This window comes from Microtus oregoni, unplaced genomic scaffold (genome assembly GCF_018167655.1).
Source record: "Microtus oregoni isolate MIOR12 unplaced genomic scaffold, Mior012 000047F_ref0000412, whole genome shotgun sequence".
In the NCBI taxonomy this organism is placed as follows: Eukaryota; Metazoa; Chordata; class Mammalia; order Rodentia; family Cricetidae; genus Microtus; species Microtus oregoni.
The window spans coordinates 2133854-2246766 of NW_024543221.1; the positions used below are offsets into that span (position 1 = coordinate 2133854).

A 112913-nucleotide genomic window follows, 5' to 3' on the forward strand; every position below is an offset into this window, starting at 1 on the left:
TCAACTAAGTGATGCATGTTTCTAAATATTCTCTGTGTGTGTCCTTGCTGGTTTTGTGTGTCAGCTCGACACAAGTTAGCATCATCAGAGAGGAAGAAGCCTCGGGTGAGGAAAGATCTCCACGAGCGCCAGGTGTCAGGCATTTTCTCAATTTGTCATCAGTTGGGTAGGGCCCTGTCCATGGTGGGTGGGGCCATCCCTGGGCTGGTGGTCCTGGGTTCTATAACAAAGCAGACTGAACAAGCCATACAAAGCAAGGCAGTAAGCAGCACCCCTCCATGGCCTCTGCAGTGGCTCCTGCCTTCGGGTTCCAGTCCTGCTTGAGCTCCTGTTCTGACTCCCTCTATTGATGCATTATGATGTGGACATATAAGCCAATAAACCCTTTCTTCTCCACCTTACTTTTTTGTCATGGTGTTTCCTTACAGCAGTAGAAACCCTATGTAGGTCACCGTGTGCCAGAAGAAGAGGTTCCCTCTAGTTGTCCACCAGGTATATGGGGTTGAATCTGTAATGAACGGAATAGAATGATTTTAGTCCTTCAAGTGCTTTCTCAAAGTCACTATTTTGTCAATTTATACATATATAAAAAGGTAAAACCCCACAAAACTAGGAAGGGGGTTATCTATTGAGAGAAGAAAAGGTTAAAGTTTAGAGTCTGAAGCACAATTAATAAAAACTAAGAGAAAGAAACTGGGGTTCAACCTGAAGGTCAGAAAAGCAAAATAGCTAGCCACTCTCTTACCTCAACCTCAGTTTGTAGATGGTGATCCTGCCTTCTAGAATCTGAGAATGAGACTATGTCTGAGAGTTGTTTCCTCCCATTTTATAATCCTCTCTAGTTTGGGGATTAATCTAGTGCATCAATGGGATTAAAGGCTGCACTGTTTTTCTATTTCCTATGGCAACTAGTGTGGTTACTGAGATTAAAGGTGTGTGTCACCACTGCCTGGCTGTAAGGCTGACCAACCTGGCTGTTTTACTCTTAGATCTTCAGGCAAGCTTTATTTATTAAAATACAATAGAAATGCCCCTACAAGAGTCAATTAATGCTCTTTAATTTGTTTTCAAGGGGTCGTGGCTAGAGGACAAAGCCAGGCCCATAATCCATCTGCATCCACCTCAGATCCCTTTCCAGCATGAACACATTAACTAGCTGACACAGGGAAGGAAGCGAGGAGGAGGCAGTCAGAGCGCTGCCAGAGTTAGTGAGTTAGGTGTACCTTCTATAGATATACCTCTTATACATAGATGTACCTTCTACAGGGTGAGGCGAAGCTGGTGAGGAACAGGTACCAACCAACTTCCAGGAAAGGGAGCATCATCACTTAGTTTCCAGTGTGTTCACAAATTAAATTGCATACTGTAACTTTGTCTTAAGATGCCCTAATTCCCACCGGTAGTTCTTCTCCTGTCTAACACTTCCAAACATAATGAAAGGGTTTTATACTAAATCCATAGGAAGTGAGAGATGGTTCACACTTGCTCAGGGTGGGGGTGGGGGAATAAAACCTATGATGAAAATCTATTCATTTTAATTAATAGTGCTATATAAAAGCATGTGTTTCCTTATTTGACGAGTACATGTCCATATAAAATGTGCAAAATTCTCCTGGTGGTGAACATCTGTTGAAATACGAATTCAGAGCACTGTTGAGGCTTGTGTAATTCTGATAAAGGAACTACATAATAGCCTTCTAGCAACTTTCTCTTACACACAGGAAAAATGGTTCTGGCTTAAAAAAAATTTTTTTTTTTGATTTTTCGAGACAGGGTTTCTCCGTAGCTTTTTGGTTCCTGTCCTGGAACTAGCTCTTGTAGACCAGGCTGGCCTCGAACTCACAGAGATCCTCCTGCCTCTGCCTCCCAAGAGCTGGGATTAAAGGAGTGCGCCACCACCGCCCGGCCTGGTTTAAAATTTTAAGGATGGACCCATTCTAGAGGCAATGAAATATGCAGGGTAGATAGAGTGGATTAGCAAAGGGAAAGATGCTGCATGAGCATCCCTGACCACATGTGACTTGTGAGCTCTTGATACACACTTCAAATTGAGATGGACTTCAAGTGTAATACCCACGTCAGATTTCAAAGAATTAGTTAAAAAAAAAAAAGAGTGTAAACTGCCTTACTAGTAATTATTTTACAGTGACTATGGCTTGGCTCGAATACATTTTAGAAATGAGCTGTGTCTGTTCTTGTACTTTGTGATACTAGACAGAGTTTAATTACACGTGCACAGTGCCTCATAGTCTGTTTCTATTGCCTTAGTGGCTCCTGAGATGGATGAGCTATATAGAATTTAAGGTACAAATGAACAGTACAAAAATGATCATGAACAAGGACTTAGAAGTATTGTTTCTAGTATTCTAAGACAAAAACTACTGGGTTTTGAAACTCTAGTCTCCAGTTTTCTGAATTTTATCTGAGTTCATAAGTGAAGGAGTCAAACCTAATATATTTGGTAGTATTTGTTCTACAAAATAGATGTAACGAATGTTTGCTTTCAACCAGGCATCCCGTCACTCAGAGGAACGAGGCAGATGGTTCATCACGACTTTGAGGCTAGCCTGTGCTACATAGTGATCTTAAGGCTAGCCAGGGCCATGTAGCAAGTTCCTCTTTCAAAATCTAAAGTGAATAAGGGGAGGACTTACTTCTCACGCCACTTTAACGCCTCATGAACCTAGCAAGCCCTAACCAGCTGAATTGATGGGTAGTGGCCATTTGTTGACCTCACTTTCCCGGGAGGGTAAAGCTCTTGGAAACCAGGGTATCCCCTGACCATGTATAGAATTCCTACTTCGTAGAGGAGAAATTATTCTCAAGATCACATCTTGCCTTTTCCTCCACAGATATTCCATCAATGGCTCTGACTATTCCATTCTTAGTATCAGGAGTTCTGTAAGTATTAACTATTTTTAAAGAGTGTTAGTGCTTTCGAGCCCTCAAAGGGTTATTCATACTGTTCTACAGCGGTGTCGTCTGTATCTCCTTCTTCTCACCACCTTACTGTTGGTACCTCTCTGGTACATGTCCTTAAATATGTTCATAGTGCCATGTCTCGCATGGCTAGAACCCTGGCTCAAGATGGGGAGGGAATGAGGAAAGGGCAGACATGTATGGTAAGGCTGTGGCCAGGTGGGCCGTACGCTCTAATAGAGCTGCCCCTACTAACGCAACAACCTGGAACCTCAGCCTCCTCATTCTGCACAGCACAGCACTCATAATGCCAGCATGTAGGAAGCAGAAGCAGGCGGATCTCTGTGAGTTCCAGACCAGCCAGGACTACATAGAGAAATCCTGTCTTGAGAAACAAAACAAAACAAAATGCCAAAAAACAAAAAATAAATAAATTAAAAAAAATAGGCAGTGCTATTTTATGTATTTTGTGGTTTAATAGTCACAAAAGGTGTTATGATAGATACATATGTTATACATACTATGTTGCCTATTGAGAAATAGAATAACTATTATTCAACAGATGTAAACTTACAACCCATGTAAACCAGCACTATAAATGTAGGGTCCTCTCATCTATAGACCTTAGTCTCTTTATTACTTTTTAAAAAATGTATCAGCATATCTTGTTCAATTCTCTCTTTTTAAAAAGTTTTATGTATACGAGTATTTACCTGCATACATGTATTATACCACCTTTGTGCACTGGCCTTGGAGGCCAGAAGACGGCGTTGGAACCCCTGGAAGCTGCAGTTAAAGCAGTTAGTTGTGAGCTGCCATACGGATGCTGGGAACCAACCCTGGGTCCCCTGCAAGAGCTGCAAGGGCTCTTAGTGACGGAGCCATCTCTCTAGCCCAGTAGTTCATTTCTCGTAATCTGTCTAGTTGCACTGATAATTTATTTTACACGGAATTCAAATTTGCTTATTTGTTTATTAATGATATGTGTATGCGTACATTTTTCGTTGTGTTAAAACTGTTTCCTCTGTGTAGCCTTTTGTTTCTCTTCAGGAGTCTTCTGGTGACTTTGAAAGTTTTAGGCCAGCCCGGACAGTTAGAAACACACGCGATAATGCTGTGGTCTTGAGACAGAATTTGTTTTCCAGGAACCTAATTCTGCTCTTAAGTCTTCCAGTTGGCTATGGAGAATATGTTCTCATACTTAAAATTGATTACCGATGTAAACCATATCTATAAATTGCTGTAGTTAGTCAAGTTGACAGGAAAATCTGCCATTCCATTCCAGGTCATAGATTTTGTTTCTTTATTGGAAAAAAAATCTATTTATTTGTTTATTTTCTTTGGGTGTGTACATGTTCACATGTGTACAAACATTTGTTCTGGTGCTTATGTATATACATGTTCATGTGGAGGCCAGAGGTCAACATCGCAAGTATTCCTCAATCACTCTACACCTACCCTTCTTAAAAATGATTTGCTAAGTTTGTATGAATTTTTTGCCAGCATGTATATATGTTTACTGTGTGTATGTCTCATGCCTGGAGAGGTCAGAAGACTGAAAATGGATGCTAAAAAGAAATCTCACACTAGCTCAGAATTGAATATAATAAAGGGTTATTTATTTAGGTGTAGACTCACAAATCACAGTCTTCTGCTCCAATGGGGAACAGCAACGAAATCCTGCAGCCGGAAGAGAGGCCAGACACATGTTTTACATTGACATTTATAGTATAGAGGTCACACCAAAGTGGGCGGGTAACTTAAAGGCTACTGGCCATAGGAATTCCTATAGCAGAAGAGGATGTTGGGTCCCTTAGAACTGAAGTCAGGGATGGCTGTGGAACACCACCGGGTCCTCTGCAAGAGGAGCAAGTGTTCTCAATCCCAAATGGTCTCTCCAGTCCTTTTGTTTTTGAGACAGTCTCTCACTGAAGCTTGTGTTCTCTGACTGGCTAGACTACCTAGGCAGCAAGGATTCAGGGATTCTTCGGTCTTTGTGACCACAATGCTGGGATCACAGATATTGCTCCCCTACCGGGCTTTTTATACATGTGTTTGGGGATCGACTTCAGGTCTTCATGCTTGCGCAGTAAGCACTTTCCCAACCAACTAAGCTATCGCTCAAGCCCGTTAGGGAAATCTTGGTCTGTTTGTTTGTTTAATAATTGTAGGTCCAGGAGAAGCTGCAAAGAAACATGGGCGATACCTTTCACTTAGCTCCTCTCAATAGAAGCATCTTGTATCAAATACTCAAACCAGGAAACATTGGCACAGTATTGAGTCAGATTTGTTTCCTCATGCACACATTTGAATACACAGCTCCATGCAGGTTTATCCCATGCATTGCTTCGTGTAATCCCTGCCACAATTACGCTACAGAAACCGCGCTGGCACTACAAGGCTCCCTTCTGCTGTTCTCTTACAAAATACACTTGATACCCGCTCTCCAATTCTGTTACCACAAGCCAGTTCTCTTTTTCTAGATTTTGTTATTCGTACGTGTGTAAAATGTTTACAGTTACATTAAAACATCCTAACGGCCTTCTGAGATGGGTTTTTACTACCATCATTCCATCCAGGTCCATCCAAGTTGTATATTCAACAGTCTATCCTTCTTCTGTTTTGCTGGGAATTAAGCCCAGGGCCGCAAGCAATATAGCCTCAGGCTCCATCTTTGTTCCATTTTATCATCACTTCCTTTTTCTCTTTTACTTATTCGTTGACAATTTCAAGCGTGTACACACTGATAAATCTATCCCAAATCCTCCTGTCACTTCCTGTTGCCATTCCCCCAACGCGTTTCTCCACCACCTTCATTGTCCTTGATTTTTTTAAAAACCCCACTGAGTCTACTTAGCGCTTCCCCACGGGATGTCTGCTGGTTACGGTGGCTTTGTCTTGGGCAGGGTAGCCATAACGACAACAGTCATGTCCAGGAGACAGCCATTCACAGGACTCGCTCCATCCTCCAGCTCTGTCCTTTGCATCTCCTCTCCCTCCAGCGCTTGTGGGGGTTTGAACACTCAGCAATCCCTTCTCAGCACTTTGACTATGTGTGACTCTGCATTAACTTCTGTTGTTGGGTAAATCTGGATAAATCTGCACTCTTCCACAGATACATACCATCGTGCTTCTCACGCCCTCCTTTTCTGACAACTGTGGGATTTGGCTGTGATCCCCTTCCTGTTGATTTTTCTCTTTAAAGGGATTTTATTGGATTTGTAATTTGGTTTGTTATTCTGTTCGTGGGGGGAAGGACACAAGCCATGGCATTCCTGAGAAAGTCAGAGGACAGCTTTTATGGGTTGTGGGGTTGACCTCAGGCTGCCAGACTAGGGATAAACACCTTTACCAGTTGAGCCTCCTTAAAAAAACAAACAAGCCCAGTTTAAGTTTAAAAAAAAAACAACATGAAATTGAAATTATCTTTCCCTTTCATTAAGATTGAAAGAGTAGTTAAAAATAGCTCAGCCTGGCAATGATGGCACACACCTTTAATCCCAGCACTCGGGGGGCAGAGGCAGGCAGATATCTTTGAGCTCGAGGCCAGCCTGGTCTACAAGAACTAGTTCCAGGACAGGCTCCAAAACCACAGAGAAACCCTGTCTCAAAAAAACAAACAAACAAACAAAAAAGGACACAGAATAACTTCCACGCCAGCTCCCTGTCGCCGATTCTCCTTCCTCAGCCTGTATTTTTCTCTTGCCCAGCTGCATTTCTCTCCAGTCTCTGGCTGGCTGGTTTTGAAATTGGTAGATCTGTCGTGCTGTTCCCCGGGGGCGGGGATGAGGCAGTGGGGGGGGGGGGTGTGGGGAGTAGGGGATGCTCATCTCCACCTGCTAAGAACACAGGGCTTTTACAAAGTTTGTCAATGAGCCTAATTACTGATTTCCAGTAGGGATTTCTTTTGTTGTTGACTTTTGGGTTTGAATGTTTCTGGTTCTATCCTATAAGTTTTTTTTTTGTTTTGTTTTGTTTTTTTAGGTATCACTATTCTTTTTTTTAAAAAAAATATTTATTTATTTATTGTGTGTACAATATTCTGTCTGTGTATATGTCTGCAGGCCAGAAGAGGGCACCAGACCTCATTACAGATGGTTGTGAGATACATTCCATCCTGGTGGGGAAGGCATGGGGCAGCGTGGGAGGCTGGCTGCATCCACAGTCTGGAAGTAGAGAGTGAGGAGCAAGTGAGGCCTGGTCATACCTCAAGGTCCCAGTTAAGTGACCCACTTAACTTGGGTCTAGTAAGACCCAATAGTCCTAAAACTCTCCCAGGCAGCACAGCAGGTGGGGCACAAGCGTTTCAAACTCGTGAGCCAAAAGTGGGAGGGAGGCAGTTCACTTTCAAACCACAACAGGGGTGTGCTAGTCCAGGTTCTCTAAAGGATTTTTCAGATTTATTGTACTGGCTTACAGGCTGTGGTCTGGGTAGTTCAACAACGGCCGTCTCCCAATGGAAAAGCCAAGGGGCCCGGTAGTTGTTCAGTCTGAAAGACTGGATGTCTCAGCAGTCCCAGTCTGGGCCAGAGTGCTAGGGAAGTCCTAAAGAGCTGCCAGGCTTCAGACCACACTGGAACCCTGAAGAAGTGGGTTCTAACACCAGCAAAGGAATGCCTCAGGAATAGGATGGACAAATTTATCAATGAAGAGTGAGGGTAAGCAGACAAAAAGCAAAAGTTCCCTTCTTCCATGTCCTTTTATGTGGGCTGCCACCAGATTTAAGGGGGGGGTCTTCACGTGTCAAAAGAGCTAATCAAGAAAATCCATCACAAGTGTGCCCCGCTGCTTCGGTTTCAGTTGATTGGAGATGGGGTCAAGTTGACAACCCAAATTAGCCATCACATTAGTGACTTATAAAAATTATTTCTTCCTATAAATGTTATTTTCTTTCTAGGAAATCCTTTTTTTCTCTTAAAAAGGTCTCCTTTTTATTTCTGGGAGATGTTCTCTGCTGTTGTTTTATTCTCATACTGACAACTGAGTTTGTTTTCAAACATGTTTCTTTTATATACATGTAAGACTATAAGTTCCCTTTGACCTATTACTTACACAATACATGGCCATTCTTGATAACACCAAATGCTATCATTGGTTTTTTGCAGGTGTTGTGTGATTTACATTAGGATTGTTTTCTTTTAAGAATCATTCAGAAGTCCACTTTGCTGGATTCATTTCTGCCTTAAGATTACAGGCACTCTAGGAATTTTTCCACCTATGTGTATATGAACTTCTAATTTTTGTCTGCTAGTATTGAAAGGAATAGCATGTATTATAATAATTCATTGAGGTTCATGAAGACTTTCTTTATAAATGTGGCCAGTGTGGGTAAATAACTTATGTGAGAGTGAAAAAGAAAGTATATATTTTATATTGGTTAATTTTAGAACTACACACACACACACACACACACACACACGTCTTACTCTACTTGGCTAGCGCTATATATTTGACCCAGAGACACTGAGCTGCACTCCTAGCACTCGCTCCCTCTCCTCCCCCACTCCGTGTGTGTGTGTGTGTGTGTGTGTGTGTGTGTGTGTGTTTAGAAATGGGGAAAAGGTAACCCATAAAGTCATGATGGTTGATAGCTGGTAATGTGTCAATGGCAGGACCTCAGTACTAAAAACATCTTGTTTTTAAGCAAAGAATCATATCTTTTCATCACTTTTAATCTTTATAACCTATCAAAATACCATTCCCCTTTAAATGCTTAGTAGACAATTTTAACTTGATTTATTATTGCATGGTGTGTGTGTGTGTATGTGGTATGTGTGTAGTCTGTGTGCTTATGAATGTGTGTATGTGTGGTGTATGTGTATTTATGTGTGTATGTGGTGTTTGTATGTATGTGTGTGGTGTCTGTGGTATGTGTGTGATGTGTGTATAGTATGTATAGTCTGTGTGTGCTTGTGTGTATGTGCGGTGTGTGTATTTGTGTGTGTGTGTGGTCTGTATATATATATATATATATATATATATATATATATATTGCATGTGTATGGTGTGTGTGTGTTTCAGTATTTCTGGAGGGCAGAAGAGGAAGGACAATCCCATGAACTGGAGTTACCGGTACTGAGGAGCCGTGGATGCTGGGAACTAAACCCCAGTCCTTTGCAAGAGGAGCCATCTCTCCAGTCACAAGTGTGTCAATTGCTGATGTGTGACAAACATTCCTTGTCGTTTTGACATTTTATTTCACACAATTTCAATATAACTGAATCTTAGTTGTATTTTTTAAGTAATACAAACCAGATAATTGAACTTACAACTGAAAACTAGATGAACAGTGTTTGTTTTGTTAACATGAACTTTCATCTCATTTCTTAGATTCATCTAGAGTTTGAAGGAACATCTTTTTCATCATGGAGCATACCAGAGAGTTGTAAAGTTCAAAATTCAAAGTAAGATTTTCCTCCATGTATACATCCATTCCTTCCCTACAATGTATAAACCAGCATTCACTCACATAATGTAGATATTCAGACTCAATGTTCTGACTTCATGTAAATTTTCTTCCAGAAAACACATGCAAAAAAAAAAGGCTACCTTACTTTGAAAATAGATGTAAAGCCAGGCGGAGGTGGTACACACCTTTAATCCCAGGGCAAATCTCAGTGAGTTTGAGGCCATCCAGGTCTACAAAGCGTATGTCACTTGAGGTGGGTTTTCAAGTTTCAAAAGCCCATACCTGGCCCAGTGTCTCTGCCTGCTGCCTGTGGATCAGGATGTAAAGCTCTCAGCTGCTGCACTAGTGCCATGCCTGTCTGCTCCCCACTGTGATGATAGCAGGCAAGCCCTGCATCAAATGCTTTCTCGTGTAAGAATTGCTTAGTCATGGTGTTTCTTCACAGCAATAGAACAGTAAGACAGTTGCTATGTTAAAGCTTTGTTTGTTTCATTTTTCTCTTTCTAGTATACAGTTAAATTGTTTAAGCTTAAAAGTTGTGTGTGGGTGGATTTTTTGTTTGCTAGTTTGTTTGTTTGGTTTTTTTGAAGCAGGGTTTCATTGTGTAACAGCTTTAGCTGTCCTGCTCTATAAACTAGTCTGGCCTCAAACTCACAGAGATCCACCTGCCGCTACATCCCAAATGCTGGGATTAAAGACGTGTGCCATCACTGCCCAGCGTGGGTGGATTTTTAATCAGGCTCAAATACATTTGTAATGATTTCCTCTTTTCTGTTCTTTCTGAATACTAGCTCTCCCACAACACTATTACATTGTGATACACCTGGCATTCATACCATAAAACCAGATGTCGGAGGCCAAGTAAGTTGATTTTAGTGATGTTTTATTGAATTTTGAAAAATAATCACTGTCTCATTTGGCCTTTCCAATACAAATTGTCTTAAATAATTTTAGTCATAACTACAAATTAGAGCTATTTTGATGGTGTGGAAGGTCCTTCTGTCTATGTGTTGCTTTTATTGGTTAATAAATGAAGAAACTGCTTTGAACCTATAGCAGGGCAGAACTTAGCTAGGCAGGGAAAACTAAGCTGAATGCTGAGAAAAAGAAGGACAGAGTAGGAGAAAAGCCGTGGAGCCACTGGAAATAGACGCTGGGAGCATTACCCGGTAAGCCACAGTCATGTGGCGATACACAGATTAATAGAAATGGGTCAAATTAATATGTAGGAGTGTGCCAATAAGAAGCTAGAGCTAATGGGCCAAGCAGTGATTTAAATAATATGGTTTCTGCGTGATTATTTTGGGTCTAAACTAGCCAGGCAGCTGGGAAGAACAAGCGACCTCAGCCAACATTTTGAAATTACTGTCAGTCTGTCATTTTTCATATCAGAGTATAAATTGTGAAATTATATCTAATTTTTACTTCAGTTTCCTTTCTTTGTATGTGTTCATTCATTCATTCATGATGCTGGAGATTGAACCCAAGGCCTTGTGCATCCTTGGCAAGTACTGAGCCATTCAACTAACACCTCAACCCTACTATTTAGCCTTTTCATCACTTAGTATGCCAGCATCCTGACTGTTAATGATTCTCTCAGCAGAATAGGTTGTTATGCCCAGATTCATGAAGGAGACCGAGTCCCTTATGTAAAATCAAAGAGCCTTTATTTTATACAAGTTTGCAAACTTGGTCTCTCCATGTGTCCAACATATTGGAATAATCAGAGATCCCCAAGCCCCAAGCTCAGTTAGAGTTGAGTTTTTATAGTAGTAAAGGTGGGGGTGAGGGATTTCTAAGGTTCAGGTCCCCTGATTGGCTAATGTTTGTCTAGGGGTGTCCTGGTGAGTACGTTGCTGGCAGGTGATCCTATCTACAATGGATGGAACATTAGGTATTTCCTTTGGATGGTCTGTTCTTGGTGGTGCCTGGGTAATCTCAGTTTGTGGTCCTTCCTGCTACCAGGTATGGCTTCAGTGTACTGCGACTCAGGCCTCCATTAAACTTATCATGGCTGAGTCCTACACTGGCAGGTGATAATGGCTGGAAGTTAAGAACTTCCTTCGGGTGGTCTGTTTCTATTAAGCTTATCATGGTTGGCTCCTACAAAGTCTCAAGTCACACATTCCAATGGCAATACTCAGGACCGAAAGCGAACTGAAGACCCATCTTTTATTCCACTTCCCTTTCTTCAATTCAAGAAAGCACATGTGATTGCAAACGAATGTCACTGGGTCTGCTGATTTAGAAAACAAACAGGTAGTTGGAACAACCCAAACCACTTCCACACATTGTCAAACATAACCTGTCCTCTGGGCAGTTGAGAATCACGGATCCAGAAGGTGAGTAGAAGCATACATCCACGAGAAAAATAGGATAGACATAATAGGGATAGCAAGTTGCCAGACATCTCCAAAATTTGCCATTCATTCCAGTAACTATAGAGAAGCTGAGGAATTGAATACTTTCTGTATGTATGTTATTAATTCTAGTCTAAAATCTATTTTTCTCTGCTCTTAGGTAAGTAACAGTTCTTCTGTGATGCTCAGGCTTATATCCCTATTGGTATCTATCTCAAATTTAACTTATTTTTTTCTTTTGCATTTCTTTTTAGACCCAGGAAGAGGAACGCCATTTGATTGTGGGTGAATCTCATGTTTGCTTCTTGTGGTATTTTAAAATTCTGTAAGTAATATGCACTACAAAGGTAATTAAAACTTTTACTTAGCTCCCACTTAAAAGAAATCACAGATTCGTTATCCATATCATGATTAGCATACAAACCTTTATCTACCAACCAAGGTGTTCTCAAATGTATTGCCAAAGCAGTATTGAATTAGAAGTTATAAAAATATCAACAACTACAATTTGAACACTTACTGCAGCTACATATCTGTCTGTCTGTCTGTTTTCATACAGGGTCTCTCTGTATACCTCTGGCTGGCCTAGACTTAGCTTATAGACCAGGATGGCCTCCATTCTATGACAGTCCTCTTGCCTTTGTTGCTGGCAGGCTGTGACCACACAGTATACTATAACATCCAGATTCATTTTTTTCCATTTTTTTTATTGAGAAAAGGAGAAAAAAAAACAAGTTTCCACCTCCTCCCAGCCTCCCATTTCCCTCCCCCTCCTCCCACCCTTCTCCCCCTCCTCCCACCCTTCTCCCCCTCCTCTCCCCCTTCTCCCCCTCCCCCCACTCCTCTCCCCCTCCCTCTCCTGTCCAAAGAGCAGTCAGGGTTCCCTGCCCTGTGGTAAGTCCTAGGTCCTCCCCTCTCCGTCCATTCCTAGGAAGGTGAACATCCAAACTGGCTAGGCTCCCACAAAGCCAGAACATTACGTAGGTTCAAAACCCCGTGCCATTGTCCTTGGCTTCTCATCAGCCCTCATTGTTCGCCATGCTCAGAGAGTCCAGTTTTATCCCATGCTTTTTCAGTCACAGTCCAGCTGGCCTTGGTGAGCTCCCAATAGATCAGCTCCACTGTCTCAGTGGGTGGGTGCACCCCTCGTGGTCCCGACTTCTTTGCTCATGTTCTCCCTCCTTCTGCTCCTCATTGGGACCTTGGGAGCTCAGTCCAGTGCTCCAGTGTGGGTCTCTGTCTCTATCTCCATCCATCACCAGATGAAGGGTCTATGATGATATGCAAGATATTCGTCAGTATTGCTATAGGATAGGGTCATTTCAGGTTCCCTATCCTCAGCTGCCCAAGGAACTAACTGGGGACCTTGGCTTGGGCACCTGGGAGCCACTCTAGGTTCAAGTCTCTTGCCAACTCTCAGGTGGCTCCCTTAACTAAGAATTGTGCTTCCGTGCTCCCCTATCTAACCTTCCTTTATCCCAATCCTCCTTTTTCCCCAAGTTCCCCCCATTCTCCCCTTCTCCCTTTTCTCTCCCCATCTCCCCTTACCCCCATCCCACACCACCCCCAAGATCTCAATTTTCTCCCCGGCAATTTTGTCTACTTCCCATAGCCAAGAGGACAATTATATGTTTTTCCTTTGGTTCACCTTCTTACTTAGCTTCTTTGGGATCACCAATTGTAGACTCCGTGACCCTTGTTTATGGCTAGAAACCAATTATGAGTGAGTACATCCCATATTCATCTTTTTGGGTCTGGGTTACCTCACTCAGGATAGTATTTTCTATTTCCATCCATTTGCATGCAAAATTTGAGAAGTCATTGTTTTTTACCGCAGCATAGTACTCTAATGTGTAGATATTCCACACTTTCTTCATCCATTCTTCCATTGAAGGACATCTAGGTTGTTTCCAAGTTCTGGCTATTACAAATAATACTGCTATGAACATAGTTGAACAAATGCTCTTGTCATATGATAGGGCATCTCTTGGGTATATTCCCAGGAGTGGTATTGCTGGGTCCAGGGGTAGGTTGATCCCAAATTTCCTGAGAAACCAAAACACTGATTTCCAAAGTGGTTGCACAAGATTGCATTCCCACCAGCAATGGATGAGGGTACCCCTTCCTCCACAGCCTCTCCAGCAAAGGCTGTCATTGGAGTTTTTTATTTTAGCCATTCTGACAGGTGTAAGATGATATCTCAAACTTGTTTTGATTTGCATTCCCTGATCGCTAAGGAGGTTGAGCATGACCTTAAGTGTCTTTTGGCCATTTGAACTTCCTCTGCTGAGAATTCTCTGTTTAGTTCAGTGCCCCATTTTTTAATTGGGTTAATTAGCATTTTAAAGTCTAGTTTCCTGAGTTCTCTATATATTTTGGAGATCAGACCTTTGTCTGTTGCGGGGTTGGTGAAGATCTTCTCCCAGTCAGTAGGTTGCCTTTTTGTCTTGGTGACAGTGTCCTTTGCTTTACAGAAGCTTCTCAGTTTTAGTAGGTCCCATTTATTCAATGTTGCCCTTAATGTCTGTGCTGTTGGGGTTACACATAGGAAGCGATCTCCTGTGCCCATCTGCTGTAGGGTACTTCCCACTTTCTCTTCTATCAGGTTCAATGTGTTCTGATGATAGTGAGGTCTTTAATCCATTTGGACTTGAGTTTTGTGCATGGTGATAGATATGGGTCTATTTTCATTCTTCTACAGGTTGACATCCAGTTATGCCAGCACCATTTGTTGAAGATGCTTTCCTTCTTCCATTGTATACTTTTGGCTCCTTTATCAAAAATGAGGTGTTCATAGGTTTGTGGGTTAAAATTCGGGTCTTCTATACGATTCCATTGGTCGACTTCTCTGTTTTTATGCCAGTACCACACTGTTTTCATCACTGTAGCTCTGTAATAGAGTTTGAAGTCAGGGATGGTAATGCCTCCAGACAATCCTTTATTGTATAGGATTGTTTTGGCTATCCTGGGTTTTTTGTTTTTCCATATAAAGTTGATTATTGTCCTCTCAAGATCTGTGAAGAATTTTGATGGGACCTTGATGGGGATTGCATGGAATCTATAAATTGCCTTTGGTAGAATTGACATTTTTACTATGTTGATCCTCCCAATCCAAGAGCAAGGGAGGTCCTTCCATTTTCTGGTATACTCCTCAGTTTCTTTCTTCAATGCCTTAAAGTTCTTGTCAAATAGATCTTTCACTTCCTTGGTTAGAGTTACCCCAAGATATTTTATGCTGTTTGTGGCTATCGTGAAAGGTGAAGCTTCTCTGATTTCCCTCTCTGCTTCCATATCCTTTGTGTATAAGAGGGCGACTGATTTTTTGGAGTTGATCTTGTATCCTGCCACATTACTAAAGCTGTATATCAGCTGTAAAAGTTCTTTGGTGGAGTTTTGGGGGTCGCTTATGTACACTATCATATCATCTGCAAATAACGAAAGTTTCACTTCTTCCTTTCCAATTCGAATCCCCTTGATCCCCTTATGTTGTCTTATTGCTATTGCTAGAACTTCAAGCACTATATTGAAGAGGTATGGCGAGAGTGGACAGCCTTGTCGTGTTCCTGAGTTTAGTGGGATGGCTTTAAGTTTCTCTCCATTTAATTTGATGTTAGCTGTCGGCTTGCTGTATATAGCTTTTATTATATTTAGGTATGACCCTTGTATCCCTAATCTCTCCAATACTTTTATCATAAAGGGATGTTGAATTTTGTCAAATGCTTTTTCAGCATCTAATGAAATGATCATATGGTTTTTTTCTTTCAGTTTATTTATATGATGGATTACATTGATAGATTTTCGTATGTTGAACCAGCCCTGCATCCCTGGGATGAAGCCTACTTGATCATAATGGATAATTTTTCTAGCCGGGCGGTGGTGGTGCACGCCTTTAATCCCAGCACTCGGGAGGCAGAGGCAGGCGGATCTCTGTGAGTTTGAGACCAGCCTGGTCTACAAGAGCTAGTTCCAGGACAGGCTCCAAAACCACAGAGAAACCCTGTCTCGAAAAACAAAAAATAAAAACAAAACAAAAAAATTTTTTCTAATGTGTTCTTGGATTCGGTTTGCCAGTATTTTGTTGAGGCTTTTTGCATCGATGTTCATGAGTGAGATTGGCCTATAATTTTCTTTCTTGGTTGAGTCTTTGTGCGGTTTTGGTATCAGGGTAACTGTAGCTTCTTAAAAGGAATTTGGCAATGACTCTTCTGTTTCTATATTGTGAAATACATTAAGGAGTATAGGTATTAGCTCTTCTTGGAAGTTCTGGTAGAATTCTGCATTGAAACCATCTGGTCCTGGGCTTTTTTTGGTAGGGAGGTTTTTGATAACCTCTTCTAATTCTTCGCGACTAACAGGTCTATTTAGATTGTTCACCTGGTCCTGGTTTAACTTTGGTATATGGTATTTATCTAAAAAAATGTCCATTTCCTTTACATTTTCCAGTTTTGTGGCATATAGGCTTTTGCAGTAAGATCTAATGATTCTCTGAATTTCCTCTGTGTCTGTGGTTATGTCCCCCTTTTCATTTCTGATCTTATTAATTTGCAAATTCTCTCTCTGCCGTTTGATTAGTTTGGATAGGGGTTTATCAATCTTCTTGATTTTCTCCAGGAACCAGCTTTTTGTTTCATTGATTCTTTGTATTGTTTTCTGTGTTTCTATTTTGTTGATTTCAGCCCTCAGTTTGATTATTTCCAGTCTTCTACTCCTCCTAGGTGAGTCTGCTTCTTTTTTTTCTAGAGCTTTCAGGTGGGCTGTTAAGTCTCCAATGTGAGCTTTCTCTGTTTTCCTTAAGTGGGCACTTAGTGCTATGAACTTTCCTCTTAGGACTGCTTTCATAGTGTCCCATAAGTTTAAGTATGTTGTTTCTTTATTTTCGTTGAATTCCAGGAAGACTTTAATTTCTTTCTTAATTTCTTCCTTAATCCAGGTATGGTTCAGTAGTTGACTGTTCAGTTTCCATGAATTTGTAGGCTTTCTGGGGGTAGGATTGTTGTTGAATTCTAACTTTAATCCATGGTGATCTGATAAAACACAGGCGGTTATTAATATTTTTTTGTAACTGTGGATGTTTGCTTTGTTACCGACTATGTGGTCGATTTTTGAGAAGGTCCCATGAGCTGCAGAGAAGAAGGTATATTCTTTCCTATTTGGGTGGAATGTTCTATAGATGTCTGTTAAGTCCATTTGATTCATTACCTCCATTAATTCTCTTATTTTTCTGTTAGGTTTCTGTCTGATTGACCTGTCCATTGGTGAGAGAGGAGTGTTGAAGTCTCCTACTATTAGTGTGTGTGGTTTGATGGCTGCCTTGAGTTTTAGCAATGTTTCTTTTATGTACGTGGTGCTTTTATATTAGGGGCATAGATGTTCAGGATTGAGACTTCATCCTGATGAACTGTTCCTGTTATGAGTATAAAATGCCCCTCTCCATCTCTTCTGATTGATTTAAGTTTGAAGTCTACTTTGTTAGAGATTAGTATGGCCACACCTGCTTGTTTCTTAGGTCCATTTGCTTGATAAGCCTTTTCCCAGCCCTTTACTCTGAGTAGGTGCCTGTCTTTGTGGTTGAGGTGTGTTTCTTGTAAACAGCAGAATGTTGGATCCTGTTTTCGTATCCAATCTCTTAGCCTGTGCCTTTTAATAGGTGAGTTGAGTCCATTGACATTAAGTGATATTAATGACCAGTGGTTGTTAACTCCGGTCATTTTTTTAGTCGTAGAGTTTGTGTGTTTCCCTTCTTTGATTTGTGTTGGTGAAGGGTCTCTAGATGTCTGACTTATTGTGGTCATTGTTGGACTCCTTGGTTAGTGATTTTCCTTCTATTACTTTCTGTAAGGCTGGATTTGTGGCTACATATTGTTTAAATTTGTTTTTATCCTGGAAAATTTTATTTTCTCCATTTATAGTGAACGAAAGCTTGGCTGGGTATAGTAATCTGGGCTTGCATTCATGGTCTCTCAGTTTCTGCAGTACATCTATCCAGGACCTTCTGGCTTTCATGGTTTCCATGGAGAAGTCAGGTGTAAGTCTGATAGGTTTACCTTTATAAGTAATTTGGCCTTTTTCCTTTGCAGCTCTTAATATTCTTTCCTTATTCTGTATGCTTTGTGTTTTGATAATTATATGGCGAGGGGATGGTTTTTTTTTTGATCCAGCCTATTTGGTGTTCTGTATGCTTCTTGAACCTTCATAGGTATATCTTTCTTTAGGTTGGAAAAGTTTTCTTCTATAATTTTATTAAATATATTTTCTGGACCATTGAGCTGCACTTCTTCTCCTTCTTCTACTCCTATTATTCTTAGGTTTGGTCTTTTTATTGTGTCCCATATTTCCTGAATGTTTTGTGATGAGAGTTTGTTGGACTTGCTGTTTTCTTTGATCAGTGTGTTTATTTTCTCTATGGTATCTTCAGAATCTGAGATTCTTTCTTCTAACTCTTGTATTCTGTTGGTTATGCTTGTTTCTGTAGACTCTGTTTGTTTACTTAAATTTTCCATGTCCAGCCGGCCCTCTGTTTGTGTTTTCTTCTTTGCCTCCATCTCAGTTTTCAAGTCTTGAACTGTTTCCATTATCTGTTTGATTGTTTTTCCTTGGTTTTCTAGGGTATCATTCACTGATTTATTCAATTCTTCAAACTTTCTGTTATATTTCTCATCCATTTCTATAAGGGTGTTTTTTACATGCTGTTTAAGGGCATCAATCACTTTCATGAAGTCAATCTTTCCTACTTCTTCTTGATTAAGGTGTTCATGTCCTCCCGTTGTGAGGTCGCTGGTTTCTGGTGGCTTCATGTTGCTTTTCAGCTTGTTGGGCAAATTCTTGCCTTGGCGTCTGCCCATCTCTTCTTCCAAATGCTCCCTTATGTATCTTCTTTTACCAGATCAGGTCTCCTTGCCTACCCAACGCTGGCTCTCCCCAACGTTGGCTCTCCTGCCGCCGAGAGATCAGGTCTCCGTGCTGGTTGGGCAGGTCGCAAACAAAGCACCTACCCTGCTTGGTGCAGGCAGGCCATAGAAACAAAGGGACTCCCGCCCGCTTGGGTGCCCTGAGGATTCGGACCCAGTGCCCAGACAGGCTGGGCTGGGTGATGTTATGTGCCGAAAGAGGGCGGTGGAGCTGAAGTGGGGAGGGTTCTGGATGGGAGCTGGGTGGGCTAGGAAGAAAGAGGCGGTATGCAGGGAGTGGAGGCCCTGCAGAGAGCCCAAGAAGGATAGGGGGCCAAGGAACCTCTGAGCTCCCCTTCCCAGGCTGGCGCCACGGGGCCAGAAACTCACCCCAACGCTGTCTCTCCTGGCGCCGAGAGATCAGGCCTCTGTGCTGGTGGGCAGGTCGCAAACAAAGCGCCTACCCTGCTTGGTGCAGGCAGGCCATAGAAACAAAGGGACTCCCGCCCGCTTGGGTGCCCCGAGGATTCGGACCCAGTGCCCAGACAGGCTGGGCTGGGTGATGTTATGTGCCGAAAGAGGGCTGTGGGGCCCAAGTGGGGAGGGTTCTGGATGGAAGCTGGGTGGGCCCAATGCTGTCTCTCCTGGCGCTGAGAGATCAGGCCTCTGTGCTGGTGGGCAGGTCGCAAACAAAGCGCCTACCCTGCTTGGTGCAGGCAGGCCATAGAAACAAAGGAACTCCCGCCCGCTTGGGTGCCCCAAGGATTCGGACCCAGTGCCCAGACAGGCTGGGCTGGGTGATGTTATGTGCCGAAAGAGGGCGGTGGGGCTGAAGTGGGGAGGGTTCTGGATGGGAGCTGGGTGGGCTAGGAAGAAAGAGGCAGTATGCAGGGAGTGGAGGCCCTGCAGAGAGCCCAAGAAGGATAGGGGGCCAAGGAACCTCTGAGCTCCCCTTCTTAGGCTGGCGCCGCGGGGCCAGAAACTCCCCCAGATTCATTTTTTTATACACATTCTTTTTCTTGTTTTCATAATGACTACAGATGTGTAAGAATCGTTATCTTTATTTAATAGGTAAGGAATTTTTTTAGCATCATGGTGAAGGCAGTATGTATTTTATGGATGAATGAAATTTACACCTCTTTAACTACTTTGCACATGTTTTCTTAAAGCAACGCTTCCTTCTGCTTTCTTAAAAAACAATCATTGTTTATGTGACTTATGTGACCATAATGTTACAACCCACTTTACACTGGCTACATTAAGGATTGGCCTGTGCCCTGGTCAGAAGCAATCAGAACACACATCTGCAGGAAATCATGGTTATTGCCACTAGCTTCATCATCTTTTGTTTGTTTGTTTGTTTTGTTTTTCAAGACAGGGTTTCTCTGTGGCTTTAGAGCCTGTCCTGGAACTAGCTCTGTAGACGAGGCTGGTCTCGAACTCACATAGCTTCATCATCTTTGAATGGTCCCTGAACATCAACTTCTCCAGTGTCTCACTGAGGAGACAATTTGAGTCTCTGGTACTCATGAATATATAAGGATTCTGTCCTTGTTCTCAGTCACTAGCCTCCCCTCCATGGGTTCTGAAACCACTGAGCAATTGACAAGGGTAAATTTGGAAGTAAAGACTCCTGATAGGCCTGGATTGTGACCTCTCTCTGTGACCAGATGGGCTGCTTTCTGCTTCCCTTAAAGGAGAAAATTTGGGAGCTACCAGAGAGGAAAACCTGTCTTGATGGACTGAGTGCCTGTGTCCCCACCCAAGTTCATACTTTAGTTGGTGTGGGGCTTTGGGAAGTGATTAGATCATAAGGATGGAACCCTTCTGGACAGCATTAGTGCCCTTATATCAGAAACTCCCTACCCTATTCACAGTGAGACACTATCATCTATGAACCAGGAAGTGGCCTACTCCAGACAGTGGAGCCTGCAGCACGCTGATTGTGCACTTCACAATGTTAAAGTCACCCACTTGGCAGTTTCACTATAGCAAAACAAACTACGATATCTGCAGAGAAACCCCAAGACTCATTTAATGGATTACTGTTCTCACTTACGCACACTGAGTCCCAAGAGCTGAGACTAGCAAAGAGGGGCCTCCATACAGCCCTGAGCCAGTTTTACCTCCTCCACAAAACAGACCTGCTATCCAGGAAGTAGCTAGCCCAAACTCCCCCCAGAAACTGTGTGGAATACTTCATAATGTGTCCATGCTTTTCTTCTAGAGTTTACCAACTGTGCTCATCAGTTTTATGCCAACTTGACACAAGCTAAAGTTATCCCAAAGGAGGGAACCTTGATTGAGAAAAGGCTTCCATAAGATCCAGTTACGGGGCATTTTCTTAGTGATTGGTGGGATAAGGCAAGCCCTTGTGGGTGATCCTATCCCTGGGCTGGTGGTTCTAGGTTCTATAAGAAAGCAGGCTGAGCAAGCCAGAAGAGCAAGCCGGTAAGCAACACTCCTCCATGGCCTCTGTCTCAGCGTCTGTCTCCAGGTCCCTGCCCTATTTGAGTTCCTGTCCTGACTTTCTTCAGTGATGAACTGTTTGTTGTACAGCACTGAGTGAAATAAGCCCTTTCCTCCCTGAGTTGCTTTTGGTCATGGTGTTTTCATCACAGCCATAGTAACCCTAACTAAGACACCAACTATATGTTGTAATACTTTATCTTTAGTTTTTCATTTTTAAAATAAACCAAGTCAATATGTTTGTTTTTCTATAAATTACCTCCTTCGCTAAAATTTTTTTAAAACTCCATTAGTATTTAAGCAAGAATCTTTGGTTTTTCACCATGCTGCTGCAAGGCATTTGTTTGCAACTCAGAAACACGAAAAACTGTGTGCCTCTAGCCTATACACATATCCTAGAACTGGAGTCGACAGCTGCTGTGTACAGAAGTCAGCCTTTAACCCCTCTGTGACCCACCGCCCTACATCCCTTCTGGCTATGGGAGGAAAGCAGCTGTGTCAAGATAGCCACAGGCTTTTGCAAAGATTTTGAACTAACACCTGTAATCAAAAGTTATGAATCTCAGCGGGCTGGTGATGGTGCACGCCTTTAATCCTAGCACTTTGGGAGGCAGAGGCAGGTGGAGCTTTGTGAGTTCGAGGCCAGACTGGTCTACAGAGTGAATCCCAGTTCAGCCAGAGATATACAGAGAAACCCTGTCTCAAAAAAAAAAAAAAGGTGTGAATCTCAGAAAGTAATGTGACCCAAGGCCTAAACTAAAGATTGTAAAACTTCCTTTGACTCACCACCAGTCTTGTGGTTTTTGCTATAAGAGGCTTATAGCCTCCCCTTGGAGTCACCATGTCAGAAGCCCGAATTCTGCCTGTGGCCCTAGCTAGCTAGAAGGCTTTGGTACCCCAGGGTGTTTGGAATAAAGCTTCCTTCTGGTTAGTAGACTTTGGTGGTCTGGTCCCCATTATTGGCACAACTCGAGGACCCAGTATTTTGGGGACTCACCCAGGATTGTGCAATTCTGGGAGGACACTGCAGTCTCTGGCAACTTTCTTCTACTGGTTCAGGCCAATCAGTATGTTTTTCTCTGGTTCTTGTAACTGATATATAGACAAGGTGGGACTCAATAGAGAGCAGGTGAACACACCGTTGACCTCCGAGCCTGAAGGGAACAGGGGACACCTCCACTCCTCCTATGACTGTTGGGTCATTCATCTGCAGCCCATCGGGACTGGTTCAGGACCATGTAGCCCGTTTTGTAGCGTTCTTCTTTCTGTCTGCCGAATTTTTGTCTCCTTGTTTTCGTTTACCCCTTGTCTTATTTAGTGTTGGTCTCTTTCTTGTACTTGCGTGTGAATTAATTTCCACCATGGGTCAAGCTTCCTCTAAATCTAAGCCCCTCTTGGACCTCATCCTTTCTCATTTTCAGGACTTTAGGGATGCAGCAGCATTCTCTGTCACCCGTGTGAAACTGGGGCATCTTAGGGTCATTTGTTCAGCAGAGTGGCCAGCCTTCCAAGCGGGATGGCTCCTAAAGATTCCCTCAATCTTAAGCTTATTCTTAGGAACCAGGACATGGTTTTAACCATCAGACCATCCAGACCAGGTCCCCTACATTGTGGCCTGATGTTATCTTCTGGTCAACCCCCCCCCCCTTTTCCTGGTTAAAACCCCTCATTCTTTCCTCAGAGAATAAAACTGCCATTCTTCTTGATCAACCAAGGAAATCAAAAGGAAAGCCTCATTGGTCTGATGCGCCTGCAGTCTTGCCTTCCCCTTCTGATCCTGAGCTGGTTGACTCCCCTCCTCCTCTCTCTAACCCCTGGCCCCATAAACAAATGAGGAACTCCTCTCTGACAGGGAATAGCATGGCTGCTAACTCCTCGACTGCATCACCTTCCCCTAGACCCTCTGCTCCCTCCCACAGCTTTTCCTTCTTCCCTTCTCCCTCTCATCATTCATCTCTGGGCCAAGCCTGCCCCACACTCATTCAGGAAAATCATGAATTGTGACCTCCATTGCTCTCCCCCTCAGCACCATGGGGCCACCTGATGTGGAGGGCAACTCTCGCCCAGCCTATTTTCCCTTTGTCACCAGCGAGCTATGCAACTGGAAACTCCAGTCACCCTCTTTTACTGAGAAGCCGCAAACACTAATAGCTCTTCTTGATACTGTTTTGTTTGCCCATCAGCCCATTTGGTATAATTGTCAATAGCTCCTCCAGGTTGTATTTATTACTATGGAGAGAGAGAGAATCTGGCAAGAATGCCTCAAGCTGGTTCCAGGGCAAGATGGTCGCCCCACAGATGATGAGACAACTGTCAATTCGCTTTCCCCATTTCCTGGCCTGGTGGGGGATGGGACTACAACACGGCTGGAGGTAGGGAGTGGTTAAAAGTCTATCACCAGATTCTTATAGGGGGTTTCTGAGTGGCTACTAGACAGCCCACAGATTTGTCTAAGGTGAGTCAGGTAGTACAGGAAAAGAATGAACCACCCAGTGAATTATTGAACACCTGATGGATGCCTATGGTACCTATACTCCATTGGCTCCTGAAATACCAGAAAATCAGATGGTGCTCAACCTGGCTTTCATTAACCAAGCAGCATCACAGATTTAAAGGTTAAAATTTTATCTTAATTAATGGCTATAGCCACCAAAGTTTATAACAATAGAGAGTCAGTCACCCGAGGACAGCCAAACTCAAGGACTGGCCAAGATGTTGATGGTAGCAGAGCCAGGGGTTCACTGGACTTAGGGACTGCCAACTGTTGCAAATAGCCAGCGGGTGGGAAGATAATGAGAGCTCCCAGTGCCCCCATATAAAAAAGAATCAATGGGTATACTGCAAAGAAATGGACCATTGAAAGAGGGAACGTCCCCAGAGAAAGAAAGGACAAAAGGGGCCTAAATATAGCCAAAAGGTCCTTGAACTGGGAGGCCTAGATAACCAAAGGGGACAGGGCTTAAAGCCCCTCTTCAAGCCTTGGGTAACCCTACAAGTGGAGGGGGCAACCTATTTACTTCCTAGTGAACACTGGAGCTCACGATTCTGTGTTTGAAAACCCGCTAGGGCCTCTATTAGACAAACAAACATAGGCTCAAGGGGATACAGGGATAGTTTTGCATCCATGGACCACAAAATGAACTGTGGACTTGGGAAGAAAAAAGGTTACACATTCCTTCATGGTTATCCCTGAATTCCCCTACCCCTTCTTGGGAAGAGACTAGTTGATAAAAATGAAAGCCAAAGTTCATTTCATTGGAAAGGGGGTGATATTCTCCCCATGAAATCTATGCCTTTTTTTCTGAACCAAGAAGGAGAATACAGTTTTTTTTTTCCTTTCCCCACAGACACGTGCTTCAGGAATGTTTCCTTTAGTACTCAAACTCCAACATTCTATCCCAGAAATATGGGTAGAGACCAACCCCCCAGTGCTAGCAATCCAGCAGCCCCCAGTCATAGTTGCCTTAGAAGTAAATACCCAACCGGTCCAGGCAAGGTAGTGTCCCAGGACTCCAGAAGCCAAACTCGGCATCACTAACCACATCAACCTGCTCCTGGAGTACAGAATTCTAGTGCCTTGCCAGTATCCATGGAACACCCTGTTTATGTCAGTCAAAAAGCCGGGACCAGTGATTACCAGTGGGTGCAGGACCTTAGGGACGTTAACAAATGGGTTGAAGATATTCATTCAACTGTTCCCAACCCCTATACCCTCCCAAGCTTCCTCTCACCATAGCTCCAAGTTCACTCAGTTCCAGACCTTAAAGATACTCCTTCTTCAAAGCCTGGCATTGGTGGCTCACACCTTTAATCCCAGCACTCTGGAGGCAGAGACAGGCAGATCTCTGTGAGTTCGAGGCGAGCCTGGTATACAGAGTGAGTTCCAGGACAGGCCCCAAAACCACAGAGAAACCCTGGTTTGGACAAAAAAAAAAAGACACTGGAAGCCAAGAGTCAGCCTGTCTTTGCCTTTGATAGGCATGACCCAGACGGGGACTTCAGCAGGCAACTCACCTGGACCCACCTACTCCAAGGATTCAGGAACTCTTGAACCATCTTTGATGAAGCCATGCATGAAGACTTGAGAAACTACCAAGCGTCACACCCTGAAGTAAGCCTCCTTCAATATGTGTATGATCTTTTTTTTTTTTTTTTAAGTGTATGATCTCATGATTGCTTCCAAGGACCAAGGCTCTTGTTTACAGGCAACTAAAGACTTACTGCAAGTCTTAGATCAGCTGGGATATAAAGTGTCAGCTAAAAAGGCTCAGATCTGTGTCTCAGAAGTTACATGCCTGGGATACATTCTAAAAGAAGGTAAGAGATGGCTACCACCTGCCCAGAAACAGACTATCTTGGATATCTTGGCCCCTATGAGGCAAATATGAGAATTTCTAGGCTCAGCCAGATTCTGCCAACTCTGGATACCAGGATTTGCTGAAGTGGCCAAACCCCTATATGAGGCCACTCATAGTACTGAGGAGTCCTTCCTCTGGATTGAGACACAAGAAGGGATCTTTACAGCTACGAAGGAAGCCCTGCTAAAGGCTCCCACCTTATCCCTGTCAGACATAAATAAGCCCTTCCAACTATTCATAGATGAGAGAGTAGGCGTAACTAAGGGGGTTCTGACTCCTTGGACCTTGGAAGCAACCTGTGGCCTAGTTATCCAAGTGATTGGCTCCCATGGCCTCTGGATCACCACAACTACAGCCCTCTTGGTCAAGGACACTGACAAATTGACTCTGGGGCAACCTCTAACCATAACTACTCCCAATTTGATAGAGGGGGTTCTCATAACTCCTCCTCCTGCTTGGTGAATGACCGACACCCAGTTGACACACTACCAGGCCTTGCTCCTCAATCTCCCTCACAATAGGTTCCTCCCAAGCACTTTTCTCAACCTGGTGACCCTGTTGCCTAACCCAGAATCAGACATCATCCATGACTGCACAGAGATACTGCAGTGAGTACATGGAACGTGACCAGGCACGACTGTTTGGGAAGGAACCAGGTATGCATGGGCAGCAAAAGGGACACCCCCAGAGATGGCCTGGGCCACAGCCTTGCCTCCTGGCACTTCAGCACAAAAGACTGAATTATTCGCCTCACCAAGGCCCTAAAGTTAGGAAAATTTTATCAATGTTTAGATGGACAGCTACTATTTTGCCACAGTACATGTCCATGGGGCCATCTACAGAAAAAGAGACTTGCTGACTGATGGAGAAAATGCTATTAAAAATAAACAAGAAATCCTAGACTTACTATTGTCTACCCTCTGGCTCCCCAAAATACTGGTCATCATCCATTGCCCAGGACATCAGAAGGGAAATTTTTATGAAGCCCAGGGCAGTAGAAGAGCATGTCATGCAGCTGAGGAGGCTGCCCTGGCCACCACCAACTTACTGATAACACTCCAGACCCTGTGTTGCCTGAGATGCTGTATTATTCTGCCAGAGATGATAAACACTCTACGTCTTTATCAAACATCTGGATTAAAAACCCATGGAGGTACACTGCAGACAAAAGAGTCATTCTGCCAACCAAACTGGCCAAGTCCCTTGTCTACCACATACACAGGGGGACACATTTAGGCCAAAGAGAATTAAAAGAACTCCTGGGACACTAAAAATTCAAAAATTTCATAATTCAATTGGTAGAGGACTATGTGAGTCAATGCCTCCCTTGCCAGGCTACTACTAACCCAGAAAAGAAAGAGCCCTCTCAAAGCAAGAAGGAAAGAGAAACTTAGCCTGGAGTCCACTGGGAGGTGGACTCCATTGATGTAAGACCTGGCAAATATGGACATAAATACCTCCTAATCTTTGTGGACACCTTTTCAGGCTGGGTAGAAGCCTTCCCCACTGAAAGAGAAATAGTAGTCAAGAAGATCATTGATGGACTCATCCCAAGGTATGGACTTCCTTCTGTAATAGGGTCAGACAATGGACCAGATCTCACCTCTAAGGTAACATCTGATTCCCAGGATCTCTGGGAACCTCCCAATACCCACTCCTGTTACTTTTATTTGGAGACGCACAGACTTCTGGACAGGGCAGCTAATATCTGAGGTGTTGTAGACAGATTTTTTAAGCAGTCTCAATCTCTAAGACTAATTTGTGTCCTCTAATGCCAGACCTAATAGTCAATCAGATAACTGGGAGACCCTCTCCTAGGGGAACTTTCCAACTCGGTTCTCAACCTTGAAAAGCATGTTACTCTCTAGCCCTTACTAAAATCTTTCAGGAGAATTCTTTATATGTAAATATATATATATGAATTTTTATATATGTAATATATATATATATTATATACTAATCCCAGTTCCCCTCCCTCCCCTCCTGCTACCCCACCTTTTCCCCATCTGCTCCTTAGAAAGGGTAAGGCTTCCCATGGGGATTCAATAAATTCTGTCACATCACCACACTGAGGCAGGACCAAGGCCCTCCCCCCACTTGTATCAGGCTGAGCAAGGTTTCTCTTCATAGGAAATGGACTCCAAAAAGGCAGATCATTCATTAGGGATTGCTCTTGGTCCCACTGCCAGTGGGTGCACAAACTGCCCAAGCCACCACTGTCACCTGCTTTCAGAGGGGGCTAGATTGATCTTATGCAGGTTTCTGGGTCGTCTGTCTGGAGTCAGTGAGCTCCCACTAGCTTGGGTCAGCTTTTGCTGTGGGTTTCCCCATCATGATCTTGATCCAGGAGATCTGTCCAGTGGTTAGTTCCACAGCTAACCACTGTGTCTGCATTTCTGCATCTGCTTCCACCAGTCATTGGATGAAGATTTTAGGAGATGGTATCTATGTCCACTTCCTAGGCAGATCCAAGTGTGTCTCTATGTCCTCTTTTTGTTACCTCGCTTCTCTGGAGTTGTAGACTGTAGGCTGGTGATCCTTTGTTTTATGCCTAATATTCACTTATGAGTGAGTATATTTGTCTTTCTGGGTCTGGTTTACTTCACTCAGGATGGTTTTCTCCACTTCCCGTTCATTTGCCTGTGAATTTTAAGGTTTTTTTTTTTAAATCACTGAGTAGTACTCCATTGTGTAAATGTACCACATTTTCTCTATTCATTCTTCAAGTTGAGGGGCATCTAGGTTGTTTCCAGGTTCTGACTATTATGAATAATGCTGCTATGAGCAAAACTGAGCAAATGTCCTTGTAGTAGGAGTGTGCTTCCTTTGGGTATATGCCCAAGAGTGGTATTGTTGGGTCGTGAGGTAGATTGATTCCCAATTTTGTGAGAAACTGCCATACTGATTTCCAAGGAGGTTGTACAAGTTTGCATTCCTACCAGCAATGGAGGAGTGTTTCTTTTTCTCTACATCCTCTCCTGCATGAGCTGTCATCAGTGTTTTTGATCTTGGACATTCTGACAGGTGTAAGATGTAAGGTTTCTCAAAGCTGTTTTGATTTGCATTTCCCTGATGGCTAAGGATGTTGAGCAATCCCTCAAATGTCTGTCAGTCATTTGAATTTCTTCTGTTGAGATTTCTCTGTTTACATCAGTATCCCACTTTTGATTAGATTATTTGGTATTTTGGTGTTTAATTTCTTGAGTTCTTTGTATATTTTGGAGATCAGCCTTCTGTCAGATGTGGGGTTCTGTAAGCTTCTTGTATTTTCATAGGCATGTCCTTTTTTAGTTTGGGAGTTTTCTTCTACGATTTTGTTGAATATACTTTCTGTGCCTTTGAGCTATACTTCTCCTTCTTCTATCCTCATTATTCTTAGTTTTGTTTTTTTCATGGTGTCTCAGATTTTTCTGGATATTTTGTATTAAGAATTTGTTAGATTTAACATTTTGTTTGACCAATGAACCTCTACGATATCTTCCATGCTTGAGATCCTCTCTTCCACTTCTTGTATTCTGTTGTTTATGCTTACGTCTTTAGGTCCTGATTGTTTTCCCAGATTTTCCATTTCCAGAATTCCCTCGGTTTGTGTTTTCTTTATTGCCTCTATTTCAGTCTTTAAGTCTTGAACCATTGCCTTCACCTGTTTGATTGCTCTTTCTTGATTTCTTCTAATTTTTTGTTTGTCTTTTTCTCCATTTCTTTAAGGGAGTTTTTCATTTCCTCTTTAAGGGCCTCAAACATTCTCCTAAAATTATTTTTTGGGTTATATTTTTTGGGTTATTTTGTCCTGCTTCATCTGTGTTAGGATGTTCAGGACTTGCTGTTATAAAGACACTAGTTCCTGGAGGTGCTGTATTGCTCTTTATGTTGTTGAGTGAAGTCTTACCCTGTTGTCTACTCATCTCTTCCTCCAATAGGTACAGGCAGAGCCTTTGCTTCAGGGGTGGTCTCTCTTTCTCCAATTGGTATAGTTGGGGGCTGTGATTCCATTGATAGTTCCTCTAGGTGTAGTCAGGGCAGAGCCTCCGGTGATCTCTCTTCTAGCTGCAGGGGGTTCTAAGACTCAAGTGGTTGCTCGCCTAGGTGCAGGTGCTTCTGAGGCTCTGTAGGTCATTGATGTGGCTGGGTATCATGTACAGAGAATGATCAGGACACAGGCACCTTTTCCCCAAGTAACTTCTCTCTATAGGTTTTGGAAGTCCTTGCGGCCAGGCTGTGCTGCTGCTGCTGGGCCTTCTACTTCTCATGCTCCCATCCCTCCCGGGTGGGGCCGCCCGTCCTGCACCAGTCAAAATGAGTTCTGGTGTCCATCCTGGAGATGTGAAATGGGGCCCCCTCTTGAAATGCTGGCAAGGACCCCTTTATAACAATGTCAGCTTCTGTTAATAGTTCTTGCCCAAAATTCATATTCTGTAACCCTATTATAATCCAAGTTAAAGGATGGGATGCTGCACACCCACAAGCTTATAGCTCCTGGGTCTTGGGAAGATCTCGGGGATTTAGGTTATCTGAGTCTGGTAATGACCATGGAATGGCATTTACTATATAGTGATCACAGGTTAGGACTCCGGTCCTCCCCATGGGACCTTTTTACATGACCTCCTTTGGCCTCTCACGTCCTTACAACTTAGCTCCAGACTACCTAGATAATCCAAAATGCCACCTCACCAGGGAGGAACTCGCTTTTTATATGGGGTTAGGTCTTCTGGCCACATAGCCAACTGTAGTGCTCAGGACTGTGTCCCTCACCAACAGAACAGCTTGTCCCTGGGAGCCCCCCTCAGCCTAGGTGACCTTCAAGGGCTTGCAACTCAACTATCCCTTAGACAAAACTGCCTATTCATCAATATGACGAATATATATACTTTCACATGGTCTTCCAATACTCTTAACTTAAACAACTCCATCAAATAGTCACTCCAAGGGTCTTGGTATGCCTGTACCATGGTTTATACCCCTGTATATCAACTAGCCTTTTCGCCATGGGAAACTGATCCGAGATCTGTGTCTTAGTACAAATTGTCCCACGAATATATTATTGTGATGGCTGAGCTGGCAGGAAACATTTGGACACTTGCCTGGGGCTATGATATAAGTGAGGAATGCCAATCTTCATCCCCATAATGGTGGGAACAGGTATTGTGGGTCAAGCTGCCTGGAGAGTAGCAGCACTAATTATTAGCCAAGTCAGTTACAATAGTTTCTCTGAGGCCATGGAAAAAGACCTATTCTGCCTCCAGGCAGTGACCTCATACCTTGTACAACAAGTAGACTATTTAGCAGAAATGGTCTAACCAAACAGAAGGGGACTCGACTCCTAAAACAAGGAAGACTAAGTGCTGCCTTGAGTAAGTCCTGTTGTTTCTATGCTAACCACTTGGGAGTCATTACAAACATTCTTCAAGAGCTCGATGAGAGTCTCCTCAAAGGGCAAAAAGAAAGACAACAATCTTTTCCTGGTTCTATAAGCTCTTTGATTGGTCCCCTTGGCTAACAATCCTAATGTCCTCTGTTGCTGGATTGTTGTTTATTCTTTTGCTACTCTTAATGATCTGTCCATATGTGGTTAATGTGCTGATTAGATTTGTAAAATACCACATTTCTTCAATGGAACTCTTGATTCTCCACTCACAGTATGCAGTCATTGTTGCTTTGCCTGCCTAAAACACCCTGATTGGTCTAATAAAGAGCTGAACGGCCAATAGCAAGGCAGGAGAAAGGATAGAGGAGGCTGGTGTGCAGACAGTATAAACAGGAGGAGAAATCTAAGCTTGGGGGAAGAGGGAAGAGTGAGAAAAGAAGAGGAGGAGAGGAGGACAGCAGGGACCAGCCACCCAGCCACCCACCCAGCCAGCCACCCACCCAACCAGCCACCCACCCAGCCAGCCACCCAGCCAGTCAGCCAGCCACCCACCCACCCAACCAGCCACCCACCCACCCAGCCACCCAGCCAGCCAGCCACCCAACCAGCCAGCCACCCACCCACCCAGCCAGTCAGAGTGAAAGAAGGAAAGAAAAACACTTAGAGTCGGGCGGTGGTGGCGCACGCCTTTAATCCCAGCACTCGGGAGGCAGAGGCAGGCGGATCTCTCGGAGTTCGAGGCCAGCCTGGTCTACAAGAGCTAGTTCCAGGACAGGAACCAAAGCTACAGAGAAACCCTGTCTCGAAAAACAAAAAAAACAAAAGAAAGAAAGAAAGAAAGACACTTAGAATAAAGAAAGTTAAAAAGCCCAGAGGCAAAATGTAGTTAAAGAGAAATGGGATAATTTAAGTTAGAAAAACCGGCTAGAAACAAGCCAAGCTAAGGTGGGGCATTTATACGTAAGAATAAGTCTCCAAGTATTTATTTGGCAGTTGGATGGTGGGCCCCCCAAAGAGAAAAAAAAAAAAAAAACCAAACAACTACACTTCTGCTTTGCCTCCTGAATGGCAGGATTATAGACCAATGTTAGTATACCTAGCCCTAGCTACACTCAACCTTGTTTTCTTCCCTACAAAGTTTTGGAATGATTTGTAAAATTTTGTTGAGATTTTATTTTTATTTGTTTTATTTAGTTTTTGTGATACTGGGGATTGAGGCAGGGATTTATATTTGGTAGACAAATGCTGTATCACTCAACTACATCTGTGCCCCGGGGATTTGTGCTGTAATTTTGTAGATGGAGTTTTCTTTGGGCTATCTGTAATTATTCAGCCACCTATAAGGCCACACTTCCGTGTCCTAAAGGCAGGCACATGTGGGCGGACCCTTGGGAACAAAGGGCCCGTGTGACCCACGTGCGCACATGCGTGGTTACCTCCACTTGTGACTCAATTAAAACCCTTGCGCGCATGCGTGGGTCGCCTGTCATCTGCGTCATCAGCATGTGATGTAGTCACGTCATCCCCCTGTTTGCTTGTGCTAGGCAGCCTTTAAAAGCTGGAGGCTCCGTCTTTGCTCTCTCTCCTTACATTGTTTTCTCAGGCCTGCGTGCACTTGGCTTCTCTAATAAAGTTCTAAGTGGGTTTGTTCGTGTCTGCTGTTTTCTTCCCACTCGCGTCAGATCATTTCACCGCCAGCTCATAAAAAATGACATGGAGACTTCTTATTAATTATGAAAGCTCAGCCTATAGCTTAGACTTATCCCACTAGCTCTTATAACTTAAATTAACTAATTTATATCCATCTATGTTTGCCTCATGGCTTTTTTACCCCTCTCTTTTACCTTGTACCTCCTGTTTCCTCTGGCATCTCTGCGGCACTGCGGATCATCTCCTCTCTTCTCTCTTTGTCCAGAAGTCCCGCCTAACCTCTTCCTGTCTAGCTATTGGCCATTTAGCTCTTAATTAAACCAATCAGAAGGTGCCTTTCAAAGAGATATCTTCACAGTGTACAAAACTATTATTCCACAACATAATTTATTGTATTTTAATATTTTAATTTATTTAGGAATATTTCTACTCAAGAATATTATACAACATTCCATTTATTTTGGTTATTTTGTATGTCAAAATTTTGTTAATTTTTCATAAAGGTATGTGAATACTAATTTTTCCTACTTACTTTGCATTTTGTTCCTATTATAAATAATCAAAATTTAAAATTGCTTTTTATTTTTTGAGACAGGTTTCTCTATGTATCTTTGGCTATTCTGGAATTCGCTCTTATAGACCAGGCTGGCCTAGAACTCAGAGATCCACCTGCCTCTGCCTCTTGAGTGCTGGGATTAAAGGTGAGTGCCACCACCGCCCAGCTATAAAATTACATTTTCTTAGTAGATTTTGCTATTGTATTGAATACAGGTTCAGGGTTTTTTTAAGAGTTAATTTCCTTTAGAGCGGTTTGAAATTCATGTAAAGCTGAGAGGGAGATGGAGAGCGATTCCTGCGGAGTCACCCCCTTCTGCTGAGTCACCCCCTTCTGCTGCTGTGCATGCACACCATTATCAGCATGGCTCCCACAGTGCCATATTTATTTTATTTTTATTGTTTTGGTTTTTCAAGACAGGGTTTCTCTATGTAGACCCAGATGTCCTGAAACTCACTCTGTAGACCAGGCTGGCCTCAAACTCACAGAGATCTGTCTGCCTCTGCCTCTGCCTCCCAAGCGCTGGGACTAAAGGCATGCGCCACCACCACCCGTTCTTGACATATTTATCTTAACTGATAAACCTATATCAGTGTTTTGGCACCAAAAGTCTAAAGCTTGTGTTACCAGTCAGCCACTCCTGGTGTTGTATTTCCCATGAGCATAGACAAATGCACGATGGTGGGTCTCTCATCCTGGGATCACACGATGTTTTCACTGTCCTGAAATACTGGCACCCGCATGTTCATTCTTCTTTCCTACATGACCCACAGACATCATGCTTCTTTTTTCTCGTTAACTTTTCCTACAGCTTTTGATTTTCCAGAATAACGTATAGTTGGAATTATATAGTACATAGCCTTTCAGAATAGCTTTTTTTGTTTTTAATTTAATAACATACACTTAAGACCCAAGTACCTCAGCCTTTGGTGATGATAAATGGGTTAAAGATCCCTTGGTAAATAAGTAGATATATCTTAGGGTTTGTTTCATTTTTGTTTTATATAACAGTGAATTCTTTGTAATTATGTAATAAAATGTAAAAAGAATATCCAAAGGTTTAGAAACGTGTATCTTGCTCTTTCGACCATCTTGGCACTGGCAGAAGCCTGCTGGGAACAGGACTTCTAAAAGGCGAATGTGTCTGGAGGGCTGTGGTACAAGGCCGTTCTTTGCTGGCTCTAAGTGAGGTCTCTGGAACCAAAGAGAGCATATAACTCTTCTTAAAATTGAGGGTGTTTATGGTGGAGATGAAACTGAACTCTACTTGGGCAAGAGCTGTGCTCTTGTGTGCAAAGCAAAGAACAGCACAGTGGATCCTGGAGGCAAACCACACAAAACCAGAGTGATCTGGGAAAGGACACTCAGGTATGGAAACACTGGCATGGTTCATGCCAAATCCTGAAGCCATCTTCCTATAAAGGCCTTTGGACACAGCATCAATGTGATGCTGTACCCTTCCCGGATTTAAACTACTGAAAAGTAAATAAATAAAAGTGGATTTGTGTTAATAATAAAAAAAGAACAAAGAAGCATATATATTGAAAGTATAATATTCTAACTAATGCTTACACCATGTTTATTAAAATGTATTTTATTTTTCTCCCAACAGAGAAAATCTTGAAGATTTAACCCAGGTAACTCTTGTCAATTTTGCATATCCATCACATGTCATTACTATTTTCCATTTATCATTTGTGTTTCCAGGTGAGGAATTTCCCAACGTACTTTTGTCATAAATTCTCTATAGAGTAGCAAGGCTCAGAGTGTGTTTTGAAGACCCCTTAGTTGGCCAGGAGGCCTAGTCAGGGAAGTTCAACCATACATTTACAGAAGGTGGATTTTTTTCTCCAATATTCTTTTATTAAATAGCAGAAACATTATTCAAGTGTCTTCTGTTGAAACACTAAAGAAAATTGGAAACTATTAGCAAACATTGTATTGGTTGTTCTTATTTGGTAAAATATGCTCTTTTTACAAAATACATGTTAACATATATTTTATGAATATAATGTAGCATGTATCATGGTTTTATAAATTAGTATTTTTGATGTTCTCAGTTTTATTACATGGTACTTTTGATAAGTCTAATCCACAAAATACAAAAAGCTTTACAGGACCCAGGTATGATTTGCAACCTGAGCAAACAGGAGGATGATGTAGGGGAATAAGAAATTTGAGGCCAGCTTGAGCTATAAAGCAAGATCTTGTCTCAAAACAAATGCCATGAAATTATTTAAAGACTGGAGATGTAGCTCAGTTGGTAGAGCACTTTCCTGGCTCGCACAAAGCCCTTGGTTCAATCCCCAGAACCACATAAACTGTGTGGCTACTAGTCCATGCCTGTGGCCCATGGATCAAGGCTGGTCCATGTCAGCACTCCAGAGACAAAGGTCCAGAGTTCAAAGTTATCTTCAGCAATACAGTGGGTTCAATCAACCCATAATCTCAAATGTTATCAAGGATATATAGAACAATTAGTTTTGGGCTACCCGGCAAGACCCTGTCTAAAACACTATACCCCAAAACAAAGGAGACATAATTCCAGTTAGGCAAAATATATAATGCACAAAACTCTTTTTTTTTTTTTTTTGATTTTTGAGACAGTGTTTCTCCGTAGCTTTTGGTTCCTGTCCTGGAACTAGCTCTTCTAGACCAGGCTGGCCTCGAACTCACAGAGATTCGCCTGCCTCTGCCTCCCAAGTGCTGGGATTAAAGGCGTGCGCCATCACCGCCCGGCTTCACAAAACTCTTTAATAATGCCTTTTAAATCTAGATTTTTCTAGATTTAACTGAGTTGACCCCAAAGGTGGCAAGGCCAAATTCTACTAAAGAGAGCGGGAAGAAATTTACAAATGTTCTGAAAAGCGCCAGCAGCAGATGGTCTCCTCGGAGTCCTTGCTGCCTTTGCAGAGCAAATGATGCTAATGATGTCCCAGCAGACCATGACTATCTGATCTCTAGCATCTCTTAATCTATGTGCGGGGCACACAGTAGCAGGCGGGACATGTCCCTACCCTCATCGTTGTGTCGTTACAGCTTGTTGAAAGGCATTATACAAAGCTGCTTATTCAATTTATAAATCCAGTATAATTCTAAAATCTAAAACTTGACCCGGTTCAGAAAATTATTGACATCTTTTTGAAAATATGCAAAAAGTTGGCATAAAATAGCAACAAGAAGTATCAACAGCAGGCAGTTGCCGTGCAAGCATGGTGACCGGCACTCCATTCCCAGAACCCACATAGAGGCGGGAAGAGAGAAGCAAGCTCCACACAATTGTTCTCTTACCTCCACACACCATGACACAACCACCAACCACATATACACGAGTACACACACGATAATAAATAAAATTTTAAGTAGATGTCTAGAAGACAAAAAGCAATCATCTAATATTGTCTATTGGTATTAGGCATCCCAGGAATCGGTCAGCATCACCTAGAATAGTATCAAAACAAAGGCTATAAAACATCATCACAGTACTTAGGGACTTATCACTAAGATTTTCCACAAAGAAAGACTCCATCCCCATATTTATGACCTAAGAATCATTACAGAAGCAAGTAAGAGAAACCTGCCACTCAGCTCATCAAAACAAAACAGCCAAGCCAAGAAGCTAAGGCCAGACCATCACAATGGCTAGCTCAGGTGCAGCTAAAACCATCACCAGAAGTCAGCAAGGACTTAAATGCCATGAATAAATTTAATATAATAATTATTTATTATGCTATAGTTAATATCTCATGCTATATACCCATCTCACACTTCCAGAACATTTGGCAGGCTCTGTGTCAACGAAGGCAGATGATGGGCCATGCCTTCTGTAACAACTAGGCAATTAATTTAGGAATTAATAATAGAATTTCTTAGAAAGTCTCCAGGCTCAGATTTTTTTGTTTTGTTTTTCTCCCTCACTAGGCAACCCAAGATGGCTTTGAGCTTGCAGTCTTCCTGACTCTGCTCTTAGATTTCTGGGGATTATGGACATATACCCTTACACCCAGCCTCCACCATAGGGAAATCTAATGTGTGAGTGTTTGGCCTGCATGTATGTATGTGTGCCATGCAGATGGAGTGCCTTTGGAGGCCAGAATAGGGCACCTGATTCTCTGGAATTGGAATTACAGATGAATATGAGCCAACATGTCTCTGAATCAAACCTGGCCCCTCAGAAGAACAGCAGAGCTCTTAAATTTTAAACACCGAGCCATCTCTCCAGTCCCCAGATAATGGAGATTTTAAATACATGTGTTTACGGGTTATAAAAGAAACCAAAATGAGCATTACAAAGTTTTTCTAATGTTTATTTAGTTTTATGCATACAGATTTTTCTTTTTTACCTGCCTGTACGACTGCACACCACGTACATACAGTGCCCCCAGAGGAGGGTGTTGGATCCTCTAAGGCAGGAGTTACAGACAGTTGTGAGCCACCATGTGGGTGCTGGGAATTAAAACCAGATCCTTTGAATGAGCTGTCAGTGCTCTTAACCCCTGATCCATCTCTTCAGCTTGAAGAATTACAAAGTATTTTAAACCAAATAATGACGACCTCCAGGCAGATATTCAAGAACAGACAATCATCCCCCCCTCTCAGCAACAACCCAGAAGAAAAATATGTGCAAGGGACATGAACGTGGACCTTGAACACAGGGAGAGACCTTTGCATTTTCTCACAAAGCAAACACAGTCAAACTACATCAAAATTCCATTTTTCATCGATCTGAGTGGCGCTGTCCGAGGAGATAGAAGGAAAGAGCTCTCACATATTGCTATGGCAGGCCTACCGCGGAAACTGCTGGGTAGTAGCTGGGAAACTCACTATGTGGAGCCAGCAAAAAGGCACAGTATGTGTGTGGAGCCGCACAACTTGGTGACTTGGGTTTGATCCCTGGAACCCAAGTGTCCTGGTTATCTTTAATTGTCAACTTGACACAGCCATCTGACAGGAAAGCACACGTGGAGGAATTGTCTCCATCAGATTTGCCCATGGGTGTGTATTTGTACTAAAAGGAGGGGAGAAGTATCTTTCTTGGTTCTATAGAAAGGTTTTCAGAACTTAGAGAAATGGAGCCAATAACTAACTGGGTCCCTGTGGGTGGGAACTGAGTGATGGAAAGGGGAGGCATTTGGTTGCTGTCGTTCTCTTTGTCATATAATTTGCTTTGGGCAATGTGAATAAATTATTCAAGAAAAAATAAGGAAAAATGGTATCTGTTTTTATTAACCTATGATGTCAAATGCTAAGGATAAGTTACAAATGGTGTGCAGAGGGTGATTTCGTTTTCCATAAAACGTGGGGAAGTGTAGGAAGGCTGCCACGTCCATTTACGAAGAAAGGTGTGTGATCATTAATACAGGATATTATTATCAATTACTTCCAGTTATAGAAAGATTTTTTTTAACACTTCATGGACCTTTGTGTTGTTCTAGTTATTAAAAACTACCAACACTGCTTTTGATGTTTTAAAATAGAAAATAATGAAAACCGTTTTCTCACTTTTGTTTTTACGTGTATGCATATTGTACCTACAACCGTGTGCCACCTGCCTGCCTGCTGCCTGCAGAGGCAGCAGAGAGCACTGGAGCCTTCATACCTGGAGTTAAAGATGGTTGTCAGTCCCCATGTAGGTGCTGGCAATTAAACCCAAGTCTCTCTGAGTAGCTAGTACTCTTAACCACGGAACCATCGCTTCAGCCCCAGTAATGAAAACTTTTGAATTAATTAAGAACATTTTGAGTGGTTTTGCCACAACAACAACAACAAAAAATGAAATTTGTATAAAATAAAAGGAAATGCAAATGTTTTGTGTATTTTTAATATTCTCTGATAATTTTATGTATGCATAGAATGTATTTTGTTTATACCAACCATTATCCCTCCCCCAAACTACTCCAAGATTCACCCTCTGTCCTCACCCCCTCCCAATTTAGTGTACTCTTCTTTTTTATAACCCACTGAGCCTGATTTGTGCCTCTCATATTTTCTTTTATAGACTATCACTATATGGGTATATGATCCAGAAATTTCCAGCAGCGAAGAGTTGGAATGGACCGCGGAGAAACCTTCTCTCGTAAGTACAAACATCATCTTAGGTTAGATCACACAGGCCGCCTGTCTTTAAGGACTGAGTGTAAGCTATAGTCAATGGATAGTCTTCTAAGCTTCCTGAAACCAGCTTAAAACACTTTTACGGCCCCCTTGTTCAGCTTAGTCACTATAGATATCTTGACCTTGACCTTGAGCTCTACAATTGTAAACTTCTCTAGCCTGCGGTGGTGGCACACACCTTTAATCCCAGCACTTGGGAGGCAGAGGCAGACAAATCTCTGAGTTCAAGACCAGCCTGGTCTATAGAGCTAGTTTCAGTATAGCCAAGGTTACTCTGAGAAACCCTGTCTCGAAAAAACCAAACCAAAACAAAAAAAATTGTAAATCTCTCTGTTGAGTATTCTCTCATGGGGGGAAGAGAGGGTCATTTCTGTGCCTTAAGGATATGCTCTATTGAAGTGATGCCTTAAAAAACATAGCTAAGTTGTAACACAGCAAATGTGTCAGCCCTTCCTTATATTTGCTACAAATTTACTGCTTTGAAGACTTAAATTTTGTTTTCTGTTACAACTCAAGCATACTGAGGAAAATCAATATAGGCTACTATTCTCTCACGAGCCTGTCGCTGTTTTAGTGGGGAGCGTGGGGAGCGGTGTGGCATGTGTTTGCATAAGACGTGTGGGGAGTGGAGACGTGCCAGAGCATGTGTGTCAAGGCTGGAAGACAGCTTTGTGGAACCAGTCCTCTTCTTCCACCTTTGTCTGGATTCCAGGGGTTGACAGGCATCTGGAGATGCAATCTGAGGTCAGGATCACCCCTTTGTTTGTACAAGCATCAGTAGAGGTAAGAACTCTCCAGTGACTGGCTGCTCTGCTTCTCTGACCCTTCAGCTTTCACTCCCTAATATCTGACTCCTGGTTTTATTTATTAAGACCAATTAGAATTTGTGCTACAATTCTGCTTTAAATTCTTTTAGAAACCTGTAGTGTTTCTCAAAGCCTTTCATGGCCCTATATTCCTGGTTCACAAAAGGCTCCAATTCTTCCATACCCTCAGCCACACTTTGCAGGTTTTGTGGAATCAATCAGTGATGTTGTTTTGCTTTTTGAAATAGCTATCCCCAACATAGGGGAAATCTCACTGTGTGTGCTGTTTGCTTGCTTGTTTGTTTGTTTGTTTTAGGCATAACCTCACTAAATAGCTCTAGCTGGCCTCAAACTCAGAGATCTACCTGCTTTTTCCTCCTGAGTACGAGGATTAAAAGTGTGTGTCACATTGCCAACATCATTGTGGTTAGATCTGCCTTCTGTAAGGACTGGGGATGCTGACCATCTCTTCATGTTCCTATCGACCATTTACATAATCTACTTTGGGAAAAGATGTCTTTTTAAGTCTTTGTTCATTTGTGGTCATGTTCTTTCGGAATTACTGGGCATTATTCTGAATATTAATATCCTGTGCCAGATGTGATTAGCAAGTATTTTCTTTCTTCTATGGGCTGCTTTTCTTTACCTTACTTTTATTTTTTGTTTGTTTGTTTGGTTAGTTGGTTGGGGTTTTTTTTTTAAGGGTTTTGTTGTTGTTTTGGGGGTTGTTTGTTTGTTTGGTTTTTTGAAACAGGGTTTCTCTATGTAGTCTTATCTGTCCTGGAACTCATTCTGTAGACCAGGCAGATTCCTGTCTCCCTGGTTCTGGGATTAGTGGCATGGACCACCGTGCCTAGCTGGTCTTCTCACCTTGCTGAGAGTGTCCTTTGGTACACAGATATTTTGAACTTTGGGGAGGGATGTTTCAATGTCTATGGAGGCCAGAAGAACGCACTGTGGGGAGAGAGAAGGAATCAAGGTCAAATTCTGGGGACCTTCAGTAGAGCAGGGGAAAAGTGATGTGGAAATGTCAGCATTAATGAAGTGCTTCAGATGGGATGATCACCTCAGTATATTGAATGCTGACAGATTTTTAGTATTATTATTTTTCTGGAACCACTAAAGTTGGTTAGCAGGTGAAGTTTCTTGCCACCAAGCCTGAATGACCTGAGTTCAATCCCTGTGACCCAGGTGAGGGAGAGAAGTGATTCCCTCAGGTTGCCCTGAGACCTCCACATGTGTACCATGGCTGACCTCCACATGTGTGCCCTGTGACCTCCACATGTGTGCCCTGTGACCTCCACATGTGTGTCATGGCTGACCTCCACATGTGTACCATGGCTGACCTCCACATGTGTGCCCTGTGACCTCCACATGTGTGCCCTGTGACCTCCACATGTGTGCCCTGTGACCTCCACATGTGTGCCCTGTGACCTCCACATGTGTGCCCTGTGACCTCCACATGTGTGCCCTGTGACCTCCACATGTGTGCCCTGTGACCTCCACATGTGTACCATGGCTGACCTCCACATGTGTGCCCTGTGACCTCCACATGTGTGCCCTGTGACCTCCACATGTGTGCCCTGTGACCTCCACATGTGTGCCCTGTGACCTCCACATGTGTGCCATGGCAATGCACACCGTTACCCACAACAAAAACACAAAATAAAAATAAAAAGAAAAACTTAGGTTTCTGTATTTTCAGGATCTCAGCAGTCTTCATTCACGTAGGCTTCTGATGAAGCAAAGATACCCTTAATATGTTGGCTCCCATACCGTGGCTTATATTCATTTATAGACCAGAGCGAGCACTGTCCCGTGGAGCTGCACCTCTTTTCATAAAATTCTTAGGGGGAAGAAGCTAGATGGTTAAAAGAAACAAAAAATAAGCTGGGTAGTGGTGGCGCACGCCTTTAATCCCAGCACTCAGGAGGCAGAGGCAGGCGGATCTCTGTGAGTTCAAGGCCAGCCTGGTCTAGAAGAGCTAGTTCCAGGACAGGAACCAAAAAAAGATAAGGAGAAACCCTGTCTCAAAAATCAAAAAAAAAAAAAAAAAAAAAAGAAAAGAAACAAAAAATAAATCTCGAAAGTTTGTTGAATATATATATATAAGCATAAACAATATCTTAATTAAAAGAACATTATTAAATACATGAAAGTATATCCAAATACCTTTGGCTATGAAAATAATAAAAGAGAAACTTTATCTGTTTTTGTTTTTGTTTTTTCAGAATTCCAAAATACTAACCAACTTGTTGAACACCCTGGGGCAACACCCTCACATTCACACGTTAATGAAGAGGATCACCTATCAACCGAATCCCTTAAGTTTGGAGGGGTATTTAATTTTTTAATTTACCTTTAATTTAAAAATCGGAAACTTTAAACGAGATTTGAAAACATTAGTGGACTTTTATAAAATGTATCTGACATGAGATTTCCAAGGGAAGAATTCCTTTATGCTACAGGAAAAATAACTTGCGATCATTTCGGCTGACAATCAACTCAGAAAACACCAGTCAGACTGGTGTTTAAAAACCTAACCCTCAATCTAAAAGCCTCAAAAGCGGTGACCATGTCCCTAAATGTTCCCAGCTCAGCTGTGAAAGTGGACTATAGCTGTGTGTGACTGTAATAGTCCCTGCCTCCACCAGTGCCCCATAACACACAGGTTCTCTAATAACCAGAAAGGCAACCTCTGTTAACCAGCAAAGGTAGATCACAAGGTACAGACAGGCTTTCTTAACCTCCTGAGCACCTAGTCACAGGCAGAGTGGGTTGGAGCTAAGGGATATAGTTACTGTCTTCAACAAGGGAACCGAGATGTTCCCATGGAAGTGAACCCAGGCTACTGAGTGACACACTGCCCGACCCAGGCCTGCAGGAGAGGGCGGCGGGAGTACTTTCCTGAAAGTGAAGTGGCCAAATCGGGAGTCTTCTCAGTGTGGGTGAGGGGTGACAAGTTCCAAGACTTGCAGAAAACTGCAATGAATAGGTAAAGAAGTGCCACTCAGATCTTCGGAGGAGTAAGTCGGAACTCAAATTATTCATGCTTTTATAACACTGTGGCAATGTAGGACCAGCGGTCCCTATAAAACCAAACTGCAGGCTGTCTCTGATGGAGCAGAAGGGCTGGGATTAAAGGTGTGTGCCACCACTGCCCGGCCCTTTCCTATTTTTAACAAGCTTTGTTGAATGATAACTTACACGCCAAATATTCCACCGTTGTAAACTATGGTTCACACCCATTCAGTGGTCGGGACATCCCCACTTGCCCACCCGGTGCCACTATTATATGAACATGACTCCTGGTTCAGTCACTCTCAAGTTGGCAAGCACCTTGGTTATACTTCCCTTCAGCTCTGCTGTGTACCATGCTGCTGGGAGCATCTGCATGTTGATTTGCAGCTGCCACCATGCAGCTTCTCCTCAACATGCAGAAACTGCTCAATTTCTGGGGCTTGTGGTATCTCTCACATCTGGTTTTTGAGGGATGACTTAAACTGTGCGGTTTTAAAGTTGCTACCCTTCTCAGATCTCCCTCGGCAGAACAGAAAGTTTCCTGCTTCTCTACACCCATTGCATGACACCTGTTATTGTCTGCTTTATATAGCAGTAACCATAGAAGGACCCGCTGATGAAATTAATAAGTGTGGTATAGTTGACTTCAGAGGGAAGAAGGAAAGGCATATCTAAGGGATTTGTCTTCATCTGTCATACAAGAAAGCAATAGGTAATGTGTAAAACTGTATGTTAAGAAAGAGGGGGATAGGACTGTTTACTTGGCGTTAGTGAGACATACTGCAGAAAAAAGAGCATCCAAAATCAAGAGTATTTTCCTCTCTGAGTGAAGAATAAACAAATGGAGCCATGGCAGCCTATGTTGATAAAAGCTTAGAATTTTTTTAGATGTATAAACTGTGCATGATGGATCAGAGAAAGCAGAGATAATTTTTCTTCTCTCTTTTTTCTTTTCTTTTTCATTTTTCTTTCCTTAGAACCTGGAACTTTACTCTGCCAATGTCCTCAGATGATGTAGTGAAAGAGATAAGAGGAACCAAAGTGGCTTTTCAAGATTGCTTCGTTTCCAATCGCCCCTTCCTTCTGACGTTTCCATTGTTGCTCCTCTCCTCAGGCCCAGCAGACTTACCAGTCACGCTGCCTGCTGGAAGTCCATTGATGAGTGGCAGTGGTGTCTGCGTTTATACGTTTTCTGTCCTGGTCACTGAAGATGAAACCTTCCAAACAAATGATTCCTTCCTTACCTGGACCAGGATAAGAATCCCCCCAGGTAGCCTGAGTGAAACTGACAGGCACAACGTCAGTGATGTGACCATACTCAAAGGTGCAATTGTTTTTATAATAAGTGGTGGTATTTACGTAAAAACTGAGGGGTCATTTAGAAGACTGGGCAAGAAAGACGGTGCTCCTGAAAATGGCGTTGTTGGCGTTTCAAGAAGAAAGTGGTGTAAGGTCAGGTATTTATTTAAGGTTAGTGAAAGGTGATAAATGTGAGTATGTGTGTTATCTATATATTACTATAATGTTTATTCAGTACTATATTAGGGGCTCTACAAAGCATCTTTTTGCATGGTTATTTTCTCTCTCAGCCAATAGCCCCACTAACCTCCTAAGACCATACAAGATTCAGCACGGCCGGGCAGTGGTGGCGCACGCCTTTAATCCCAGCACTCGGGAGGCAGAGGCAGGCGGATCTTTGTGAGTTCGAGACCAGCCTGGTCTACAGAGCTAGTTCTAGGACAGGCTCCAAAGCCACAGAGAAACCCTGTCTCGAAAAAAAAAAAAAAAAAGAACAAACAAAAAAAAAGATTCAGCATGTTCAAGCTCATATTTGGCTAAAGACAGTTATTTAAAGATGTAAACAACTATATCTCTGAAATTCAAGTTTTCTGAGGTATCTTAGCAATAAAGATGTTATCCCCAGTGACAAAGAAAAAAATTAATCTTGTATGCTATCATGAAGAGCAACGCAGTCACACTGTGAGGACTGAGCTTCCCTATATATGTTCCCCCAAGATCCTGTGTGCTTTCAAAAGTTAACCAACCTGCCCACAATAGTATGGGGAATAGATACCAAAGCATTCTCACTACAAAACATAAATATTGCACAAAAATGTAAATGTTCTTTTAATACATCGTTGGGCTCCTAAAGAAACATGGCAAAAGCAAGCACATATGTTGAACATTAAAATGTATGAAATAACCAAGTCAACCATGAAGGATGGTCTGAATGATGTGTGGCTACAGTTCCAGTTGCCGTGAATCCTGGACAGTAGGGCTGGGCTATTCCTGGTAGCAAAGATAGGGCCTGGCTTTCTTACAACATTCTCAGCTTCGGTGGTAATGAGCGTGGCTGCTCTGACACCCACCTCACAAACACTTCATAAAGCGTTTCATAGAGCCACAACATAGGACCCACCAAGCTGCTCCCCACCTCAGGGAAGCTCACCCCACTCTTGCCTTGGGGTGCTCTGCTCAGCTTTATCAACCCCACTGATGCTTTGGGAAATGAGCTTTCACTTAACCTGTGTCTTGATTGAATTCATCCTTTCAAAGAGAACACTCCCACCCCACCACGTACTCCCAATCCCCACCTCCCCACAACTTTCCCACAGTAAGAGAAATTCTGGGAGGAAAAAAGCTGTCCCAAAGGGCTGGCCCAGAAGAAGATGCAAATTTTAACATGTGCGCTGTCCTCAGGACTGACCTCTGACCGTCAAAGTTCAGATACCAGGAGGCGAAGCCTTAGGACAGAGTAAAGTTGGGGGGAGGGCATGGAACAAACTCTTTTTGCATAAAACAATAACCTCCAAAGAGATCCTAATACATCCAAACCTCTGTCAGCTTTCATTACAGAAAGTGGAGGGACTGGAGATTGGCTTAGCAGCAAAGAGCGCTGAGTGCTCTCCCAGAGGACCTGACTTTGAGTCCCAGCACCCACATGGTAGCTCAGAAACATCTGTAACTCCAGTCCGAAGGGATCCAATACCCTCTTTTGACCTCCTTAGGCATCAGAAATGCACATGGATGTACAGACATTTATCTAAGCAAAACACTCATATACATGAAATGATAAAATAAATCTAAAAATTAAATGTTGTAAACACTAGGATAGTTTAAAAATGCCGGTGATACTTAAGAATATACAAGCATACACATATGGAAAAGAGGTCATGTATTTGAGAGAGAACAAGAAGGGGATATGGAAGAATTTGGAGTAATAGAAAGAAAGGGGAAAATGATGTAATTATATTAAAATCTCAAAAATAAAAGAACCGTTTCTTTAAAGTGTTTCCCTCTGGAGTGTTCCTACACAGCAGCCAGCTCACGGTCGCTTAGGTGTTTGAATTCACAGTATTTATGTGGGTTACTTACATGTGACACCTGGAAAGGGAAATCTATTGAGTAATTACCAAGTTGGCCTCTGTGGATCATCTCTATTGTTAATTGGTGGTGAAGGCCCAGCCTCGAAGTAGCCAGCGCCATTTCCTAGGGTTTGGTTCTGAACTGGGTCGTGTGTGGAGCAATGGGCACCAGCGAGAGAGGGCGCCAGTGTGGAGAACACAAGTTCACATGCTTTCATTCTCTCTCTGCTCTTGACTGTGGATGCGACACTGCTTCCAGCTCCCATCTTGACCTCCTTACAGTGTTGAACTGCAACCTGGGACTGGGAGCCAAATCAACCCAAATCCTTCTCCCTTGGGGCTGCCCTTGGTTAGTTTTTGATCACAGGAATTGGAAAGATTGGGAAGACACATTTCTGTATCAGAAAAGAAGAAATTCTCAAATCAAACATCTCTGTTTCCATATTAAAGAAGTAGCTGAGAGCTCTGAAGGGATGCCATAGTAGGGTCTTTCTTCTATTACATATCAGTATCAATATTCATTTTAAAAGCTTGTAGTAATTACAAAATATCTATAGCAGGTTTTTTTTTTTTTTCTTCATAGTGGTTCTGCCTTTACCCAACTCTGGCATATCCCATCTTCCAGAACTTCAACTTAGTGGTGTAAAGTGGCATTTCATTTTAATCTTATATCTAGACATCCTGTTTTTTCTTTCATAGTGCTGGAGTTAGAACCCAGAACCTCACTTCCAGTCCCTAGGTCTTATGTATTTCTTGCTCGTGTCTTTCTTCTCTTTAACCATCACCCTTTCTGTATCTTTGTATTTAAGGAGAGTTTTTTATAGACTTAAAAGTTTTTGTGTTGTTGTTGTTTTTTTAATCCATGATGATAATCTCTGCCGTTGAGTAGAATCTGTTTAGACGTAGTGTTAACTATTACTATAGCTGGATTAAGACTAGTAATTGGGAGGCTGGAGAGATTGCTCGATGGTGAGGAGTGCTTGCTGCTCAATCATGAAGATCAGAGTTCAGATCCTAGCACCTATGACAGGCAGCTCTCAAAGACTGTACTAGAGCTCAGTACTGAGAGATCCAAGGTATTTGTTTGGCCTCCCTGGGCACCTGAATACCTGTGGGCATACACACACACACATACACCCCAAACCTTTGGGAGGAAAAGACCACTGTTTTGGCTTCTTTTCCCCTCTACCAGGCATTGAAGCTAGGTCCTCATGCATCGTTGTCAATCATTCTACCACTGAGTCACCTCCCAACAGCAACATCTATTTTCTTTCTATCCCACTGGTTCTTTGGTCCTTTGTTTCTTCATTCTTACCTCATTCTAAATGGACTGTAAAAATTTTTAGTATTTTTGCATTGTCTCATATAGATTTTTTAAAATAGGAACTATTTTTAGTGGTAAAACTGAGATTTATAATAATAATCTTTAACTTATCAGGTTTACTTTTCAATGATATACTATGTAAAGCTCAATAAAAATCGATAAAAAAATAGCATACAATGTCACAACACTGTAGAAGCTTGTGACTGTGTCTTTGTATTTATACTCCAGTCCTTTGTATGGTCTCATATTTTACTTCTAATGCATTGTTAATATCATACTTTGAGTCATCTAATATCAGAGAAACACATAGATGATAGTGTAAAATGATAAAAATTAAAACAAAGAAAACTGGTTTTTTTCTTGTTTCATGGGATATTTGGGTTAGTTTGTTTGTTTGTTTGTAATTGAGACAAATTACACACTGCATCTAACTAAGAAGTAGCCTCCCTCAAGCTCCCAGCTTCTGGGACTACTACAGGTGTTCACGACCACGGCAAGAGTGATCAATAAGAAGCCAAGAAAGGCTGATATTTTCAAGTGTAAAGGAAAATATCATTGATTCTTTCTACTGCTAGAAATATGAGGAAAAATTAATGTAACTATGTCTTTTCATGATATCTAGTATGACATGTTTTTCTCTATTGGACGTCAGTTCCTAAAGTTTTATTCTGAAATATGCTTGGTAATAGCTCGGTAACTACCTCCTTTTCACTTCATCACTTTGGTGCTGGGGATGAAAGCCAGAGTCTCGGGAGCCCAGGAGTCTGTGCCACTGAAGAGCTGGCACTCCCCTCACTCTCTGCTCTTCACTGTCAAGAGCAGGAAAAGACAGAAGACAGAAATTGCCAGACCACTCTCTGTCCCTGAAAATTTTTCCTTTTTTTCTTTTCTAGTTTGAAAAAAAAAGAAGCAGAATGGCAATATGGACAAAAAATGAAATTTATCTTGGATATCCTAAATTTAAATATGAAAAAATACTAGATATCTCAGAACTGAAAGACGTGCTGAAGTTTGGTAGTAACGACGAAGTAGAAATACATTATTTGGCTTACACGTGGCACCCTCTGGAGCTTGCTGCACTAGTATCCTATTGCTCCCCATGCACTACCACCAAAAAGATGTTCTTGCTGCTGTATAACGAGGATGCACCAAAGTGGGTACTCCAGGACTTCCAACTAGAGGTGCCCGTGGACAGAACATTGAAAGCATATTTCCTTTACTCGGCCCTGCCGGATTTGATCTTGTGGGATGACAGCAACATATACTATTTCTACAAAAACTACAGCATTCGTGGAATTTTAACAGCAGAGTCAGGAGAGAGCAATCTGTCAAAGTTATCAGGTGGCAGCAAAATCCACAACATCATTTCAGGTGAGGAGTTCTCAACCCTGCCAAAAGTATTCTGGGTTTCGTTGTATTGGTGTTCCAATATTTGGCGCCTTTGATGGCTGTGGGTATATATTTAGCCACCTAAAGCTTAATCACTTTTAAACTTGACCAGTGTTAAACTGTGATCCCATGTGGCAGAATGGTGGACTCAAAAGTTTCATTTCACTAGGTTGGCAGATGCTAAGGGAGAAGTTTATTTATTTGTCAGGGTAGGAGGTGCTGTGCTGTCTTTTGTTTTGTTTTGTTCTTTTGAGCAGAGCTCCTCTGTGTAACAACCCTGTCTGTCCTGGAACTGAACTTTGCAGACAAGGCTGACCTCGAACTCTGAAAGTGTTATATTGTTTAATGTTCCTAAGGTTCGCACAACTAAGTACCTTGATCTGTAGCTCCATGCCACAGTCCTACAAGCCAGCTAGGAACCAGAAATCAAGTTGCCAGCAGAACATGCTCCTCTGTAACCTGGAATTTGGGGAGTGGGTGGTGTTTTCTCTTTGTTTTATTTTTGCCTTTCCCCTTTGTAGGCAGAAACTGTTTGTTTCTGGGCTACCCAGACCTGAATAATCACACAGAAACTATATTAATCACAACACTATTTGGCCAATAACTTAGGCATATTTTTAGCTAACTCTTACATCTTAAATTAATCCATAATTCTTGTCTGTGTTAGGCACATGGCTTGGTACCTTTCATCAGTGAGACATTCTCATTTACTTCCTCTGTGTCTGGGTGACGACTGCAGACTGAGCCTTTGCTCCTCCCAGAATTCTCCTATTCGGGTTGCCCTGCCTACATTTTCCTGCCTGGCTACTGGCCAATCAACATTTTATTAAACCAATACAAGTGACAAATCATTACAGAGTACAAGACCATTGTCCCACAGTAACCTGTAGTAAAGAGAGAGAGAGAGAGAGAGAGAGAGAGAGGAGAGAGAGAGAGAGAGAGAGAGAGAGAGAGGAGAGAGAGAGATGTGTCCCACCACCTGGCTAGCTTATGCCTGAAATAATCACACGGAACTGGTATTAATTAGATTACTGTCTGGCCCATTATGTCTAGCCTCTTTTTGGCTAATTCTTACATCTTACTTTAACCCATATCTAGTAATCTGGGTAGCACCATGTGATTGTGGTTTACTGGCAAGGGTCTAACCAATGTCTGTCTCAGGCAGGAGAAACATGGCGTCTGCCACACTTAACTTCTTCCCAGCATTCTGTTCTGTCTCCTCTGCCCACCTATGGGCTGCCCTATCAAAAGGCCAAGGCAGCTTCTTTATTTAACCAATGAAATGAACACGAATACAGAAGGACCTCCTACACCAGTAACCCATCTCAAGGACACATCAGTCCAGTCTCTCCTCCTGTTACTGTACTGTGTTCTTCATGTGCACCTTATTTTCATGTGGACACCTTTTGAAAGGACACAACCAAAGCAGGGAGATACTCCGTGTATACAAACGCTTGCTGCTCAAGCCCAGTGACCCAAGTTTGGATCCCCAGGACTGGGCACAGTAACATAGCATTTATTATCCCAGCACACCCATGGGAAATGAGAGGTTGGGAGCAAAGATAGGAGATTGCTGGCCAGCTAGCTTAGTTTATAACTGGTGGGAAGACCCTGCCTCAGAGAAGGCATGAAGGAGAGCAGCTCTGCCACCTGAAGGTTGTCCTTTAACCTTTCTTACACACTACCAGTGAGTTAAACCCCCCAAACCCCAATGTAGGTTTATATAGATCTATATTCTAATCCACAAACAAACCACCCAAAATAGTTAAGCCTCAATTTTCCAGTCATCTGGAGAAATGGATTTATATGTCATAATTTGCAGTTAACCCTTTCTTGAACCCATGTTACCCTCTACCTCACAGCACTTCAGTTTTCTTCCCCATATATTGCAAGAAAGTGTTGTATAGCAGCACTCTTTGTCCCTCTCCGCTGTTTCCCTTCAAATCAAAACTCAGCAGACTCTCAACCAGTCAGCCTTCTTAACTCAGAGTTCGCTTTTTGGGCACCTTGAGTGATCCACCGGTGCCTTTTGAAAAAATTTAACATGATCTCTGGGCCTTTCCTTAAAATGCCTTTTTAACTTGGCTTCTAGAGAATCTCTTCTCCCCATGTGTACTCCTCCTCCTCCTCCTTCTTCTTACCCCTCAACATCATAACTTCAGAACAGCAAGCCAAGCACCCCAGAGCATGTTTTGCTGACTTCGGAACTCTGTTGATCCTTGTGGTTTGCCCTGCAGCCAGCATCCCCAGGCTGATCTCACTGCTCCTATCTCCGGCTGCCCTTTCCAACACATTTATGGGGATGAGTAGCAGTCATTCCAAATCTCAAGTGTCCGAGATGTTTATATTGAAAGATGCCTAAGGAGATTTGTAAAATACACCTCTTTGTATGTCTGTGAGAGCAAGGGATGCTTAACTGAAGGAGGTTGGGGAACCTGCCCTGAGTGTCATCACAAAATCCCATTGGCTGGAGTCCTGAATGAAATAAGAGAAGAGGAGAGAGCCGGCCAGCGCAGGCACTTCCCTGCTTTCTGCCCACCATGAAATAAGCAGCCTCCCCTTCCATGGGCTCCTGCTAGCACGGTAGTGAGCACCTATTTGGGCCTAAAGTCAGACAGTCAGCTCACTTGAGACTCAACTCTCAACCCGTAAGTCAAAATGAATTACTCCTTCTTCTAAACTGTTTCTGTCAATGAGAACATGATCAACCAAACCACACAGAACAAAAATGGTACCAGACAGATACAGTCACTATTGTAGCCAGATTTGACTGTAGTTCTTTTTTTTTCAGTGCCTAAGACAAAGGTTTTTTTTTATTGCTTTATAAATAATACCATTCAAAATTTCCACTTCCTCCCCTCCTCCCATTTCCCTCCCGCTCCCACCTCCCCTTTCCCCTCCAGTCCTAAGAGAGGGCAGGGTGTCTGCCCTCTGGGAAGTCCAAGGTCCTCCCCGCTCCATCCAGGCTTAGAAAGGTATAGTTCTTAAACCTCTGAGGCTCACCTGTAGTAATAATCTGGAAAAGTATGAAGGTGCAGGCTAGTGCAGTTCTGGAATGTTACATGCAAGACTTAAAATGTACTTTTGTTTTAATTATGTACATATGTGAGGGGGGGGGTTATGAGCACATGAGTCCAGGTACCTGGGATGCCAGAAAAGGGTTATCTGGAGCTGGAATTACAGGCAGTTGTGAGCTGCCCGTGCCAAGAGTGCTGGGGACAGAACTTAGGGCCTCTGGAAGAACAGTTCTGGACACCAAGCTCAATGGTCCAGTTCTGGTGAGAGCTCAGAAGATCAAACTGTCATTAGAAATGTGGGCAGGAATGACTGGGTTAAGGAATCTGAGAAGACATCCATGTTCCAGCCTGGCAAAGAACTTGGCTATGTTCTGCTCGTGTCCAGAGCCTGCTCATATCCAGAGGCTGAGATTTAAAGTAAAAATCAAATTAATTTTGTGAAGGGACTGTCAAGACAGCCTGCATTACAGGTTTTACTGGCTGCTTTAGCAAGGTTCTTGGGAACCGAGAGCAAAAAGGATGGAAATCTTTTTTTTTTTTTTTTTTTTTTATAAATCCTTTCAGATAAGGATGGAAATCTTTGATGTTTGCACAGAAAGGTCTGTGAAAATTTGAGGCTGAGGAAGGCCTGCTTTCTGAAGAGATTGCCACTATTAACTAAAAGCCATGTGTTTTGTCTTTGGAACCATAGAAAAAGTTACCTTGGGAACTGGGTAGGACTCACCCAGTGCATACTCGAAGGTATCAAAGAATACAAGCATGTGAGAGTCTCTCCCCTTTGAAAGGAGCCTCCAGGGTACCCTGCCAGCACAGAAGACCTCAGAAGCTGTTTCTCAAGATTTTTTTCACTATGCTCAGTCACATAGGTACTCAGAGGCCAGTGTGGCTGTGGTCTAAGGGAGCCTGGCCACCCCTGAAATTGGCAATAGACCTTGGCTTCATCCACTCTATGACAGTTTTGTAGGCATGCAAACTATAAGAGCTAATGGGGTAGTGTGTTGTAGGAAGCTGCTTGTTTGTCCTGGCCTCCCAGAACCAAAATAATCACACAGAAATCATATTATTTACAATTCTGTTTGGCTAATATCTCAAGCATATTTCTTGCTAACTCATATCTTAAATTAACCCATCTCCATTAATCTGTGTATCGCCATGAGGCTGTGGCTTACCAGGTAAAGTTCCGGTGTCTGTCTCCAGTGGGGCTACATGGCTTCTCCCTGACTCCGCCTCCTTTCTTCCAGCATTCAGTTTAGTTCCCCCCACTCAACTGCCTACCTCTACTTTACCCTATCACAGGCCTAAGACAGTTTCTTTATTAACCAGTGGTATTTACAGCATATAGAGGGGAATCCCTTATTAGTGGTGGAGGCTTCCATCCAAATTCCAAAAGAAAGCCCCTGAAGCTAGGCAGTGTGACATACTTGTCATTCCCACAGGCAGTCCCTGACAGTCCCTGAGACAGTTCCTGGTTGGAGAAGTCAAGATGTAGCAACTTTCAGGAATGTAGAATATCTGCCAAGAATGGCCCTGGAGCCAGCTCAAGAGAGAGGCTGTTTAGGTTGAAGACTTCAAGGCCATCCCAGTGTAGCTGCCCTAGGCGCGTGGGGCCCACATCCCACCACCATAGTATGCCTTGAATACAAGGAATATTTCTGTAGGGCAAAACATTTGTCTTGAAAGATTTCCCATTTTTCTTTCCTCATCTTTCTCCCTTGAAATAAGAGTGTTTATTCTGTGTTACTGTGCCTCTAAAGTATTTAATTTGATCATGTTTACAGCTAAGACTTTGCCTTCAGTCTCAGAAGAAACTTCAAACTGTTTAGGCTGTTAAGACTTTGATGAACCTTAGAGATGGTGTTTTGATTGTAAGACATGATCATTGCAGGGGGCGGGGGGCACTCCATAGTGGTTTGTTTTAAGGTTGAATGTCAAATTGACAAGCAGTGGACTTTGATGGTCAGTCATGGTTGTCAAGTTGACTAAGAAATGCCTAAAGAGAAAACCAAAGCAAGAAGAAGAAGAGGAGGAGGAGGAGAAGAAGAAATACCCAGAATTACCTGGGCGGTGATGGCACATGCCTTTAATCCCAGCACTTGAGAGGCAGAGGCAGGCAGATCGCTGTGAGTTCGAGGCCAGCCTGGTCTTCAGAGCAAGTTCCAGGACAAGCTCCAAAGCAACAGAGAAACCCTGCCTCGAAAAAGAAAAGAAAAGAAAAGCCTAAAGACAAAGCATGGAGACTAGTAAAGAAAGCCCCTAAGTATTTCCAGGTAGGATTAAGGGGAAAATACCTACTCTGAGTGGGGCAATACCATCCCATAGGTTGGAGGCTTAGATGAAATAAAAGGGGAAAACACGCCAGTAATAGGCATTCTCTCTAAACTCCTCAGTAACTGAATCGAGCATGCTCAAGTAGTTGAAATGTCAGGCAAGGACTCAAGAATCTAGTTTTTGTTGTTTTATAATGTTGTTTTAGTTGTGTTGTTTTGTTTTTCAAATCAGTAACCTTAAAGAGAATTCGAAAAAGCAAATGAAATAAGGAAGTGAATAAAAGACAAGAAAACCAACCCTGAAATCCAGCAAGGAAAGCAGGATTTTGGAAAACCAAACGAACAGAAACGTAGGAAACGAAAACGCAGTGGAAAGCATCACCTGTAAATGGGACCAAGCAGGAGTGGGGAGACAGGCTGGGGGGTGGGGGATGGGACGACCATGTCAAGGACTGAATGTAAAAATCACAGCCATATCGCATTCATCTGGCAACGTTTTTAAGAACTGAGCATGGATCACTGTAACTGGGGAACAGAAGGGCCGGTCAGGAGCCGCCTTCAGGTGCTGCTGCGAGTGTGCAGGGTGAAGGAGCAGAGCTTGGGCTGCTCCGAAGAAAGAGCAGAGGAACACAGGAAGTCACAAGGGGAGCCACACTCCTCCCAAGTATGGGAAAACCCTTGCTTTCATACTGATAGTCACCACTGATAGGAGGAATGTGTGGATCTCGTTTTATTACATGTAGTTCTTACATGTGAGACGTAAACCTACTCTGTGCTTAGCTGCCACTCTGTAGATTTTCTCTGCATCCCATTGGACGCCCTATGTGAGGTATATGTTGATGAAGTTTATCTTAACAGCATGAGATGGTCGTGTGTCTCGGTCCTTTCTCACGGTCACTTAGCACCATTGTCTCATGTGCCATCCCGCTTTCCCGTTCCCTTGCCCTGTCACCGCGGATCGCCGCTCTTCCCTGCTCAAGTCAGTTCTGGAGAGCCCGCCATCTCGACTGACTGGCTCAGGTCTCCCACCAGAGCAGGCACTTTTCTTCTGTGCCTCAGTATGTGTTGTCTGTCATCTTTAATTTCATTAAGGCCCATCCTTTTCCTTTGTTGCAAAACGTTGCTACTATTGTGTTTTTCTGTTTTTGCTCCCCCTCCCCTTTGAAAGAAGTCAGTTTTGTTTATCAAAGTCCCATCCTTTCGACCTTGTGTCACGAGCAGTCCATCACTTCCACTCCTTCTCTGTAATTTTGGTGGCCTGTGTCTGCTTCTGAATGCGATGATCTAATTTATTCTTTCCCTTCTTTGCCTTCACTAAACTCTATAAATGACGACTGAGTAAGGCATTTGCATTAGGACCTGAGTTCAGAACCCCAGAACCAATGCAAAGCCGGAAACAGAAGCACATGCCTATATTTCCAATGTTCTATGGCAAGATAGGAGGTCAAGACAAGAACAGCTCCAGAAACTCATGAGCCAGTTAGTATGGTATGGACAGTAACAAACAGTAAAAGTTAAATATCTCAAGCAAAGTCGAGGTGAGAAGTGACACCTGACACCTAAGGTTGTCCTGAAACAGCCTATTTTTCTGGTTGTTTTTTATTCGTTGGGGGGGATATGGGTCTCTCCTTCCATCCTGTGACTCTCAGGACCAATCTCAGGTCATCAGGTTTGGTGGTAGGAGCCCTTACCCACTAAGTCATCTCTCCAGCCTACCTATTGTTTTGTTTGGAAAGGTTTTTAATTGTAGACAGATTCGATTTATATGCAGATTTAATTGTACCCTGTAACTGCTTAATCATTTACCAAAAATATCCACTATGTCATCCCCACACACATTTCTTCCCTTCCACCTCTTGATTCACTGCATACATTTCTGATTATGCAAATTTAATTAGTATATTATTATTATTATTATTTTTCGAGACAGGGTTTCTCTGTAGCTTTGGAGCCTGTCCTGGAAACTAGCTCTTGTAGACCAGGCTGGCCTCGAACTCCCAGAGATCCTCCTGTCTCTGCCTCCCGAGTGCTGGGATTAAAGGTGTGCGCCACCACGGCCCGGCTAATTAGTATATTATTTATGGTAATTTATGAATTAGTGATTTACTCTGCTTGCAAATGTAAGATACATTGAGCACCATACACCCCTGACTCCATGCTTCCAACCAGTCATCTCCGAGTGTTGCCCTAGTCCTGTCCCATTTTAGGCCAAGCACTCTGTTAAGGTGAGAAAGACAGTGGCTTCTCATCCAGTACGGAATGCATTATCCTACCAGGATGACCCACACAATACTACAGGCTGAGGGCTTTAAACAATACACATAAATTCCCTCACATTTCTGCCAGTCCAGAGTCAAGGCACTATCAGGAATGAATTCTATTGAGCCGACAGACAGTCTCCTCCTCACTGTCTTCCCAGGACCCTAACCTCAGTGTGTGTGTGTGTGTGTGTGTGTGTGTGTGTGTGTAGAGGGAGAGAGAGAGAGATCTTCCTGGAGGGTGTATTCCTCTTCTTTCAAGGATGCCAGTCCCACTAGGTTAGTGTCCTATGCTTATGACCTCATTTAACTAGAATTACTTCCTTAAAGGCTCTGTTCCCCAGTGTCGTTAGAGGGGCGAAGAAAGCTCCGGGAGACGAATTTGAAGGGAACACGAGTCTGACTGTAACATCCTCCTCTCTGATAGTCCCGCCCTTGCCACATTCATCCTCTTTACTTGAAACACTGCATATGTGGTGTGATAAATAAAAGAGACATGGTGGCTGTGAAGAGACGTGCTCCTTGAATACGTGCCAAGTTTCCTGCTTGTTCCCTCTAGTTTTTTTCAAGATACGTAGTCATAATAGAAGGGATTCTTTTCATTCAAAGTATACGTCAATAAAAACGTGACTTATGCTGACTTAAAATAACACAAATCTGGCCCAGTGAGAGGGCTCCGCAGGTCAAAAGTGCTTAACACCAAGCCTGACAATCTGAGTTTGATTCCGCGGAGCCCACAAACGGGAAAGAGAGAAGGAAATTTCCCAGATTTCCATTTGTGTGTTATAGCTTATGCATGTACGTGCAGGCACAGGCACACACAAATCAACACTACGAAACTAAATAACATGTAAACATTCTCTTCTCTCTCTTTTCCAGATCACAATGGGAATATTTTGGTAAAAATGGAAAATAACGTAATGTTCTTTTTCAAGTCTGACATTTCACAAGCAATCAAGCTACACGCGTGGATGAACACAACAGTAAAGACAGCGTTTTACACCAACCAGCTTATTAGACCTTATTTGTTATGTTATAGCGATCAAAACGGGCTGCAGCATCAGGAATACCCCTTATATCAGGAGCTCCAAAGTATATTTTACAAAACCCAAGAACAATGCCCGTATGTGGCATTTCAACACAATATTTTTAGTCAAATTTACTTTATGGACAAAGGAATTACCCTGACATTTTGGACTCAATTAGTCTACCTAGAAAATACAGGTCTCAGTATTGTTGTGGAGTACTACGGCCCAAATATATTGACCTGGACACAGGAAGTCTCCTATGAGATTGCCTCGGGCTTCTCCACCAAAAGTATGGTAAGTTGGTATTTTTTATTTAGTTTGAATAAACATAAAAACATGAGCTGCTTCTTGTTCTTGTTCTTCTTTTTGAGAGACAGAGAATGTTACTCGACAGGTAGGCTAGGCTAGTAAGCTGGTGAGCCCGAGGGGTCACCTGCCTCTGCACACCTGGGAAGAATTATCCGAAGTTAGTTCCTGGACATGCCTGTAAGAGATTTTCTTGAGTAGGTTAGTTGAAATGGAAAGTCTGAATTGAGCATGGCATCTGGGCTTCAGCCCAGACAGAAGCAAGTCAGAGGAGAAACCTTGGGCTTTAGCCTACTTGCCTTTGCTCCCACTGATGAGCGTATCTACCCGGGTTATACTGCCGCCACCACTGTTCCCACTGTTACTGGTGACATCAGAACCCAATTTTTTTTTTTTTTGTCCTTCTGACATGAAATGAAAACCAGCAGTTCTCCAGGAAACCCAAAGGCTTTCTGCACCAGAATGGGACTGTGGAAACGGCCAGCCTCCTAGACTAAGCAGCTGCTGGCCTACCAGCCTCTCTAGCATGAGGACTGCCCCCGTTGGACTAGCTAGACCATATCATGTAAGCCAGCCAAAAAACATCCCACTTCAAAAGTAGCTGCCAGGCTGTTACTGTCTCCAGAGTTTTGGGTACAGCCACTGTTGTGTACCCAGACTACATCATGTAAGTCAGTCTAATAAATCTGCTGTTTCCGTTCCTGGGGTGGGGGCTCTAATACCTGAGGAAGCAGACGAGCTCTGAGACAAACAAGGTATGTTACACAGCCGAGGAGAATGCAAACAATAGTTGAAGAGTCATTGCAGCCGTATTTCCAAACCATCACTGTAACAGAGGTAAATATAAGGTATATAGTATTGTGTATTGTATTTTAATATTATACAGTATTGTCAATATAGAGCATAATATTATTATACGATATTGCATTATTGATTGTCACATTATATATAATGTATTGTTACACATTAAAATATACTAATTATTAATACACAATAATAAAATCCCCAAAATGTGGGAGGCTGAAATTACAGGAGCACACATTCACACAGCGAGTGAACATTTTTAAAAACTCTCAAAAACAACAGAAAAGAAAAGGGTTCTGGCAACTGAAGCAAAGAAGATATGTGCGATGGTTCAGAGAAGAACCATCTAGAAAGGAAAATTACATTGTGGTCTTCTGATCTTAGGACGTAAGGAGACAGAAAAACCAAAGTGCTGCAGTGACCAAGGCTGAATGTGGGGAGCGTGAAACCTGAAAGGGGCCTGGGCAAGGATCCAGTCAGTGAGGTGCTTGCCCTGTAAGCACAAGGACATGAGTTTCATCCCAAAACCCATATATTTAAAACAACAACAACCCAGGTTTGGTAGCACACACTTTAAATCCCAGCATCTTGTTCTTAGAGACAGACAGATCCCTATGGCTAGCCACCAGCCCCACTTCAGTGACAGGCCCTGCCTCAAGAGGAAGTGGGCAATCTGGAGAGATGGCTCGGTGGTTAAGAGAACCTGAGTACCAATCTTGGTGCCCATATGATAGCTCACAACCATCTGTAACTCCAGTTCCAAGGGTTCTTATGCCCTCTTCTAGCTCGGAGGGCACTGTATGCATGTGGCACACATACATACAGACGTGCAGGCAAATACACATAAAATAAAAGGTAAAAGAAATTTTTTAAAGATCACAAATGATACCTGAGAAACAACACCCAAAGTTGTTCTCTGGCTTCCCCAAGGAATACATGGGCACATGCACACACACACACACACACACACACACACACACACGAGTAAAAGAAGGAACAACATACAATAATGTATACATAATTAAGATTTTACAAGAGAAAAATTTGGAAGAAAAAAAAAGGCCAGTAATGGCTGAACCCATAAAGACATTCGTCACCAAGCCTGAGGACCCACACAGTAGGAGAGAACCAACTCCTGTAAGTTGTCCTCTGACCTTTATATGTATGCCATGGCACATGCATACCCCGGCACACACACGCACAGACACGTGCACACACACATGCACAGACACACTAAATGGATAAATAAATAAATGTCAAGTATATTATTTCTCTTACTCAAACATTTAAATGTCTAAAGTATACAACGTGTCTTACAGAAAGTTGGTTTGCACTGATGAACACTGTAACCTGTTCCAGTGTATCTAGATGTCAAACCTAAATGATACTAACTTGAGGATCTGTTTCCACCTTTTCTGCTCAACAGAAACTTTTTGATTTTCTTTTTCAGTTAACAACGTTTTTTCAGCGAACAAATTACGAATTAGTAGATAATTACTTCCAGCTACAGTAAGTATGACTTTTAAATACATTCCTTGAGTTTCTGATGTTTTTGTTTTCTTTTATTTAAATGAACTCGCACCCTTCCCAATGTCCAAATTTCAAATTCTTTTGCATGTCTAGATATATGTAAAGTGAATATTCAGCCTTTAAAATGTAGGCACTCCTTGTAATCCAGTGGGATATGGTCTGACCAATGAACTCCAGGGGTCATCCTGTGTCTCTTTGCCCCCTTTGCTGGGATTACACTATGCCTATCTTTTACATGGGTGCAGGAGATCCAAACTCAGGTCCTCATGCTTATGTGAAATGGTGGCACATGTCTGTAATCCCAGCACTGGGGGCAAGGAGACACGGGATGATCCCTGGAGTTCATTGCTCTGCCATTCTAGTCCAATCAGTGAGGGTCAGTAAGAGCTTGTCTTAAAAACTAAGGTGGACAATGATTAAGAAAGATATCTGACGTCGACCTCTGGTCCCTACTAGCACATAAATGAGTACACACATGCATGTATACGCAGATGTATACACACACACACACACACACACACACACACCACAAAGAAGAAAGAAAAGACAACAAGATGGAGGAGCAGTGATAGGAAGAGCTTGGAGAAAATGCTTCTTGTATACAGTAGTCAGAAGAGTCTCTGTCACGCTTTCTTGTTCACTCTGGCTTTGAGGGATGGCTGATCTCAGCTGTCAATTGATGAGATCTAGATTTATTTAGGAGATGGTCTCTGAACATGCCTATGGGGATCATCATGCTTAGGCTAACTGAAGTGAGAAGACCAGACCTTTGTGAGTAGGACCATTCCCTGGTGAGCTGGCTAGTTTTATGTCAACTTGACACAAGTTAAATCATCTGAAAGGAGGCAACCTCCGTTGAGAAAATGCCTCCATAAGATCCAGCTATAGGGTGATTTCTTAATTAGTAATGGGAGAAGGCCCAGCCCATGCTGGATAGTGCCATTCCTGGGCTGGTGGTCCTGAGTTCTATTTAAAAAAAAAAAAAAAAAAAAAAGCAGGCTGAGCAAGCTATGCGGAGCAAGCCAGTAAGTAGCACCCCTCCTTGGTCTCTGCATCAGTTCCTGTGTCCAGGTGTCTACCCTATTTGAGTTCCTGTCCTGACATCCTCTGATGATACAGAAGTCTAAGTCAAATAAACCCTTTCCTCCCCAAATGGCTTTGGTCATGGTGTTTGATCACAGCAATAGTGACCCTAATTAAGACACCTGGAATGTAAATAGGGAAAGGTACAGCAGACGCAGCATTTATCCATCCCTGTTCTCTGGCTATGGATGTGATTCTTCTTGCTGCCTTCACTTCCTCATCAAGATAAACTCTACCTATGAACTGTGAACTCAATATAGACCCTCCTTTGTAACTGGAGGTTTCTTTCCCGCTCACCAGTTCCTGAATAACCACTCTGTGTCTTAATATTAATTACACACTGTTTAGACTATTGGTTCAGGCTTATTATTAACTAGATCTTACAACTTAACCCATTTCTTTTAGTCTGTATTTTACCACCTTGACGTGCTTTCTCCTGAATGTGCTCTTCTTTTTGCTCTGTGGAGTCCCCACCCCCTTGGCAACACCTTTGAAACAATGGAGAACAGTTCACCTCATAACCTCATTAAGTTGCATAATTGATTTGAACTCAAAGAAAGGCCAGATAGAAAGCCTTTCTTAGTACCATGTGTACATGGATCATTTTGTGTTTGAGTAAAATAGAGGTTTCAAAAAGAACAGAAACACAAGATTCAAAAGCTTGATTTCAGACACTACTTCCTGGTAAGATTTTGCTTTTCAGGCAGGGGTCTCGATGGAAAAGAAAATATCTTAGATAATTTTATGTGTGGTCTATACTGTGCAGAACCTCAGTACCCAGACACTGAGGATAGTTGTGAAGAGAGTGAGGAAGTCCCTAAAATGCTGCCGGATACTCACTTCTGTTTCATGCTGCGCTACTATCTGGTCAACGAGGAGATCCAATAGAGCAAAAAGGCGGTGGGGGGGAGTACTGGAGCTGCCGGAGGACATTTCCATAGTGAAGAGCTGCCTTCATGGAAGTAGCCACCTTCCAGGTTTCTTCAGCTCTTCAGAGGGTTCAACCCCACATGTGATAGGACTTCACATTTGCTCGATATAAAGACTGATTCCTGACTGTCTCCTACTGTCATGAGTCTACCATAACCTGCATGGATTATTTTTCCCAGGCAAAAGAACATGGGTCTCGTGCTTGTTCAATTCCGACCTACCGAATCTTCAAAAATGTGTCCAGTTTCTAAACAGGTGGGTAACATGGTCTGGAGATCAACTATTTTTCTTCAAAAATACATAGTCAGGGACTGGGAGGTGGGTCTGTGGATGAAGCGTTTGCCACACAAGCTGGAGGACTAGAGTTTGGCTCTTCAGAGCTCACATAAAGGCTGGGTGGGTGTGACAACCCAACTTGGATAATCCCAGCATTTGGATGGTGGAGTCAGAGGATCCCCAGAGCAAGCTGGCTGGCTAGACTAGTCACATCAGTGAGCTCTGACTTCAACGGAGAGACTCTGCCTCAAAAAACAAGGTTGAGAGCAGTTGAGGATGTTTCCTGGCACCAACCTAAGGCCTCCACACTTAAGTATACACATGGATATTCGCCTACACGTGTATGTACCTACACATACATGAGCCACGCTCATGAATTATTAAATAAGTCGTGAGCCTCCTGGGAAAATGGTCCAGAGACAGACAGTGCCGGCTCTGCCCTTTCTCCATCCAATTATGTCAGGCTCTTGTTAAAACCGCCAGATAGAATGAGCTACAGTGAGCCTGCCATCTTTACCATTCGATCTCATTGCCTGCAGCAAATAGAGCTGTTGTCTCCAACAAGGCAGCATGGCACCTCTCAACCGTGCACCAAGAGTTGAACAGGTGCAGCTCCCAGGTGTCCCCGCTAATTCTCTAGGAGAAGAATGATGCCATGAAAGGATGTTGCCCACCAGCATGTCAGTGATAATGGTCGTTAGAATTCCCATGTGGGGACATTGTTCCATAAGCTGGGCCTGCTGCTAAAGGGATGCCCAGCGGCTAAGTGTTGAGTTCCCAGGGTTTAGTCCTTAGCACCCACATGGGCTGGCTAATAACCGATTGTAACTCCAGCTCCAGGGGATCCCATGTCCTCTTCTGGCCTCTGTGAGCATCTGAATACATGTGGTGCACACACAAACAAGCATGCAAATACACAGATACATAAAATAAGTTTTTCTGGGCTTGACCTGAACTGAGGCTGGACCAACCCTGTCCTGTCTCGGAACTAAAGAGAAATGGTTTCCTTTAGGCTCTGGATAAGATTGTCTCCCAGCAGATGTCCAGAAGGCCACACGCCTAACCTGCAGCTGTAGTTTCCTCAGAAAACACATTTCCTCTTTGTCCAGATCCTTTTCCAAGTCCACCTACAAGACAACTCATATTTTTTAATCCTACCTGTGGTTACTGGGATCTGGGGCTTATGATTTTTGACGACTCAGAGCAGGATGAGAACGGGGTTTTACAAATGAAACCACCCTTTGATGGACACCATTTGTCCTGACCATCACATAGCTGAGTAGGGCAAGCACCCTTTGATGGGACATGGACAGCTTAGTAAGCAGAAAGGGCAGGGTGGGTTTTGCAGGAAAGAAAAGACTGAATGATCCTAGGTAGGACGAGAGGCAAATCAGCTTTGCTGGGAAGATAAACCGTATCCTGTGGGCAAGATGCTTAGCCAATGAAATCCAAGAACTCCCTCTGTGGAATATTCCTCTGCCAAGAGGAATGAAAGGCCATGGATTTCCAGGCAGGGGAAAGGGAACCAGGAGCTTGGTTCTGACAGAAACATGGGCAGTTCTACAAAGCTAAACAGCAGTTGTGTGCTAGCCTGTCTTCCTTCCTTCCTTCCTTCCTTCCTTCCTTCCTTCCTTCCATCTGCTGTATTTTCAACACTGGCTGTCTTCTTAAGCTTTCTTTTAAGGCCGATGCAGTCATTATTTTACTCCTACATTAGCCGTGTGCAATTTTTAAGCAAGATATTTCTGAGCATTGACAGAGTAAAGCTATGACCGAGAGTTCTTAATGGTAGAGATTCAATAATGTTAACCTCTAAACTTTAAATACCAGGTATGAAAAACAAGAAGAAACAAAAAGTCTCTTTCATTTTTTTGAAGATAATCATCATTCTACCATGTCCCTCCTGGAAAAGCGTTTGATCTTTCCAAAAAACAGAGGAATTCAGGAGCAAAACCAACGTATTTATCAAATCAGGGTCAGGCAAAAAGCAAGAGGGTTAACTGAATTCAAGAGTTCAGGGAGAGCCTAGACAAAGTAACAAGAACCTATATCCAAAAACTAGGGAAAATTGTGTGTGTGTGTGTGTGTGTGTGTGTGTATTTTACACAGACATCACATCAGACTGCAATAGCATTTGTATGTATGTATATATCTGTGGTATATATGCAGGTGTACATATGTGTAGGTACGTGTGTTTGTGTGTTCACAACTGTGGAGGCCCAAGGTTGATGTCAGATGCCGTTCTCAATGCATTCCACCTTACACATTGAGGTGGGGTCTCTCTCGCTGTGGAGTTTTATTTGGTTCTTTCAACGTTGCCCTTGCCCTTTCCATGTGGAATGTCTGTATTACGTCACTGCTGCCTTTCCCACTGAATCCAAGAGTTTCTCCCAGTAAGCATGAGCTGTGTCAGTAAGTCCTCCCACAGTCTGGCAGACACTACGCTGGCTGCTAAACACCTGTAACTGCGGTAATTCAGTACACATTGGTGAAAGACCCTCCATTTCAAGGACGTTTGGAGATACCCCCAGACTCAATAAACCAGTGGATGCAGTCAGCAAGAGGCTTCTTTAATGCTCACAAGTGCTTGTGGGTGACCCAGCAGCTCCCGCCAGCTGAGCACCCTGAACAACTCTCCAACCCACATTTATAGGATTTTACAGGTTACATAATAGGGGAGCATAGCAACAGCCATTTCATTGGTTCCTTAAATGGCGGGCTTAGGCCATCCTGGGGACAGCTCCGTTTATCTGTTCCCAAGTTCCCCGAATGACCGCAAAGCTAGATAAAGCATACTTCAGCAACTCGACAGTTTCAATAAGGTACCCTAGGGGGCTGCTTCATCAATTCGACAGTTGCAATAAGGTACCCTAGGGGGCTTGGTCAGGTCAGGTAGCCTTGTGACCAGATGCAAACCATAAATATCCTGTTCTGGTGCCAGTTGTCCATAACGGAGACAGTGTCTAACCCAAGGTCACATATCTCTGTTTCCTAAAGGTTAACTCAGTTCACATCTGGTTTATCAGGGATGGCCAGGACACCACTCTCAATTTGTAGGGAGAAGCTCTGGCCTTGTAAATAAAACAGCCAGTTGTAAAATGACCTAAGCTTCCCAGACACCTGAGAAAATAGCTCACTGTGAATGAATGATCCTTGATCTGCTGAGAAAGCTGCTGACAGTCTGCTCTCATTCCCCTCTACATTCTTATTTTTGGAATCTATAATTTTATTTTCTTATTCTTGGACTCTTCACTGGGAATGTGGAAACACAGCACGGCCTGCAATCACAGCCCACAGAAGGAAATAGTAGGCTATCTGGCACGTGAGGTTAGGGTGTTTAAAACAAATAGCCATAGGCCTAGGATGTAGCCTATCCGTAGTTGACTAGCAAACCAAGATAAACCACTCCTGCAAGGCTACTCAATTCACTGACAAATTACTGTTTGAATTAAGTACATAATAGATGCCCGCTGGCAAAATCTACAGCTCTGGCTGCAAGCGTGGCATTGATAGGGGTGCAGCTGTGGATGCAGAAGATGAGTCCCACTGGGGCTCACCCCCAAGATAGCTCGTTAGATATATGCAAATTCTCTAAAATCTGGGACACTTCTGAGGCCACGCAGTTCAGATAAGAGATAGATAGTCTGTGTTTCTAATCTAAAATGTAACTGTGTTTGGCTCTAAAGCTAGCTCAGGTCGTGCAAGTCTGAGTTGCTAAATTCACTTTGTAAAATTACTTCATTTTCAGGCGCTTGAAATTGCTGTCGGATGTGATATAGATAAATACATTAAGGTTAAAGGGTAGGTACATCTCTTCCGTTTGTTGTTAGGCCTTACTCTTAAGTTTTCACACAAATGGTGTGTCGAGTGGTAATCATGGCTTGAAAACACCAGCCTCTAACGGGCATGCTCATGGTGAAATCTAAAGTTGAACTGGAATCGGTGTCCAGCTTCAGTGGGTTTGAATATTTTATTTTATGTACATGACCGTTTTGCTTGCAAATGTATTTGTGCACTACCTGCATCCCTGGTACTCTCAGAGTCCAGCAGAGGGCATCGGGTCCCCTACAACTAGAATTACAGACAGGTGGAAGCCACCAAGGGGGTACTGCGTATCAACCTGGGGGCTCTGTAAGAGCTGTCACTGCTTGGAAGCACTGAACTAGTTCTCCAGACCCTGGTTTGAAATTACCGTCAAGTCTCATACTGTGTTTGAGCCACACTGGGAGGCAGCATTTCTTTGATTGCTACTGTGGTCGTTTGAATGTAATTGGCCCCCAATAAGCTCACAGTGAGTGGCACTATTAGAAGGTGTGGCTTTGTTGGAGCAGGTGTGACCTTGGAGGAAGTGTCACTGTTGGGGGTGGCCTTTGAGGTCTCAAGTGTGCTCAGGTCACACCCAGTGTCTCAGCCCACTTCTGTCACCAGCATATAAAGATGTAAAACTCTCAGCTCCTTCTCCAGGACAATGTCTGCCTGCATGCTGCCATGCCCCACCATGATGGTAATGGACATAACTGCTGAAGTGTAAGCCACCCCATTAAATGTTCCCTTTATAAGAGTTGCCATGGTCATGGTGTCTCTTCACAGCAACAGAAACCCTAACTAAGACAGCCACTTTCCACCATAACAAGTCAGTGTCTGTCCTTGCTGTTACTCATCAGTCTGCAATATGGTCCCAGAAAACAAGAGAGGGAAGCCATTCTCCCTTCTTTCCGTCCTACTTAAACCACTTATGATTGTCCCTTGTCAGAGACTTCTCTACCCCTATACTAGAGAGGTCTCCTCTTCCTGCACTGGTTTCCCTGGATAGGTTTTCTAGTAACAGAACCACCAATGGTTCCCTCAGAGCAAGGTTTGAATTTCCTCGACCTCACAGTGAGGCCCACAGCTCATGCTGACCATTTGTAAAGCTGTCTTCTGCACGGTAGAGAATCTACATCAACACACGCAAGTCTGTTCGACTGAGGTCCAGTGCTTAACGGAGACAACAACTTACTTTGGCCTCTTTCCTTTGTGAGGGTGGGAGTGAGTGTGCTGTGGGAACGTGGTGGTGGTGGTGGTGGTGGTGGTGGTGGTGGTGGTGGTGGTGGTGGTGGTGGTAATGGATTTTCATCTTAGTATTTAGGAAATGACTTCTCTAATTCAAAAACAAGTGTCTATTCCTAGGTAGTATATGAACCAGTGTAGTTTGGTTTTTGGTCTTTTGGTGTGTTTGTTTGCTTTGTTTTTACTCTTTGGGGGCCCACCATGTGGCTCCCAAATAAACACATAGAAACGTATTCTTACTTTTTTTGTTTGTTTGTTTGTTTTTTCCAGTCTCTCCCTGACTCCACAATTTTTAATTGATTTTTATTGTGCTCTACATTTTTCTCTGCCCCCTCCCTGCCTCTCCCCTCTTTGCTTCAACCCTCCCGCAAGGTCCCCATGCTCCCAATTTACTCAGGAGATCTTGTCTATTTCTTCTAAAAAATTTAATAAGTATGTACAAAAAGTGAGGTAAATAAGAAGTTTGCGAAATGGGTTTTTTTTTAAAAAAAAATAGAAATGCTAAGGCAGAAAACTGATCCCAGAGACTCTAATTTAGTAAATTAATTATGTAATCATCTTCAGTTTAAGAACCACTGAGCTCAGTGAAGAATTCTCTATACTCTGTTTTATTTTTGTAGGTTTGGTAATACTGACTGTTACCGCCGGGATTTTTCTTACATGATTGACAAGTAAGAAATATTTCTAACATAAGCATATTAATAACAGCTAGTAGGCTATAATAAGCTAGTGCTTAGTGGTTGAAATGCCACTGGGATGCATGTATTTGGCTTGATGGTTCCCAAATTTTAAAAAAGCTGGAGATATAACCCTTAACCTTCTCTGAAACATGTACAATCACACTTATTACTGTCCTTTCTGGTTCAATTCAATAAAAAAGGCAAGTATCACTTAGTCTCAAATCCCATATTGTTCCTTTTCTCGTAAGAAAGACAAATGAGAGTATCTGCACCTCACCTCACTTTCTACATGACTGTGTAAGAACCTAGTTAGAACGTGCAGTCTCTTGAGTTCACAGAGGAGAAGGATTCCATTAAAGGAATAAATTGAAATTAGGGAATTACTGGGGGGTTTAAAAATCCATTTTAGGGCCTAGAGAGATGCTTCAGTGAGCAAAGTTCCCCAAACCTATGGAAATCCAAGCCCAGTAATATCTATCTTAAATCCCAGGCACCTACAGAGTGAGATTGGGAAAGGAGAAACACTCAGTGGCAAAACAGCAAATGGACCCTGTTGCAAAGCTATATAGAAGGCATGGATCAATACCAGAAGTTGTCCCTTGACCTCTGTATGCATGTCATGGTATATATGCACCTGCATTCATACAAATGTGTACATATACACACATCATACATATACAATCAACAAGTCAATTAATTAATTAAAATGCACATCTAAAGGTAGGCATGTGGTCCAGTGGTAGAGTACCTGCCAGGCATGACAAAACACACACACACACACACACACAAGACAAGGGGTATACATCTATAATCCCAGCATTCACAAGGTGGAGTTTGAATGAGTTTGAAGACAGCCTGGGCATCATGAGACCTTGTCTTTAAGAACAAAATATGTTGTTTCTGACTCTTTCATTTAGTAACTGTGGTGATTTGAATGAGAATGTCCCCCATGGGTTCGTATATTGGAATAGTCACCAGCAAGTGGAGCTGTTTGGGAAGGAATAGGAGGTGTGTCCTTGTTGTAGGAGGTGTGCCACTGGGAGTGGCCTTCGAGGTGTCCAAAGCCCATACAAAACCCAGTGTCTCTCTTTCTGCCTGCTGCCTGTGGGTCAGGATGTAAAACTCTCAGTCACTGCTCCAGTGCCATGCCTGTCTGCTCCCCACCAAGATGATCATGGCCTAACCCTCTGAAGCTGTCAGCAAGCTCCCAATTAAATGTTTTTTTTTTTAAAAAAAAAAAAAGAGTCTTGCCTTGGGTGTAGTGTCTCTTCACAGCAGTAGAACGGTGACTAGGACAGTTATGTTTTGGGGAGCACGGCCCTGGACTAACACAGTGAATACAGATGACTAGGACAGTTACGTTCTGGGGAGCACGGCCCTGGACTAACACAGTGAATACAGACTTTCCAACCGTGTAACCTTCTCACAACTGAAACACGGTTTGCAATCTTGAGTAAGTTTCATACGATTTCTGAAAACGGTCCCACGTCTCCAAATGAAGGGCAGCGGCCTGTACCTGCTTGGCTGTTGGTTGACGTGAGACTGTATTCACAGAGGTAGCAAAGGATACGTAAAGTGCCAGTTTGTAGGAAGCACTTGGTAGTTTATCGTCCTGTTCTCTACTTGGCTTTTGTGACACCCACCCTAAATAAACTATGCTTTTAGTTTTTAAGTCAGAAGGGAGGAAGTGTAAGCAGGGATAATGACATGTGTCTTTTTTTTTTAAACAGGGAATTTCTGAGAGATAAACCACTCGAAAATAAGGTAAGAAAAGCATGCATTTTGTCAATGAGATAAATGGACACAAGAACTAAAGCATTTTTCTTTTTCTAGAAAGTAAGGTATGATGTGGAAAAATACGGCTGTCCTCAGAGGCTTGAATTCAATATGCCGTTTCAACCTGTGATACAGCTGTAAGTTTACACCCACTTTGGAAATTAATTTGTGTGCTAGAGAAATAGCTCAGTTGTTGAGAGTGCTGTTACATCAAGGGGCAAAGAGGCTGTCCTGGCAGAGTCCAGCCCATGTGAGGCTTTCACTCCCTTCTTCCAGAATAGTCATATGAGTGACTTTTTGCTTTGGCTGGGTCTCTCTGAATTCTAGGGAAACAAGTCTGAGTAGGGAGACCTATTAGTAAAATTATATTTAGGAGATGGGGAATAGTTGAAAGGGTACCATGGACCAAGAAGTTCATCTATGATAGAAATTAGTGATTATAAGCAGAAAGAGTCAATGTTTTGATATGTGAGTGGTGAGGGAGAGGATGACGAGGAGTGAGACAGATGTCAACAACACACCTGCATCTTCAAGCATCTGTACGGTGCACCGTGTGTCTTAGAGTTCCCGTTGCTGTGCTGAAACATCATGACCAAACGCAACTTGTTTCAGCACACAGTCTGTAGCCCGGCATCCGGAGAACTGACAGCAGAAACTCAAGTGGAGTACGAACCCGGAAGCAGGAGCTGATGCAGACCATTGCGAGTGATGCTTGCTGCCTTGTTCCTCATGACTTGCTCAGCCTGCTTTATCTATATCTATATCTATATCTATATCTATATCTAATCTATATCTATATACATACATACAATCCAGGATCACCAGCCCAGGGGCGGCGCTGCCCACAGTGAGCTGGGCCATCCTATATCCATCATTGATCAAGAAAATGTACCATAAGTGTGCGCACAAACCAATCTAGTTGTTGCATTTCCCCAGTTGAACCTCCCTCTTCCCAAATGGATGTAGTCTGTGTCAATTTAACATAAAAAAAAAAGGCGGGGGCTGTAGAACCGGAAAGATGGCGGAGGAAGGAGAAAGAAAAAAGATCCCTTTGGTTCCAGAAAATCTCCTGAAAAAGAGGAAGGCTTATCAGGCCCTCAAAGCCACCCAGGCAAAGCAGGCACTTTTGGCAAGGAGAGAGGGAAAATCAAAACAGTTCAGGTTTAAGCGACTGGAGTCATTCCTGCATGATTCCTGGCGGCAGAGGCGTGACATGGTGCGAGTCCGGCGACTAGAGGTGAAGCCTCGTGCACTGGAAGCGCCTGATAAACACTCCCTGGCCTTCGTCATGCGCTTTGAAAGGATAGAAGGAGTGAGTTCTCTGGTACAGAACACCATAGCAAAACTTCGCCTGAAGAAATTGTTCAGTGGTGTCTTCATCAATGTCACCTCTCAGACTGTAAGAATGCTGCGTACAGTGGAGCCTTATGTGACCTGGGGATTTCCAAATCTGAAATCTGTCCGGGAACTCATCTTGAAACGTGAACAAGCGAAGATTAACAATAAGACTGTCCCTCTAACCGACAACACGGTGATTGAGGAGCACCTGGGGAGATTTGGTGTCATTTGCCTGGAAGACCTCATCCATGAAATTGCCTTCCCGGGGAAGCATTTCCGGGCGATCTCTTCATTCTTGTGCCCATTCCACCTCTCTGTGGCCCGTCATGCTACCAAGAACAGAGTGGGGTTGCTCAAGGAGATGGGCTCTCCTGGCTATCGGGGTGAACGCATCAATCAGCTCATCGCCAGCTGAACTAAACTGGGACCAGGATTTCCAGAAGACAATGCATTGAAGTGTGCATTTGTTAATTAAAATTATCAATGTCTTCAAAGAAGACTATTTTCTGCCTTCAAAACCTGAAAGTGGTTGGCAGAAAGATAACAGGGTGTGATCATTGGAAACCTCAGCACAGCCCCGTTTCATGGAAAAGGAAGTTCTCCTGCTTCTGAATCAATGCAGGCCTTGGAGGAAAGAGTTGCCCTACTTTGTCCTGCCTGATATCTTGGTGTTTAATGTTGGGTGGGCAAATAATCCAAACATCCCTCCCACCCCTTCCAGTTCTCGGAAGGCCATGGTCCAGACCCAGGGGCATACTTGAGTCTGGAAAAAGAAAGTCTTGTTTCTTACTTGTATTGTGTTTTTGTCAGCACCGGTGTCTTTGTTTGTTGTTTGTTTAGAACAGGGTCTCACTGTGTAAATCCTGCTCACCTTAAACTCCATAGCAATCCTGCCTCATCCTCCTAATGCTGAGGTTATAGGTGTGTGCGCCCCCAGCCTGGGAACTTACACCTCAGACAGAAGTAGCGAAAGCTTTGCTTAGTCTGTGCTGTGAGGCCATTTTGCAACTCCAGTGTCAGCTTTGGTCAGGCTTGCCTGTCCCTGAGTCAGTGATGCCATTTGTACCCTGACCAGTTTAAGATGGGTTCTCTACGCTACCAAGACACACACGCTCCCACTGTGCTGGAACTCTGTGGTGGTGACACCCTCTTGGCACCGGGCCTCTTCTATGAGGATGCATATGAGTGAGCATTCTGTTGTAGAGGAGATTAAAGTTTAGCCTCGCTGCACTGGGCCTGGTAGGTAGCCCTTTAATCCCAGTGCTTGGGAGCAGAGGCAGTAGAGCTCCTCAGCTCGAGGACACACACAAACCAACCTCCTCCTCCTCAGCCTTTCCTTACAACCCACACAGGGCTTCACATTCTTAACAGCTCCTTCCCTTGGGCTTTCCTGGAACCTCACTGTGAAGCTGAGTTAGAAAGAGGAAAACATTTTAACAGTGCCTCAATGCATGCTGGTTACAAGGTCGGTGGGGCCCAGAATCTGCCAGAGGACATGTAACTCTGCTGCTGTAGAGCACTGGGAGATGAGGGAACACATGAAGTGCTCACCTACTATGTGAGGCCCTGAGATCTATGCTAAGGGAGCATGGCTTCCGTTTCTGGCCTACACGGTGGAGCTAGTATCTTCCCAAGTGTCTGCCTTGCTCAGAATTTAAAGCAAGTTTTTAAAATAAAAGATTATTTTAAGGTTTAAAAAAAAAAAAGGCCGGGCGGTGGTGGCGCACGCCTTTAATCCCAACACTCGGGAGGCAGAGGCAGGTGGATCTCTGTGAGTTTGAGACCAGCCTGGTCTACAAGAGCTAGTTCCAGGACAGGCTCCAAAACCACAGAGAAACCCTGTCTCGAAAAAAAAAAAAAAAAAAAAAAAAAAACAAACTAGCCAGCACAGCATAGGTGAACTGTCTAAAGCCTGTCTCTCCACTTAGGAAATAGTCTTTACTAATTAAGAACATTGTTCCTGGATGCCCCCCTCTGTCTTCCAGATCATCTCTCCCCTCTCTTTTAGAGTCCTCTGAGGAACACAGCACATAGAATGAAGGAGGTTTATTAGACTGGGTCATCCAGCAATGGCTGTCTTCAGAACGCAGAAGCCACACAGTCCAGGAGACAGAATAGCTCACTGTCTTGGTCTAGCACGCAGGCTCTGGAGGATGCCCAGAAAGCCGCTTGTCTTCAGTTCACATTGGAAGGTGGAAGAAGCTGAGTTCTGGCGTCAGCAAAGGAAGACTCTCACTAGTGGAGCAAACAAGGTCAACGAACACAACACCAAGACACAAGGGCAAAGAGACAAAAAGTAAAAGCTTGCCCTTGGACCTCCTGACATCTGGGCAACTGCTGGAAGATACTACCCACCTTCAGGGTGGTAACCAAGAAAATCCTTCACAGGCGTGCTTGGAGATTAACCTAAATTATTCCTTACAGGCGTGCCCAGAGGCTTGCCTCATGGATGAGTCTAGATCCTGGCAAGGTGGCATATCAATCATCACACCCTATCTACTAGATCATTGTGCAAAACAAAGGAACCAAAAGGACCCTCCTGGGCGAACAGCAGCCACTCCTACTCTTCCCATGCCTCTTTGTCTAGCTTTTATGCTCCCCTAAACACAGGTAATAAAAGACCTAGTTAACAGAACGGATCATCCCCAAGTTTAGAATATGAAGATCAGTAATGAGGTCTCTTAGATTCCCGAAGTCAAATTTCCACAGAAAAATTACCAACTTTTGGGAATTTAGCTGCCAATTAGTGACATCCCTGCCTTCTCAGATTTAATTAGAATTCTATTACACACCCATGAAAATTTATTAAAATGAGCAAGCTCGAGTAAGCAAGTCCTTCTGTCACAATGAAACAAACCCAGACAGAGCTAGTTCCAGGACAGGCTCCAAAGCCACAGAGAAACCCTGTCTCAAAAAAACAAAACAAACAAAAAACAAACAAACAAACAAACAAAAAAAAACCCAGGGATGGCTCACGCAATGCATGCTTGTGACACAGGGTGGCACTGTGGCTCTTTGCACTAACTGTCCTGACGTCCCTGAGATCTTTTTGTCCTTGAGCAAAATAGAATTTGTACCTAATTCTAAAAAGGAAGGAAGGAATGAAGAAAAAAGAAAGAAAACAACGTTTATTTGGGGGGAAGGGAGGTCAGCTGTCAGGACCAGCTCCCTCCCTTTTACTTAGTGGTTCCAGGGATCAAACTCAGATCATCAGACTCTGCTGCAAGTGCCTTTGCTTGACCAGCTACCTCACCTCATCAGCGCCCAATTCTTAGGAAATCAAGAATTCTACCACTTACACAAGCTATAATCAAACTCCTGCTTCCACCAAAGCTGCTAGCTTTTGAGCTTGGCTCCCCCTGAGGGCCCTTGCACTCTTGTGTTGCAAGGGGTGCACAGCACCCATGCGAGTTTTTAATCTTTCTGTGGCTCTCCCTAGCCCAGACACCAAGCAGCTGCTCTCCAGCACGCCTGTTTGGGAACTGAGATCTGAAGCTCTTCATGGATTCTCAAAATTAGGAAACACAGAAACAAGAATGGCTTCCCAAGTACTGCGTCTATGTGTCGGCCCCACACCCCCATACACCCTCCACCCCACCCCACGCACACTTCGTGAGAATGGGAGAAAAACCGATTGGGCTAGCCAGTGTAGGGTAGCAGCAAACTTTAACCAACCTGAAAATCAGACTCCATAGCTTTGAAGTGAAGCCGAGAGCTGGTCAAGAAACAAAGAGACATTGTCAAGGACCTAGTAGTTTTCTGTAAATCAACAGACAGCTGACAAATGATGAACTGTATTTATTTTTTATTGATTTTTATTGAGCTCTACATTTTTCTCTGCTCCCCTCCCTGTCTCTCCCCTCCCCTTCAGCCCTCTCCCAAGGTCCCCAAGCTTCCAATTTACTCAGGAGATCTTGCCTTTGTCTACTTCCCATGTAGATTAGATCCATGTATGTCTCTCTTAGGGTCCTCATTGTTGCCTAGATTCTTTGGGATTGTGATTTGTGGGCTGGTTTTCTTTGCTTTATGTTTAAAAACCACTTATGAGTGAGTACATGTGATAATTGTCTTTCTAGGTCTGGGTTACCTCACTCAAAATGATGTTTTCTTGATCCACCCACTTGCCTGCAAATTTCAAGATGTTGTTGTTATTTTTCTGTTGTGTAATACTCCATTGTGTAAATGTACCACATTTTCCTTATCCATTCTTCAGCTGGGGGGCGGCATTTAGGTTGTTTCCAGGATGAACTGTATTTTAAAAGCAGGGTTACATTCATTGCAAGAGGCAGCAGCTTAGAAGCAAGAACAGGACCCAAAAGCGAGTCTCCAGGGAAATTTCCATCCAATGAGTATATGGGACAATTTCATTCAGAAACATGAGCATAAGGAGGGGTGGAAAGTTAGCAGGAGCCTCTAAGCCCAGTAGCTGGGAGGTGGATGCAGGGTCTAAGGAGTTCAAGGCCATCCTCAGCTATGTAGTGGGTCTGAGGTCAGTCATCCTGAGCTATGAGACTCTGTCTCAAAAAAAAAAAAAGAAAAAAGAGGGAAAAATAGGGAGAGAAGGAGGGAGATGGGAAAGTGGGAAGAAAGAAGTTGGGAGAGGGGAGCAATAACTGGTGGAGAAGGAAGCTATATAACCATTTGTGTGGTCCCAAGTTCTACAATGCTAAGGTATAAATCTTTTGATGATAAGTTTATCTTTGCTCTTGAGTGTTTATTTTTTTATGATAGAGAAAATTTATAAAGTAACAGATAAACTTTTTAAACTCCATGGGTCTAAGGGAACTCCTCTCAGCTTGGTGGGGCTAGTATGTCCTGTCCGAGCATCACAAGGGGGTAACCTGTCCCTGGAGGACAGTGACTGTTTCCTGCTGCCATGGAGATGACTGTCTCCCAGCCCCACCTCAGCTCTCCCAGCTGCAGACCCGAGATTCAGCCCATCTTCCAGCTGCTCCCTCCTGGGAAGTCAGCAGCGGTTCCACCTTTCGCTCCAGGAACTCCATGGCTTCCTCTCCACCACATGAAACGTGGTTTCATGATACCAAAAGATCCTCGGCCTGTCCTTCCACCCATCTCATTCTTCTGTCTTTCTCCGCGTTACCAGGGCCCCATCGCATTAATATATGGCAATGAGGGAAAGTTGTGGTTCCAATTTTTCTTCTCTTTACTGTTAGGTTTTCATTTTGAATGATATCTGCTGTCTGGGGCTGCACATGGTGGTTTACGCCTGTAATTTTAGCACTTGGGAGGCAGAAACACAGTATTTCAATCAGTTGGGGACAATGACACAGCCATTAGATACAATTATATCACAGATAAATACTTGTAAGAGTTGGTGAGTTCCAGTAATTTCCCTAGGATCACAAAGTTAATTAGTGATAAAGACAAGATTTGACCACTGTGAATGACAAGGCGTGTGTGTGTGTGTGTGTGTGTGAGAGAGAGAGAGAGAGAGAGAGAGAGAGAGAGAGAGAGAGAGAAAACAAGCGCCAGGAGTTCAAGGGTCCTTCACTACACAGTAAGCTTGAGGCCCTCCTGAGCTATATGAGAGCCTATCTCAAAAAATAAGCAAACAAAAAGGATTTAAACCTAAGCCATCTGACTTTCAAACTGCCAGCCCTCTATTAGACACTAAACTGATACTTTTGTGTTTGTTGTTTCAGGTTTAATGAACATGGCTTTGTTCAAATAATCCAAGCAAATTTTATCGTGTGGGAAATCCATGGCAGGGATGACTATACCTTTAATAATACTATGAAGCAGGTATGACCAGAACTTAGCATGCAATTAAACACATTCTTTTGATTTTTAATTTATATGTAAATTATCTAAGGGAAGTGAAACCAAATCAAGATAAGTAAAAGAGAGAATATCAACTCTATATTAAAGTCAATGACTACTGAAGTTCATCTCTGGGGGAAAAAAAAAGATGTCTTATAAAACAGGCAGAAGAAAGGTCAAAAAAATAAAATAATGTAACAGCCAGGATGATGCAATTATATATGAGTATTTTCTTACTAAGTCAAATGGGCAAACTGAGTTCAAGGCCAGCCTGATTTACAGACAGAGAAGTTCCAGGACAGCCAGTGTTACACAGAGAAACCCTGTGTAATCAGGAAGTTTTTCTCCCACCCACCAGTTCTCGAATAATCATGCAGAGACTTATAAATGTTTGGTCAATGGCTCAGGCTTATTACTAGTTAGTGCTTACATTTAAATTAACCCGTATTTCTTATCTATGCTTTGACATGAGGTTTGTGGTTTGTTACCTCATTTTCTACATGTCTTGCTTCCTCGGCAGTTGGGAGGTGTCTCCAGACTCTGCCCTTCTCCTGTATCTCTGCTTGGATTTCTGCCTGGCTGTATCCTGCCTTGCCATAGGCCAAAGCAGCTTTACTTATCAACCAATGAGAGCAACACATATTCACAACATACAGAAAGACATCCTACAGCGACCCTGTCTCATAAAAAACAAACAAATAAACAAACAAGATTCCTAGCATCACAATACAAATAATCAGACTTTGATCAAATCCATCCTTGTGAACAATAGAGACCTTGGATAACACAGCTTCTAGAATCAAATGTAAGTTCAGACATCACAGCTCACCCACAGCCCTCTTGCCAATCCTGCTCCTCCTTATTTGTCCTCACAAAACTGACACACTGTCATGCTGAACCCTTTGCTTCTTCCTCTCTGTCAATACCAGTTTTCTTCCCTTCTTTGTCTTTCCAGCTTAAGCTCCCTAGTTTATTCTGTTACTAGCTCTCTTCCCCAGGTGTAATTCCAGCACACTGTCATGGCAACTGTAAATGCGCATCTTTCTTTTGCCCTGCCCATGCCTGTAGCTAAGCAGCCGGCCATACACAGAGAACATATATGACAATGCCTGAAACTAGGATAGCTGGATACTCTGACTAAAAGAAATTTCAATACAATAACTGACCATGTAAAACCAGTCTGTGAAGCTGTGCACCATTCTTACACGGCTGGACTCCTCAGGGAGAGTCAGGCCCTCATGAGCTCGGCTTCTTCAATACCTGGGCCTCTGCAGGTCCTGAAAGGCACGGGGGACCCAGACCACGAATGCTGTGACCCCCTTTTGTGGCTGGCCACTGCAGGTCTGGGCAGTCCCTGGGAAGTCCTGCTGGGGAAGCTGTATCCCCCTCTTCCACAGCTGAACTTCTCAGGTGTGGAAGGGAATGGGGAGTCTGACCAGGGTTTCATTACCATCTTTGAATAGTGTATTTAAAGATTATATCCCCTCCACAGCACATAAATGATTTACTTCATATAAGACACTTGATAAGGGAAAGATAGTACTGGGTAAAGTGATAACCACACACACACACACACACACACACACACACACAGAGAGAGAGAGAGAGAGAGAGAGAGAGAGAGAGGGCTCTGTGGTTAAGAGTGTTGGTTGCTCTAGCAGAGGATTTGAGGTTCAGTTCCCAGCTCCCACATGGTAACTCACACACACTTGTGACTCCAGTCTCAGGGGATCTGATCCCTTCTTCTGACCACTGTAGGCACTGCATACACATGATACACAGACATACATTCAGGCAAACACTAATACTCATTTTTTAAAAAAGTAAAATGAAACTCTCACCTAACATAATGCAGACAGCAAATGGATCTATAGCCTAAATTTAAGACCCCAAACTATAAACTCTTAGAAGAAAATGAATGGTAAAAATCATCCCAACACTGCCATCCAGACTGAGGAAGACCCAGAAACTCTGGGGCCACGTGAGCCATGGCCATGGCTGCATCGGTAAACACCGCAAGCATCCGGGAGGACGCGGGAACACTAGAGGCATGCATCATCACAGGATCAACTTTGACAAATATCATCCAGGTTACTTCGGGAAAGTTGGGATGAGGCATTACCACTTAAAGAGGAACCAGAGCTTCTGCCCGACTGTCAACCTGGATAAGCTGTGGACGCTGGTCAGTGAGCAGACCCGGGTCAACGCTGCCAAGAACAAGACTGGAGTTGCTCCCATCATTGATGTCGTGCAATCGGGCTACTACAAAGTTCTGGGGAAGGGAAAGCTCCCTAAGAAGCCTGTCATCGTGAAAGCCAAATTTTTCAGCAGAAGAGCTGAAGAGAAGATAAAGGGTGTTGGAGGTGCCTGTGTTCTGGTGGCTTAAAGCCACTCAAGGAGGCCAATTAAATGCTAACACTTTCCAAGTGAAAAAAAAATCATCCCAACATTGGTTTGGGCAATGATTTATTGGCTATGATTCAAGTTACAGATGAAAGAATGAGAGAGGACAGGAAAAGAAGAGGGGGAGGAAGAGAATGGAAGAAAAGAGGGGAAGAGGGAAATGGAAAGGAAAGAAATGGGAGACAAAAGAAGAGAAGAAGGGCAGAAAAGAGGGGAGAGAAGGAGAAGGGAAGGGATGACAAAGTGGATGCTATGAAAATCTAAAAACTGTGTGTATCAAAAGACACAAGAGCTGGGCAGTGGAGGCTCACGCCTTTAATTCCAGCACTCGGAAGGCAGAGGCAGGCAGATCTCTGTGAGTTCGAGGCCAGCCTGGTCTATAAGAGCTAGTTCCAGGAGAGCTTGGACTGTTACACAGAGAAACCCTGTCTCAAAAAATAAAAAAAGAAAGAAACAAAGAAGAAAAAAGACACAAGAGTAGAAAGACAGTCCATGGAATGGAACAAAGTATTTTCAGATCATATATTTGATAAGGAAAATGTCTAGAACATACAGAAAACTTCCATAATTCAACAACAAAACAACCCAATTAAAGGTTGGGGGCAAAGGACTTGAACAGACATTTCAATGAAAATGTACAAATGTCTAGTTGACATTTGAGAACATTCAGGAAACCTAAATTAAATCTACAGTGAGATACTATTTCACATACACTAGGATAAAAACAAAGGCTAAGCATTAGCAATGGAGGAGAAACGGGGACATACTCGTTTTTGGGGTGTGAAGGGCACCTCCATGCTGGGAAGAAAAAAGCAGCATGGGAGAAATTTAAAGCACAATTGCCAGTTCTCCTCACCCATGCCTGTTCGCTCAAAAGAGTGGAAAGAATGTTCTTCAGGATGGATTTGTACACTCACGATCACAGAGCTACCTACAATAGCCAAGGCTGTAAGAAAAGGAAGAGAGGGTAATCTTGTTTAAAAGCGATCAAATGTAGTCCTCATTGTCCGCTATGTTCAGCGAGTCCGGTTTTATCCCAGGCTTTTTCAGACCCAGGCCAGCTGGCCTTGGTGAGTTCCCGATAGAACATCCCCAATGAGGACTACTGAGAACTCAAGAACAATGGCAGTGGGTTTTTGATCCTGCTGCACATACTGGCTTTGTGGGAGCCTAGGCAGTTTGGATACTCACCTTACTAGACCTGGATGGGTGATCCTTGGACTTCCCACAGGTCAGGGAACCCTGATAGCTCTTTGGGCTGACGAGGGAGGGGAACTTGATTGGGGGAGGGGGAGGGAAATGGGAGGCGGTGGCAGGGAAGAGACAGAAATCTTTAATAAATAAACGGAAAAAAAATTTTAAAAAAAGCGATCAAATGGTGTATCACATGATGTTCATGGATGAGACTGTAGTACGTGGGGATGCACTGCCAGCGAGGAAACTGAAGAACTGGGAGGATGATGCCTAGACAAGCCAGGACAATGGTTATCTGCAGGAAACGGGAAGCTGTGGAGACTTTCAGAGAAGCTAAGAGCTTGTAGGGCTCCAGGAAACATTTAAAATCAGGAGTAGTAGGGTTTTTGTTGTTGAGTGTATTTGTTTGGGCATCTGTGTTTTGTTTTGTTTTGTTTTCGGGCTTAAAATAAAAGGAAGGGATTTGTGCTATGGAAAATAGTCTGACAGTTCTTCATAAAATTCCACCAAAATTCTCCCGTGCCCTAGCAACTCTAGCTTCACAGGTGGCTCAGCAGATGCAGGAGCTTTCCCTCAAGCCTGACAACCTGAGCTCAGTCTTCCCAGGACCCATGCAGTGGAAGGAAGGAGTCCACAAGTTGTTTGTCTTCTGGCATCCACATTCACCCTACAGCATGCACTTGCACACATGAACACACACACACACACACACACACACACACAAATGTAATTTTTAAAAAATAATTAAAAGCAAGGAATAAGATACTTATATACCAATATCAATGTTCCATGAGAATTCTGCATGGTAACAAAAAAAAATGAAACCATCAACAGAGGAACCAATGATTAAAATGCATTCTGTGATTCCAGGGGGATGTGACCTAGCTGTAAAAAGAAAGGGGATTCTCACATTATACCTGGATGGACTACAAGGGCATTGTGCTAAACGAAACAAAGCTAATTGCAGGCAAATACTGAACTACTACACTTGTAAATATTAGTTCACTTAAAAAAAAATCTTAGCAGAAAGTAGAATTTGGTTGCCAGGGGCTACAGGGAGAAAGGAGTGAAGATTTGTTCAACTCGTTGCTGGCAGTGGGTGTGGTTACACACTATGAATGAACTTGATGCCACTAAATTGAATGTTTTCAGTGTTTAAAACTGAATTTGTTTTTTTTTTTTTATTAAACTTTTTTTTTACTTATTTATTTAACTTTATTATGTTTGTTGGTGTGAAGGTGTCAGATCTCATGGAACTGCATTTTCAGACAGTTGTGAGCTGCCATGTGGGTGCTGGGAATCGAACCCGGGTCCTCTGGAAGAGCAGTCAGTGCTCTTAACCGCTGAGCCATCTCTCCAGCCCCTGAATTTGTTTTTAAGTAGTGAAAAAACTGAAGGAAACAGAAACAGTCATTAAAAGTCTCCCAATCAAAAAAAGCCCAGGACCAGATGGCTTCAGCGCAGAACTCTACCAGAACTTCAAAGAAGAGCTAATACCAATACTACTCAAAGTATTCCACACAATAGAAACAGAAGGAACATTGCCAAACTCCTTTTACAAGGCAACAGTTATCCTGATACCCAAATCACACAAATATAAAACAAAGATGGGGAATTATGGGCCAATCTCCCTCATGAACATTGATGCAAAAATACCCAATAAAATACTGACAAACCGAATCCAAGAACACATCAAAAAAAAAATCATCCACCATGATCAAGTAAGCTTCATCCCAGAGATGCAGCATTGGTTCAACATATGGAAATCTGTCAATGTAATCCACTATATAAACATATGGAAATCTGTCAATGTGATCCACTATATAAACATGTGGAAATCTGTCAATGAGATCCACTATATAAACATATGGAAATCTGTCAATGTGATCCACTATATAAACATATGGAAATCTGATGTGGGAGTGATTTCTTATTAATAAAGAAACTGCCTAGACCCATTTGATAGGCCAACCCTTAGGTAGGCGGAGTAAACAGAATGGAATGCTGGGAGAAAGAAGCTGAGTCAGGGAGTCGCCATGATTCTCCCACTCCAGACAGACGCAGGTTAAGATCATTCCTGGTAAGCCAGCTCGTGGGCTACACAGATTAATAGAAATGGGTTAGATCAATATGTAAAAGCTAGCCAATAAGAAACTGAAACTAATGGGTCAGGCAGTGTTTAAAAGAATACAGTTTCCGTGTAATTATTTTGGGTAAAGCTAGCCGGGTGGCGGGACACAGCCCGCTGCTCCATAATACAACAGAATGGCGCCCGACGTGATGGACTAAATCCACTTAAAAACCTGAGAAGGCTTAAAAATAAGGGAGAGAGACTTTAACACAGATTTTTGCTGTTTGTTGGTGGCGTGCTGTAGAGAGATTTCCTGATTCGGCAACAGCAGCAGAAAAAAAAGCTGCGTCATTTTAAAGTGCGGCTTCTTGGGACTGTGCCGCCAATGCAAACTCTGGCTTTAAAGCATTTCAATGGATTTTATGGGACTGGATGTTTGTGTTCCCGCTTGGGATCGGAAGGAGAGTGCTCTCAGCGCTCCCCGCCTGCACCTGGGCAGATGGCAGAATCAGGCTTAGGCAGGCGGAAGAGCATGGTGAAAGAGACGTGTTTTCAGACTGCGCAGTGCTCTGCGTGTCAGATTTGGTTGTAACTTGGATAAAAAGAGTTTCTGTGCTGCATGCTCAGTCTCAAAATTAAACTACTGAGTGCGGCTCCAATGAGGACTTGCTGTGTGCCTGGAACTGTGCACAGCTCAGGGGCACCAAATGGATCTGAGGCAGGAGCTGCTTGGCTCTGCCATGATGAACTGTGCTGGTCTCAGGCAGGAACTACCGTAATTACCATAAAAACAGCTTAGTTAAGGTTTAGACTGGGCAGGAAACAGGCTGTACCTTATTACCGTATTACCTGTACATGGTTCAACTTAAGTTTTTAAGAACTGCTTAACATTTTAAGAAATGCTCCTGGATAGTAAAAAAATGTTAGAGATTCACAATAAAACAGATTCAGACATAAAATACCACACTGTTGGATAAATATACGTAGGCTTGAGAGAGAGAAGAAAAATAATATAGAAAATAAAGTTAATGGTTTAAAAAAAAAAAGGTAAAGTCTTTAAAGAGACAGAGTACAGATAGTTAAGAGATTAAAAGAAATAAAGAAAAATAAGCCATGTAAAAATGGAAAATTCACAGAGAGTCTGGATTATGTACATTGTGCTTTCTTTAAAATTTTTGACTATAAAGGAGCTAAGTACAGAGAGACATTTCATTACATGGGCTGCTAAGCTAAACCAGAATGGATATAAGGGTATTACGATTTCAAAATTTGGGTTTAAGAATATGATGCTTTGGAGAGGGTCTTCTTTTGTTTTCACAGAGGACCAGACCCTATGGATTGCATCTATCCCGATATGGTATGATAGACCACGACCTCCTGAAAAGTTCCTGTGAACACCCTCAAGAAATTACTTCACTCAACTGCCAACTGAGATAAACCTGGCACACAGGTTACACCCTAAATGATCTGATTAACAGCGCCCCCATTCAGCAGGAAGCAGTTTGGAGAGAAAAAAACTGCGCCCATGTTCCCAAAATATTGTTTATAAATGTTCTTTTACATTTAAAGGGGGAAATGATATAGGTATGAATAATTTGCATTGGTATGGATTTTAAGGTCAATTTTGTTATATGTATATGTATTTCTGATCTTGATTAAGGTATTGTGATTGTGTAGTTCATTTTTAAAATGTAATGTATAATTAAGAAATATAGGTTAATGGTTAATCATCAATAATAGTCAAGCTTGTAGTCATGTTAGTTAGGTTTTCTAGATATATAGAGATACATTTCAGTTAGATAGACATTCTTCATATCTTTCAAAGACTGCAGAATATGGCATTTAATGTTTTAATAACTTAGGACTTTTCATGACAATGAGACATATCTGCTCCTGGTGGCACCAATCTACTTCGAGAGGAAGATGGGCATCAAAGAGGATCCTTATGGAGTTTGACAGCCATTTGGGCAAGAAACTGCTCTTGCCTGGACTGTTGCATAAAATGGACACAGAGACCCCGCAGAGAGAGGACTGCTGAACTTGCCTAAAGGTGATACGGTCTTGTGGGGTTCATAACTCATGAAAGAGTCTGCGAGACATTCTGCAGGACACAACAGATAGTGACTGAACTGTCTTTGAAATTCCCTGCTTCATGGAAATGTCTGCTGGATACTATGGGCCTGAAGGCTGAAGATGGATGCCCCAACCGTACAAAAGAACTTTGGGTGACTGTCCAGGCAGCGAGATGTCTCTGTCATTTCTAGAGTTTTCTTATTTCTTGTTTACTTAGGTAGTATTATATCCTTCTGAAGTCCTTGATGGAGTTGAAGAATGAATAGACAGTTATAGTTTTCCTTAGTTATGATAAAAGATAAAATAGATATAAATATTGTAACTTTAATTCTTGCTTGATGACTGTTTTGCTATATGTAATTTTACTATGTTAAAGTTAAAGCCTTTCTTTTTTGTTTAAACAGAAAAAGGGGAAATGATGTGGGAGTGATTTCTTATTAATAAAGAAACTGCCTAGACCCATTTGATAGGCCAACCCTTAGGTAGGCGGAGTAAACAGAATGGAATGCTGGGAGAAAGAAGCTGAGTCAGGGAGTCGCCATGATTCTCCCACTCCAGACAGACGCAGGTTAAGATCATTCCTGGTAAGCCAGCTCGTGGGCTACACAGATTAATAGAAATGGGTTAGATCAATATGTAAAAGCTAGCCAATAAGAAACTGAAACTAATGGGTCAGGCAGTGTTTAAAAGAATACAGTTTCCGTGTAATTATTTTGGGTAAAGCTAGCCGGGTGGCGGGACACAGCCCGCCGCTCCGTAACACAACAGAAATCTGTCAATGAGATCCACTATATAAACATATGGAAATCTGTCAATGTGATCCACTATATAAACATATGGAAGTCTGTCAATGTGATCCACTATATAAACATATGGAAATCTGTCAATGTAATCCACTATATAAACATATGGAAATCTGTCAATGTAATCCACTATATAAACATATGGAAATCTGTCAATGTAATCCACTATATAAACAAACTGAAAGGAAAAAAACCCATCATTTCATTAGATGCTGAAAAAGACTTTGACAAAAATCCAACACCCCTTCATTATAAAGCTCTTGGAGAGATCAGGGACCCAAGGAACATACCCAAACATAATAAAAAGCAATTTATAGCAAGCCAACAGCCAACATTAAACTAAATGGAAAGAAACTCAAATCAATTCCACTAAAATCAAGAACAAGACAAGGCTGTCCAATCTATCCATATCTATTCAATATTATACACAAAGTTCTAGCTAGAGAATTAAGACAACAAAAGGAGATCAAGGGGATATAAATTGGAAAGGAAGAAGTCAAATTATCACTTTTTACAGATGATATGATAGTATACATAAGTGACCCCCAAAACTCTACCCAGGAACTCCTACAACTAATAAACCCCTTCAGTAATGTGACAAGATTAACTCAAAAAAACCAATAGCCCTCTGATACACAAATGATAAATGGACCAAGATGATCTGGGATTCTCCCCTGTATGCTGTGACTACCATTGGTTAATAAAGAAACTGTCTTGAGCCTGTGATAGGGTAGAATGGAGCTAGGTGGGGAAAACTAAGCTGAATGCTGGGAGAAAGGAGGAAGAGTCAGTGAGATGCCATGTAGCCCCGCCAGAGACAGACATGCCAAAACTTTGCCAGTAAGTCACAGCCACATGGCAATACACAGATTAATAGAAATGGGTTAAATTAATATGTAAGAGTTAGCTAATAAGAAGCTAGAGCTAGGGCCGGGCAGTGGTGGCGCACGCCTTTAATCCCAGCACTTGGGAGGCAGAGGCAGGCGGATCTCTGTGAGTTAGAGACCAGCCTGGTCTACAAAGAGTTAGTTCCAGGACAGGCTCCAAAACCACAGAGAAACCCTGTCTCGAAAAACAAACAAACAAACAAAAAAAAAAGAAGCTAGAGCTAATGGGCCAAGCAGTGATTTAGTTTATACAGTTTCTGTGTGGTTATTTTGGGAGTCTAGGCAGCTAGGAAATAAACAAGCAGCCTCCTACAACACCAAGAAAGAAATAGAGAAGCATCATCCTTTCTTTTTTACAATAGGCAAACAAGTGAAAGACCTGTATGACAAGAACTTTAAGTCTCTAAAGAAATTGAAGAAGAAATCAGAAAATGGGAAGATCTCCCATGCTCTTGGATAGGTAGGACCAACATAATAAAAATGTCAATCTTAACAAAAGCAATCTACAGATTTGGTGCAATCCCCATCAAAATCTCAACACAATTCTTCACAGACCTTAAAACAGAGTTACTCAACTTCATATGGAAAAACAAAAAGCCCAGACTAGCTAGAACAATCCTGTACAATAAAGGAACTTCTAAAGGCATCACCATCTCTGACCTCAAACTCTATTATAGAGCTATAGTAATAAAAACAGCTACGTGTTGGCATAAAAACAGACACATGGATAAATGGAATTAAATTGAAGACACTGACATTAATACATGCACATATGAATACCTGATTTTTGACAAAGAAGCCAAAAAGATAAAATGGGAAAAAGGAAAACCTCTTTAACAAATGGTGCTGATATAACTGGATGTCAACAGGTAGAAGACTGCAAATAGATCCGTGTCTATTGCCTTGCACAAAACTCAAGTCCAAGTGGATCAAGGAACTCAACATAAAGGCAGTTACAGTGAATCCAATAGAAGAAAAAGTGGGAAGTAGCCTTGAATACATTGGCACAGAAGACCACATCCTAAATAGAACGCCAGTAGCACATACCCTGAGACCTCCTGTCTTCTGTAAGGTAAAGGACACAGTAAACAAGACAAAACTACAGCCTACAAAGTGGGAAAAGATCTTCACCAACCCCACATCTGACAGAGGGCTGATTTCCAAAATATATTTTAAAAACTTAAGAAACTAGACAACAAAATACCAAATAATCCAATTTTAAAATGTAATGGAGAGCTAAAGGGAGAATTTTCAACAGAAGAAACTCAAATGGCTGAAAGACATTTAAGGAATTGCTCAATATCCTTAATCATGGGGGAAATGCAAATTAAAATGACTCTGAGATATCATTTTATACCTGTCAGATTGGCTAAGATCAAAAATACTGAAGACAACTCATGCTGGAGAGGGTGTGGAGTCAGGGGAACACTTCTCCACTGCTGGTGGGAGTGCATTCTTATACAGCCACTCTGGAAATCAATATGGTGGTTTCTTAGAAAAGGGAATACCTCAAGACCCAGCGATATCACTCTTGAGCATGTACCCAAAGGATGCTCAATCATACCACAGGGACACTTGTTCAACAATGTTCATAGCAGCATTATTCATAATAGCCAGAACCTGGAAACGAAACAACCTAGATGCCCCTCCACTGAAGAATGGATAAAGAAAATGTGATACATTTACACAGTGGAGTATTACTCAGCTCTAAAAAAAAAAAAGTCATCGTGAAATCTGCAGGCAAATGGATGGAACTAGAAGAAACCATCCCGAGTGATGTAACCCAGACCCAGAAAGACAAACACAGTATGTACTCACTCATAAGCGGATAGAAGATATAAAGCAAAGCAAAGGATAACCTGACTATGATCCATAGCTCCAGAGAATTGGGAGTGTAGGGGGCAGAGGGGAGGGTGGAGGGAGAAAAGAGAGGAAGGAATGGGAGTGGGAAAAATATATAGTTCAATAGAAACAATAAAAATATTATATAGCATCGTGGAGACAGAGAGATTCTCAGAAAGGATTTAAGATAAAGTAAAAGAGAAGTTACCATCAAAAACAGAAAAGTGGATATGAATTTGTATATATTTGTACTAAGACGTAGAAAAACTGCCAATGAATTTCAAGGAAATCTGTGTGTATTACTACAATACAATGTTTTTAATTCACATTTTTACATTAAAGACTATTTTCAACTTTAAATATTTTTAAATAAATGATTCTGAAGTCCAAAAAAAGAGAAAAAACTGTACTTTATTCAAATGAAAGTTGTTTTTCTTTGTTTTGGTTTTTTTTTGTTTTTTGTTTTTTTTTTTTTTTGGATTTTTCAAGACAGGGTTTCTCCGTAGCTTTTGGTTCCTGTCCTGGAACTAGCTCTTGTAGACCAGGCTGGCCTCAAACTCACAGAGATCTGCCTGCCTCTGCCTCCCGAGTGCTGGGATTAAAGGCGTGCGCCACCACCGCCCTGCTGAAAGTTGTTTTTTTAAGACAAATCTTGCCATATGTTGGTGGTGCACTCCTTTAATCCCAGCACTCGGGAGGCAGAGGCAGGCGGATCTCTGTGAGTTAAAGGCCAGCCTGGTCTACAGAGACAGTTCCAGGGTAGGCTCCTGAGCTACAGAAAAACCCTGTCTCAGAAAAAAAAAAAAGACAAATCTTTGAGTGCATTAGATACTCCAAAGTAAGCTAATGCAAAGCCTTCTCCACAATCACATGTTGACATCTTTTGGCAGAGTGGTTGCATAAATGAAGCGCAGACGTTCAAGTCAATGATAGAGCGAAACAAGGACCTCCCACTGGATCAAGTCTGGGGACCTCACGTAAGTAAAGAACTAAATTTGGCATTGAGATTAACAAAAGCTTAATAGAAACATTTTGGATTTAAACTGCTTAGGGCAAATCAAGTACTACTTTTCAATTATTTAAAAAATTCTTGTCTTTGATTTTTTATTCATTCTTTGGTACAAATTTAATATTCCCTGATGAAAATCTGCATTTGTACATTACCAAAAGGCCACTATACATAAGCATATGGAGACTGAGCCTTTTGAAAGACAAGTTGTCTTCCAGGTCTGGAGAGGTGGCCCAGAGTTAAGAGCGCATGCTGCTCCTACAGAGTGAAAGAGTTCAGTTCCCAGAACCATATTTGGAGGCCAAACTGCTTATAACCCTAGATCTAGAGGAACATGACATCTCTAGCCTCCGCAAGCACACATGCACACTTGCACATGCACACACCTGCACACACATACACACTTACACATACATACACACACCTACACATACATACACACACCTACACATACATACATACACACACCTACACATACATACACACACCTACACATACATACACACACCCACACATACATACACACACCCACACATACATACACACACCCACACATACATACACACACCCACACATACATACACACACCTACACATACATACATACACACACCTACACATACATACACACACCTACACATACATACACACACCCGCACACACATACACACACCTACACACGCATACACACACCTACACATACATACACACACCTACACATGCACACAAACCTTGCACATACACACACACCTTATACATACATACACACCTGCACATACACACACATTGCATATACAACACATCTTTACACACACACACACAATTTTAAAAATAATAAAAATAAATGTCTTAAGAATTTATCTTATTTTTTTTTATTTAAGAGTTAATTAGTCTGTGAACTCTCCCCTGGCCATCATTCCCAAGAGAGCCTTCATTTCTTGTCCCTTTTTTCTCCAGTATTATGAACATTTATAACTCTCTGACACATTATGCAGCCTACTTTAAAAATCTCATTACCTAGCTAACCAGGTCTGGAGAGATGGCTAGGTGGTTAAGAGCATGTACTGCCCTTGCAGAAGACCCGAGTTCTGTTCCCAGAACCCATTTTTTTCAGATGGCGCCTAACTGCCTGTAACTTCAGCTTTAAGGGATCCTGTTGTAATGAGGTTCCTTGTTTGTTTCCCAGCCACCTGGCAGCTCAGACCCAAAATAACCACGCAGAAACTGTATTAATTATCTCACTGCTTGACCCATTAGCTCTAGTTTCTTATTGGTTAACTCTTACATCTTAATTCAATCCATTTCTATAATCTGTGTATTTGCCATGTGGCTGTGGCTTACCTGGTAAAGTTCAGTCATCTGTCTCCAGCAGGGGCTACATTGTTTCTCGCTGACTCTGCCTTCTTCCTCCCAGCATTCAGCTTAGTTTTCCCCACCTAGCTAAGTTCTGCCTTGCTATAGGTCCAAAGCCATTTCTTTAGTAATCAATGGTAATCACAGCATACAGAGGTAAATTCCACATCAGGATCCAGCTCCCTCTTCTGCCCTCCAGTCATATACATACACAAAGACACACATACTTCAAGCTAAAAAAAAAAATCTTAAATAAGCAAAAGCAAAAACAAAACAAAACTCAAGGTCCAAGAGAGAAGGGAACCGTGTTCTTCTGCTCACTGCTGTATTCTCAGTCTCTAACTCACTGTAGATAATGAATATGTATTTATAGGACTAATTAATAAACTATAGCTTATCCACCTCTACTTATTACTTAAAATCATGAGGAATTAAAGTAATAATGGATTCAGTTCAAACCAAACTTGCATTCCTGGTTATTTTTGTTGTTTTTTTTTTTTAAAAAAAAAAACACCCAAGGGTCTGGGGTCAGGCAAAGGTGTAAAGAACAGTGCCTACAGAACAAATGTTACATAGCGCATCTCAGTACTCCCAGATGTTATTCAGCAACAACGTACATGAGGAAGCAGTGGGTAGATTGGTGGTTAACAATCATGGAATTTGCCTGAAGCAGCATGAAATAGTAGAGCTGGTCACAAGCTTCGGGAGACATCAGGAATGATCCTCTGGGAGGCTTGTTAAAATAGATAACTTGGTCTCACCTAGATTTGAATTAGGGCCCAACCCCCAAGCCCCATCTTCCCCTTTTCCCTCCTCTCCTCTCCTCTCCTCTTCTCTCCTCTTCTTTCTTCTCCTCTCCTCTCCTCTCCTCTCCACTCTGCTCCATTCCCTTCCCTTTCCTTCTCTTTCCCAACACTGGAGATTAAACCCAGGGCCTTGTGTGAGCTATGCAAGTGTCTGATCCAGCCCCTAAACTTGCATTTCTAAAAGTCCAAGATGAAGATGGCATTGTTGATCTGGGGACTATCCCTGATAACCACTGAAGTAGTTCACAACCTGCAAAGATTCTAGAGGAATTCTAATAATGTGTGTAGCACCCCAAGGTGCACTTACCGGGAAGATTCTAGCCTACATCCATCCTGGGTCGGAGCTTCATCGCGTGTGCCCCCCAGAGCTGAGCTATGGCGTCTGAGCTCACTTCCTCTTCCTCCCAGCATTCTGTTCTGTTTTCTCCTCCCACCTATGTTTTAACCTATGAGGCCAAGCAGTTTTCTTTATTACTTAACCAATGCCCTTCCTCCATCACATGTGTACATATAAAAATGCACACAGTGATGCAGGCAAACAGGTCCTGGTGACAAGGGCCTTTTTGTGATGCTGACCAGAGGATCAGTTCCCACACATACTGCAAATGTCTCATATTCTTCTGATCAAGTTCATGACCTCGTGCATTAACCAATTCAGTAGACAAGAACTCTCAAAGTCCAGAAAAATACTTTGTATTTTCTTTCTTTTTTTTTAAGATTTATTTATTTATTATGTATTCAGTGTTCTGCCTGCATGTATCATTGCAGGCCAGAAGAAGGCACCAAATCTTATTGCAGATGGTTGTGAGCACATGTGGTTGCTGGGAATTGAACTCAGGACCTTTAGAAGAGCAGGCAAAGCTCTTAACCACTGAGCCATCTCTCCAGTCCCTGTATTTTCTTTCTTTATTTTTCTTTTGAGACAGGGTCTCCCTACAGAGTCTTGGCTACCTGGGAACCCACTATATAGACCAGGCCTACCTCCAACTCAGAGGTACACCTGCCTCTGTCCCTCAAGTGCTGGAATTAAGGCATGTCCCACCATGCCCGGCATATTTTGCATTTTCAAGTTAGATTACAACAAAAACTATGAACCTTTTATTTTTTCTTCACTCACAGATTTCCTACATACTGTTTTATACATGTGCCAGACATACAGTGTCAGAAAGGTAAACAGAGGCAAGAAATGGTAGAAGATGCGGATTTTTACTACTTTCACCATGATGTATAGTTATAGTTCATCAGACTGAACACATATGCTTTGCATGAAATAAATTATAGCATAACTCACCTCCAATACCTAGTATACTGAAGATAGATTATACCCATGGTAGCACTGGATTTAAGGGCCTCAAAATGTAGCGGCAATAAAGAAATCAAGAAATAAATACCATCAGATAAATCCAGTACTATTTATCCAACAGTTATAGACAGAATTTGGCTGCACTCAGCATCTATGATATGGAAATAAGCATATGATCACAGGACAGATGGAAGTGCAAACTTCTAGACCCAAATAAACTTGCCAGGTGGTACAGTTGTGGGTGACTGTCATTCTAAGTGGTGAAATCCCATCCATTCCTAGAGGAGCCCAGGAGTCTCACTCCAAGGCCAACCTTACCCACATAGGGTTAGACCCACCTTGCGATGGGCTGAGTTGTATCTCGGCCCTGCTACTAGAGCTATATCCACAGCAAACATGTCTCTTTAAAGCTTTACCCCTCCTGAAGAACTAATCCTCCCTCATCTGTGTCCTGTTCCCACACTACTACCTGACATCCTGGTCACTCACCAAACTAAGGATATCTTTGTCTACGTGAGGCATCTCCTCAGAGGGTCCTCCCTGGACCATGAGCGAGGGCTGGTAGGGGGCTGTGGCATGTGCGCCTTGGTACTACAGGGGCAGAATAGAAAGGGTAGTTATTGCATCTCTTTAATGACTTTCCAAGATAAATATATGAGAATCTGAACTGGAGAGAATGGTCAGTGGGTAGGAGCACTGGTTGCTCTTGCAGAGGATCAGGTTTTGGTTCACAGCATCCGCAAGGCAGGTCGCAAGCATCTGTAACTCCAGTTGCTGGGGTTCTGATGCCCTCTTCTGACCTACACAGGTAGTGCATCTCAGTGGCACACTTCAATGCAGGCAAAAATAATCATACACATAAAATTAAAATAAATAAATCTCAACTATGAATCGGATTTTGTTAAAGTCAGGAAATAACCTCTTTTTTATCTTTTCATCTTGCTCAGAACTATAGGACTTGTTTTTCGTATGCTACTGGGAAGCCTGGAGACCTAAACCAACCATATGAGATTATAAACTCTACTAATAGAAACCATTTAGTATGGCCCATGGACCATTCCGGAATGTATGTGTTTCGTGTGAGAATCTTGGATCCAAACTTTAGGTGAGAGTAAATGTTTTATGACATTTTTCCCTTAAATTTTTTTTGCTTTTTTTTGGGGGGGGGGGTTATTGCCACCCAAACATCTAACTTTTGTTATTCTTATTATTCATATGTTTGCCTTTTATTTTGTGGTAATCATAGCAAATACTCTATGGAAGTAGGAGATTTTATGTCAACTGTTAACTGGATCAGTTGGCTTGAAATTCCATTCTGGTACAGTGTCCCCTTAACACACACATTGGTTTTTTTTCTCATTGGCATGACCAAACACCCGAAAAGAAACACATGAAGGAGGAAGGATGTATTTTGTCTCAATTTGAGAGTAAAATCTCTCCTGGTAATAACAGCCTAGTGACCCGAGAGAGAAGCCAGCTGATCAAGAGCTGCAGTCAGGAAGCAAAGAGCAATGGATGTCGGGTTCAACTCTCTTTTCCCCTCGGACCATGCAACTGTGCCAGCCATGTTTAATGGGGTCTTCCTTGGTCAGGCATTTTCCCAGAGGTGTGTTTCTTTCTTTCTTTTTTTTTTTTTTTTGGTTTTTGTTTTTGTTTTTCGAGACAGGGTTTCTCTGTGGTTTTGGAGCCTGTTCTGGAACTAGCTCTTGTAGACCAGGTTGGTCTTGAACTCACAGAGATCCACCTGCCTCTGCCTCCCAAGTGTTAGGATTAAAGGCGTGTGCCACCACCGCCCGGCCAGAGGTGTGTTTCTGTGGTGATTCTAAAGCCAGATAGGCTGACAATGATTAGCCATTACACCTACCCTGTGCAAGGCCCTGGGCTCCATCCTACCACTATGAGAAAACAGAGCAAATGGAAGCCCGTAAACCCACTTCTGAAGGAAATCCTGAGGGCTGCATGTTTCTCTCCCTGCCCACAGGAATAAAAATCCTTCCTTCCAAGCAAGAGAACCATTCTGGTTCAAAGGCAGCTTAAGCAGCTCCCTGACAATGGGCAGAAAGGGGCTCTTGCCAATGTCAGGAGAAAACATGGACTCTTTCTGGTGGCTTCCATTATGCACCCCATGAAAGCAAACGAGACTTTGACAGGTGTGGCAGTACTAGCCTGTCATCCCACTACTCCGGGGACTGAGTTCACTAGACCCTCTTGATTTCAGGAGTTCAAGGCCAGCCCAGACTAGAGCCTCAAAGTAGCAAATAAATATATAAAATAATAAGGAAATTAGGCTTGAGTCATTATCCTAAGGACCACCCTGCTACTTCAAGGGTGAAATGATCTCAAAAGTAAAAGAGTGTATGAAAATCGCAAGGGATCCAGGATTTGAGGAATGGTTAGCAAGCAGTCAAGTAGAGAGGGCAGTGTGGGATGAGCATGATGAAGTTGATGGTGTCTGTCCATGAAAGCTTCCATGCTAAAAAGCAGGATCTTATACAATGAATACAAGCTAATAGAGTAGCTAAAATAAAAATATAAAGGGACTAAATGAAGCTGAAGAGAAACTGAGCGAATTGGAAAGACTAAGCAAACAGCCACCGCAGTCCACGTCATTATTTCCTTGTCCCAAATCGTGCAACTTCGGAAGTTCTCTTATGATAATGCAACTATACTTAAGTCATAAAAATGCACTTCCCCTCCAAAGTGGAACAGATCCTTCTTATTGTGTCTAGTGCCAAATCCAAACTCTCAAAACAATTTTTGTTCCTCCCTTAATTTGGCCATGATCTTGACTTCACATCCTATACCACTTACCACCAATACACCTAATGTACGTGATAAATGAGTAGGAGAAATGAAAAAAGGGGAAAAACCAAAGGTAGTTCACATATAACTAGTATAAACATAGACACAGAGACTAAAGTTATTGTTTGTTTGAGACAGGGTTTCTCTGTGGTAGCCCTGGCTGTCCTGGAACTTGCTCTGTAGACCAGACCAGCCTTGAACTCACAGAGATCTGCCTCTCTCTGTATCCCCAGGGCCGTGACTAAAGGCATGGGCCACCACTCCGAGTTCCTCATCCTCATGTACTGCATGTCTATGACCAGCACTGCATTTTGTTTCCTGGCAGAAGATGTTTTTATTTCTTTGGAATCTGAGCTCTTAGCATGTCCTACCACATGTGCCTTGGTTATAATGAAAAACGGAGTAACTCCCAATTCTGTCCCTCAAACTCACGTACTCTGGCAGTGGGATTAAGAAATGCCTTATGTTCACTGGGTTTTTTTGTTTGTTTGTTTGTTTTTGGTTTTTCAAGACAGGGTTTCTCTGTGGTTTTGGAGCCTGTCCTGGGACTAGCTCTTGTAGACCAGGCTGGTCTCGAACTAACAGAGATCCGCCTGCCTCTGCCTCCCAAGTGCTGGGATTAATGGCGTGCGCTACCACCGCCCGGCCCACTGGGTTTTGATTCTACTCCATGTACTGGCTTTGTGGGAACCTAGTCTGTTTGGATCCTCAACTTCCTAGACCTGGATGGAGGGGGGAGGACCTTGGACTTCCCACAGGGCAGGGAACCCTGACTTCTCTTTGGACTGGAGAGGGAGGGAGAAGGGGAATGGGGGGAGGGGAGGTAAATGGGAGGAGGGGAGGAGGGGAAAATTTGTAATAATAATAATAATAATAATAATAAGAAGAAGAAGAAGAAGAAGAAGAAGAAATTTATTACATCATCTTTCCATCTGCTACTCAATGACCCCTTTTCTTCTCTTTTTTTTTTTTTTAAATGTTTTTTTAGACAGGGTTTCTCTGTGTTTTCTGACTGTCCTGGAATTCACTTTATAGACCAGGCTGACTTCGAACTCACAGAGATCTGCCTGCCTCTGCCCCACCCTCAGTGCTGGGATTTAAGGCATGTGCCACTACCACCCAGGACAGTGGCCTTCCAAGTTCTAATCACACAGAGTAAAATTCAGAACTAAGCAAATTGCTAGTTTGTTTCTAAGTGGCCACTAATCCCTGTATTTACATTATTCTGAGAAGTGCACTCAGTGCCTGGGTGAGAAGCCCCAACTGTGTGCTCTGCACACCACCAGGCCTATAGCAAATATTCACTTAGCTCCCGTCTCCACTGAAATAGGGCTCAGTGTGCAACGGTTAACTGTGTAGTACTTCTGAAGATGCTTATGATTCTTCATTATTATTATTAATGTCATCACGACCATTGCCTTGGAAACTACCACCCAAAGTGTGCAATTCTGTGAGGGCAGCATGGTTATCCCCCTTAAATTTGCACCAAAAGAAAAAAAACACATCATAACTGTTCTGTAAGTGCATCTATCTATTGTGTCCTTGTCAAAAAAATGACACCTTAAAAAAGTTACATATGATCTGAGTGTTACCATAGAGATGCAGAGGATATTTTAAATACATTTAGCTCAACTTTTAATATCACTTTTTCTAATTTGCAGTTTCTGCAACCTAACAACTATTTTTGCGATCGAGACCTTCGGAGCGATTCCCCGGTAATGAGCAGCACTTGATAGTGCTGCGGTTCTTACGTATCTGCTTGTTTGAGTCTTGTTTCCTGACTTTACTTTTTAAGACAAAAATCTCATAACCCTGGCTGGCCTGGAACCCACGATCCTCCCATCTCAGCACAATGCCTAGCAGAGAGAAGATGGGTTATGTTCATCATGGCCCAAGCAAGAACCATTTGCTTGGCCACAGAGGAGAAAGATCATTCTAAGATAACTGTGGGCCCAGAGAAACTGTAACACGACAACCAAGTCTTCTAGTCAGACATGAAGGCCCCAAATAGAAAAGAACATTTAAGTGTCCAGACTAAGAATAAGCCCCCTGTCATGGGAGGTAATGCCACAGAATCCCAGGTGAAGAGACCTGAAGGGCCCCAGCAGAGAGTAGCTTCTAATACATACACGCATGCATGCACGCTTGTACACCAGTACACACATGCACGCATGCACACATACACACTTGCACGTCAATACACACACTCATGCACGCATGCACACATACACACTTGCACATCAATACACACACTCACGCACGCATGCACACACTCATCTGTGCTCTCACAAATATACCCATATATATATATACACACCTCACACACACTCACAAATGCTCAGTCACCACCAGCCATGTAACCAGGCCCTGAGCCTGCAGGGGTAGCACCCCTTACTCTGCAGCCTGAGGCGAGAGGATCACTTGAGCCTAGGAGCTCCAGGCCAGTGTGGGAACGTACTGGCGCCAGTTCTCCTTGCCTGCCCTCTTCCCTCTGAGTCTAATGCCAGTGAGTAGCGACACCAGCTCATGGTGACTGTCCCCCACACTTGGCGGTTCTCTTTATTCTTTCGCATTCCTGATATGCCACAAATTGCCAAGACAAATCCAGTCTAAGCTTTAAATCTATCTTGGACCTAACCACATCTCTCCATTTCTTCTCCCACACCATCGCTTACCAATCCCTTAGAACTGGCTCACATGGCCTTCTCTGTTCACTCGTCACATTCAGTCAGGATCGGCCTTACACAATGTCTATCCCCTTTTACACACATGAAACACTCTCTTGCCTTTTGAATAAATGCCATACTCTCAATCCTTACTGTAAGCTTCTCCTTACCTGATACATGCCCACCTATTTTTTTTTCCTTTTTTTCCTCAGTGTGAGAAAGCAAGCTCAGACCTTATTCCTGGTAGACATTGAACCACATCCCCCATCTCTATATCCCCCATCACTCCTCACTTCTAACCACACTGTCTGACTTTGGAGGTATTAGTCACATGGAATTAGGTTCCAGTCCAGAATGTCCTGGAAGGACCTCAAAGTTTCTTCATGCTTTGGTGGCATCTCCTCCATGCAAAAAAAAAAAAAAAAAAAAAAACAAAAAAAACTCCCTTTGCCACAAATACTGTTTTGCCATGATCACTTCCTCCACCCCAGGCAGCACTAGCTGACCCCTACCCACACTTAGGTCCCTCCTCCTCTGCACCACTTCACAGGGCTCTTCCATGCTCCCTTCTCTCCTGAGGATCACTTCCCTCTTCCTCATCAGCCTCAAACATTTAATCACCCTGAGGACAGATGCTAGGTCTTACTACTTGGTCTGTGTGGCCAGCAGGGGAGTTAGCTGTTCTAGGACAGTTTGATTGAATAGATTAGCTTAGCGGCAGAGTGTGAAGAATGGCTTCTGATGGCTTCTTTGTTGTTGTTCTTTTTCTAGCCCAAGTTTCTACCTGGTAGCTGCCTTGATTTTTGTCTTGATGCTCACGTTCATCAGTGTTCTAGTTCTGAGCTATTTCTGGTATGCGAAGATTTATAGGCAATTTATTTTTGAGCCACTTCACAAGCCTCCTTCAAAACAGAAGAAGAATTAGGGAAACCGAGAGTTAATTCTGGAGATGTGTGTGTGTGTGTGTAGACAGATATATAGGTAATGTACATATATGTAATTATATTATGAATGTGTTTGACTAAGGAACATTAAATATAAGCTCATACTATTATTAAATTCAAGATCTGAAAAATGTTCTTAAATTACTCCCTCAAATAACATACATTATTATGTTTGTTATCATTATTATTCATTTTAAAGATATCATATACACTGTTACATTGCATTTAAAAAATAAAAAATCAAAATCAGGTGGTGGTGGCAGCGGTGCGCATCTTTAATCCTATCAGAGGGAAGGCAGAGGCAGGTGAATCTCTGTGGGTTCCAATATAGCAAGAGAAACCCTGTCTCAAAAAACCAAAAAAGAAAAAAAAGGAAGGAAAGAAGGAAGGAAGGAGGGAGGGAGGGAGGGAGGGAGGGAGGAAGGAAGGAAGGGTAGCTAGTTGTTCCAAAAGACCTAGGTTTGACTCCCAGCATCCACATGGTGACTCAAAGTAAGTCCAGTTTTAGGAGATCTTTCACCCTCTTCTGGCCTCAAACAGCACTGCACACATGCGGAACACAGACACATGTGCATGCAAAACACCTGCACAGATAAAATAAAAACAAAGGAAAAAATAAAGGATTTTTTTAAAAAAAGTTTTATTTCCCATTTCTCAGGAAAGGAGTAGAGCAAGTTGATGGGGGAATTTAAAGTCCACCTGGGCTACATAGTGAAACCCTACTGCAATTTTGACTGATAAGTTATAAACTGTTATGGATTATTATTTTAAGATGTGCTACATGTGCTTATACTGTGAAACATTTGTTTCAATGATGCAAATATGTGTTTCATTCTGTGAAGCTGTGATTCTTTGCCCATCTAAAATACCTAATAAAGAGCTGCATGGTCAATAGCAAGGCAGGAGAAAGGATAGGTGGGGATGGCAAGCAGAGAGAATAAATAGGAGAAAATAGAGAATGGAAGAGAGGTCAAGGAGTAAGAAAAGAAGGGGCCAGCTACCCAGCTATCCATGGAATAAGAATACTAAAGTAAGATTACAGAATTAAGAAAGGAAAAAGTCCAGAAGCAAAAGATAGATGGGATCATTTAAGTTAAGAAAATCTGGCTAGAAACAAATCAAACTAAGGCCAGGCATTTATAAGAAAGAGTAAATCTCTGAGTGTGATTTATTTGGGAGTTTGGTGGTAGCCCCCTTTCCAAAAGCCAAAAGAGTAAAAGGAGTAGAATAACCAGCAACATAAGCCTTAAAAAAACTTACTAAAACAGATAATAGAGATATTCAGACAAACATAGAGGAATTTAAAAGAAAACCAACCTCACCATTACATTATAAAATTAGAGAGGATCAACCCAAGGTTATCAAAACACCAACCCTAATTTATCCAGTCACCATACAGGAACAACTACCAAATTACAAGCATTCCCCAAGGCTATAAAAGAGCTGGCTGGATTCCTATGGAAATGTTACATTTGAGGATATTTAAGGAAACAATAGTCTCATAAGGTATGCATTCACCTTTTGTGAGGCAGATGTTAAATTTGTGGTCAACTTACAACAGATGTATATCCCATAAGACTGGAAAGACTTGGTTACAGCAGTATTGGAACCTGGTCCTCAATTGCAGTAGAAAACCTGGTAGAAAGATGAGGCTAGGATCATTTAACAATGAAGTAGGGCTAGAGGTATTAAATTTTCCCAAGACCAACTTCTCAGAGAGGGTGATTATACAGATTACAAAGACAATCTCTATATAATTACCACACCTTGGCTCTATTCCATGCAGCAGCTTTGAATGCTTGGGACAGAGTTGGAGAAGTAGGAAAGTGAACTGAGATATTTACTAAAGTTATGCAGGGCTCGAAAGAAACCTTCACTGATTTTTTACAAACATTGAGTACAGCTATAAATAGAACGATACCAAACCCAAAGCTAAACAAGTATTAATTGAATCCTTGGCTTTTGAAGATGTTAATTCACAATGCAAAAGGGTAATTAGGAGTTTAAAGAAAAGATCAGCACCCATCAAGGAATGGATCTGAGATACAGTCAATATTAAATCTTACAACCATGAGCTGGGCGGTGGTGGCGCACACCTTTAATCCTAGCACTTGGGAGGCAGAGGCAGGTGGATCTCTGTGAGTTCGAGACCAGCCTGGTCTACAAGAGCTAGTTCCAGGACAGGCTCCAAAACCACAGAGAAACCCTGTCTCGAAAAACCAAAAAAAAAAAAAAAATCTTACAACCATGATAATAATTGGGTAGGAGAAGTGATATACAAAGGCTTGAAGAAAAATTAAAAGGTCAGATGTTTTCACTGTGGTAAATAAAATCATCAGAAAAGGGATTATAGGCAGGGTGTTACTAGAAACATGTTTCTTGTAGAAATAATCCAACTAGAAGGCCCTTGCCTTCTAGAGTATGCAGAAGGTACTGCAAAGGTTGACATTGGAGCAAGGAAGGCATAACAACAAGTGTAGTGAGCCGGACAGGATCGCCATTACAAGATGGCGCCGACATCCTGTCTTGTTGGAAATAAACAACTCCATATTTGGCTATGCCTTTGAGAGCTGCGTGTCCCTCGCTTCCCGCATGCGCGGTGGATGAGGATCCTTGAGCCTATCCCGATGCGGTCTGGTGTCAGCTGTTGGTGGCAGCCAATCACAGGGCGACCCGTGTGCCATTTCCCTATTTAAGCAGCTGCCTAAGAGCCCTTCACCCCTTCGCTTCATGCTCTCCCTGCCCTTCCCTTCCTGCCCCTTGTTTTCCTGCCCCCCTCGTTTCCTGCTCCCCATCAATCAAGGGTACTCCAGTAAAGCGTGATCTGAGTGGAATCCTGATGTGGTGGTCGTTCTTCCTCGCCAGTCGAGAGGTCCGCCACAAACAAGGGACAGACAAGGTAATCCTTTGCCATAGGAAAATACCTTGGAGGACCTCTTGCAGTTCCCCATGTCAAATTTGATTTCATCATTCCCAGTCATGGTGGGGGAAAGTCCTCCCCAGAATAATTAAAGGACCTAAGCCTATTGTAAAAAACCATACTGTTCTGGATGATAGGACAGCTTTAGAAGGTAAAACCACATAATCCCATGGGAAAGCAGTTATAGAGAGATCCAATTGAACTCTAAAAGATATACCTAATAAACAGAAAGGGGTAATAAAGACTCCCAGAGGTAGATTGCACAATGCTTTATTAGCTTTAAATTTTCTAAATGCTAATGAAAAAAAGTGACAGCTGTAGAGAGTCATTGGACAATAGAAAAAACTGCTGAATTAAATCGGCCTGTATACTTTAAAAATATGTTGACCTCAGAATGGAAACCAGAATACGTGTTATGTTGGGGAAGAGGTTTTACTTTTGTTTCCACAGGAGAAGAAAAGCTATGAATAACATCAAAATTGATAAAGATTAGTTAGAGTCAAACAAGAAAGACCTCTTGACTGAAAGAGGTGATAGTTTACCAAACAGTGTGACCATTCAATCTAAACTAATTTATAAGACTAACAAATGCTTTTCATTTGGTCAGATATAAGTTGACAAAAAAAAAGGACTCTCCCAAAAGTTAGGGTTGGGGCAGGGTTTTGTTTTTGTCTTTCCAGGAGAATGAAGGTATCCAGCTAAGAAATCTGAAGACCACTGGACAAATGAGACATCTGAGGAAAAGGGTGAATCATCCAGAGAAAGTGTTCCACGAAAAGGAGCAAGTTGGCCTATTGGTAAATCATATTTCCAACAGGATAAAATTTCACAAATATTTCCAATAGTTTGTTTCTGTTATTCTCTACAGACATATAATGCAAATGGTTTTTTTGTACTCCTAGTTCAATTAAAAATTAAAGTTGGCTTTGGAGTTGAATGTGGCTTTCTCCTTCTCTAAACCCAAGCACACTTATTAAAGGAAAATCCAAAAAAAATCTCTGTCTCATGTCAGAAGAACCACTTGATATGGGCCAGAAGAAAAAAACAAAATTAAGGGACTATTCTATTGCCACTAATCTCATAATTCTTTGGTTTTATTTTGACTCTTTAAAGCTTTTCTTAATGTATAAGTATTATCTCAAAATTTATAAAATTAATATATATTTAAATTTTTGTCATGATATTAATGGTCATATAGAGTACTAACTAATTGTAGAAAAAGACTTCATCTAGTTTCCTGTACATGTTTTTGGGTTTAAGTCTCTATCAGGTAACTAGACATTAAGTAATTATACTCTGGATGTACATAACAAATTATAACCTTTTAACTTTTTGAGATCTGCTGCATGTGACATTTAAAATGATTAAGTTTTCTGCAGTGAACCATGAACACGCCTTATAGCGACCTCTGAAGTCTCCAAAAGGAGGATGGTGCCCCACAATGACAAGTCCAACAGAACTATGGTAATTCCACTAAGATGACAAACCACCCAAAGATCAACTTTGGGCTACAAACTGCTCAGGTCAATTTTGAGATGAGGTTATCAGATAGTCCAGCCTCACAGACTACTCTAGCCAGGACTTAAGGCAAGCCCTGTACCGTTCCATTACACAGAGACTGGACAACAAATGATACAACTACTTCTCCCAAGACTTGACAATTAACCCAATTTTTTCAGGACCCTCTAAAGATGCCTTCACCCCCCCCCCAAAAAACAGGAAATAATTCTAAGAACATGACATCCACTTCCCCAAGAGGAGGTGTGGGTGGTTCTTGACCATTCAGTGGGTTATGAATATTTGTTATCACTTGGGGTGGTGGGTTGGTTACAAGTTGTTAGTGTATGGAAAAAGGAGAGATATAGAAATGATAGGATAAAAAAGGTAGATTATTGAATCTACTTTTAAACCAAAAAAGCAATGACTGGTCTTCAATATTTAACATTGGTATGGATTTTTGTATATTGATACAAATTTAAGGTTATTTTTGTTATACTGTATATATGTTTCTACTCTTAAGATATGCTTGTATATTAATACAAATTTAAGGTACTCTTGGTTAGAACATACTGTACACATGTTTCTAATCTTCTTCAAGGTATTGTACTTATTCAGCAGTAAGGCAGGGTAGAAAGAGGACCTCAGCCCTTTTGCATGGAGGAGCTAAAAAGGTAGGAAGCAGCTAGCAACTGCTCCCTGTTCTCTGATCTTCCAGGTTCTGACCCCAATATTTGACTCCCATTTTTATTGATAAAGATTAATTTGATTAATGCTTCAAGCTACCATATCAGGAGCAGCCTTACGAAGAGGTCAGGAAGCAACAAATTAAAGCCTCCCACCGACTAAGCAACATTCACCAATCAAGCAATCAAATATAGGGCTCTACTGACAGAAGGCAACAACTCAAGAGACTCATTTACACTGTCGTTGTACTCCAGGTAACAGGAATAATGTTAATTTTAAGCTGCTGTGTGTGTAGGGTGACTTGATATACAAGAAAACACAGCCAGCACTAGATTTAAATTCTACCAGTTTTTGCAGCCTTCATGGCTTTGGGACTGTCCTGACTAAGGCCACAACAAACACAAACACAGAAGAGCTGACATCAGGTGGGCAGTGAGCACAGCCGCTGCTTGAATACTCAGTACACTTATCTGCAGCACAAACAAGGAAGCTGGTGAGCGAACCTGCATAGTGTTCTCTGTATGGGGTAGGCTCACCCTGCAGTCACATGGGAGAGAAAGCCGTAATCTGTACGCCCACACGCCAGGGGAAGCCCTTGCCAGTCACATGACGCTCGTATCTTTGACACGCCCATGTCAACACACATTCACTCAGGACTTCATGCACTCCCCACAGTCCGAGCTGTTTCCTCCAGTATATAAGAAATTATTCCTTCCAGGATGCAAGAGATGGTTGTGACTGAATGTTTAGCCGCTACTGCTTCTGTTTCAGATGTCTTTTCATGCTTTGTTTTTTGTTGCAGGGAGCCAGGACTCTGCAAACTACATTTCTGCCACCTTGTGCCTCTCTGGAAGCTTCCTCCAGGAAGGTTCTAGAAGGAGACTAGAAGGCAAGAGAAAGGATGTCCTGTGTCCTGCCTGTGTCAGTTAGTTTCCTGTTGCTGCAATAAAACATCATGATCAAGGCAACTTCTTTAAAAAGGGTTTGTTTTGGCTTATAGCCTCAGAAGGCTAAGAGTCTTAGCAGAGAGACACAGCAACAAGCTACAGATGCGGCAGCAGAAACAGGCAGGAAACAGGATGTGAGAACAGGAAGTAGGGTGAGGCTCTGTCTTGGTTACCGTTCTATCGCTGTGAAGAGACACCATGGCCATGTAAAAGAAAGCATTTAATTGGGGCTTGCTTACAGTCTCAGAGGTTTAGCCCATTATTATCACAGCAGGAAGCAGACAGGCCTGGTGCTAAAACAGTAGCTGAGAGCTTTACATCCTGATCCATAGGCAGCAGGGAGAAGAAAAATACACACTGGGCCCGGCATGGGCGGGCGTTAGGGTCTCTAAAGTCCACTCTGGTGACTCAGCTCTTCCAACAAGGCCACACCTCCTAATACTTCCAAACAGTTCAATTGGGGGCCAAGCATGAAATACATGAGCCTGTGAGGCATCACTCACACTCCGCTCCCTGGCCCCCAAAGGCTCATAGCTGTTGTAGTAATGCACGATGCATGTCGTCCAACTTCAAAAGCCCCCAGTCTTCTACAGTCTCAGCACTGTTTAAACATCCAAAGCCTTTCTGAGACTCAAGGCCCTCTCTGAACTGTAACCACCTGTAAAATGAAACAGCACATGCTTCCAACATACAATGGCACTGAATATGCATTTCCATTCTGGAAGGGAGGAAAGGGATCATAGTGAGAAAACACTGAACCAACGCCAGAGCCACTGAAACCCAGCAGGGCAAACTCCCAATTCTGCATCTTCATGTCCAATGTCAAAGCATTCTTCAGATGTCCAACTCATTTCTGCTTTGTTGACTGAAACACACCTCTCTCTAAGGCTGATTCCATGCCCTGTTAGCAGACCTCCTTGGCCCATAGCTCTGGCATTTCCAATATTTTGGTGCTCTAACACAATCCAGGTTTCACCTTCATAGTTTCATGCCATGGCCTTTCTGGGCCTCTGTAGTGATATTTTGTTTCTAATCTAACAAATAAAGCTTTCCTGAAGATCACATTGCAAAGCTAGTCACACTAGTCAGCCAGACAGGCCAGGCAATGGTGGCACACACCTTTAATCCCAGGACTCGGGGAGACAGAGGCAGACAGATCTCTGTTAGTTCAAGGCTACCCTGGGCTACACGAAATTGATCCAGTCTATAAGAGAAACAAAACTCACACAAAGGTGATTGATGTGGGAGTGTCATATATCAATCTGTTGATTTCATTGGTTAAGCAATAAAGAAACTGCTTGGCCCTCATAGGTTAAAACATAGGTGGAAGGAGTAAACAGAACAGAATGCTGGGAGAAAGAAGCTGAGTCAGTGAGTCGCCATGGTTCTCCCATTCCAGACAGATGCAGGTTAAGATCTTCTCTGGTAAGCCACCTTATGGGCTACACACATTATTAGAAATGGGCTAGTCCAGGTGCGAGAGTTAGCCGAGAAAAGGCTAGATATAATGGGCCAAGCGGTGTTTAAAAGAATACAGTTTCCGTGTAATTATTTCGGGGCATAAGCTAGCCAGGCGGCCGGGTGCTGGGGACGCAGCCCCACTGCTCCTATTACAACAGGTGATCCTAGCACTTGGGATCACATGCCTTTAATCCCAGGACTAGGGAGGTAGAGACAGGAGTGATATGGCTGGGCAAAGAGAGAAATATGAAATGGGAGGAGACAGGAGCTCCGTAAAGTTGAAGGCAGCAGTCAGGAAATGCAGCCTGAGATAGAGATAGGGTCGTCCCTTCAGTTTGAGCATTGGTAGAGGTAAGAACTCTCTAGCGGCTGGCCGTTCTGCTTCTCTGATCTTCAACATTAGCCCCTATATCTGATTCTGGGTTTTTATTATTAATACCAATTAGAATTGGTGCTATACTTCTTGACTCTGAATTCAGAACCACATTGTAGAAGTTGCCAAGTTCTGTTGCCTGCTTGAGCTGGTCCCTCTTTGAGTTACATTTACATTGGCTTTCTGTCGCTTAAGCCTAGGAACCTTTTCCACTCACAGGTTGCAGGATTAGCTGGGTAGGGTCTTGGCTGAGCTCACCACTCCCTTTATCTCATTTAGCAGCAGACTGTCCCTTAAGCCTTTTACCTCCTTGAGCACAGGACTTGGCTCCAAAGTTATACTTCCTGGTGCTCTATTTCTCCTTGGCCAGCTTTTCATTGTAGATCTGCATAGGAATGAACACAGTCAATACTAGGCTGTCTTGAAACCACCTCTGTCAAGGACATCAATCCAAAACTCTTCCATTGAGCCTCAGGCAGATTTGGGCCAAGGGCAAAAAGCAGTCACACTTGCTAAAATGTCACAAGAATGGTCTCTGGGACAGTTACTAATATCCTCCCTCTGAAACCTCTTGAGCTATGCCCACATTGTTCTCAGCACCTCTGTCCTGTCTTCCATGTTCATACCAGGGTGACCAGTAAGCCCTGCTTAAGGTTTTCAACCACCTTTCTAGTTCAGAATCCCAAAGTCTTCTGCATTCTTCCAAGCAGCAGCAGAGCCAGGCCTGTCACAGCCGTACACCACAGCCCTTGGTACCAACTGCTCTTAGTTACTATTCTACGGCTGCAGAAAGACACCACGACCAAGGCAACTCTTTTTTTTTTTAATTTTTTTTTTATTTTTTTACTTTTTTGGTTTTTCGAGACAGGGTTTCTCTGTGGCTTTGGAGCCTGTCCTGGAACTAGCTCTGTAGACCAGGCTGGTCTCGAACTCACAGAGATCTGCCTGCCTCTGCCTCCCAAGTGCTGGGACCAAGGCAACTCTTAAAGAACAGAACACTGACTTAGGGGTTGCTTACAGTTTCCGAGGGTTAGTCCATGATCGTCATAGCGAAAAGCAGAGGAACATGGTGCTGGAACAATAGCTGAGTGCTTTACGGCCTGATGCGCAGGCAGTAAGCAAAGGAAACGCTCGGGGCCTCTGAAACCTCAAAGCCCACTCCCAGTGGCACACCTCTTCCAACAAGGCCACATCACCTAATCCTCCCAAATAGTTCAACTAGGGATAAAGCATCCAATCTCTGAGCCTCTAAGGGCCAGTCTCATTCAGATCACCACAGGCTGTCACCCTCTAAGTCTCCAGGAACACTGTACCACCCAACTGGGGACCATGTTCAAATGCTAAAGCCCATGGACGACGTTGCTCATTCAAGCCGCTGCGTGCCCTGTCCTGGTCAGTTCTACTGTCAATTTGACATACCTTAGAGTCAGTCATCTGGGAAGAGGGGATTGTAGTTGAAGAATTGCCTCAATCAGATTGGCCTATATTGTCTTTGAGGAATTGTCTTGATTGATGGTTGATGTGGAGAGGACTCTGTAGTTTCTCAACGAAGAAAGGAGCCTTGGGAGCCCGCTCTCATTCATGCTGGAGTAATAACTATATTTGTTCTTGTTCGGATCTGTGAAAACAGCCTCCCAGCTGAGAAGTGAAATTTCTGCATGAAAGGAACCTAGAAATAAATTGAGCCCCGCACGTGGGCACCTCTCACTATTTTTTTTTTTTTTTTTTTTTTGATTTTCGAGACAGGGTTTCTCCATAGCTTTTGGTTCCTGTCCTGGAACTAGCTCTTGTAGTCCAGGCTGGCCTTGAACTCACAGAGATCCGCCCCCCCTCTGCCTTCCGAGTGTTGGGATTAAAGGTGTGCGACACCACCGCCCGGCTCTCACTATTTAAAGCTGGATCTGGTGTTTAAAAGGTGAGGCTGTGACATAGGCCTGAAAAGCACCTTCCCATCCAGGCAGAGTCTATATTAGAACTGAAAGTTCAAGGCCTGCCTTATCTATGTAGCAAGACAGTATCACAAAAACCAAAAGAAGATTCGAGGCCTGCCTGGTCTACAAGAGCTAGTGCCAGGACAGGCTCCAAAGCTACAGAGAAACCCTGTCTCGAAAAACTAAAAAAAAAAAAAAAAAAAAAAAAAAACAAAAGAAGAATGAAAAGTATAAAAGAAGGAAAGGGGAAAGGAAGGGCAGGTACTATACACATCTCAGTTTCTAGCCTGCTTCCTCTGTCTCCCTGAGTGTCTATGCCATTAAACATTTGTCTTTTCCTTCCATACTGTCATTATGAATAAAGCATTCCTCCTCTCAAAGGTCAACCCCTCCACTTATGTCCTTGATCCCTACCCTCTCCCTACACGATTAATCTCCCTTGACAGACGATTATGCCCCAGGATGTCCCAGCTTTAAAAGGCCCTCCATGGCCTTAAGTTTAGAGTTGTCTCTGCTTCCTTGTCTTCATGTTTCCCCTTCAACATTTCTGACAGGTCTTTGAGCCCCCTCTGTGTCTGCCTCTGTGACTCCTGAGTTAGTGTTCTTTCTGATTTCCCTGTTTTATATTGGCCAACTACTCCCGGGTATAGGGCCTGCCCTGGAGTGTGGTTGACATACCTAATGACTATTCATTGGAGAAAACTTGATTTTCCCTTCCCCAGCAGGTACCAGTTACAAATATCTTCTTGGCTAGGGTGGGATTTTGTGTCTACTCCCTCTTTTCCATACTGGTATGATACCTAAGTTTTTCGGCAAGTCTTGTAGTGTGCTATCATGGTGTCTGAGTTCATATATGTCTGGATGATACTGTTTCTTTGGAGTCATGCACCAGCTCTGGCTTTGACAACCCTTCTGCCTCCTCTTTTGCGTAGTTCCTTGAGCTTTGAGGGGAATGGTTTAATACAGATATTTCATTTAGGGATGGGTGCTCTTACTCTCTGCACACTGCTCAGTTATGGATCTCTGGGTTAATCCCTGTCTTAGTTAGGGTTTCTTTTTTGTTTGTTTGTTTGGTTGGTTATTTTGGCTTGTTTTTCTTTTGTTTTTGTTATTTATTTATTTACTTGTTTATTTTGAGACAGGGTTTCTCTGTGTAGCTTTGGAGCCTGTCCTGGAACGTGCTCTGTAGACCAGGCTGGCCTCAAACTCATAGAGATCCTCCTGCCTCAGCCTCCCAAGTGCTGGGATTAAAGGTGTGCATCACTACTGCCCAGTTTAGTTAGGATCTCTATTGCTGCAATGAAACACCATGACCAAAAAGCATGTTGGGAGGCTTATATTTTCTTTTTCTTTTTTTTTTTTATTGAGAAAAGGAGAAAAAAAAAAAAAACAAGTTTCCACCTCCTCCCAGCCTCCCATTTCCCTCCCCCTCCTCCCACCGTTCTCCCCCTCCCCCCCACTCCTTTCCCCCTCCCTCTCCAGTCCAAAGAGCCTTCAGGGTTTTCTGCCCTGTGGTAAGTCCTAGGTCCTCCCCCATCCGTCCGTATCTAGGAAGGTGAACATCCAAACTGGCTATGCTCCCACAAAGCCAGCACATTAAGCAGGATCAAAACCCCGTGCCATTGTCCTTTGCTTCTCATCAGCCCTCATTGTTCGCCATGTTCAGAGAGTCCAGTTTTATCCCATGCTTTTTCAGTCACAGTCCAGCTGGCCTTGGTGAACTCCCAATATCATAATTTATCATTGGAGGAAGTCAGAACAGGAACTCAGACATGGCAGGCACCTGGAGTCAGGAGCTGATGCAAAGGTCATGGAGGGGTGCTGCTTACTGGTTTGCTTTCCCCTGAATTGCTCAACATGCCTTTTTATAGAACCCAGGACCAGCAGCCCAGGGATGGCACCACCATGGGCTGGGTCCTCCCCTATTAATCACTAATTGAGAAAATACCTTACAGCTGGGTCTCATGGAGGCATTTCCTCAACTGAGGTTCCTTGTTCTCTGATAATTCTAGCTTGTGTTAACTTGACACACAAAACCAGCCAGCACAATTCCCATCAGCTGTAAGAAGCTTCTCAATGGGGGCTGAGTGAACCACTGATCTATGAATATAGCAGTAAGTTATTAGGAGTCATTTTATTGTTATGCTCCTTTGAAAAATAATAGTAAGTTTTTCCTAGGGTTCATGACCTATCAAGCTACAGGTTCTTAGCTGCTTTAGCAGTTTTGGGGTTGAGTTCCCATTCACAGAGTAGGTCTTACACACACACACACATATACACACACACGGGTTGGATACTCCTATAACAATTGTGCCACTATTACATTATATATTTTGCAGGCACATTGCTGTTGTAGCAACTGGGTTTGTAGCGGGTGATATTGATTACCTTTTCCTCTGGTGTCATGAAAAATACCTTACAGTACTACGAACACTAGTCAGTAGGAGTGAAACTTGTAGTTGGGCAACAGATCAATTTCTCCATGTTTGATGGCATAAATGGTACCTTTAGCCATAAGGCCTTACTGTCAGTTATAGAGAGTATCCAATAGCTTTGACTATTTTGTGATATTGGAGGAAGGGGTCTATAGGACCCTTGTTGGCCAACAACTCAACAAGACGAAACCCATTTTAGGCATTGGGAGGCTTTACTTGGTGGCTTAAGATATCTAGTTCGGGCATTCTCTCTCCCATTATATGATGACTCCATTTAAATTCCTTTCCTGTGTGTATATATTTTAGGAAACTTCTACAATAGTAAATTCCCATAAGATTTTTTAAAAGGCCATTAATGTTAGTTATCCCTCTCCAGATTCCTTCCTGTACCCTGTCCTCCCATCCCCCTCCCCATTTAATATTTTCTACCTGTAACTTTTTCTGGGCTTCCTAGTCAACTTTTAATTTGACATAGCCTAGAGTCATATGAGAAAGGAATCCCAATTAAAGGATTACCTTGACCAGACTGACTTGTGGGTATTGTCTTGATTGCCTTAATTGATATAAGAGGGCCCAACCCACACTACATGAGGTACCATTACTTGGGCAGGTGGTCTTGCCATGGGCAGGTGGTCTTGAGTTGTATAAAAAAGCTAGCTGAGCATAAGCCCGCAAATGAGCCAGCAAGCAGTGTTCCTTCAAGGTTTTTGCTTTAAGTTCCTGCCCTAACCTGACTTCCCTCAGTGATGCACTGTGACCCACAAACCCTTTCTTCTCCTAAGCTGCTTTTGGTCAGAGTCGGTGACGGAGATGCTAAGTAGAATATAGGCTATCCAACCAGTCTCTAGGCTTTAAAGTCTACTTGGATGTCTATTTTAGTCAGTTTAATGGTTATGACTCCATTTCATTTATGTAAATGCCTACTCAATTTCCCAAGCGCATGTAAAAGGCATTTAAAGTATCACATGATCTAACAACAACTCGATTACCCTCTTCCCAACCTGTTTCCCCTCCAAAGTTTCATATATTATCAAATAGCATATTATCTATCCAAATGTCTGTCAAAAATCTGGAACCTATCTGAAAAATCTGAAACCACCTTCAACCCCTGCAACAAATTCAATGTCCAAACTTGTTCATATAACGCTAGACTCTCAAGAGAAGAAAGAAGCCAAGAATGAAATCCAAAGTGCTTTTCAACTCTCTTGCATTATATTTGTCAAGGTCTCATTGACCAAAGCAAGTCAAGGCTTGCTGGAGTCAGTAGAGAGACACATCAAAGCTTATGTGTAATTTGAGACGCTATTTTTACAGTCTACCACGTTAACTTTCATGTTTCCATTTCCTCTTCCACACAGAAACTCAAGCGATCTTTCTTTCTTTCTTTTTTTT

General features: G+C 42.7%; 3 protein-coding genes across 3 annotated transcripts; all 3 read left to right on the forward strand.

Annotated features, from left to right (window-relative positions):
* Positions 1–8470: 8470 nt before the first annotated feature.
* On the forward strand, positions 8471–99251 carry Catspere (catsper channel auxiliary subunit epsilon). Its single transcript, XM_041635242.1, has 20 exons — positions 8471–8481; positions 10120–10189; positions 11943–12013; positions 34586–34610; positions 38972–39049; positions 42125–42231; positions 43892–44384; positions 48497–48974; positions 57414–57856; positions 60123–60181; positions 62395–62470; positions 66240–66292; positions 68161–68211; positions 69951–69984; positions 70054–70133; positions 76998–77097; positions 89279–89365; positions 93806–93963; positions 97322–97375; positions 99098–99251. The coding sequence occupies exons 1-20, from the start codon at positions 8471–8473 to the stop codon at positions 99249–99251; spliced, it is 2682 nt and encodes an 893-aa protein (XP_041491176.1).
* LOC121435886 (60S ribosomal protein L7-like 1) lies at positions 71014–71785 on the forward strand. The gene has a single exon (XM_041635435.1). The coding sequence runs from the start codon at positions 71015–71017 to the stop codon at positions 71747–71749; it is 735 nt and encodes a 244-aa protein (XP_041491369.1). The 5' UTR covers position 71014; the 3' UTR covers positions 71750–71785.
* Positions 79034–79501, forward strand: LOC121435907 (60S ribosomal protein L27a-like). Its single transcript, XM_041635464.1, has one exon. It carries the CDS (start codon positions 79034–79036, stop codon positions 79499–79501), a length of 468 nt encoding a protein of 155 aa, XP_041491398.1.
* Positions 99252–112913: the final 13662 nt, after the last annotated feature.

What these genes read in the sequence shown, in the direction of transcription:
- Catspere (XM_041635242.1), top strand. An exon ending in GATAATTACTTCCAGCTACA is followed by an intron (nt 60,182 to 62,394) that starts GTAAGTATGACT and finishes TATTTTTCCCAG; the next exon opens with GCAAAAGAACATGGGTCTCG. An exon ending in TTAATAATACTATGAAGCAG is followed by an intron (nt 77,098 to 89,278) that starts GTATGACCAGAA and finishes ATCTTTTGGCAG; the next exon opens with AGTGGTTGCATAAATGAAGC.
- LOC121435886 (XM_041635435.1), top strand. Translation starts at nt 71,015, where the DNA reads ATGGCGGAGGAAGGAGAAAGAAAAAAGATCCCTTTGGTTCCAGAAAAT.
- LOC121435907 (XM_041635464.1), top strand. Translation starts at nt 79,034, where the DNA reads ATGGTAAAAATCATCCCAACACTGCCATCCAGACTGAGGAAGACCCAG.